This window comes from Falco peregrinus, chromosome 13 (assembly GCF_023634155.1).
Source record: "Falco peregrinus isolate bFalPer1 chromosome 13, bFalPer1.pri, whole genome shotgun sequence".
Taxonomy (NCBI): domain Eukaryota; kingdom Metazoa; phylum Chordata; class Aves; order Falconiformes; family Falconidae; genus Falco; species Falco peregrinus.
The window spans coordinates 2,008,103-2,120,792 of NC_073733.1; the positions used below are offsets into that span (position 1 = coordinate 2,008,103).

At 45.5% G+C, this 112,690-nt stretch overlaps 5 protein-coding genes across 14 annotated transcripts in view; 1 reads left to right on the forward strand and 4 right to left on the reverse strand.

Moving 5' to 3' along the window:
* Positions 1-1,587: 1,587 nt before the first annotated feature.
* On the reverse strand, positions 1,588-28,623 carry LOC101921156 (SLAIN motif-containing protein-like). 5 transcript variants are annotated; one of them, XM_055818253.1, is made up of 10 exons: positions 28,492-28,623; positions 27,614-27,676; positions 25,331-26,058; positions 14,562-14,698; positions 11,829-11,978; positions 7,759-7,899; positions 5,258-5,575; positions 4,911-5,048; positions 4,457-4,775; positions 1,588-2,754 (listed from the first exon to the last, which is right to left on the reverse strand). In XM_055818253.1, exons 3-10 carry the CDS (start codon positions 26,038-26,040, stop codon positions 2,697-2,699), a joined length of 1,971 nt encoding a protein of 656 aa, XP_055674228.1. In that variant the 5' UTR covers positions 26,041-26,058; positions 27,614-27,676; positions 28,492-28,623; the 3' UTR covers positions 1,588-2,696. The 5 variants fall into 5 exon arrangements, with proteins under 5 accessions (XP_055674228.1, XP_055674227.1, XP_055674229.1 ...); XM_055818252.1 differs by having other exon boundaries at positions 27,614-27,706; XM_055818254.1 differs by having other exon boundaries at positions 27,614-27,701; positions 28,492-28,610.
* Positions 28,624-29,754: 1,131 nt separating this feature from the next.
* ZNF185 (zinc finger protein 185 with LIM domain) lies at positions 29,755-79,609 on the reverse strand. Of its 4 annotated transcripts, none has more exons than XM_027783588.2 (33): positions 79,496-79,609; positions 64,341-64,416; positions 61,622-61,760; positions 60,990-61,049; positions 59,103-59,141; positions 58,387-58,461; positions 57,452-57,526; positions 56,712-56,792; positions 55,604-55,687; positions 54,414-54,452; positions 53,708-53,791; positions 52,023-52,097; positions 51,309-51,389; positions 50,789-50,857; positions 49,169-49,237; positions 47,583-47,627; positions 47,088-47,174; positions 46,146-46,229; positions 45,536-45,634; positions 44,197-44,295; positions 43,657-43,770; positions 42,910-43,005; positions 41,215-41,295; positions 40,897-40,998; positions 40,282-40,437; positions 38,927-39,040; positions 38,563-38,658; positions 37,295-37,396; positions 35,769-35,837; positions 33,640-33,720; positions 33,185-33,287; positions 32,511-32,609; positions 29,755-31,678 (listed from the first exon to the last, which is right to left on the reverse strand). In XM_027783588.2, the coding sequence occupies exons 2-32, from the start codon at positions 64,363-64,365 to the stop codon at positions 32,511-32,513; spliced, it is 2,622 nt and encodes an 873-aa protein (XP_027639389.1). In that variant the 5' UTR covers positions 64,366-64,416; positions 79,496-79,609; the 3' UTR covers positions 29,755-31,678. The 4 variants fall into 4 exon arrangements, with proteins under 4 accessions (XP_027639389.1, XP_027639387.1, XP_027639390.1 ...); XM_027783586.2 differs by having other exon boundaries at positions 40,282-40,440; XM_027783589.2 differs by lacking the exon at positions 38,563-38,658 and having other exon boundaries at positions 40,282-40,440.
* A 9,693-nt stretch (positions 79,610-89,302) lies between these two features.
* On the reverse strand, positions 89,303-101,789 carry NSDHL (NAD(P) dependent steroid dehydrogenase-like). Of its 2 annotated transcripts, none has more exons than XM_055818276.1 (8): positions 101,738-101,789; positions 99,895-99,938; positions 97,353-97,514; positions 96,259-96,405; positions 94,772-94,900; positions 92,693-92,835; positions 91,044-91,146; positions 89,303-90,344 (listed from the first exon to the last, which is right to left on the reverse strand). In XM_055818276.1, exons 2-8 carry the CDS (start codon positions 99,913-99,915, stop codon positions 90,009-90,011), a joined length of 1,041 nt encoding a protein of 346 aa, XP_055674251.1. In that variant the 5' UTR covers positions 99,916-99,938; positions 101,738-101,789; the 3' UTR covers positions 89,303-90,008. The 2 variants fall into 2 exon arrangements, with proteins under 2 accessions (XP_055674251.1, XP_055674252.1); XM_055818277.1 differs by lacking the exon at positions 101,738-101,789 and adding an exon at positions 99,320-99,390 and having other exon boundaries at positions 99,895-99,924.
* Positions 101,790-102,098: 309 nt separating this feature from the next.
* Positions 102,099-106,617, forward strand: CETN2 (centrin 2). Of its 2 annotated transcripts, XR_008749721.1 has the most exons (6): positions 102,099-102,198; positions 102,396-102,551; positions 104,078-104,206; positions 104,892-105,029; positions 105,237-105,326; positions 105,840-106,617. XR_008749721.1 is itself a non-coding variant. In XM_005235241.4 (5 exons), exons 1-5 carry the CDS (start codon positions 102,196-102,198, stop codon positions 105,927-105,929), a joined length of 516 nt encoding a protein of 171 aa, XP_005235298.1. In that variant the 5' UTR covers positions 102,099-102,195; the 3' UTR covers positions 105,930-106,617. The 2 variants fall into 2 exon arrangements, 1 of the variants encoding a protein (XP_005235298.1); XM_005235241.4 differs by lacking the exon at positions 105,237-105,326.
* Positions 106,618-107,790: 1,173 nt separating this feature from the next.
* LOC101921841 (glutamine amidotransferase-like class 1 domain-containing protein 3, mitochondrial) overlaps positions 107,791-112,690 on the reverse strand; it is a 5,747-nt gene continuing 847 nt past the window's right edge. Inside the window, exons 2-4 of the mRNA XM_005235242.4 lie at positions 111,042-111,213; positions 110,032-110,233; positions 107,791-108,661 (exon numbers count right to left, since the gene is read on the reverse strand). Of these exons, the coding sequence (XP_005235299.1) occupies positions 108,469-108,661; positions 110,032-110,233; positions 111,042-111,213 (567 nt within the window). The 3' untranslated portion in view covers positions 107,791-108,468. The remainder of the gene's footprint in view (positions 108,662-110,031; positions 110,234-111,041; positions 111,214-112,690) is intronic.

Below are 112,690 nucleotides of genomic sequence, written 5' to 3' on the forward strand. Positions count from 1 at the left end.
TTGGGTTCCAGGAGCAGGCTCATGCAGCGGGATGAGGGGGTTGGATTTCCTCTTACACTTGCAGAAACAGTTTGAGTTCAGTTGATGGTTATCTTGGTTTGAGGCGAAGCTGCATTCTAAGGGCATCTGCTGGGGCTCAGGATGACACAGAATGTAAAAATCTGAAGGAAGATTCCTTGGCCTGAGAACGGCTTAAAAAAAGGAAAGGATAAAACTTTACCATCTCATGGTTCTTACAGAGCTGGGCCCTGCGCTTAGTGTTCCTGATCCACGGACCAAAAGCAAAGTGATCGCCCTCTCCTGAGGTGGGACAGCCACCTTCACGGGCTTGTACGTACAATGCCTGTGAACCCTGGCAGATGCAACCTTAGATTAAGGCCCTGCTTAACTTTTTTCTTACTTCTCTTCAGCCTCTGGTCTGTCCAGAAATGTGTATCCAGATCTGTATCTCCGTAGACGCCCATTCTGCAGTTCTTCATAGAAAGTTAGTACATGCCTGATATGCTTTAACTAGAATATAACCTTAAACTATTTAAATACTTTTCCAGAAAGTTTTTGTTCTTTACCTAGCGCTAAATATCTGTGAATTACCCATTAAATAGCAGCTGTCTCAGCTTGGGAGGCTGCCGGGAGATGCAGGCATGCTCCTGCCCTTGGAACAGACTGCAGCAATGACACAAGGAATAGAGCTCAAACGGAAGCGTTGCTGGTCGTTTATCCTTCTGTGAACTGGGAAGGTAAGTTCAATGGGACCAGGTTGTGGCTCTTCCACTGGGCAGAAGTATTAGAAAAGAGCCTTCCCCAGAAAGGAGGAACCTAGCAGGACTGCGCAGAGCTTTACTTCATCCGGGGAGCAGGAAGCCTGCTGGTGTAAATGCTGTTGTCTCTGCCTTTTTCACAGGTGGGAGGTGTTTGTATCCAGGGAATAAGCAATGGCTCCAGCTCAGTCTGGTCTGTCTCCTGGCTCCACTGTACTGGTGCTGGTAACAGGAACTGGCCCTTCTGCCCTTCAGCAAGGCTGAACTGGCTCTGAGATCTAAAAAGCTGCTCTGAAGCAAAACGGGTTATTTCAGCTTCAGAAAAACAATGGCATACAGCTGTATCTTATGCAGCTTACAATAAAACATTGATATAGAAAGAAACCCTCGCTCCTTTTCAGTTCCTGTCTTGCAGGGGCCTCTCTCAAGAGGTGACAGACCCAGTCTGAAATGGGAAGAGAGGGTTGGTACCCGATTGTTTTTTTTCCTTTCTAAAGCAAACCTGATGGAGAAAGCACTCTCTGCTCTAAGGCACCTGCGGAGCTTCCTACTCACTAGTGTCATTTTGTGTATTTTGTTGTGTTTAGGCCACTTGTGGATGTTCTAGAAAAGATGTGAAGTGAGTGCTGTGAATTAATTTTTTCCTTTATTAGCACCCCCCTCATTCTTACAAAATCTAAGGAAATTGAAGGTAAATATCGATACTTGCATCATAAGAGACTTCTGGACCAAGCATTAAGAGCCACAGTGCAGCTGCAGACGGCTGTATAGGGCCAGGCCCATCCTGAAAAGCCGCATTCCCAGCACAAAAACCACTCAGAAGTCAGGCTTGCTGTTTGAATAAAGCAGCTCTATTTCAGCACCATAACATTTTATTAAACTACACTATCAAAATCACATTGATGGCAGGGAGAACATTGCTATCGGTGCATATTTTGTGTACTAAGACTGTATCCATAGCATCCAGCACTTGCTGAGGAAAAAGGACACTGAATCCTTCATATCCAAAGAGACAGTAAAAACTTCTACAAAAATCAGGGCAGTTAGGAGCTAGTTAATAGAGATCAAAGAGAAACACTTCAAGTCAAATCAGTCAGGGAGGGTTATTTTTAAAAAGTTTACTTGTAACTGGTGTTCATTAACTTCCTCATCTGAAAGATGAAGATGCTGATAAACAGCAGTTTTTAAATAGCATCCGCCCTCCCTGCAACTGCCTGTTCACAAACCCACACAAATATTGTGTACTGCCCCTTCACTTGTGAACTGTGATGCACACACTTGAATACAACACCTTGAAGTGTACTACAGTTATAAAAACCTGCTTCATCTTCTAGAACAAACAATAAAAAGTAGCAGAAATACATTCTATACAGAAGTAAAAAAAAAATATAATCAAAACCAAACAGTTGAGTTTCAGACAAATTATTAGAATACATCAGGTTGCATTTAAAAAGTCTTAACTTCTAACAGCTATATACCTATTTCTAGTCTCCCCAAGCCACTGCTATGCAACACACCACAGCAGCAGCTCCAACCTGCTTTCTGGCACAGGCGGGACAACCAGCAGCCTTTTGAAGCAAGCATCCTCCGGAGCAGGTCACGGCAGAAGTCTTCTGTGACAAGCCTTCCGAAGGGCTGCAAGTAGAGGTTTATATGAAATAAGGCTATTTTCAGTCTTCGTGTGAAGACTCGTATTTCAGTAACGTTCAGAAGAGTGGAAACGCAGTAAAGCGGCTGGCTGTTCCACCCAGAAGAGGTCAGGCTCTTGGCAGAATAGCAGGTGGTGAGGATGGTTTGTGTTCAAGAGGAGAGGAACTATATACATCAGTCTGCAGTGCAACAGGTCTCTGGTTTCAATTTCAAATACCATTCTTACGCCCAGCCAGCTGGGGATCTGCTTCACAGAGGTGTCTGGCAGCACATCAGCACTTCGGGTTGTCAGTAACACCCGTCCTTCCACGAGTCATCCTCGGTGGTCTGTGCTGACTGAAGAAACCTGGTTTAAGACACACACACACAAGAAGTCACTAACAGCTACAAGCAGCAGAGCCCCCAGCGACCTGCTGAGGTGCGCAGGGTGCCTGCTGCAGGGTTTAGCTTAGATGGAGCTTTGCAGCATCTGGCTTTGGACAACGTCAACATCTGCCCACCTTCGGTCAACAGCTGCAGTCACATGTGCACAGGCCATGCACCGCACCAGCAATTTCAGGCGGTTTAAACTGTCACCAGGGACATATTTATCCTGCTCTGCTAAGTTATTAATATTGTTGGACTCAGTTATGGGAAAAACCCGCAAGAGAAATATTGTTTCCCTGCAAATATGACTAAACACATAAAAAATAATCAGGTTGTATGTAGAATACTCCTACAGATCAAGAGGTCAAAAGTTCCCTTTTGAATTTTTTTAATTAAGCAGATAACATTTTAATTTAAGGCCACAATGGGACATTGAAAGTCAACAAGTATTAATTGCTTATTAGTCTGATACTGAATCAACTTAACTTCCCTCAATCGTAAAAGTTTACGCTATCATTGTACTGCAAGCAGGTGTAAAAAAGTAGCTTTTGGCAATTTACCACACACAAAAGCACAGCAGATGCCTTGGAACGGGAGAAGACCGCACTTTGCCACGATGGCATAAAGCAGTCTGTGCATACAGTTGTTAACAACCATCTTGGAGGTTTTATTCTTTAGAAAAGAGATTAGATTTGTTCTAACTGAACAGCTCTTGCCTTAGACTGTCTACAGACTTCAGCTATCCACTGTCTAAATATTTAGGAAGCTAACTGTAAAAGCCAAAAGCTAGAAATACATGTCAAAAAGGAAGTCCAAAAACCCCATTAGTCTTTCTGATTAAGATGCAGCCCCTAAATCAGTTCAGACCTGTGCAACAAGACAAAAATTGTGCTTTTTTGGAAACCACTACGTATGTTCTGCTTTCACCACTGAATACAGTTACTGTAATGATACAGAATTGTGCTGAAGACAAGCCTTGTTAATTTGTCCTACTTTCCAAACCCTTCTAAAATCTTACTAGACCTTGGACAATGCCCACCTACAGTACTAAAGACTTAAGGAAGAAAGAAAAAAACCCAACCATCAAACTTATTTTACCAGTAACACAGTGGGTCATCTGGGAAGATTATTCAATTAACAGCAAAGCTAGGTTATTAGTCCTGTGGAAGAGGTTTTTCCCCTCCCAAACCCAGATGTCTGCGCCAAATAACTACCTACCATAATATTAATTTCTTACAGAAGTAAGTTTGAGCCTGTGCCACTTCATTTTCCTGGATAGTTAGCTTTGTTTAAAAAAGCCACTTCTTTTTTTTGAACAGACGTAATACTACACAGTGAAAAGGGGTATCTCGCCCAGAAGCCAATGAGTCCCAGCCTGCTGGTTCACACATACTTTAACAGAATTTAATTGTAGTGGTACTTAAAAGAACTGCAACCCTTTGCTTCTTGACTGGGGGCAAAGTACTTACATCTATGAATCTGCCAGCTAACCACCACCCTTTCTCTAAGCGTTTCCAACCATCACCCTACACCTAAAGTTATAATCGGTAGCTCTGACCCAACTCTGCACCCATGCCACACTTTAAAGTCAGAGATGAACATGAATTCCATAAAAAAGTGTTTCTAACCTGTGAAATAAAGGCAGACATTCAGGTCTGCGAGGCTTGAAGTCTCACACTTACCTCCTGGACGGTGGCGGCGGCTTGTTCTTGGGCACCGAGATCCCTCCCACAGACGTGCGTGCTTTAACGGGTGAATTTTTTGCCACAGTGACCATATTACTGCTTCTGGTAGTGCAGCTGCTACTGGAAGACCCTGTATTAAGCGAAGGCGCTGGTGGTTTTCGAACTCCGCTAACAGCACTTGTGTAACTGCCGGCTTTTACGGGCTGCCTGGGTGCCAACAGGGAGGTTGTGCAGGACCCGGCCTTCAGGGGCTGCCGCACCGTCAAGGGAGACTGCCCAGCGCCGGAGGAATACCGGAGCTTGCTGGGAGCCAGACCTAGAAACAGAGAACAAAGGGAAGAATAACCCAGCTGGCAACAGTATTTTAAGAATGCTTCAGCGTGCACCCTGCGTCCAGGGGCCTCGCCTGGGTCAGGTGGGTCAGAGAGACCACGGCAGCGCCGGCACGGACCTGCTGACCGCTGCTGAGTTCTCGGGATGCGGCTGCTTGGCACCTGCAGATCCGACTCCAAGCTCCGACTGCTCCTTACAGACTCCAAAGCGCGAAGGCTGGTCCTGGCCAGGTTGGGCATGCTGTGGCGCATCTCCTCTGAAATCAAGAGCAAATTCTCTTTATTTCCTGCTCCTGGTAGCGACAGAGATGTCTAATGGTTTAGACTATCTCTTGAAAAGCATACGCACTTAAAAGGAGACAAGTGTGCAGCTCATTCTTAGCATCCATTAAATAACAGCGCTTTTAAAATGTATACACAAGAATTACTTTTATCGACGCCTATCCAAAGCTCACAACCAGCTGACCTTCGCTGTTGGCGTACTTGAGCCGGTCTTGCATCGGACTTTGCACCGATCTCCTCGGGGGACGGATACGGGAAGTAGATGACCTGCCATAATCGGCACTGGAAGAAGGGGACTGACAGCGGGGCGAACTGAGCGGAGATGGGGAGTATCGGTGAGCGCTACGGTACGAGAGGGAACAATCGTAATCATCCTCATCCTCGAGGCTGTACGTGTCGAACTCCTGGTCGCTGTAGGTACCCCTTCGCAGAGAGTGAAGGGAGGCACTGGAACTGCGACGTGACACGGAAGCAGAGCTGGAGGCACAGTCCTGACGGAGGCCTGGGGATGGAGGGCAACGTGGCTCAAAGTCATCACACTTCAAAATAGAAATTCCACACCCAGTTACAACACAAATTCAGACGCAATGCTTTTACCAACGATTCATTTCACCTTGGAAGGAGAGTCAAGTTAGTAACTCTTTACTGAAGACACAGCTTACAGAATCTCTAAACTGGAACAGCGTCACCCGAATCGGTACTGTTTAATTAGAGCAAAGAGTTAATATTCAAACTGACCTGAATTACTTCTTGTGTCACATACACAAGCAGCTGTGACTGGGGACTACATATTGCCACACAAGCACTGTTAGGTTAACTAGGTGTAGGAGTCAAATTTACAGTAGTTTTTAGTGCAATTAATTATGCACCCACCAGCATTTCAACAGGTTGAAACACAGATTTGAACTTCGTCCCCCACATGAAAAAGAACACCTGCTTTTTATTGACATCTACAGTGCACCTGTCGGGTTTACTTACAAGTCCTCCCCCAAATTAAGCCTTTATTTAAGTCTTCCTGCCTAACAAAATACAAACAACTTCTTATCAAGAACTACTTTAGCAAGCTGGTTCTAGAGACTTCTGAGAAAGGCATCAGTTACAGTTCTGAAAAATCCTCTTCTCGGTGCAAGGATTAAAAACAAGCATGCCCTGCTCTTCTCCCTTCACAGCGCAAATACAAAGAGCTTCCATCATTCCCAGCTTTTCATATTTCACTGGAAACTTTGTAATGTTTCCTTGATATTTTTAAAGAAGTATTCAAAAAGCATAACAAAATACTCAAGTTTAAATCAAGTAACTACTTTTTTCTTTCTATTCACATCAATACAACTTTTCCTGAGCTGCAATAAAAGTGACAGCAAGATCCTATGTCTTTTAGGTCCTATATTCCAATTCCTAGATCACAGTATTTTTTAAATTTATAAGGGCACAGTCCTAAAAGCAAATAGATGTTCTCCAAAAGAAAAACAGAACTTCATTCTCTATCTCCTGTAAATCAAATTAATGATTCATTTGCACAGAAAAACAGATCCAACCACTTTGTTCCACCCTGATCTTCAATTAGGACCTCATCCAAGTCACAGTGAAGTTAACAGCAAGTTCACCCGTGATTTGACAGGGACTTTTTACAAGGGCGTGCAGCGATAGGGCAAAGGGCAACACCTTTATACTGAAAGAGGGTTGATTTAGATAAGATACAAGGCAGAAATTCTTCGCTGTGGGGGTGGCGAGACACTGGCCCAGGCTGCCCAGAGCAGCTGTGGGTGCCCCATCCCCGGCAGTGCCCAAGGCCAGGCTGGACGGGGCTGGGAGCAGCCTGGGCTGGGGGGAGGGGCCCCTGCCCATGGCAGGGGGCTGGAACTAGATGGGCTTTAAGGTCCCTTCCAACTGCATCAGGGCCCTGAAATCCCCACACACTGGGACACAAACATGTTTTATGCTTGTTAAATTTGCAGAGCTGTCTCTGAGCACTTTACCAGAACAAAAGTTGAATTGTAATTTCAGCTCTTTCAGTTCTAGTACCCTTGAACTCTTGGTTTTTACTCAACACAGCAGTGAAATACTCCTTGCATCTTCTGTGAAATAGCTTATAAAACTCAGCCCTCTAGACAGCTTCCAATACGACTTCAGGCTGCAGTTAGGCATCTGCTCAGAAAAATAAAATTTACAAGCAAAAAAAAAAATAATTGTGCTGGGTTATTTTTTCAGCTGGATGAGTTCCCCAAGCCAATGCACAGCGCAGGCACACAGCTGCCTGTGTTTGCTCAGGTGAGGGGACAGCAGCCAGGCAGGCAACTCCGAGCTGCTGCTGTTTAAACTGCCACTATTATGAAACAGTTACTCATGAAACTTCACCTGTACTGCGGAGAAAATTGGGGCTGGAATATTTTTGAGTATTAAAGGGTGCTTACTATTTAACGAAGTGGGGGGTTGGATAAGAATTTCAAGGCTATCCTCTGCTTTAAGAAGTGTGATCTTGAGAACGTTATACAACCTCTGCGTTTAAGTGGCAGTTTGGCTCTAGATTACTAAAGGAAGCCCTGGCAAACCACAAACATTTCAAATGATGTATTAGATTTTTTTGGTTGTTGGGGAAAGGGGGAAGAGAAGAACAGTTGGAATCCATCTCCGTTTCTCTACAATTCTAAAACTGTAACACAAAGAAAGGAGATCACTGTCACGTACTTTCTTCCTGAAGGCGAGCCATAACCTGGACATCAGTCAAGTCCTGCAGTTTATATCCCATAGAGATGGAGTCGTCGGACGTACTCAGCTCACTGTCCACAGACGACTGAGAGCTCAGTGCAGAATGCATGCTCAGATAACCTTCAGGAGGGAAGAGGAGGAAGGAACAGAAAAAGCATTCAGACCGCCACATACAGAACAAGAACGAGCAGCAGAGTTTATCCCAGTAATAAAATCAGTGCAGTTGTGAAGGTGAGGCATGGTCACTAGAAATAATTAAGAAATTAGAAATTGAGAACCTAATGCCCAGTATTTTAACCTGCAGCTTTCAGGAGGCAGAGTGTCTGTGGGGAACAAACTGTGGACTTCTGTCAAGAAGGTGGCAAAGAGACGCTTGGCAATTTTGAGCTTCGAAACATCACTGGTATTATTTCTGCCCATTTTGAGAAAGGGGCAACTACTGATATGAAGCAGCAAAGTTACACAAAGTGCTTGCTAGGGTGTTGGTAAGCAGTCACAGGAGTAAAAGGATCCAAATGGCTTTCAGAGTACAGCATCTCAAAAATCAGACATGCAATCTGCTTATGCAAAGTAGTTTACGCTAGGCTGCCTCCTCCCCGTCCCTGAGGTTCATCCTTCTCCCCCTGCTGTCATCATAAACCAAACCTTCTCCTACAGGGAAGGACATAGCTTGTTCATGCAACAGGTCATAAAAAACAGACTGGAAGGATCTTCCCACCAGGGAAGTTTTTCCGTAAGTCAACCATTAGGAAGATAATTTTCCTTTTGAAGAATAATAGTAAAAATATCATCATAATCGCCACCAAGTGCAAACTTTTACATGTTAGCACTTTTTCTTAAGCAAGTCAGTATTTTCCATGGCATAAGAGTACAACTACTTGCTACTGAAATTGGGAGATGAGAACAAGCCATGTAACTTTGGGGTTATACTGGTTCTCGTCCTTCAGATGTGGGAGGCTCATAAGTAGCCCTTACACACAGAAATGTGGCACCACAACTGCCTTCGGTTCTCCTCAGACAGCTCTCCTCTGGGCATCTGGGATGACAGTTTCTGCAGGAAGGCTGAGCATCACTTCGCAGGTAGCTCACCCGTGCCTGCAGACGGCAGGCAGGGGCAGGCAGTGGTAGAATCCTGCTACCATCCATCAGTGTTAATTCTGGCTGGGGGTGGTACCTTTGAGAGCGAGCATACCTTCATCGTTCTGTTCTCATTTTATAACTACCATACTGCTTTGTATATAAAAAAATAATCCAACCAATCACAGCAATAACAACAAAAAAAAATTGCTAGAAAAAAATCTGGAAGCACAGAAGAATTATTGAATGTAAAACCTCTATACAGCACATGCTTATCTATGCCACACGTTACAAAATACCGTAATATGCTCCTCACGTAACTAACCCTTGAACACAGACATGTAGGGCTATATAACTTACGAGCTACTTTAGGAGACAGTACATCATTACTTTAAATCAATTCCAAGGCAAGGCTGCAATATAGATTTAGATCCACAAAAAAAAAAATTACAAAACACAATCTGACAGAAGATCGGCTAAAGCTAGTAGATATGCAAAAGCGTAAGAGCACTTAATACCACTTCCAGCTAGAGCAGGCTTAAGAAACACAAATCCTGCCCAAGCAGGGATGCAGGATCATCACTCCATACAAAGCACGCAGGCTGCAGTACACCAGGACCACCAAGGACACAGGTTGGCCTCCCAAAGCATCTACGCAATGTCAGTCACCATTGACTCTCACTTTGGCCCACATAGTTTTGCCTGCTGCGTTCTAAGAAGTCTTCACAGCAGTGCCCCTACTGAATAATTCTCAACAATGACGTTGGGAATAAAACATTTCGTCTGCTCTCAGCAAAACATCTAAAAACCATTGCTGAGCAACCCTTTCAAACAGTGGTTAATTCCACCATCAGGCAGGAAAACGCAGCAGGTCCCCAGTGTTATTTCTTGAACCAGCTTTGAAGAACAGTAACTGACGACACTGAAAACACATATTGGAAGTCCAGGTGTAAAACAAATTTCTTCCATGGACATTGAGCAAATTGCTTTGTATCAGTCAGCCTTAAATTCCTCCTTCAAAAAGGCATGGTCTTTCCAGTTTCAGGATGCTTACAGACAACAGTGACAGAAGTGTGACTGTAGTGTAAGGAGCACGTCTGTGTGTGTTACACAAATACCCCAGGTTGAGACACCCCAGCATTAAGACTGCACTCTGTATAACATAATCCCATTCCTTTCCTTCTGGTGTCAGGAAAACACACTGTAAGCAGCTGAAATAAAGCCAACATGTAGAGATTGCACCTGCAGGATGTAGTATAATGAATCAGTGCAGGTTTCCTGCTGTAACTGACATCATCTTTAATACCAAAAGCTGTATTTTTAATGCAGCTGTATCCAGAATACAGCTTTGTGAAAAGCAAGGCTCCCAATTCAATTCTGTGTTTTTAGTTTGGTTGTTGCATTTCAAATTGCAGGCCTATTTAAAAACATTCAAGGAGGGGAAGAAAAACAGTCATAGTCTTTCATCAGCAAAAACTGCTGTGGCTCAACTTTGCAAGCTGAACTGATTATGGTTTTTATTATAGAAACCTCAAAATATACCACATCTGGACTTCTTAAAAGGTGGTGGGGTTTTTTTTGTTTAGTTTTTAAGGGAAGTTAATGTTTAACATTTTTCATCTGAACTGTAGGAAAGCTCCATTTTTTCTTAGAAATAAAATTAGATTTGCGTCAATCAAGTTGGCAATGAACTTTAAACTCACGTTAGAGCCTACACAATACACAAGGGTAGACCCACCAAACATGATGAAGTGAACTATCACATATAATCGTACACAGGCCAAGCCTGTTCTGTACTTGGCTTTTTATTTGGTACCCTTGACAGCTTAAGCAGATTTGCAGAGTCTAGAAAATGCACAGTCACTTTGGTTTTACACATCAGTAACTTGTTTCTGTGCAAAAAGGGGGTTAGACATCTGGATTGCCAGCCAACCTCATATTAAGAACAAGAAATTGATTTAGAGGTTTTTCCCTACAGAATTCAGCTTGCAAAAATAACCAGTCCTTTTGTTTGAAAAACAGAGATAAGCGTTAATTTCTATTTACAGCAGAAAACCAGCAGATCTTAAAAGCATACCTGCAGCTGTGAAAACATCCATATGCAACCCTTTTTATTTTTTCTTAAAAAATAAAAAAAAGAAAAGGTTCACTTAACATCAAGTTTCAAGCCAGAAGCTGTTAAAGATGCTCTGTTTTTAAACATGCAAACTGGGATATAGCAATTTCCACCAAAACAAACAAACAAATGAAGACTCCTTGGATAGTAGAGCCAAGAGGCAAAGCATTTGTACTAGGAAACTGAGCATGAAATGCATCAAGGATAAACAAAGCTCCTGGAAGAGCCTACAGGGGCTCCTTAGGCAGCGGTGTAAATGCAAAGGCAGACTTGAGGCTAAGCCGTCAGGAGAAGCTTCATTATCATACTTACAAATACAGGCTTCTAACAAGAATTTTGTGTAAGTTGCCTCTAAGGTAGGAAATCTTACTCCAAACACAATTAAGTCTGGTGGAAAGCTTTTGTAATGCTGTGTTTAGCTGCCCACTAGGCCAATTTAAGGGCTTATCCTGTAGACTGCGCCTTTTATTTTCACAAACTTGAAACAAACGTCACAGCTCAAGTCAGAAAACTGAATCCAAGTAACTGTATAAAGTTAACACCTACATACGATTAAAAGCAGTATTTTCTTTGCCCCAACAGCTGTTTTCTAAGTCACTTGAAATTAGTACCATTTATAAATATGTAAAGTTATAAACACAAAACCATGAAATAACTACAAGACATTTAGAATGCAAGGAGGTTTCCTCCCACGCAACAGATGAAACCTGGGTCAGTAAGTGAGCAGATTGAGAGGAGAAAAACCTCATGGTGGGGACTTGCATCTCTTGAAAACTTGGAATTCCCTGTGTCAATTAGTAATACTCCTTGCATTTTAAACACTACAGGTTTGCAGTGCTCTACTGACATGCCATACCTGAGCTGCCACAGGTTAGTAGTGCTTTGTTAGTCGATTTGAGATGCCCGGGAGAGTTTAGTGCATTGCTACAGGAGCCTGTCTCTGTATTCAAATTATGTGCGCTTGGTGATGCCAATGGACTGCAATACAGGTTTTTCCATCTACTGGCTAGAAGGAAAAATACAGAAAAGCCATAAAGGTTATCAAATTGTTTTTAAAAATAAAGAGCATAAGATAAAGAAAGGCATCAGATCAAACAAGATTAAATATTGTATGTAAGATTTACTTCACATAAGACATCTTGGCAGTGTCACTTGCAAGATGTAGAAAGCAAAGCAGCGCCTGTTCCCTTGCTCACTCTCCCCCTTTAACTTCTTTTGTCACTTCTGAAGAATTCCAAGAATAACCACTGACAAGCTAGGTTTTAAGGAAGCCATACACTTCCCAAAGTTTCAGTGCTGGCCTTCAAAGACTGTTTTTATAAATATCTGTCACCTCTATACCCCATTGTCATTTTAAACTCCTCCATTGAAGTTTATGCATGTGTTATTCTGAATTTTTAATGATGGAATCAAAACAGCATTAAACCACAAAAGCTATGCCTTTAGATTAAAAGGAGAGCAAACACATATACAAAACAACTGTTCCGAAATACTTATCCAGCACACAGACTCGCATACAAGTTAGGGAAACAATCAAAATAAGCCAGGTAGCAAAACCTCGTGCATCCATGCTTACTGAAGCTGGAAATAAGCAGCTACAACACTACGGAAATGTCTCTGTGATCTACATGTATTCAAGGGGCTGCTGAATTGCCCACCAAACCATTACCACTGAGAAAACAGTAGCTCAGAAAATAATAAAGATTCATTACATAAATAGTTTTTTTTATTTCCCACCCAAACATAAGACTATTTTAGTTAAAAAGGAGAGTACAAATGAAGTCTGAGACATTTCAGACAGAAAGCAAAGAGTTAATCAAATGAATCTTCGTTCAAATTTTTAAGCAAAGGTGGTTTATAAAAGTAAATTGTTTGTTCTCAAACTACACTCAGTTATCTCAGATCAGGAATTTCAAGGCTAAACTCAAAATAACCCTGATTACAAACAGAGCCAAAACACTGTTAGGATGTAAACTTCAAAAAACAAAACAGTGGCCTCTCAGACTTCAAATCAGCAAAGGCAAATTACTGGTCACACTGGAAACAAAATTATTGCATTCACACAGAAGATAAAGCCAGCCAATTTGAAACCCAGGCAGACAACAACTTTTGTACCAAACTGGAGGTTGTATTTTCAGCAGTTAAGAACATCACTGAACTTCAAAACATTAATTCGCTCAGAAACTTCACTTTTTTCAAACACTGCTAACCACAGCTTTTGTGTTCAGATGTGCATGAGTCACACTAGATAGATGAGGCTGCAACATGGTGTTCAGTAATGAGTTTTTAGAATTAAATAATAAAACTAGTCATCCCTCCAGCTGCAGGGTAAATCACAGTTGTCGACATGGGAAAGCTGCATGATCTAGCAAGCTATACAAAATAGAGAAGGATTACTTATTCACTTTCAAAGCCCTCAGTGTCTTGGCTATCAGCAATTCAGTCCATCTTACATACAAATGCGGAGTACATTTTAAAAGACAAAGGCAGGATATCCACCAGACATTCCAGGTGATGTACTACAGGTGTGTACAAACAGAATAACCTTCACAGTTTTGTAATGAAGTAAACTGTGTGCCTATTCTAACAGCCCTTACAGCAGTGAAGGTGAACACGGGATTGATCCTTCTGTGCTCTGAGAAAGGAAAAAAAACCGCAAACCTATGACACCAGGACACTGACTGTGATGGTGATACACGAGTACTGAACAGGATGCTCCACGGTGTTTTTGTTTCAGGCAGGTGAAGTAAGGGATTTTCCCTCAGTGGTTAAATAACACAGCTAAAAGCCACCATACGAAGTGCTTTCAGGGGATGGTAAAACTGGAAGATACACTAGGTTTCCAAGTGACACCACTTCTTCAAGTTACAGATTTTAATGTGTCATTATTTTAAGCTTTGAGCATCAGACAGCTATTTAACCAGGTAATACTAAAGGTAACATATGGCAGGAGTAATCACCATTAGAAACACTCAACAGCACTAGAACTTCTTACACAGAAAACAGCTGCAATAATAGTTCCATGTGATTCTCTCCCCCACTCCCCAGAAGCACATTTTTTCCTTTATGTATTTTTACATTACAGGTGTTTAAATACTAAAAAAAAGATAAAATAAAATCAAAAGCCTGAAAACACCAAAATGTATTTTAATATTTAGGCTCTGAACATATTAAAAACCCAGAAAGCAAGGTGGTCAGTTTGGCAATTAATTTGAAATGCCTGTATTTGCAGCTTAACATACAGGCAAAAAAAAAAAAAAAAAAAAAAAAAAAATCACAGCTCTGTTTTGTCTATTACTTGCAATCAGCATGATTTTCTTAATGTTTACAGAATGAACTCTTACCTTCACCAGCTGAGGCATTATCGATCAAAATGGAAAGCAGGGGTTTTATACAATTTTATACAATAATAAACGCTGCTGTACAAACATGCCCCCAGAGCAAACATCTGAAGCCTATCTCCGCAGATGCTCTCCACTGCGGCAACCACAAACTTCACATCTCCTTTGCTTTACTGCTCCTCAGTAACGCGGAGTACACGAGTGGAATGAAAAGACACTTGTAGAAGCAATGCTTATAGTTTACGTACCTTGATCAAGTCTGTTTATAAGAGTTCGGCAGGCTGCTTCTGTCTCGGGACTGGGATTATCCAGCACCTGGCGGCACCATTTTAAAGGCGAGTCCGTTTTCTGATCTGTAATAGATTTTCTTGGGGACACATAGAGCCTTTGCAAGGATTGAAAGGAGACAGTAAAAAAAATGCTCATTAACTCAAAGCACACAGCCACTAACGTAGCATTTACCAAAGTATACCTAACGGTAAGCAATAGAAGAGGTATCCAAATTAAAAACAGGATGGAAAAATATAAATTGTATATTATGAGTCAGAAACAAAACTTACTATCACAATAGTAAAATTCACTTAAAGATGGCTTCACAGAGAAGTACGCTGCCACTGCAAGGCCAGGTTCAAGCCTGGGCTGCTGGAATACTACTAAACGTTAAGTCGTTGGTTTATCACCATTACCTGTCACCACTGCCCTTCCCTTCACTCCCCCTCAAAAAACCCATCTCATGACACAGACAGGAGGTGTTGTAACTTGAGATTCAAGGTGATCTACTTTCAGAAGTCTAACTGTTGTATTTTTTTTTTTTGCTAAAAACCTCACGGCTCTGGATGTTCCCCTGTATTGCACAGCAGGCAACGGCTGGCTGCTATCTCCTAACAGCAGCTCTCCAAGACACTGAATGAATAGCAAGAACTCTATTCACAGATTTCAGGGATAAACCATTTAACTGGAAGATTTAGAAAATTTCAAACAGTTAGGAAGTATGACTGTATGCTACCTTTCCTCCTTTTTTATTGTAATGTTGGGTAAGTTCTCCTGAAGCCTAAGCTTCTGACAGTTCTAATAACCTTAGCACTGTTCTGCGTACACATACAGGATTAGCCCTATGTATAGACAGATATAATCATCTTACAGTGTTGGATTATTTACAACTGATCTTGTTTAAAGCAGCATCTTAACCTTTATTGCGTTAAGCAGAAAATGTTTCTGAAGAAAAGTCAAAGGGTGTAGGAGCCAGACTGAAAAGCAACTCCAGTATTTTACTTACATATCCCACATTTCCATTTTTACAGTCAAAAAATCCCAACAAAAAAAGCACCTTATGTTTTAACAGTTTTGCTATTTAGCAACAGACTTAAAACTTTTGTGAGGAAGGGGAAAAAAAAATAATAATCAGTATTGTCTACATACAGAAGTTAAGCAGTTTTTAATTCTTACATGTCACTGAGAAAAGAACACCCTCACATAGAGGGCATCGAGATCTCCATTCATAGCCCAAGGAAGGCAGGAAGAGAAACGTGAAGTGCCATCATTAACAGAACCTGCCTGCAGAGACAATAAATTTCCTGCATATACTAACAGGTACCTTACTTTAACATTAGAGTTCCAGCTAAGTAATCTTCATATGCATGTGCCAATATATATGTACGGTGCTATGAATGCATTGCTACAAAAAGATATTTAATACAGCGTTCTGCTGAAGTCATTCAGGGGCTCATGAACAGGATTCACAGGTAGGAAAGGAAGCTCTGCGATGATGACCTTAGGGACCTGCATCTGTGCAGTTTCTGGAAGAGTCTGTGAGGTGATTACCTCTGAATTCACTAAAAAATCAGAGAGGAGGTTTGTGAAAGCCAGTGGTTTTGATCTTGTGAGCAGGCCTGTGATATTCTTCAGCCTCAGTTTCGAAATACTGAACTTGTCCACAATGTAATTTCTTAAAATTACATGTAGAATTATGAAGAAAACTTCTAGGTCTTTGCAGTTTTTAGATACCGAATGCCTTTCTGGAAGGGAAATGCTTTGAGACTAGATTGGGGGAGATGAATATGCAGGAGCCTGATGGATTCAGCTGCCACCTGCGGACACCAACGCTCCGTCTCTGGGCCACCCTTCGCACAGCCAGCACAGCTGCTACCTCTCTGCATCGAGAAAATTCACGTAAACAGGTTCATAATCTCCTGTGAGTTCTTCCATGCACACAATCACACAACTGCTATTTTTCTTCCACTGCCACCTCAAGCAGCCATCCCTTACTCCTTCACCTCGCAAACTGCTCGGAGGTGACAAAGAACTCTCTTGGTCACCAGCAAACTGGCTACAGCCACACTCAATTTGCACTACTCCCAACAGCTGTCCTCACACTGATGGATACATAATATTTCACCTTCATCAGTGCAAAATCCAGTATTTGAGCATAAAATGATCATGAAGATGGCTTTAAGATTTAAAGGAATGTCGACGTGCACTTCAATTGCACCCTGCTCTCTCTTCTAGCAATAAACCGACTCTCCTGCAGCAAGATACATCAAGTCTTTCTGCTCCAGTTACTCATTCCCACACAGACATCTCATATTCAATTCATAACTCCTTTCCACAACAAAACTAATCCAAGTCATCAGCTATTTTAGTAATTATCCCATTAATTTCCGAAAAACACTCATGTTTCAAAGATACAGAAACACACTATGGGACTCTTGGTTGCCAAGTGTCCTACCCATGAAAGTAATGTTTGGCCAAGAAAAAAAAACATATAAACAACGGGAATATTTAAAATACTGTGGTGGCATCTATTGTCTCTCTAACCAATTACCCTGTCTCCTGGTCAGGATGAGTATGGAAACAATCACTCCACAAGCTGTACTGATGCAAAAGCTGCCCCGGCCTCCCATGCTTGGCAATTTGGGGCTACTGGATTGAGCAGCTCTGTATGCAACAGCTCCCAAAATAACCTTTTCCAGTGAAGCCATCTAATCCCTTTTTTGAATCTGTATCTGCTTTCAGCACCCACAGCACTCTACTGCAATGAGTCCCACCACGCACCAATGCGCAGGGTGAAGAACCACCTCCATTCCCCTGCTCTGAAATGACCTGACACGTCGTCAAATTTACTCTTGATATTGCTGGTTCTTGGAGCATGGGATACAGGTGAAAGGCTCTCTACTGCCTCCTGACATGCCACTCATGACTTTACAGATCTTAATAATATTCCCGCCCCTGGCCAAACCCATCTTTTTCAAGGAGCAGAGATTCAGTCTCTTTGGTCACATCTCACACAGAAGCTTTTTCATACCAAGCTTTACACAAAAACACATGCAAATAAAAAAAAAAACCACAAACGAAAGTTAATTTGCTATTGACAAAATAAATGCTGAGAAACATGAACACAAATACTCCTGAATCTGCAATTGTTATCTTTTATGAAAGACCCCACAAGCACATCTTGCTGCGTTTCAGCATGGATAAATGAGCATTACAGCCACTCAGATCCAATAAAACAGAGAAAGCAAAGTGCCCTCTCTCCGGATTCATTTTACAGTTCAGACCAAAAAAAGCAGCAATAAAACCATCAAACTAAAAAAGAGGCCAACAGCCTCCTTAGGGCAGGTCACGCTGTTCTTCATGTATTTTAGGTTAAGGGAGACAATCCTGCTCCACTTCAGGAAATAGCTGTCCTGCCCAGCTCCTCCCGTGCTGTTAATCACGTTTCTACGCAGGACGGTGTCAGCTGGAAGGAGATCCCTGTCCGACTGCTCCAACCATTCCCACGCGGAGCTCAGCTCCCGCTTCCCCGGCTGTCCGAGCCCTCTCCAGCCCTGCAGCTAACAAGTCTGTTGGCAAGAGGTGGCCTCATCATTCCACCAAACTCAACTAAGCAAGCACAACTCAATTTTTCAGAGCACCAACAGGCAGCTTATAAAAGTGATGAATTCTGGCTTGGTCTCACAGCAGCAGGTTTACTGTTCTCCTTTTTGAGTAGCTTTGGGGAAGGGTTCGACACACCGCCCAAAACACTGCCACAGCTTCTTCTGGAGCACTCACACCATCAGCCGGTAAACTGAAACCAGCAGTCCCACAAATCGGAGTGAAGATTTTTCCGGACACGCTTTTAGGAACCAAAAGTCACCTTTTGCTAGCAGCTCCCCCCACGCCGCGCTCCCCCGCCAGCCGCCGCGGCACAACTGCCATGGCCGCAGAGGGCAGGCCCACGCGCCGCCGCCGTCCAGCTGAGCCTGAGCAGGCCTCGGCTGAAAGTCTTTCGTGACAAGCTCTGCTCACTGCTCTGTTTAAAAGACAATCAGAATTTTATTTCTGGTAGTTTTTTCCTCTAAGGCTGTTGGATTTGTCAGGTTAATTTAATCCAATAAGCACTGGAAGAAAAGGTACCGGGGCGTACCATTAGGCGCGTGTACGACTGCCAGTTTAGGAGTCAGCCAAAGTCTTTTGGTTTTAACAAACACCCGATTACCGAGAAAGCTTTACTTTGCATTTTGTTCCTGCAACTCAGCAGTTTGGGTGTAAAGCAGGCTCTGTTTAAATGGCAAAAAGTTGTGCTTTGAATGTTTTCTTTTGTCAAATTGCAAATGACAATTAGAAGTTATCTAGATAGGTACAAGGCCTAATACAAAATTCAGAAGGTAAACATTTGGGAATATATTCTCAATTTGATGTACTGGGGTTTTGCTGCATAACTTATTAAATGTGAACGAGATTTCCTTCAGCTTCTGTGAGGAAACCCCTAGATAAAACATCTTTAGTTTCTGCTTACTAGTATATGTGTTTCCCCCCTATGAAGTATTTTATGAACTGCACCTCTGGTAAGAACCAAGTAGTTTGAGTTGTGCAGCAAGCACAAAGTGAGATTTATTTTTTTTCCTTCTATTAGAATGTAGCCACTCAAAAATAAATTTGTGGGATTCTTTCCATTTTATACTGACATATTCCAATGCACTAACAGCAGAGCATCTTCTAGAAAGAGTATTTTTCTTTTGGGGTCAATGTCACAGGAGGACTTATGGCAGTTAATAGCCACTCTTGTTTGATTTTTGAAAATACTGCTTTAAATAAAAAGCCCCAAGAATCTAGAAAATACCATGACAATTTTCCCAACTCACACGCTGTACCGAAAAACAAGCATCTTCACAACCCAGTGACACATCAGATGAGTTGTAAGAGTGCAAGCCAGTACTGCCTGAGAATTTGGGGTCCTAGTCACGCGGAATACGCACTAGTAAATCTATAGATCATAAGAAAATCCAAGCTGCAGAAAGCTCTGTAACTAGTACATCAGTAAATTAAACCGAAAGTAAAACGAACCTCAGTTTTTAAGACATACGCTCGGCTTATTAATCATCTTCCACAGCACGTAGCCCTGGCAGCTACACCAGTACTGGAAATGGCAGACATCACACTCATTTTCAAACCTTTGAGTTATACACACCAATGCAAGGAGAAAGAGTCCTGAGGTAGCTAAATATGTTTAGAACAATTTAGCTTTATAAGATGCACCTCCAGAAAGTGCCAAGAAGGCCACTAAATTCTTCTTAAAGTGTGTACCTCAAACAGATAATGCATTCATTTTCCTCTCCTTTATGTATCAGACTTCAGAGAGTTATGTTCAGATTTATTACTGTGCTTATGTTGCTCTAATCTCAAATCTAGACACTATTTAACATTAAACAGAAATACCAATACTGACAATATAGTGTTGTGGAAAGCAACAGTGAAACAGTCATGTCTGGGTCTTGAAGGGACAGAAATATAACAGGAAAAAAGACAAAAACCCTGTGGAAAACACTCCACACAAAAAACGTTACAGTATTAGCCCAAGTAGAAGTTTGAGCCTTCATTCCCAAGTAACAGAAATTGGGAAGAGAAAAAAAAAATTATCCTGCAAAACCCAGAAGGGGCATCACTTCCTCATGTCTCTCTCGTGGCTGATCCTGTTGAACAAAATAGCAAAAATCTAGTCGCTAAGTCACAGAGAAGCTCTAAACATCGCATTAGCTTGATCTCCTGACGCAGCCTGCAGTCTGCGGGATGATCAAAAGGCACCTTGTGGAACAACTTAAGAGCCCCATTATACGTACGCTGCGCAAGGATGCTGTGCAGCGTCGGTAGCAGGCTTGCTGCAGCAAGATAAAAAGGCTTCCCCCGCCACTCTGGCAGTGCCACCGAGCAGGGAATTACCGTGCCCACACCTCATCCTACAGAAAGAGCCAGGAGCCAATACCTCAAGCACTTCACTAAGAGCTCAGTCATTTCAAGCCTCCACCGTCAAAAGCAATTGAACCTGAAAGGTCATATTTTGCACACAAGCGTCAGAGAAGCAGGCAGATTCTTCCTTTCAGATTACTCCGGCACTGGCAATTACTGGCAACGAAGCCTGCTGATAGCAATGCTATCGTGGAGCTGCACAGACGGGGTTCTGAAGGAGCTCGTCTACCCAGAGATTGTGCACAGCCAGCCAGACCCTACACGGAGCATTGTCACCGCTAAGGGCAGCTAGCACAAACAGATAACGCGCTATTCAAACAATCTAAGCAGTCAGGAAATGTTTTTGATAAGTCATCTGTACATTATTTAATGCAACAGAGCTGACATCCATTGTTAAAAATATCTTTAGAAGGTTTTCGTAAGATGACCTGCCTAAGAAACCAAGACCTCGCAGATTACTGTTTCCGAGTCATGTAGAGTCTCAACAGCAAGGAAAAACTGCAGGCAAACTGCGACGTGGCCTGCGGAAATGTGTGAATTGATTATATAGAGAGTAGGGAGTTAAAGTTCTCCCCCAAATTAAGAGGCACAAGATGCTGTATTTTTCATGATATTGGTAAAATGGCAGAAGCACATCCTCATTTGGTGGAACTTCTCCATATTTTTTTTTTCCTATCGCTGATGGTACAAGCAGCTAACAAGGGTGACACCCTGCAGTGATGCTGAATTAAACACCTTAAGACATTAATATAGGTGGCCACTGGACACAGGGCTAAGGCTGAAAACATACACTCCCAGGAAGCTCCTGAACAGTAATTTGACCAAACCATGCTCCTTCTTCCTGCAAAGACTATTTCAAGGGCACCCTCCTTGCTGTGTTGAACCCCTGGATTCAAGCAGGAGGCAACACAACGCTAAGGCGAAGGCAGCACAGCCTGTTTTCCGTTGAAAGACAGGCTTTTGGGAATGAAAACTGTGCAAGGCGTGGATGTAGCAGCAACACAGGGATTCCCCTGAGTGACACAGATTCCTTCTCCTCCTCACCCCACAAGAAACCAGGACCACCTCAGGCTGACTGGTACATTCATGTACGCACCCATCGTATGTTACATTTTCTTCTAAAAGGAACGCAGCAACGTAAAGACAAGGTTCTGTTACATGGATGTGCTTGATTGTTATGGTGTGATTCGTTGTTTCTTTACAAAAAAAAAAAAAAAGCAGAAGAACATACATACAGAAAAGCTTACCTGAAGCCCTGTGTTAAACTGCTGGCAGTTTTGCCACTGGGATCAAGATCTTAAGCAACAGCAGCAGCAATACTGGGGAGACACGTACAAAGGCCTCTTTCCTTCCGTCAAGGAGAAAACCTGAAGTTGTTCAAGGTGAGGCATGGACAGAGAGTTTGGTACTCAGTCCATCAAAGGAGATGGAGGCAAAAATAGTTTAATTCAGTAAAAAAGTACTGAAAAAATGTAAGGCTTTTCACTTCTGCCACTTCTTTCTCTCTCTTTCATCCAATGACACATGAATAAGAACAATTTATAGTTCAGAGGGAGTTGGAATATGAATCGTTTCATCATCATTCCAAGACAAAATTCTCTCTCCCGAGTCTTAGCAGGAAAAATAACTCATATTTGGCAAAACACCAAACAAGTAGCACGGGAATGCATAACAAAATGATGAACACAAATCACTGCACAAAGAACAATAAACTAAATGCACAGAAAGCCACAACTCTGTTCTCATGCAGGGGGAGTACCTAACAATGACAAACACTAAGGAAGACAGACAAGGTGATGCTAATGCAGGTGGTACCTTCGCCCCCTCTGCACAGGTAACTGCCTTTCTACAAACAGCTCGGGAGCTGATTTGCACAGCACCGGTGCAAGGGGGAGAACTGGTCACCAGCAGTGGGCAAACAGCGCTCACGTTTAAGTTAAGCATCACACTGAACTCGACAGCACAGAAAGCAAACTTTCACTTGACTGGCTCTCAAGGATATTTACGATTTCAAACAGCTACTTGAGAAAGTGACCTAAGAAAGTCAAGGGACAGACACCAAAGCAGGACAGAGTTACAGCTACGGCGTGTGACGCCACACCTCATGTGTCACAGGCGTTCAGGATTTACCGTGTCGCTTTTAAAAACAAAACCTTAGACCACACATATCTTGCCGAAGCCAAGGGAAGTTGCACTGAAACGCTTGCAAGTTTGATCCGAGTAAAGCCAATCATTTCAAAACGGGGCAGAAACAGAGTCCATCTGCACCTGCAGGGAGCAGTAACAAACCCTCCCACCCACTCCTGGTGCTTCCACCCTCCCCGGGCAGTGGGTTCTGCTGTGGCGGCCTCAGCTCAAGTGGCACAAACCCACACGGCAGACTCAGCGGGAGGCTTCACCTGCTAAGGAGTCATGGGGCATAAGCAAATACCACGATAGAAATTACCCTGAAGTTTGGACCTGTTCTTGAAACCAGAATGTCCTGAAGCCCTGACAACCAAAGCCTCTCTTATCGACAGCTTTCTGCTCCCCACCCTGTTTTCAACACTTCCAGACTTTAAAACAATGCAAAGAGCTCTTAGTATGCTCTAAGGTACAAACCATCATCCCCTCTACTAGGTAATATTAAAGAAAACCAAAAGGATATTTGTTTTTCTGGGCTATTAATAAAAACTGGGCTGTTAAAATGTATCAATTCAGCAGTGACAGGAAAAAACAAGGCCACTGTGAATTTCTCAGAAATCACAAAAAAATCCTAAGTATCAAAGTACACATGATCGCTTCCAATATTAGATTGTTTTTTTCCTTATGTGTAACATTAAAAAACAGATTGCAAATGTAACAATATAGTAAGCTATTTGCTTTGACTAATACACCGCTCAACACATTAGATATTACTTCCATCTGGTACTTATATCCACTTAGTTACATCCAGTACAAAATTCCCCCCAATCAGCAAAGCTACCTTATTAAAGCTGATCCTAAATCCATAAGCATTAAGGGGGTTTTGTTGGTTTGTTGTGGTTTTTTTAATACCCCCCCAACTACTTTTTTCTGGTTATTGCTGATAGGAATGCATGAATATCTGCACAGACAGTACACGAGACACATGCTTATGAAGACAGTTTTGGATAATACCCTAAATCCTAATATCCTGGCAATAAGCACAGCCATGCACTACTGACTGTACATATATTATTTGTTCCCCACTTTGTGTAGCAGAAGAGCTCTAGAACAAGAAGCCATTGCAAAAGCCACTTCTTGTTTTACCAGGTTTGTTTGACAACAGGGAAATGAAACAGACAGAAGCAATGCAACAATGATCAAAGGTAATTTATGATAATAGTACCTGCACAAGTGCTCCATAATATCACCATTATTTTAAGCTCCTTGGGGTACCTCTTTTTAATATGCTAACCTATTATCAACCAAATTTGACAAGACGACAGAGGTATTAAAACCATGAAGATCCTACAAGTTATACTGAGAGGGGTACCTGGTAAAGAAGAACGAACGTATTAGCCACCAGCTCAGGGAAAGATTAATAAACCGAGCTGCTGGGTGCAGAATCTCTCCTGATTGCATTGGACAGTAGTCACTGCCCGTGTAAATCTCAGACTCTGCCTGGTTTCTTTACCAAGTCAATATAGTTTGAAGAATCTCTCATGTCACAGGTTATATAAACATGAATATAAAACTAGCTGTTTTCATCGACATGGAAATAATGAAGCCTGTCTTCCAAATTCAACTGGTTAAATATATTCCTTTTTTTTTTTCCCTCTTTCCTTCCTTTTTTTTTTTTTTTTCAGTGATCAAGTTAGAACCAGTATTTGCTGTTTAAAAAAAAAAGCTTGGGGGGAAAAAAATCATGTTTTTAATATAACCTTGTATTTAGACTTGAGTGGATGTCATTACATGAGCTCCATTCCATTAACAAAACTTCACCATCACTTCTAACAGCTAATGAATTTTTAGAGTTTAAGATGTGTTTTGTATTCAGCAACCATTCTGCAATGCTGTCTTTGCTACTAGATTAGCTACACAGTTTTGAAACACAATTTGCAGATCCCAGAGGCTACCCTACAAAGTCTTAAAAGTTAAGAACGCTAGGTAAAAATCTCAAATCACAGCTATTGCATGAGCTGGAATTAGCCTCAAACTTTAACTAGCTTTGGAAGGGCAAGGGAAATTAATCTGCTGATTTATAAAACAAGTTCTAAACAAGGCTGCTGGTGAAGTGGAGAGTGCTACCAAGTAAGGTCTGTTAAGGATTACATCATTGATCTGTTTCAGTTCAGTTCCCTAAACAAAAGAAACAGGTTAACTGCAAAGAAACAATATTCAGGAAGTGGCAATGATTTGTCAACTTTAGATACTAGCAAAACCCACAAATTCCAGACGGTTTAAGGTCTCGGTTTGTGTTTTACAAAATGCATATTTAAATACAGTATTTGACAGCTACGCACAAAGTTTTAAACCTCCATTATTCATTCATCTGCACGCATTTTACATAAACAGGGAAAGGAAGTTTTCTGTGCTTGCTACAGCAGCGTCAGGAAGAAAGGGGGAAGACAAGCCTTACGCTGATTTTTTAATAAAATAATGCTCTGGCACAATGGTCTTAAAAATAAGAATAGCTGATAATGAGAAGTGCACTCTTGCTGTTAAAAATCAAAACACTGTACAAAACGAGTTCCTATACTTTATACCCTTAAAAATTATTGCACACTTAAACACAGAAACTCCCAAGCAGCGCAAGCTCCACGTATTACTGAAGGTTTGAAATACATACCAGCTATCTTCTTCTTCAGTGCAATTTTCAAGTTCCAACACCTTCACTTCATCCAGATCTGCATCATTCGAAAGACTTTCTACATCTCCGCATTTTGCATTGGGATGTTGTTCATTTATTGTAACCGAGGAATCAATACCCACAATGACCAAGTTCCCCACACGCTCTGTGCTATTACTTGTATCTGTACGTGAAGAACATCTAACGTTATCGTCTGTCTTCATCTCCACCTTACACACACTGGAAGACAACTCCTCAGCAGCACTGATGAGACTATATTGCATTTGGGCATCTATGTCTTTTTTTAAGCAGTTGCTCTCTCCTTCCTCTTTTCTTATTTTGCTTAATTGGTTGTGCAGATCTGCCATTATTTGCAACTCTTGCTTCTCAGTTATGGCATTGATGCTATTATTAATTTCCATCCCATTAAGACCAGAGCCATGGTTATCCACACCAGTATGGATCTCGCTCTGCATGTTTGTCCCAAGCATGCTCCTGCTACTCTTCGTTCTCGGGTGCTGATTCTCGATCTCCAGCCTCCTCACCAGCTCCCGCAGCTTTCGCACCTCCGCTAGCTCGGGGCCAACCTCCTCGGAGGCCGGCTCTGTGTCAGGGCCCATGGCTGAGCTCTCCGTTGAGTCTCGTCCTAAGTCAGGCTCTAGAGCGTGATCCTGCTGGATGACCGGGGCATTTCCAGGCACTACCATCATCCAGAAAGCACAGTTTCACTGCAAGACACGAAAAACACATAAAAGCTCCACAAAGACACACAGTATTTTAAGCAAACTGGAATTAAACACCAAAAATTCTGACTGTTACAGGCATAAAGTAATTACACTGGGGTACAAGGTGACTAAATTTAATCAAAATCTATTGAAAAAGAACAACTGAAATGAGTATGAAACATTTCCACACACACAAATTACTCATTTTAAACAGCTAGGATGTGCCACTCTTATGGTGCAAATTAGACTGTATAAAAAGAAGCTGATTTAATCAAGCACAATAGTTTAGTTTCCATCTGTTTACAAACAAAATACAGGAGAAAAGCACTGATTGAGCAAAGTCAGGAAACATAATTAGCAAGGTGCTGACGTCAGACAATGACAGCATTAAGAAAATGGTAAAAACATCCTTTGTTTGTTACCAGGTTTATCCTGGAAAAGCAGAAAAAAAACCTTGAAAACATTTCTGTATCAACTTATACCAAAGACTAACAACAAGAACTGCAGTTACTGTGGTACATGAAAATAAACGTGACTAATGTCTTTACTGGCATATTTTCCTGTTACAACTGAAAAGAGAGAGGCACACTCTCTGATGCAAACACAGCGAAAACCAGGAAAATTAAATATGTCACACCATGGATTACAGATTCCAGTAAGTTTTGTAGAATGAAGCCACCTCTCTGCTTTTCTTGTCTTAAGCACTACGACTTGGCAGTGCTGGGTTAGCAGTTGGAATCTATGACCTTAAAGGTTTTTTCCAACCTAAAACGATTCTGTGATTCTATTCGTCCGGTGGTTGTGTTGACCAAGGAAGAGCATGCAGAGCACCATCACTCTGGCAGCTTTAAACAGCACAGACATTCAGGCTTCCCAAAAGCCACATAATAACACTGGTGCATTTAACATACAGTTTTACAGCACTTACAAAATAACAAGCAAACTCTAGTTTTTCCCTACTAGTGATTTACATGAGCTTTCATGTTCAACGCGTGCATTCATTTCTGAATTGACTCTTCATTGAAAAGCCCCTAATATGACATTAATGTTCCACAGAGCAAGTAAGATGGATTCCCCTAAAAAAATTATAAAGCCAATTTTGCAGAAGGAGGGCAAACTGACAGACAGAAGAAGGGAGTTAGATGATGCAGCCAATTCAGAGACTAAAAGATTTGATGCAAGCATTGCAAGTGCATTTGAATCCTGGTTTTTTTGTGGCTGTAGATGTTCTCCCCCCACCCACCCCCTCCTTCACCGTCTGAAAATTTCTCCTGTTTTTAAGGGTTGACGGCCAGCAGGTAGAGGAAACCATGACAACTGGGTGCCACACAAAGTACACAAAGCCAGCAAGATTAGAAATACCCCTCCCCCCAAACGCACCTTAGCATCTCCTCATTGCTTCGCTACTTGTAACAGCGGTAGCCAAGCACATTTCCTAAAAATTACAGGTTTGGTTTGGTTCTTTTACTTGATGCTTTGGTTTGTTTTGCTCCTCCACATGCAAGATGAAAATTTTAGGCTTACAGCTGAACTAGTACCGAACACAGGCAGCACTTACGAGGAGCAGTAAGCGAACAGAGCTGGCTGCCTCGCGCCTCCACCGCAGCGTTCCAAGCCGTGCCTGCAAGGAGCATTGCTGAAGTCACCTTGGCTTGGGGAAAAGAAATTTTAATTCGTAGTTACCGAGAACCCGTTCCCACTGGCGTGCCCCCTCCTTCCGTGCATCCGCACTCCCGCGAAACCAGCCCGCATCCCGGCGGGACGAGCGGGATGCCCGAAGATGCTTCCAAGCCACGGCCGCGCCAGTGGGACGGCCGGCCCGGCTGCCCAGGGACAAGGGGGCCCCGCGGGGGCCAGGGCGACGAGGCCGTCACCGAAACCCCCTCGGCTGAGGGGCAGCGAACGCTCCATCCCCCGCGGGGGAAGCCGGGTTGGGGCCGGTCGGGCTTTTCCCACGAGGAGCGAGTGGCAAAGGCACCGGGCGAAGCAGCGGGGGCGCGGGGGGACCGCGAGGCGGCAAAACTTAACGTCACCGTGTAACGGGCGGGGTGGCTGGGGGTGAAACAAGGGCCGGGGGGTGGGGAGGGCAGCCGCGTTTCCAGCCCCCACCGTGCCCGAGACAAGCGGGACCTTCTCAGGGACATCCGGGTGCTCGCGGGCAGGTCAGCAGCCCCCGCACCGCGGCCGCCCCCCGGCCCGGCCCCGCCGCCCGGACAGCGCCCGGGGCCGGTCCCCGCGGGCAGAGCCGGGGCAGCGCGGGGAGCGGCGGCTGCCGGCACCGGGCGCCGCGGGGAGGAGGCAGCGGCCCGTTGGGAGCCCCACGGGCGGGGGATCCTGCGTGAGGCGCGCCCGGGCGGGGACGGAGCCGGAGCCGGGCGGGGGGTCGGGCGCGGCCGGGCCACCCCCAGCCCATCCCACCCCTCCCTCACACGGTACCTGCGGCGGCCGCCGGTGGGAGCCCGGTGGGTGGGTAGGGGCTGCCGCCCAGCTCCGCCGCCGCCGCCGCCTTTCTCCGGCCGCCCGGGCACACAGCGGGAGGGAGCCGCCGCCGCGCGCGCGCAGCCGTTGGGGGGGTGGGAGGAGGGGGAGGGGGAGGAGGGGGAGGGGGGCTCTGCGCCTGCGCGGCGGCGGCAGGGCGCGGGGAGGCGAGCGCGGCCCGGCCCGGCCCCCCCGCGGCCCCCCGCCCCGCCCGGCCCCCCCCCGCCCGGCCCCCCCGGCCCGGCCCCCCGCTGCCCCCCGCTGCCCCCCGCCCCGCCGGCCCGGCCCCCCCGGCCCGCGGGGCGGTCAGCCTCGGGCAGAGCGCTGGCGGGCAGGGCCCGGTGGGCGAGGGGGAGGGGTCGCTGTCCCGGCGCACACGGTCAGCCCGGCCCTGCCCGGCGCGCCACCAGCCTGGCGTCTCCTGGGGACGCGCTGCCAACAGGCGACAGTGACGGACATCGTCTTCTTTCACACCCTCCTCCAACATGGGGGAGGGGGGGGGGACGCGACACCCAACCCCCTCCGGCAGCTTCTCGGGGCCGTCCCGGTGGGTTCCCGCGGGCGGCAGAACCCGCTTCGTCCCCCCGGCCCGGCCCGGCGGCTGCACGGTGCCCCGCGCCGCCCGGGCACCCCCGACCCGGGACCGGCACCGCCCGGGGATTCCGTCCGTTCGCGCAGGAGGGGCAGCGGGGGAGGGCAGGGGCAGGCCAGCAATTCCTCAGTCCTGGCCGAAACAACTGAAAGCGCGTTATTTTTTGGAGCAGGCACAGGTTCCTTTGGTAGATGTCTTTGGGGGGGGGTGGAAAAAATCCGCCATTGATCGGTTGGTGACGATGGCCACGCCGTCGGGTTCCCCAGGTCTCCCGGCCCGACCCGGGAAGCCTGGAAGGGGCGGGCAGGACCCCGGCCCCCCGGGATGCCGCCCTGCAGGCCGAGGCTCCCTTTTGGAGCCACTGGAATCGCGTGGAAGATGGCACATCACGTATTTCCCGAGGCCGTTTGCTGCCCCCGCCCCCCCCCCCCCCCCCTTTCTCCTTGGCACCGCGTCTTCACTCCCTCATTGCCACACCGGCCAGCACAGCGTTCAGTGACTTCACAGACGGGTCGTGCCCGTAGGCCGCCAAGAAGCCAACATTGTCGACAGAGACCACCAGATCAAAGGGCGCACACCAGCAGGGCGTTACATGGGGACGCGGGTGAGGAAGCTACACATGAGCCAGGAGTGTTTATTAGAGCTGTATACTGGGGTGAAACAGGGAAACGCCGTGCAGAGGGGAGACGGAACGAAACGTACGATGGACAGATCCCGTTCCCTATAAGGCCACGTACCCATCAGGAACTCAAATCGGTTATAAATTATTTCTGCAGATTGTCTTCTCAAAGCGCACCTGTAGTTACAGGCCCATCTGTTTCAGTATTTTAAACAAGCCCCCTTTGACCATGGTGGGATAAGACGTCTAACGGCTGCTGCACCAGTTATCTCCCACTACTGGTACAAGGACGTGTAAGGAACTGCTGGCCGTGATTTTCAGAAGCGAGCATTTCATCTCCCTGATCTGCTTTTGTGACCCTCTTTTTGTTCAGAAAGTAACGCCTCTAACATCTTGATAATTTAGAAACGTAGGCAGCCAAAATCGTTCATCATTTTTGAAAATCACACCTTTGTGCCTGCTGGGCTTTCAGGGGGGTGTTGTGCCATGCACCCTCAAAATAGAGCTGCCCAGTCCCCCGTCACAACCTGAAGCCTGCCAGTGGCAGAGCTGTGACTGCTCTTAACGGGAGTTCTCCTCACGGAGTTGCTTCCGAGGTCATGCCTATGGTTCGGTTAAATAACTGGTACAGTGGCCTAAATAAAGCTAAGCAGCACTTGTGCTGTAAAACACGAACTTGCTAAGCTTTTGCATGCATGCCAGCTTCCATCACTAAGCGCATAAAGAATTACCTAGCTAACAATAGTCTGTGTTAGAGCTTTTGCCATCACCTATTTCCATGCAAGGGCTACTACAGAACTGACTTGGGCGCTTCGCAGTCATTCCTAATGCTTTCAACGAGCAAACTAACTCCGGACACATTTGGAGCTGCACTTTGAAGGCATAGAGCCCGACTTTCAGGTTTTGGTATTCAGGTTTCTCAACCTCTCAGCATCTGAATTAAGGGCTAAAATTATGCGATTCTGACTTCTAGTAAGTACAGCATCTGCTCGAAGTTCAATTTCGTGAGCGAGCATTTGTGATGTACACAATTCAGATCAATAAGAGAGGCAGCACAGCAAGCCTTGGCGAGGTGGGGGGAAATTCAGATTTCAGTCGAGCAGTGCTCCCTGTCAGGAGAGGCGACTGAGACACCTATTCTCTGGCACGTTCTGTATGGCCGTGAGACACCTACCATCAGAGGCCAAGTTAAACTACCAGGTGAAAGTGAGCGTTATCTTCCCAAACAGACAGCAGACACACATGCTGCTGCAGCAATCCACTGAGGAGTAGGCAGGAAAGGGAAATTAAAGCTGACATACAATTAGAGTAAAGGAGTCTGCAAGTGCTCCTGAAAGCCCATGGAAAGCAAATGGAAATCAGGCAGAAGCTATTTCTAGGCAGAATTTGGGGGTGAGAGAAGCAGAAATAGCCTTTTGCTATGAACTAAATTCAAACCCTCCCAAGCACCTAAATTTAGTGTTTACCACTTCTTGTATCTTCTTGCTTTGTGCCAGCTCACACACACTAAGCTGCAGCCTGATGGCTGAAATGGAAGAAAAAAACCCCACCAAAACCAGAAAAGGTTTCTCGCAATTAGCTTAGATAGACCTAAGGAGCTCTGCCTGACTTCCAACACAGCGAGCGCTCTGGAATCTTAACGAAGTTAAAGACAGGCAGAGGGGCTCAGCACCTCTGGAAAATCAGCCCACTTATCTTTGTAGGTGACACTGCCTTATCTTGTTAGCATTGGCACTTGTCTTGTATGCAGCTGACAGCATAAACTAGCGGATGTTAAACTCATTCACTGTGATGAGGCAGTGGGAGGGAAAATAACTTGAGGAAAGCGGGGAGCAGGAATTCTGCTATCTTAGCCGGTCAGGAACTGCTAGATACATTCTCGTAGGTGCTGCTGAGGACTTTCCGCTGGCTGCCTTCTCCAGCTTTGCAAAACCCTGCAAGCAAATAAAGAGAAGGTGAACGCAGGAGCTGGGTACTGCAGAAGACACTGCATTACAGAGTGCAGTGGAGCAGATGAACGTGCTGGAATGGGACGGAAAAGGCAAGTCAGTCACATCGCATTAGGAGGCAAACAAAGCAGCCGCGTACGCAGCGAGGCAGGTGCCTCTTTCCCTCCTTCTCTCTATCATGAGGCAGAGGGAGGAAAGGAGCCTCTTTTTGTAATCTCAGTGCAGTGGCAGGGTTTCTGGCTGCCACTGTGGTGACTCCCACCCCATCCAGATAATCAGGCAAAACAAACCCGTATCTAAGCTATTCCTTGTTGACCTGTTGACAGAATGTACAACTCTAATTTTCCCAGTGGTTTTCATCTCGAAGGACAGCAGTAACTGCCCCTGCCACTGACAGGCAGCCTCCTGGCTAGAGGGAAGTTATGGCTGCAAACAGCACCCAGCCGCCTGCGGCGGGTTAGCCTGGGTCGCAAGGGGGAAGGCTTTAGTTCCCTTCCGAGAGGACTCTCAACCTCTAAGGGACATTTCTTTCATCACTCAAGCCAGCCCTCTACTCGTCTCCCCCACGTGAAGCTAACACAGCCTGGTTATCACATTATGGCCAGAGACTCTGGCTCTAAGCGAGACCCCTGGGATCAGCTCTGGCATGTTTCTAGCTAATTCTGCAACAGGGGTCACTGCTTCCCACTAAAAAGCCACAGGAAAAATCCCTGTATGGGTCACTCGGTAAATGTAAGAGTTAAACACTTTTCAGTCAGTAAACTCCATGAGCTCTCTCATCCAGGCATTTATGCTGACGCTGTGAAGGCGCACTCACCTAGAAGAGTTTCTCGTAGCACTTGTCACAGTGGACAATGTCCCGGTGGATGAATATTTTATCCAGAAGATCTCCCATTGCTTTGTGGCAAATTCCACACTGCCAGAGGGAAAACAAGGTGGTCGGACAGTAACCAAAGCACCATGCAGCAATGACAGCATGGAGGGGGCAGAGAAACAGTCTCTGTATTGGTCTATAAATGTGAGGGTGCCAAAGCAACGACACCTTTGAGGTTAAACTTTCTTACAATAGACAAATGCCACTGCAGGCTTCCTCCTCCCCACACTCACCATTTCCATGGACTTGTAAACTTTGCAAGTTTGAGAGATTCAGCAAGAGCTGCGCTGGGGTGCAAAGGCCACAAAGCAGCAAGTCTCCCACAAGGACAAGGAGATGAGGAAAGAGGGTGCTGCTGTCCTATCAGGTAATGATAAAGAATTCTCCTAGTTCTAATACACATTTATTTGAGGAGCTGAAAATTGGGGACACAACCAACATCTGTGACTGCCTGACGTTTCTTGTCCCGATGTGTATGCAAGCACTTGGCACACACTATATACATTACTCAAAGTCTGAGGACAGAATTTGCAGCAAGATTCCTCCTCCCACCACTCCATTTCACAGCAGTGCATAGAAGGCAGTCAGTAGTTACAGTTTTTGTTTGGGTTTTTTACCCTGAAACAATATTCGTGGCAGCAGATGTTGAGATGTTCTATTATGATCTTAGGACAGTCTCGGATCTCACGGCCACAGTAACTGCAAGCAGGTTCGCTGGCCCTGTGAAGGAACAGACGAGTGAATTCCTCTGTAACACAACCTGGTTCCAGTCCCAGCGCTGGTACCAGAGGTTTCCTACCTAACTCCAGCACCACTCTCCATAAGATACCTGCTCCGACATGTGTTTGACTGTCAAGTGACAGTACAGAGGGGCACATTATCGCAGGGATGCAGAGACCACAAGAGCAGGGCAGTGCAGATCTTAAAGTCAATGTCACTGTGTTTTCCAAAGCTCATTTACGCTTCATGCTGTTATTTCACTGAACACATATCAATATGCTAAAAAAGTAAAACCTTAAAGTTTTGTTTAACAGTTTGCTGAAACCCCCAAGGCAGCCCCGAATGGTCCCACCTCTGCAGGGGAGCGCTGGACAGGTAGCTGTGGTGGCTGTAGGTTGCTCTCTCCAAATCGGTCAAATCCACAAGGCTGCCACTGGAGACAGAAGCAAAGATCAGCACTTGGCAGTGATATATGGGAAGAATGTCTCAGATGGAGTCATTAGTCATGAAACTGAAGTCCTAACTGCAACATCCCAGCTGCCTGCTCCTTGGAGAGGTTGGTCATCCCTAACCAGCTCTGAAAAGGCATCTCCCTCATAGAAGAGGCCACGCTGGCTGACGGGGCAGCGCTGCCGGCAGCACTATCTCCACCTTTGCTAGATTGATGCTGCAGATTCTCCATAGGGGTGGCAGTAACCTGCTCCCTGCCCCACACCACAACCGCTGTGCCTCGGGTCAGACCCAGAGCTGACTCTGGGCTCAGCCTGGCAGATGAGGTTTGCAGGGAGTAGGCACCCCCAAAGGCAAGCAGAGACAGAAGAGAGCTGGTGGCCCCAGCACCTAACTTCAGAGCACTGAAAAATGCATCTGGCTGCTGCTGTCCCCACGGGGAGAGGCAGGATGTGGGCAGTGTGGCCGGGAAACCAGGGCACACACCCTGAAATGGGGCTGCTTCGAGCCTGGGGCCAAGAGGGGTGGCACAGGCACATAGCAGCACTCTCCCTCCGTGCCAGGAGGAGCTGGGGGCGGCAGAAAGCCCGTGCTGTGTCAAATGCGGCTCAGGAGGGGGCTGAGAAGACCTAACAACCTTGCCAAGGCAAAGATACTGCTTCCTTTTGCTCCCTGTCTCCTCCAGTATGTTCCCAGCCACATGCTCCCACCCTTTTACTCCTTGCCAGCCACGAGACCCCTCTGTGAGTCAGGTTGTCTTATTAAAATGGCAGAAAGCACAAGGCTGGGAGCACAGCTGAAAAAAGAGGGCGCCGAGGAGGGTGAGGGAGGGCAAGGGCTTCCCTGCCAGCGAGAGCCACGGCCGCCTTGGCCGTGCTGCCCACGGGCCCACAGCACGCGTCTGGCAGCTCTGGGGTTGGGACAGGCGCAGGCTGTGACCCCGACTACGGGGACCAACGTGTTTTCCACTGGCTGCTAGAGAAGAGTGGTGAAGTGCTGCGCTGGCTGCTGGGCAGGCAACCCATGAAATCCTGCCTCCACGACACTCAGTGAAACGTCTCCGGCCTCACTGGAGTCCTGATGTTTACATACGGACCCTGTAAATAGTGGCTTTTTTCACTGCTTACTAAACTCCCCAATCCTGAGCTATTATGCAGGAAAAGACACGGAACACATCGCTAGCCTCACCCAGCTGAGTGCTCCCTTCTGTCTTCTGTTTGCCTGGGTTTTTTAGACACTGCAGCAATACGCTTAGCTTTGGTTGCTGACATCTGCTTTGCCGACCTACAGGAAAGGCTAGAGATTTACGGAGTCTGTAATCGGCTACCACAGTAATGCCAACACAGCACTGAGGGAGGATAAATGCCAGCAGGGAGGCATCACACGGGGTGTTAAGCGGCTGCCACATCAATGTAAGCACGATGCACGCAGGGCCAAATTCTGCTCTCAGTCATGTTGGTGTCAATCTGGAGTAGCTTTACTTAGTTACATTTGAGCAGAATACAAAAGAATGAAGATTTAAGCTTGAAAATGGCATCTTCTAACTTTTTCTAACTCATTTTTGAGTTGAGAACCCTCAACCTCCACATTTTTCTCACCAATTCCAATCATACATTTACGTGTGCAAATGCACACTGCAGCCTGACAGTGCCCAAATATGCAGCCTAAAAACCTGCAGCGTAGTGTTCTCACCCCGTCACCCACCTTAGAGGCCAGCCCACTTAGAGGGGGAGTTTACCCCTCCACTATGAGTTGCGGGATAGATTCTGTCACCGCAACGGAACTAGACAGCACAGTGCACTGCAGATATCCATCTGGGTCCCCAAAGCAGCACTGCTGCCTTAGCAAAACTCTCTGCCCACCCAATGTAATAATCCCTCCAGGGCTAATTAGCTCAGGCACAATGGCATGCTGACGCAGTGCTAACTGTTCCAGCTCAGGAGCTTGCTTGGCATTTTAGCTGGCAAAGCCATACGCTGTTGCTTTGCACACGTATGTAGACACATGACTGTCTCTGGACACTCCTCATACCTGCCATAGCGTGGGGAGGCTGATAACTCGCTGCTGTTCACGTACTCCTTCACAAAGAGGACCCCTTTTCTAGGAACGGATGGAGACAGAACAAGAAGCATTTGCATCAGAAAAGACTGGAGCTGATGAGAGACAGCGCAAGGGACCACATGTGTGCACTTGGACACTTAACGCGTGCATGAAAAGGCACAGAGTGAGATGCTGTTGTTCTTGAATAAATACTGAATATCAAGCATTGTTGCTAAATAACACCTAATATACCCCCCTCTAATTAACCCACCAAAACAAATCAAGTTAATTAAAAAGAATGGGGCGGATAATGTAACTCTTTCATCCAGTTATCCCCTGTTTTGCAAGGATAAGTCTTTTTCAAATCATGTCAGGATTATGCACACAAGTATTTAGAGAGCTTGTGATTCTGCCCATTAACATTAAAACCCTACTGGCACAGTACTACTTACACAGTGACCGTTTTGTCACTGGAGTATCTCCAGCATTTTCATCCATTACAAATTGCCACTGGTTTGATTTGAGGATCTTTTTTGCTTACAGAGCTGACCTTTCTTGCATATTCTTCCCTCTTTAAAATTCTGATTTCAAAATGACATGCCCCCATCTGTCAGTCTGTCTGCAGCTCTGTCACAGATCGAGGGGAGACACTGTGCCCACCGGCTCTCTTCCCAGAACCATGAAATGAACTAATCAGGCTCTTTCTCCATGGTGCATTTTCGTTGCAGCCTACAAGCTATGAGTAATCCTTTCTTCTCATATGAGCAAACTAAGCCATGTCACAGCTAAGGAAAGAAAAGCTTTTTTTTTTTCTAATTTAGCATAGACACTTCCCATGTCAAGTGTTGCAGATGAGAGTCTCCTACTTAGAAAGGTGTTGCAATAAGCAGGCTGTGGCAAGGCCAGCAGGACCCAAAGCCTATGCTGACCTCTCACCACTTTGAAACCCCTCTCTAAATTGTGTAAAACTGCAGCAGTTTCTACCTCTGAGGTGGAGCCTGTGGAAACCACAAATCCCAGAATACAGCTCTGAGTTGGCAGCTGCACTGTGATGGGATGCTATCTCCTGTAATACGTGACAGATCAGGATCCTACGACAGCCCCACCAAAATCCGCTCACTCGCTCATGATTGACAACAAAGGCAAATAGTCTTCCAAGAGCCCCACATCTGTGATGAGCGTGTATGGCATGAGGAGCTCCATCATGTCCCTCCAGCTACAACATGTTATGGAGGATTCATGATTTTGCCACACTAAAGAGAAAAGACACAACTCCTACAGTGAGTTACACCCTGGTCTCTAAAAAAGGGCACCTGGAGGAAAGCACCCAGCCCATCTCTCCCTTCTGAGTGGCTCTGGCCACCATGGCCATGTCTGTGCTCTTAGCCAGAGCAGCTGAGAAATGTCCCATGGCCAGATGCCAAGCAGCAGCGCCTGGCTTGTCTTCACCAAACAGGATGGCTGCGCATAAAACCTGTATTGCAGCGGGAGGATCACAACCACCCATCGCTCTTTACCCGGCAGTGCTGGAATTGGGCTGGTACCCGGAGGCTGCTGGGCTGTTGTGTGGTAAGGTGGCAACTGGACTGCAGATCCTCTCACCCGAATTCGAGAGAAGCCTGGCGAGAGAGAGAAAAGTCCATGGGCACTGGAAACATAAGCTGTGACGTGATCCAAGCTGGCAGCCAAGAAAAGATGTACCACTACTGCTAGGAGTGCAGTTTGGGAGAGTGCAATAATAAGGCCCTTAACTGCACAGATGAATTCATCTTTATCGCAGACCAAAAAAGCCCCTTATTCTTTTCACATCTGCCACATGACAGTACTACTTCCCTGGAGAAGTGATTTGGAAAAGTCTCATTTATAAGGCCACAGCAGAAACGATCAAACAAGGTCTGTACTTATTTGAAGATCTTAAGTGAATTACGTAGCCTGAATGGGAGCAGCTATGGAGGGAAACAGCACACAACACATTGCAGGAGAGGAGATGGGGACATACTGGCCAAAGTCCAACATAACTATCCCCAGCTCAGTAATTTCAAAAGTTGTATAAGGGAGAAGGCGGCAAAACTGCGGTTACTAAAATGTCTCTGTGAAATAGCTCTGCCTATCCACTCCACAACGAGACCTGCCAGTCTGCCTTGCAGGGATGAAGCTGATCTTGCCTGCAGCCAGTCCTAGGCTGTCTGAGGATCTTGTGCCTCCTGCTCACACCCACAACATACTCCCCTTTACAGATCCAACATTCAGACCTACAGTGGTGCCTCCGTAGTGTCAGACTGCACGTGGATGGGCTGACGCTGCTGCGAAGGACTGCAGAAAGCGCAGGGTAATGGTGCTCCATATTGGATAGCTCCTACCCCTTCCAACAGTCTTGTTCTGGGACAACTTCAGTCATTTAATCACTGACATTCTGGAGATAGGGATCCTCTCTCTTGGCATCCCTCTCTGCTTTTAGCGCGCTCTCTTTTTTTTCCCCTGTAGCCTCTGCAAAGGCTGATTACAGACCAAGGGAGGGTAGCCAGGAACCAGCCTTTCATTCTCCTGCCACTCTGTTCTGGCACCCCACATGGTGAAAAAATCTCCAGAGACAGACATACCACAGACCCTGTGCTGAGTAGCTTTTGCTAGGAATGGTTTAAGTGTAGTTCCATGCCTCTAGATCACACATCCACTCCCTGGAAACCATTTGCCTCTCTTTCAGCTTCTGGCTTTGCTTCCTAGCTTCTCTGCCACAACAGTTTCATGGAGGTTTCCCTCACAACCATCCAGACTACCCATTTACCTGGTGCTGTTATAGTTTAAGCTGTCCATGTAGAACGGCACCCTGTGGCTTCTCTGGGAAATGGACATGGTGGTATCTCTGGGAAGGGAGTCGTGGCTATGAAAGGAAGTGATACAATCTCAAGCACTGAACTTGAGCACATGAGGGATTCTCACAAGTGGTGAGAATCTTGGCGAAATGTCTCCCTGCTTAGCACCAAAATCATCCACACACCACCGCCATCCACACAAACAGCACCTTACTGCATGTGCTGAGACCCAGGGAATTGGTAAGAACTGGATCAGGACACTCCGATACCGAGTAAATGTAGCAGTGGGGTGTTCTTTGGGTTAACAAGTCTGGATCCCACCCTTTAAGTTCTTACCGTCCAGCTGTGGGGTTAAATTCACAGTGCCCTCTGGCACTGGCGCTGTCATATCTGCTGCTCCTAGGGCTGCTTCTCCCATCGTAAACTCTCCCTTCGTAATCTGGGGTAGGTCTGGCGAGGAAGCACAAAGCCCTGATTACACGATACCAGGAGTCACTGGACTCCCCACATCGGCTACCTAATATTTAGTCTCTGCAGTCACTATCACGATGTGTTCTCCCTTCGCCCTGCCCATTTCACCTGTGCTGGTGCTGCAGCATGCGTACAAAGCTCTGAGACAGGGCAGCAGGCTCAAAATCTGAGAGTAAAGCTGAAGCAGTTCATGAACAGATCTGTCCTCAGTATTGTCTCCTTTCCCAGCGCTCACCAAACTCCCATCTCACACGTGTGACCTGCTGACCAGCTGGCCCATCCAGGTCAGACCTGCACATTTTCACTTTTCCAAGACAGAACTCATTAGCGGAATGGCTTTAACCTGTGGGCAGAGCTCCAGCTCTTTTAATAGAGCAAATGAGCCTATAGCTTATGGTTATTCTTTTCTTGCAAGTGCCCTGGAGCACAGATTATGTTTATATTGTATATCAGCACTTTGATCCTGATTAAAGCTTGAGGCAACTGTATAACTTAACTTTAAACAATGCCGAAAAACACTGCAAATCAATGCTGCATTAAAGAGAGAAAGAGGGACAGGCTAAGCTCATCGTAAGATGAGAAAAGCCCTGCTCTGGGCAAGACATGCATTTGGTTTGCGATATAAACCCAAGTGCAGGAATGAAGCGCAAGTTTGTCGCACTGCAGAGACATGTTGGCATCATGCAATGCCAGGGGGGTGGTAACAGGCCATGGAGTACAATAAAGTACAAAAAATCCCATTTTTTCTAGTCCTAGTTTGCAGGTGCCTCCAAAAGCAAACAAGAGCTTTGTGACACCAACTTTCCCAAAAATGCTAAAAGAGGTGCAGGTTACATTCAGACCACATGAATGTAGATATAGACATAAACAGAACCAGACTGCTCCTCCATGATCCTCTCTGCAGAGGAGAAACAGATGTGGTCATCTGTCAGGTTTCCAGGCACTGTGCAGGCAGTCTGAATACAGCCTGCTAAGAACTCTCCAGCGTTACAGAGCAACTATCAGCTCAGATCTCCTGAATCCCTTCTTCAGCCCTCCAGGTCCTAAAATGATCTTGTTCTACGTGTTGTGAGACCTGGCAATACTGTTACTCCGTCTGGGAACAAAACCCTGTTCTCGCTTCTTGCTGCAGCGATCGTACAACCTGGACCCGAGCTTCTGTCAAATATTTCCGTGCCAGCAGCTCTCCCTGTCTCTGTATCCCATCCCTAAACCCTTACCTTCTGGTGCTGAATACTTGGCTGTCTACATAGGACGGTATCCTGTGACTGGGTGCTGACACGCTGGTGTTAAAAGGCTGGCGGTCCATGTACAGTGGCATGGGACGCTGGGTCTCATATGCACTGACAGCACTCTCTTTTGAGCTGAAGTTAGACCTGCTAAAGAATTAGAGCCAATTTGACCATAAAGCCAATGACTGTACTTGCTATGACCAGCTCACACAAGCATTCAGAATTTGCTGGGGTTGGATTCATGCCTCTTTCTATAGGCAATGAGGAAAACCCGGGACACCACGCTGGTAATAGGTTCTTAACGGGTTCTGAAGGTCAGGGGAAATGGCAGGGGTCTGTACTACTTCCCCTCACCTACACAAGCTGAATTCTCAGCACAATGAAATGCTGCAAGATTCAGCAGTTGTCTAAGTTGATTCGTTATCTGAAATGAAATATGTGGGTTGAATCCTAAACCTAATACTCCTTTTGTCAGTATCATCTGATTGGTGTACGCTGGGCAAATTTACACAGGTCTAGGACTTCAGCCAGAAGCAGGAATAGCAAAGGACGAGGATTTGAGAGCCACTGATGGGGAGAAACAACGGGATGGTCCCACTGTACCTGGCTGCCACTGGGTGAGGCTCGCCGTGCCTCCAGTCTCCTGGGCTCTCAGGGTGACTATCTGTGGCGGGGTGAGCTTGTTCTTCATAAGGTGGGGTGACCCTGGTCAGGGAGGAAAAGCCTGTTAGCAGCTTTAGCACTTAGTGTCTAAATCTGTAGGGAGTAAATGCAGTAACATTGTGATGATGTTGGTTTCTGAATTCACTAGCCAACAAATGAGCATTCATAATGATGCACAATGCCTTTTAGCAGGGCAACAGGGAGAACACAAGATGTGTGAGACAGCAGCAGAGCATGCCTGGTCCCCTGGCTTCGTACCTTTCCCGGAATGGGTCAGATTCATTTGCACGTTGGGTCTCTGGAGCAGCGATGCTGCCTTCTCTAGGTAGAGCGCTGAATCTGCCAAGACAGAACACCATTAGGGTCTGCAGAAGTGCCACTGTGCATTGAGTTACTGTAGGATGTAGGTGCAAGCCCTGGAGAATCTCCTGCCTCAAGAAAAGTACAATAACCCCACATGGGAATATGCCAGGTAATCCAAAGAGATGTGAAAAACAAAACCAAAGAAAAAACCAGAGGGAAAATACAGATCTCTTAAAAAATAAGGCTGAAAGCAAAGGAAAATAAAGCTCCTGATGAACACCAGTTACCTGTTTACTTTTTCAAAACCTGACATTTTAATTCTGGTCATTTATTTATGACCATTATGGGTCATCCAGTACCTCTGCGGCACATTTCAGACTGCTAAGAGCATGAGCTGGTGCCATTTGGGTACCATCTCAGGAGTGTATCCACGGAATAAACCCACTGCAGAGCCACCATGGATTTGCACCTGTCTACATTAATCTAGGGAAAAGTTTGTTCGCCTGTTCTGGTTTTATATGTTTGTGCACACCAGTCCCTCTGGGAACACTGATAACCTGTAGAAAATCCAAAACTGGTGGGATTCCTGCATCAGAACTGCATTTAATTAGACTAAGAAACTGTCAAAATGCTTTCAAAGATCCCACCCTGAAACATTAAGGTTGACGAAAGAGGATTCAGCCTTACACTTGCTACTAGTAGAGGGCTTCCTTTCACCAGCATTAGTTTGAAGCCTGCAAGTTCACTAATGGGGTACGCCAGAAAATGACTGGCACAGTCACCCTGGTGAAAGGAAGATCAATTTGGTTTGATTCTTTTGCAGCAAAGGTAGATCCTTAAACTCTTCCTTCTAGCAAAACACTAATGTTCTGTAGTGTTCAAAACGCTAGTGAGCTATAGATTCCCATTCAGGGTGGGATGTTCTGAAGGCCTAAAGAAGACATGCTTGTCCAGGAGCTCAGACTGAAAATCAATTTACTGAACAGGGCAAGAGATAACTCCTAAGTCCTTCAGTGGAGTGATGCAGCAGAAGTCCTGACTGCTTCCTTGCTACGTCTGATCCAAAGTCACCTGCACCTGGAAGCACTAAGACACTCAGATCAGGACTCCACATTTCTCTCAGTAACTTGCTAAGCTTGAGGGCTTATGCAAAGGGACTATGTGGACTGGGGGAGGCATGGAGCAGGCAACAGATGGAGTTTTATCCATCTTGGTCACTTTGCTGGGGGCTACTGGAGAGAAAGGGGAAGTTTTCTCTCTAACTTTTTTTCTTCAGCAGTCTAACTTTTACTTACATTCCTGGGGACTGGCAACAGCTTCTTCTCTGCATGATGAACTACAATTTGGAGTATTTGTGGTACATCCAGGACAGCTCCGTTCATCAGGAGAACCCAGGAGGACAGGACAGTGACACCATTGCTCTCTCCCTACTGCTTTTCCCAGTGCCCCTTCCTGAGCTCCCTCCTCCACAGTCCTCACTAACTGCACTCTGCTGTCCCACCACTCACTACCTTTCTCCATGCGCTCACAAAGCCCAGCTTGGCGACTCCTAAACCCAAACACACCGTCCTCAGTCCCTTTTCCAGAACCACCTGCAGTAAATTCCCCATGTTCTCTCATCAGAAAAAGCCAGTCCATTATTTCTCTTGCCTTCTTGAAGTGACTTCTTCACTCTGCACACAGGGCGATACTCCCTTGTTAATGTCCACACTCCCACTAGCGCTGTCCTTGGAGCATGGCACGGACCTGGAGGAGAAGAGCAGCCCACTTTACAAGTTGATTTGAAGATGGGTTGCTCTCTGAAACACACGCACAAGCGAAGCCCAATTTGACCAAAGCCTCAACTCTTCAGTTTTAGGGGGAAAATACAGACAAAAGCAAAGAAATCAGTCCTCAAAGTCCTTCCATTCAGACATTCAGCCCTGCACTGTTTTGCATGAGGCAGGCTGAAGGCACCGAGACAGCCACCACAAACCCGGTGGAGTCACAGGCCAGTGGGAAGGAGAACGGTGCTGTGCCACAGTGCCCAGAGTACAGCCTGAGACCTGACGCTGACTGGAGAAATTCAGAAATGAGACCCAGCGTTACCATGGAGGTGTTACCCCATGCCAGATTAGGCTTCTTATAGGCATGTATCTCCAGAGGCAGGCTCTGCTTCCACATTTAGGGTCTAGGCAGCAACTCCTGGCAGTCCAGCTGGACAGCGTTTGGTGCCTTTAGCTACTGAGGATGTTTTCTCCACCACGGTAAAAGGTTCACTCAGTAGAAGCAGCACTAGAACCAGGCACAAAAGGGGAGCCTGGGAGAAGATTTTATCAGCATAAGTATGTCGGGAAAGACACGCAAGGAATTAACCCTACAGGAAAAGGCAGGGCAGGTAATTGTCTGATTCCTTACCTATTCAAGCTGGGTTCATGTTCAGTATGTTCCTTCAACTTTGGAGGCTTTGGGTGGACATCATGGTCAGGAGGCTCTTGTCCCTTCTCAGTATGGTTGTTTGAGTCTGAAAACCTAAAGTAAAGATCTGTGCTTAAGGCAGTGGAGAAAAAACATGCTGGGGTGGGTAGACATCCATTCCCAAAACAGGAGCGATCAGGCACGGAGCAGGAAACACTGTTTGGCCAGACCTATTCCAAACAGCCAAATCTGTACCAAAATCTGGTACCAAATCTGATGGGAATCATGTGTCCAGATCCCATTCTAGCTTGCAGCATGGTAGCTAAAGGCCTTTCATCCAAGACTGTCACAGAAGGAAAATGTTAGGCACAGGAGAAAGCACTCATGTCAGCATTCCTCAGACTGATGGTTAGATGCTTCCAATTCCTGGGTGCAAAGCAGAGGAGCTGTTCTGTGGTCTCAGTTACATTGGGAACAGAATAAGATGTGGAGAATTATGAAGTGAACAGATAATGTGGGTGAGTTCTACGGACCACTTACCCTTCTTGGATCAGCTCTGGTTTATAGTCATCTGAGGCCTGCATGCTCTCATGCCCCCCTTCTCCAGGGGTGCTCCCCTCTTTGAAACCTTGGGAAGACCTAGCAAAGGAAGAGAAACTCCACTCACGGCTACAGGCACAAGCACCTGAAAAGCTCGGTTCAGTGCACACTGAGAAAAAAGAAGGGTTTGGTGGAGGATATTGCATGGGCTAAGCTGTAACCAGCACAATGAAGCACTGACTTCAGCACAACACAAAACACCACTGAACTGCTTGGAATTCAGTGGATGGGTCAAGCAGTGACATTTTCACACACTGAAGTCAGCTCTTGAAAATACCAGTCCATGACTTTAGGCAAACATGCTGCTTTCTAGCACAACAGTAGACCTGCAGTGTATCGGATTTATTGTGGCTATCTCATACATCAGGATGTATACGCCAGGACGGGCATCACACCTGACACAGTGTCTGATAATACCTGAGGCTGAATTTGTCATGTTCCTCCCCGTCCAATATTCTGAAAGTTATTTTTGTAGCCAGACTCACTCATTCAGCATACCCAACGATACCACTCAACACAGCTTCATCTCCCCTTGCCTTTCTACTCAGACTCCCTTTCCTCAGGATGCACGTTGACTTTGCACTGGACCTTTGGAGTAACAATGCTTCTGTCTCTCAGAGAAGAGTTGGACCTACTTTTTAGCTCACTGGGTTTCTGTTTGTTTATCTAGTAGGATAGGACACCCCTTCCCCGGGGGAGCACTGTAGCTGCCTCCACAAAGTTGTTTTGCTGTTCTTCCTGTGAGCATTTAGAGACCTTTGCCATCTCCACACTAGGGTGTAAAATCCAAAGTGCTCAACAGCTGTACCAGTCCCTGCGAATGGACTCCCAGGGGCATGCCCCAACAGTCCTGCTGCCCCAGCTCCTACCTGGCTCCGTGTCTTGGGCTTCTCCCTGCAGAAGGCAAGGGAGAAGTGGGTGATGCACACTCCCATCCCACCCCAGGACTGGTACAGGATGTGGCAGACGTCTCTGCCCAGACTCAAGCACAGGACAGGCGGAGCTGAAAGGAGATGCTGCAAGGCTAGGGGCTGCTGGCAAGAAATTGGGAAATGCTAAATGCATCTGTTGTGTGGTTAGTCTTCAGTAAACACAGTAGGGAATTTACTGCTTTAATGGATTCTGGACAGTGGAGCAGTTTAGAGCTGCTTGGACAAATGGCCCTTATTATGCTGTTGTTCTTGTGCTTGGTATTTCCTAAGCAATCAGTACTTTCAAGGCTTTCAACAATGACAAGGAACATATTAGCAAACACGGGGTTAGCACCCCAGGTCCTTACGTTTCTTCATTCCAGTAAGGCTTGCTGTATGCTGGAACCTCAGGACTCGTGTACCTGCTCTCTTGGGTGTTGCTTCTCTCCTCGTAGCCCAGAGCAGATCTGATAATCAAAGAAATGCCCGTTACATCTTTAACAACTGGCACATGAACTCTTGCACTAGTGAATACTATCTACTCACCAGGCAAGGCTTGTGTCAATCTCTACCACTCACTGTCCCGCACCAGGGTTTTTCTCTAGGGACCATATTTAAACTACAGTTGCATTTCAGTGTGTTTCAGCTGCCTTTCAGCTCCCTTGCTGCTGCTCCACCATCACTGCAGCACTTCACTGGATTACCAGCGAATGAGAAGGTAGTGACTGAACCCCGCCAAGCACACAAACATGAAGAGAAGAAAAAAACCTGCGATGCTTGGCTCCTATTAAAGATGATGGAGGAGGGACACAACGCAAACCTCTTGGCTTATTTTCCAAGCTGCGTTTTAAACCTCAGCACATTTGCCTTCATCCTTGGGACAAAAGCTGTGAAAAGAAGCCTCCTCCTGTGCCTGCCCCATTCAGATTTCCCTTAATCCTCAGTATTACTTACTCATTAAATTTACCACACTTTTACCTTTTAAAGGAATATTCTGTGTCATCTAGGTGCACAGGGGCTCTCTCAGTAGGAGGAAAAAGGACATCAGACTGTAAGCTAGACCTGTCAAAAAAAGGAAGGAATCTCAGCTTGATAGCTTGCCAAAGGTGTCAAGGGGGACTTGTATGAAATAACAACATTGCACTTTATATGAGAGCAGAAAACAGAAAGTAATTTTTCTCAGAGAACTAATTTTCCTTCAGGAAAAAAAAGACATTTTCACTATCTCTAATCAAGAGGAATAGAGGCTGTTAGCAGAACTAATGCAGTTACTTGGCCTCAATTTATACGTCTTGGCTGGATACGAGGCTGTTCTGGCCTGGCACAGGATCATGCACCTGGGTCAAAGTACAACACAAACAGCTTTGGGGAAGATGTTCCTTCATCACTCTAGGTCTTGGGATTTACAGCATCTTACTGGGAGCCGTGTAATCCTCCTCACCTCAGCTACGAAGCTTGAAGACATCATTTACTCACCTCAAGTCCTTTGGTACACCAATACATGCAGTCAAGACCCAAAATAACGGACTAAAGTGAATGAAGAAAGCAGCTTCAGGGAGATTGGTGTGTTTGCTGTCAACAGCAGTTCCTTCCTGATCTGCACCTCTGACACTGTCAGGGGAGCAGGTATGCTCTAAAAAGAATGTGGCATGGAGACACTTTTGAGATCAACGCTAAAAGCAATGACAAAGCTGCTGTATCTGCTTCCAGGCTGCTTTTGTAGAAAGAAGTTGATGTGTAACACCGAACAGAAAGAATGCTGTTCCCACTGTTTAGCCACCTAGGATTTTCTGACTCCCCTTGCTTTGCTGCCCAATTTGGATTCTGCTTCCAGCTCTACTCTGGATGTGTTACTTTTATTCTCACACACACATTTGGCTTCTGTGAGCAGCACTGTCAGTCCCAGCACTAGGCTCTGACCTTGCAGGTTCAGGCTCTGCATCATCCAGGTAGTGAGAGGTCTCGTACCGATGGTGCAGCTTTTCTGTAGCATCTGCAGGTATGTCCCTGCAACCAGAGTTGGACTTGGTAAGGGAGGGAGATATGTGGGTCACAGAAGGAAGCTTAGCAAGTTGGAGAACAGAGCAAGAAGCAAAAATATCAAACATGAGATTTTCCTGTCTCAAACATAACACGTTTTCCTCCTTCCTGCTTAGCTCAGTAAATTTTTTGCAGCAGACCTGAAGGGCAGAGACATAAATCCAACCAACTCATGCTACTGCAAGGAAAGAAGGTGAAAAGTCCCAGTCCATTTTGAGCTGGTGGATCAAGTCCACCCCCTATTTTGCAAGTGCAAGAAAGTGCTGCTCTCGGAACACATTTGTCAGGGCAGTGCTAGGTCAGGAAAAGAGCCCTCTCACTCTAAAACTGAGCAGAAAAAACTGAATTTTACAGTGGTAATAGTTTTGTGCTTACTTTGGTGGGTAAAATCCATTGTTGGCTTCTGTGTGTTCAGTATAACTGAAAAGAAGAGACATCAACTTTAGAAAGCATGTTTGGTTTGGGTAATGTTCTACAATTATTTTCTTATGCATTTAATAAAAGAGAGAGGAGGAAATCCCTAAAACTTCCTAGAGACTTTCCTTAGTATATTTCTACAGGTAAAATGGCAAGAAACTTTGGGGAAATTCAGTGCATACGAAGTACAAAGGAGCATTTAGCTACTCTGAACATCATCAACATATGACAGATGTCAGTGGTATAGAAATTCAAGCCAGGACTCTTCCCAAAACAGTGGGATGGCCTACAGCCTACAGCTGCAACCAGGCACCTCCATCTGCCTGCACAGAAGGGGAGGCAAAGCCCTGACATCCTCTGGCTTGTCTCAGGGGAGCTGACAAAACAGGAAACTTCAGGTGTCTTGATTCACAAATTGTACATTTCTGTTTTCTGGCTTCCAGGCTGTGGGCAGTGAACAGCCCAGAAGTGAACATCTCTCGCTGAACTTCTCTTCTGCACACCGCAGGGGCGATGCCTTCCCTCCCTCACTTCCTCTTCCTTGGGCAGGACAGAAGCACAGCCACTGCTCTTCGCAGTTTGTGACCTTTCTTGATTTGTGTATCAATTTTTCCCAGCAAGGATGCAGACTCCCTAGAAAAGGGACTGCCACAGAGACTGCCACGGGCAGGAACGGAGTTGGTTTAGTCGCCTTCAGTGGATCGCTGAGCAGTGCTCTCAGATTCACAGAGGTTTCTAGATCAAATTAAATCAGCGTTTTCCAGAGGGAGGTGTGCCTCCAGCAAGGTCCACGGCAGCAGTGAAGAGCAGCATGGTGTGGAGCCCTGGCTAAGGAGACCCACTGGCTATCAGCTTGGTCACATGCCAGAAACGCTGGTGTGCATGAGAGGGGCAAGATCCTGCCAAGGTCCTGTCAGGGGCAGGTGACTGTCATACACACAAAAGGCAAGCAGAGTGGCGATGGTGGATTTCACTTGAGCTTTTGGAGACAAGAGCCAGCTCAGCTACACTGTACTGCCTGTCATTATGGGATCTTTAACCACTTTCCACAATACCTTAAGAGTCAGGACACAATTTTTTGGTTGTTTGGGTTTTTTAGGGGGTCTCTTGTTGCAAAAGTAAATAGTTAGGTGGGGGGTGGAAGCCTACAGAGACATTCAGTGGGAACCTCTCTATAATGTAAAAAAAAAAAAAAAAAAAAAAAAAAAGTAAAAAAATTATATTGCAGAATTGGTTTAGGTTTGGGAATAAACCTGGAAAATGCCGAAATTACCTACAAAAGTTATTATTTTTTTCTATCCTAGAAACTAAATTAAAAAATTGGAACAAAATATTAAATGATTTTATTAAACAGCGTAGTGTTTTCTTTTTCTACCCCTTCTTATATAGAATTTTAGAGAAACTGCTACAGTTCTGCAAAGCACAGGCTGAACTGTGCTTTTCCATCAGTAAATATCCATGCAGAATTTCCAGGCAGCTCAAGAGCAGCAGTTTATGGTTTGCAGAATGCTCAAGCCAATACAGGAATTTCACACTAACTCTACCTTCCATTTGTGGAAACCACAGTTGCTCTGGGGGCCAGTTCATCCCACTTTTCCTTCGGAGGTTTGTCACTAGAAAAAGGAAAATCCAGTGAGATATGACCTGACATATTTATATTGTCTCACCCTAGAGCAGTCTGCTGACGTGATTAGGAGGAGCACGAAGTGGGGCTAACTCAACATACTGGGAGAGGAAGGGCCAAGCTTTCCGAGACCATGGGCCCGACTGCAGTGCGTGGGTTACTCGGTTCATGGGTCACACCGCTCCCTGCAGCGAGGCACTGCTTGCCTCTTTGCCTGGGTGAGCCTAAGCGCCCTACAACAGTTGTTCTCTCTCTACTCACGGGCCAGAAAGGCCATTCTGCGGGTCCACCAGCTGGACCCTACACCCATCTTTCACTCCCCCAGACCTGTCATGCTGTGCGTCTGTCTCCTTCCTTCCCTGCCAATTACTCTGTCTCCAGTTTTAGGTGGCTTAAGTAATGAGGCATCCTCTAATTTCTCTGGGAGACTGCCTCACAATTAGGAGCAGCTATGTGACCCGAACGACCCCAAGCACAATGAGTGCATTGTAACCAGGCTGTCCCTGCGATGACATACAAGGATGTATTTATGGGCCCCAGTTGAATGTCCACGACAATAGTCCAGCCTCTACCTTTTCTCAAGCACCCTAGATTTTGCTTCAGCCCGAGAGACCAGTTTGGGAACATTTCTAGCTTTACCTTCACAGGTGGAGAGTGAGCTGCAATTAACTGTATATTCTACACAAATTAACTTAGCGAATCCAAGCCGCCTACAGCGGCTTAGGCACAACAGAATGAAAGGTGAGGCCACATGTACAACTCTGCCTACTTCAGTCTAGACACAGCCAAAACATTCAGAGGGATAACACTGAGAACAAAAAGAGCCCTGCTAATACGGGGCATATTTTAAAAATCTTGAAACTCCCCTGCATGCAGTCCACAGGATAAAGGCTACTGGCCATAAGCGTACAAGGAGGGAGTGATCTCACTCCCAGGAGGGCCAGAAGCTTCCCTGCTCTCAACTGCAAATTCCCTGTCTCACCTGTGCAGCTACACAGTGCCAGAGCTCTGCCCTTTAATGTGTCTAGAACCTGTACCCATGCCTTCAGGTTCCCAGTCAATTCCTTCTTTCTTAGGTTTTCCTCCATACAATAGAACTTTTTACACTTGGTCTTTTTGTCCAGCCACCCTTTCAGACTTTCCACAGGGTGCACAGGAATAGAACCAATGTTAGCAGGAGCCGCCAGCAACTGAGGTTCAACACATCCCTCACAGGTGTAAGAAGCTCCCCAGGGAATGGCAGTGGGAGGGCAATCAGTGTAGTTAAAAAAAAAAACAACCTAAAAAAAATATGGATGAAGTAGGCTCTTTAGGGACTGAGCCAGAGAGGAGAATCCTTGAGGGAGGTGAAGGAAGAGTAGAGAAAACTGACAAACTCGCAGCTTAGCAAGCAGATGATGCTCTTGGAGTGCAGCCCAGGACCATGACTGGAGAGATCCCATCTGTTTGAGACCACTAGCAGGTATATATTATTTCTGAGCAAAAAGCAGGTTTATGCCTTATATTCAGCAGCACAGATAAGCCTTTCTTAACTCCTTACCCATCCCCATGCTGTGACACTGTTTCAGATGAGGGTTTTCCATTAGGGACTTGTCTGTTTTTACCATTTCTGCAAGCAAAACAGCAAGAACAATTAGGTAGGGAGTTGAGGGGACACAATGTGAGATATAAGAACAGTACAGCAAGGTGCGTGTTGGGAAGTGTGCTATGCACAGTGCAGGGATTGGATTAAAATGAAAGCCTGATCAGTCTGGGAGATAGAAAGGTCTGCAGGTTTTGCACTCGTATTCCCATCATAATGAACTGGGTAGTGTTCAAGCCACGGGAGGCCCACAGCTTCCATCTGGGTACATTTCCTCCCAGATTGCTAATGCTTTTGTAAAGTGCTCCTTTCTTAGATTTCCTATGCTATAGTATTTATTGTTCCATGACTGCACTGTGTCTAGAACAATCATGTGTACATGGCAAAACCCCACAACACAGAGCCAAACTCTCCAGTCCAGCATGGTCCTTGCTATCCTTCGTGGAGCTTTAGGATGATGCAGGGCCAACAGACCTACCTGAATTCAGCAGAAGTGGAGATTCTCTCTGAAGTTTCACTTAAGGATCTGGTTGGTTGGCTCTTACTCTCTGTTTCAGGGCTGCAAGAGAAGGCAAAGAAAAAAGCTGTCATTCCTGAACAAACCAGCTCCCCACTGCAGCTGGCCAAAATTCTCCTGCATTGAAGTGTTCCTTTCTGTGAATAAAATGGAAAACAAACAGCACCATTTTCAATACATTCACTTACAAAGTCATCTTAACAGAAGCAATTTTGAAATTAAAAACACTGATATTGCCAGAAACGTCTACCTTCTGCCAATGATACACAAAGAACAAAAATAACATAACAAGGTCAGTAACCCAAGTGCTTCCTGCAGTACTGTGGAAAACCGTTTCAGCATTTTTTATACTATAGTCGTGAATTCAATCAAAGTTGAAAGTAACTGAAAATTATTCCCCTACACATATTTGGCAAGAAAGAGTTCAGCATGCATGGGTTTTTTCCTTTCAAGTTTTGAGCACTTTTGCTGGATATAAGATGGATTTCAGACATAAAACCTTTCTTAAAGCAGCTGCCTTCATCTAAGAAAAGTGTCCCATGTACAAGGCTGACAAATGTCGTTCATTTCACCTCCCAGAGGGATGCCCACAGAAATCTCTAACCTACACCTACATGTGGGCTGGTACAGCTGCAAAGGATGTCCAAGACATCCTGGCTGTGCCGTAACACTTACCTGGAGGGAGACACTGCTGTTGTCTTTGGCTCATTCCAGGAAGACCCAGAGGTGGCTTTTCTTAGCCCATTAGTACTGACAGGGGGGAAAAAAAAAAAGTAACAAAGCATTAAAGATAGAAGATTTTTTTAGGTGCCTTCTCCTGGGGGGACACACATCCTGCTTTCTGGCCCCCAGCTCTGGTGTCTGCTTCCTGGGCAGTGAGGCCAAACCCTGCTGTGCAGGGACTCACACACGCAGTTGTCCCTACACGCTGTTGCACTGACATGACTAGTATCTGCCTTTCTGCTGAAATACTCGGTCTTTAGAAACTGGCTTTTCCTACTTAACACAGCTGGAGCTGCTTCTGTCCCCAGTGTTTCAGTTTGCACTAAAACCCACCTTCCCCAAATGTATAGATGAAAGCTCAGTGCATTCACAAAATTGATTGCACTGTTGTGCACGTATGTAATACATGAGGAAAGGAGGGTAACTGCTTCCCAGCCCTGCCTCAAACCTGCACCACAACAGCACAAAATTGCTACCAAAATTCATGAGGCAGCTCCTTCATCCTGAAAACAAAGCAATTTGGGCTGAAAGGCCCCATTTATTGGGCTCCCTGCTGGGCCCACTAAGGACCAGAGTGGCTGAGAAGCTAATAATGCTGCTGCCTGGCACCAAGCCACCCCTCAGAGCGCGAAGAGAGGGCTGAATCCCAAATTAAATGAATCTGCTTGAAAACAGAGAAGGATTCTCCCTCCTAGGGCAAACATTTCCATTTCAGCTAAACGTTTCTGCATACTGGTCTCACTCAGACCCACACCATGTGCCAGCTGCTTCTGACCAGTGTGGACTCAGGGACAGTGTCACTACTGCCCCGTTACACCAGAGAGAGCCTGGCCCCAGGTCTTGCGCACCAAGGCACTTTGTCATTGCTCCGTACAGTTCTGCGTATACTTGGGTTTCACAGGAGCCTGTGAAAGGGTCTGGGGGCTTGAAACGAGGCTAACATTTCCCATCAAAGCAAAGATCAATTTAAAGATAATGAACCTCTCAAACCTCTCCGGTCACACCTATCTGTTGCCATCACAGTAGAATAATTAAATCTAAAGTCTAATGAAAACAGAGAGCTGGCTCAGGGGACTGGAAATAATGAGATATTGAGTATTTCATGTCTAGGTGATGGGGTCAGTTCACGCAGCCAAGTTTGCTAGTAAAAGAAAATCGTTACTATCTGATGGCTGCTTGATGGTGGCTCTGACTCCTCCTGCAAGTTGTCTTTCCAGCAGTGCCGCCAGGCTCATTCCTGTGGCATATGAGCACCTTGTGAAGACAGGACTGATTGGGCTATGGCGTGTGAGTGGGAGAGGCGGGTTTACACCATACCACTCACATTAGAGTTGGCCCATGGTTAAATGCAGTTTCTCATGCCCCAAGGCTGTCAGCTAGATACATTTTGACACTCTGGCCCTGTCCCCATGCCTGCCCATTTGTTTCACCAAGTTAGCTGATGTCATTTTTCATTTTGGATCTTTCTCTTCTTGCAAAAAAGGGGTCACCAGGATTTTCTGAGAAAAACCTCCATCTCTAGTTGTGTTCATATAGCTGCTACCTTGCAGAAAAATGCAGTTACCAGCAAAGATGACAAATCAATGTGCCCTAAAATCAAAGGCAGTCAACACACGACTCCAGGATGAGGTAAATACCTGTTGTCATCTGGTGTGAACCTGCATGAACCAGAAACAGTTGGACTCCTCCTCTGCTGTCCTTCCTCTTCTTCTATCTCAATTCTTTCAAAAGGCAAAAAGAGAGACAAATACCACATTGTTTCCTATTTCCCACTGCCAGCTAATTCAGCCAGTTTATTCTTGTTTTCCCTTAAGCCATGTTTTCCTTCTGTTTCCCCTAGAGGCAGATTTTTCCTGCTCCTCATGCTCCCTCTGCTCTGCTACTGGTGAGCATCTCAACTGGCTGAACGAAGCGAGATCAGTGGCATTTTGCCATCACAGTCACTTTACAAACAGCATTAGTTGAATGCTTCAATTCCAGAGAGCGCCTTAAGCATCATTTCCTTATCACACTGACTGCTTTGGAAGTTAAATGCCTGATGCCTGAAGAGCACACATCCTGCTGGCTGGAGCCAGCCTCCCCCGGAAAAATAAAGGCAGTGAACGAGTCTCTCCTTGTTTCAGGTTGCCCATAACCCAAAGCATCGTCACTACTGTATTCTTGGTGTTTACAACACTGTGGGCTCTCAAAAGCCAGCATGATTCAACCCAGAACTTATAAAGGAAGTGTCCCTCCTCTGCTTTGGAACACCTGGGGGTCTCCTATCCCAGCATTTAACAGCAGCCCTGGTACAGAACACAGATGCATGATGCCAGCGGTACTTCCAGAGGGTCAGTGACCTACCTCTTGGCAAACAAGGGTGGAAATTCTTGTGTTGGGCTGCTGTAAAGGAAGCATGAAGGCAACCGTTAGAAGTTTGGAGGTAAAGATACACCTTGGGCAGGGGCAGCTCCCACAGTTTCTAACCTGTAACTGACCCATATGGTGCAAGGCATTTAAGGGGTCACGTAACACCATTTGGGCAGAGCTGACCGTGACCAGGTGTGTTAAACCTGTGCAAATTACAGAGCAGAGGGAATAAAAATAGGAAGAGCAGCTAGTTATAACATGAAGTAAAGAAGTTTCCCCAAAGGGCCTTTTTAATTGTATCCTTTCCTGATGGCTGTTTTTCTTCCTGCACAGAAACCTGCCTCCCTCCATACCACACCATACTGCACGAGAGGAACCAGCAGCCAGTGCCAACACCCGTAAAGTCCTATCTAAGCAGTTCTCTCATTCTGGGCACATTCTGGTGCATCCCCTCCCTGCTTCCTCCCGCACAAGCAACCTCCTGGTGCCTCATTGTGTCACACTGAGTTATGTTAAGAGGAAAAAGGATTTAGAGTGAAAGCAAGCTGCAAAAAAATCACTATCATGATTCCTGGGAGATCACAGACCTTGGAAATCTGCTTTTTTTTCCCCTCCCAGGAAAGAGATGGACAACAAAGCCCTGAGCACCAGTGGCTCCTACACATCCTTCACATTCCTGTAACACATCCACACACTACTGTTATTGTTCTTTTTCCCCACAGAACTATTTTGAAGTTGCACCTAAGATCAGGATCTTTTAAATCTAGTTACTGTTCAGACACAATATAAAGCCAAACTCTGTTGCAAAAAGCTGATCCATATTGGACACAGTTTGTATTGGTTCTGATTTTCCCCTTGAATGCAACAATACTAGAGAGAGTCATACTGAGTCCGAAAGTTGAATTCTTGATTGTGGGCCTCAGGGAATTAGGGACTATCATGGGTTTTCTCTTCCTGAAATTTCAGTAAGGAAGACTTCCCAAGGCTCTTGGAGGATTTCCCCAGTTCTGCAGAAACCTGCAGAAATCCTTGGTACTTCTAGAGAAACAGCAGCTATGTCTTCACTCATTGAAAAAGCACCCATGACCTTCAGAGAGCCTTGGGTCAGGCTGCCACACCTGTAAGACTGCCTTCAACTGCCTCTTCCCTGTCTCCTTCCCCGAACCTGCACACTGAAGACTCACCCATTGCTTTTCTTGGCTGCTGAGAGGACGTAAGCACGTTCCCTGCTGGCAGTGCGTCTCAGGACACTGTTGGCTGCCTCTGTCCTAGAAGGGAGGAAAGGGGTCACATTCTGCTCATGCTGTTAGTGGCTGCGGGCTGCAGCCTTGAAGAGGCAACAGGTGAACACCCCAGTGGAGGCTTGTGCTAACCCTGACAGAGCTCCGGTGCTCTGGGGAGTGGAAATCCAGCCAGAACTAAGAGGAATAACAGTATCTTTATCTTTTTCTTTAGTATCATTCATGCCGGGCCACCGCACTTTCACCGTGCATGTAAAGTGTAAGGCAGAAAAAAAAAATACTTCCTCTTCCAGGAGGGCAGAGGGAGCTCCCCTTTTCAAGACCTAGACTGTTGCAATATTGCGTACTGCAGGACAAAACAATGGGACACAGGCTTTGTGGCTGATGTGCTACATGGGATGCACGTGTCTACACATGTATCTACCACTAGATGTACCAAGGGAGGAGTGCAGATCTCTGAAAGCACTTGTATTGGTTCATTGCCAGTGGGCAAATTACCAAGTTTTCAGTTGTAAAATCTTGTATCTGAGGAAAAGATACAAAATCAGAAACTCAACTGAAAGCAACAAAGACGCTGGCTGCATCAGATGCAGATCTACCACGAAACACATTCCACTCCGGGTATGAGAAGGACAGACCTCTCTGGATCTGGACTTAGATGCAAGCCCCCGAGTGGTCCAGACTCAAAGGTGCACATGTAGGCTGTGGGAGGTGGGTTCCGCCTGTTACTGCCAGGATATTTGTACATCTCTATCTTTTTGCATAGGCACTACAGAGCTGATGGATTCCACAACCATTTCCAGCTGCCAAATTAATTGGGGTATGCTGTCAGGTTGAATCACGTCAGGCTTTTAATTATATTTTGTTGGGAGTGCAGTCGCCTGTGGGCACAGATGCGCGCTGTGTAGAAATATCTGCTTATTATTATTGTAATCAGCCCTAATGGCTCAGCCATCATCAAACTGACCCTCCCAGTAATGAACAGTATAACTGAAGTGAGTCCACTTGTCACTGCCCCTCCAAGAAAAAGGTAGTTACCTGGAGGGCTTACCTCTTTTTATGTTCATCTGGAGTAAAAGGCACATCATCCTCATCCAAGTCCACTGATTTTTGCTTGATGTTATACGGAGCTCTGAAACAGAAAGGGGAGAGCCAGGTAAGGGAACTGCCTCTGTAGCCTGTTGCAGAGCAAAACCCAAGGTAAATCCAAGGGTAGGGCATGTGGGCATGAGTTCAGACCCTAGAAGTGTTGCACACAAGTGTGGAAGACACTTGTATTTTTCATGTGCTTTGGGGTGTACGTGTCCACATAGGATTTTGGGGTTTTTAGCATAGGTGTTAAGTATAGAGCTGGTTCATAATAAATGCTCAGCTGCATTTCAGATTAGAGCCACAGTTTTTGAACATAAAAAGCTGTGTAGGAAATGTCAGCAGTGCTGTTCTGCCACAAGGCCCCTCCTTTCTCCTGGTTTCAGAAAGGCCAGCAATGCTGTAAACCAAGTCCCCAGGCTGCATCCTCCAGTTTCTGCCGTAATTTCTACCAAGTGATACGATTCACTCCACACAAAGGCCATTACCAGTTCAAAGAACACCTTATGGGCCACACAGGCCTGGAGGTACCACCGGGACCTGCTTCAGCTCCTAGTGACAGCTCTGCACTGCTCAGCTGATGAAGCCCTGCCCGGCCGTCTTGGACATGGGCATCCATGTGCAGGCGACTTCATCACTGAGGCTCAGGTGCTGCTGAGCCTGTGCACGGACAGGAAGTGCTGCTCCCCTTTGCACACTCACAGTTTCTTGTAATCCTCAGTGGTCATCCTGTAGCCAGAGGAAGAACGGCACAGGCTGTGTCTCTTCGCAGAAGCGCTGCAGATGGCACAATCACATCTATTAACATCCCCCTTCTGAGTGCTCACCCTTCACCACCCTCTTCCTCAGGTGAGCTCATGTTCCACGTGATGGGGGGAAAACCAGGTGACCCCAAATATCCACTCTCTGAATTCAGGGAAATCTATTTAATTAAAGGGCAGCGTTTGCCATCTTTTCACAGCCTAAGGCTAGGATCTGAGGTCTGCTTTGCTTCCCCAGGGCCACTGTGAAAGACACTGTCAGAGACAGTATGGGCATACCCTTCTGTGGGACGGTGCTGCTCCATCCCAAAATCAGCCAGTGAGAAGGAAGGGGTCACCTTGTGGCATCATCCTTCTCCCCAGATGAATCAGAACAGATGATAAAATGGGGTTTCAAAAGGTTTCACCATGAGGTGCTACAAAGCATCTGCTTAGACCAGAGCCATGCTTGCTTGCTTACTTACATTTAATTCTAGTAAGATCTAGTAAGTGCCTCTCACAAGACAGGTTTCAAAACAAACAACCAAACCACATTAAAAACCTCAAAATGCAGTGTTACAGCTTTGCAAGGCCTCCTTGTGATTTGTCCCCCACTCAAAACTGTTTGCTAAATTAAACCCAAACCCGTGAGTACTTTCACAGCCAACTGCCATTCCATGCCCTGGTGAGGAAAATAGGGAATTCCGATGCCTTGTCTTTTTGCTGTGTCTGCTGAGTGGAGCTGTCAAATGAACAGCCACATCTTCCAACACTTAGCAGGGATTTAGTGGAGCTCAGTGGAAGCCCACAAGCACTGGCCAAGGTAAGAGGATGACTAGAAATTTGCACAATATTTAGAAGTCCATTCTCATGAAAAAGAGGAAGACACACACGTACCTTTTCTGTGCTTCATTAGAAGATGAAGAATCTGGCACAGAAGAGGTCTTATCAATGGTTCTTGTGAACACCCCTCTGACAGGAATAGAGACATGTTACATTTTTTGCTGGACAGAGTTTGGAACTAAAATTAAGATACTTGCAGCCACTCTAAAGCCCAACAGTGGCTGTGTGTCCTGTTGGGAAGAAGGTACTGGCTCAGGACCCCAAGAATTAGAAGGTGCTTCCTTGGGACAGTCAACCTGGAAAAAGTCCCATCTTACTATCTCCTGGCCTTAGACAACATGGTAAAATTGATTCTGATTCTAAAATCAGCTTGTGCACAGGCTTGGGTAGGGTATCACAGAGCTTGTCAACCTGTTTAGGATTATGGTGGCATCAGAGTCTCTGTGGGCAGCAACCCATGTGTCTGAGGAAGCTGAAGCACACAAGCCCCATCACTGGTGCTGTGATCACAAGGGTGGTGGAATGGTTTCCCAGCACAATAATCCTTCCGTGGTCATTGTATCATACAGGGAAGATCTGATTTCCCGTTAACATTACTGAACTACCTGTTGAACAAAATTTTCAAGACTATCTCTTCACTAAGTCGCTCCCTGAGCACTGTAATGTTCCTAACTAATAGGAGAACCCAAGAGAGAGCCATATTTTTCATGCTTGTTGCTCCTGATCACGTTCTTCCCCTACAGCCCAAATATATGCCAATCTATACGAACCTGATGAGGTAACCGGACTGAGGCTTGTGGGCAGAAGACCTATGCAAAGAACAGACATTAGCAAGTTAAGAAACATGAGGAAAACCAACAGCAGCAGCACCAGTATTAAAGGGAAACGTTCACGTGGCTGTCAAGCCAAAAATCTGGCTAAATGGGCCCTGAGTGATACCTCAGCTGCTGCACCAAAATGAAGCTTGGATTCCTTAAAAATGAAAAATCATCAGAAGAAGTGCTATAAAAGATTTTTATAAGAAAAGTGAATTTTAGAGTTAGCCAATTAAAATTAGCCATTAGTGTTTTCTGGCTCAAAATTATGCCCCCAGATTCATGGCACACAGCAGGGAAATTAGATACAGCAGAGATCCCGGTTGTTTTATCACGGGAAAACATCATCTTCACACTGACTTCTCTGAGGGTCCATTCTCAGGAAGGGAGTGTGGCATAGCTACCCTGGAGGGAAAGGAAAGGGATACTGTCAGGTGGGGATCTGGCCCCTGGCACCAGGGCAAAGGCAAGCATCTCTGGAACTTGTTTTAAGCTGTCTTGGACACGTCTTCCTGAGAGCAAGGTGGGAACCAGGATGGGCCTCAAGGACCTGGTTCCCATCAAATGAGCTCAGACAGTCTCACCTCACCCCTGCGCAGATACCACCTCCTCTTTTCCTGTCTACCCAAGTGCCCTTAGGACCAAGATAATTCAGTAAGAAAGCTCAGCAGATCTCTGCTCCAAGCAAGGTCAGCCATCAGGTCAGAGCTTAACAGGAACACAGGTTTACACTGCCCATCACCACATGCTTGAGGTGGCAGTCAATCTCAAATTTATCCAGTTGCCTTCACAAACACAGAAATGCAGGCTCACTGCAGGCCCAGCCTAGCTCTGGAGCTCTCCAGGTGGGATGCGCTGGAGGATGAGTGCTGAGCGCAGCCCCAAGCTCTCATTTCTTCGGTGTCCTCAGAGCAGGCACCAGCAGGGTGCAGACCTTCTCAGCCCTATTGCCTAGCTGTTCCCTGAGCTTTGAATGAGAACTGTAAGGAAGCTGAGAAGTTGTCCAGCTTGTCATATAAATGCCTCTCCTTTGAAGTATAAACAGATCCTGAGTGTCCTGGACTCCCTGTCACTCACCTTCTTTCAACTTGAGGGCCTCACACATTTGTGTGAAGATGCCCCTTCAGATGCCACATTTCCAGTGTCACAAACATCCCTGTTTTTACTTATCCTGTGCCTGATAAAGCACTATGCTGCAGAGGGAGGGAGAAAGAGGTAGGGCATGGCAGGGAAACCATCCTGTCTAATTGCAACAAGAAGTGACAAGAGCCGGCACAGAAAAAGGAGAGGAAGCAGGAAACTGCTCACGGGAGAGGACAACGCTCTCCCAGCAATGGCACTGCAGCTAGCAAAGAGTTCTCACATGCAACTAAGCTCTTTCCAACAGTTTTACATTTCAGGACACTAGTCCTACAAGCTCCTGGGCTTCTGAAGATCCCTCATGTTCTGGCCTTGAAGGAAATTCCGCTCCCACCCAGGGTTTCGCTTGCTCTGAGGAGCCCCCAGGCTTAGAGCATACAGTTGTGCCAGCACAGGAGCTGATGTGCACCAGTAATCTTGTGAGATCGTGAGCTTGAAGGCATCCATTCATCTGCACTAAAGACATCAAACCATCCATTCATCCATCTGGACTTTGCAGCAGATAAGCCATGCTCTCTACCAGGTGACAGTTTGTAAGATGTTACACTGACCAATGCAGGCTCTCTGTATTTTTCAACCCAGTTGCGGCAGGGTATGAGGAGGTGCAGAAAGAGCACATATTTGTGAAAAACCAGTGAAAGCACGCACGGACCCCATGAGATAACACAGAAGGGAAGCAACAGGATGGGTCCCCAAAAATACCTGTCATTCTGGGGAGCAATAGGCGTTGAGGCTGTGGATCCCCCACTGGCCTGTCCAGACCTGAGTAAAGAGAAAACACAGTAACATAATTAACTTCTGATCTTACTGAACATGGCGAGACATTTTTGGGGAGAGTTGCTAAGACTAATTTGGGCTTGGTTTTGTTTCTAAATAAAGAGAAGCTGGTCCAGATTGTGGCGTTCCCTGGTACCAGGCTGGCTGCATGACAAGCCCTGTGAGCTGCAGGAGCTGCAGACCTGGCTGTTTTATCACTTAAACTCCCTCCCATTGAGGTCTGCCCCTTCGTTTGTCATGCCAGAGAGATGGTGAAACACAATCTGGCTTCAAAAAAATTTCAGAGTTCTCCTGAGACTTCAAATCTGCCTGTGCTGTTGGCTTCTCAGCTCCCAGGAAAGGCTGTTTCTCGGAGCTTCTCCCCAGGCTGCATTTAACAAAAATAAACAGGAGCACCGCTTCCCTTTGGCAGTACCATCGCCTGGCATCACGGGGACCCCAAAACATGCTAGCACCGCATGTGCTGCTTCTGTAGGCTGGAGAACAGAGTACCCACGGGAAGTTGATGAGGGAAAGGGAAAAGGAGAAGAGGAATGTTCCTCAGTGGCCACACTTACAGCGGGCTGCTCTTTTTCTCATCCTCAGAGTCTGAGTTATGGTGGTGGATCCAGCTCTTATCTCCTTTCAGGGTGGTGCGAACCTTCATCTGCTTAATGATCCTCCTGCGGTCTTCATCCGTGGGTGGAATGACACGTCCTAGGAGAGGCAGAGGGAAAGAAAGGAGAGAGGAGGAGGGTTGCTGAGAAAGGGCAAGAATTCATAGTATCAGCAGGTGAGCCAGGGTAAATCTCGGAGAGCGAGGAGCACGAGTCTCCTTTCAGTCAGAGATCCAAACACTGAATGAGTCTTTTGCCACTTCTAATGAAAGATGGAAACAAGCTGTCATCCAGACTTCAGGATCAATTTATGCTGATGCATCACGTCCTCTCACATAGTTTCTTCTTTCCTTTCAGAGGACTGTTTAACATTAAGGAGACATTCTCTTTCAGGAAGACCCAAGACATTCAGTGGGTGGTCTAGTCATAGATTTACAAAGCACCGAGTTCCCTCTAGCATTTCCCATCACATCAGCTCTAGCATGAGGCTTTTCTGGTTTGTGGGAGAGGATGATACGCCTGGAGCATGAAGCTGAGCCAAGAGTTGGGGGTTAGAACTAAGCCATAAAATGCAACACCAGACTGTCAGCTTTCTCTGGTGGCCTGTCAGAGTTGGAGAAGTCCTTTGGTTCCTCATTTCCACGTTTCCATTACAAAGCTCAGTTTCAAAGACATATTCTCAAACCATGTCTCCCCAGTGGTGTGGTTCTGGCCCGAGTCTGGAAATGTCCTAGCCTGTGTGGTCTCTCTTTTACTGTCCAACTGCAAATCTGCCACCATCCTCATTCTGCTCCTTGTCTTTGTTCAAGGCCACAAATAACACCTACGTCCTCTGGCTGAGAAAGTCAGCAATGGCAATTAAAACATAAAATTAAAATGTAGGAAATAGCAGAAGGTCATGGATTAGGAGTTGCTAAGTCCTCCCAGTGGGAAAAATATTGGGTGGGAAAAGCACAGGTTAATGGGAAGGAGTATTAAAGCCAAAAGTTTTGGGAACAGGCAGGGAAGGAGATGGGAGGCTGGGGAAGGGGGAGCAGTTTCTCATAAGGGAAGGAAATGTGCAGGTGACTGATGTGAAGGGCATCAGTCATCCTGGAGTGCCAAAGTCCTGCTGGACTAAATTGATTGCTGCTGGCTACTATTTTTTTTTAAAAAAAAGACATTTTAACTGTGAATTTCCCCATCCAGCATTTTCTTCTGAGGGAGATAGCTGTTGATGAATAGCCAGGAAAATACCCGGATGAAGACCAGATAAGGAAATCTCCTTTTCTATGTATTTCTAACTATCTTCTATCTTTTACCATTTTGGAAATGACTGGTAAGGGCTGAAAACGTCAAGCCTGCTCTCCTTGTCACACCTGGACCAATACAGCTCAGGAGTTTAGAGACACCAACAAGTTATTGCAGCTTTACAACTTCTTATCATCCAAGCCAAGGAAACTGCCTGCCTGTACACTCTTAGCCTGTGGCAAACGTGAAATAATTCAATTTAGCTACCAGGAATGGAAGGTCATCTATGTCTCTGTATCTTGTGCTCATGATGGGCCAGAAGGCTGCCCAGAAATAGTTACAGCTGAGCAGCTGACATGCAGTGAATTGATGAATCTCTGACACACTGTCATATACTTCAGGTATATGTTACATAGTAGGGGTAAGATTTTATTATTTAAAAAAAATGGTCACATTGGACAGTCTCTAAGGAAAACAGCTATAAAAATGAAGAGGATGTCCTTCCTCAGGTGGAATCAGTAGCACTTAAAAGGCACAGTTATGCAGGGCCGCATCTACGCCAGGGTGTAGTTTAGGGACCAGCAGTAGTACTCTTCATGGGGAGCACCTGGAAAGGGAAGGGCTGCTTTTCTTAGCACTAAAATTTAATTTTCAGTTTAAAAAATTAAATCTATTACCTAATGGAAATGAGTAAGGCATTTCCACTCTTCTTCACATTCCTGTTTCAGCTTACCTACAGATTTGGAAGCATTGTCCCTTTTATTCACATCTAAAGGTCCTGTGAGCATCTGTTGCTTAAAAATTACATCTCAGTCTGCCACAGAATTCTTCACCTTGGGCATGTTCCTGGCACAACTCAGGGCAACTTGTAGCCCCAGTATGATTTTTCCACACTCCTTGGTTAATAAGACATTATTAGGAGTTTATTAATAATAAAGGCAGTCTTCTCATTACTGTATGGCTATTGCACGCTGCACAAGGGTGGTCTCCAGCCCACAGACTTTTGTTTTTTATCTCTAGAAGAGACAACAAGAGGGTGTGGGTACATGGATAAAGGGAAGCCATCCTAGTCAGCTGCTGTACTGGCTGCTGATCGCTGCTGTATTTTCAGTAGACATTTCAAGGACAGAGAGTTTTAAGGAGGATCTTGAAAAAAGAATAATATGGAAGTTTATTAGTCTTTTGCTCATCTCAAAACATCAGTCAGGCCATAAGCTCTTCAGATCTCTATACCTTCATGGACACTGAAATGATAGCCAAATGCATGTTATTTTGTAGCTGCAGGTTGGAGCAGGTCCCAGACAAGGAAGAGGTGTCCTGTACCCTTGGGCACACTGCACTGAGGGAGTTGAGCAGAGACGTTACTGCAGATAAAACTGAGCAAAGAAGGCAAAGGAAAGCCATGACAGTGGACAGATCCCCAACAGCTTGGGACGAGGAAAAAAATTACCTTTACTGACACCCAGGGACATCATGGTTCTCAGAAGCACCTTCCACTTCAGTCACTGTTTGAATGCAACAAGCCCCTGGAAGAAATGAAAAAGGGGGAAAGCAGAATAGTAGATCTGATATAAAAACTTTGAAGTTATGTGGGAGAGCATCACAACAACGTTATGGCCACAGAGCCTGGAGGATGGGGAGACTGGGGCATATATAACCAGGGTTGTGATTTCTCCCCATGCCATGTACCTTCAGTATCAAGGATAGGAAAAATCAAATGGGTGTGCTCTCCACAACAGTAAGTTTTCAGACTGGCCACAACAGATGCATCCCTCCAGCTCTGTGAGGAAAGTGGTGGAGGAGACCTTAGCAAAAGTGCCCAGAGTCACTCAGGTGGGGCAGACCTTCTGGAGTCTATAGAACTCAGAGCAGTTGAGGCTGCTTGGGTAAACCTTAGTATTTTTGTCAAATGGGAGTATAACGTAAGTGCTCTGACAAATTTCACTTGGCAGAGATATCTGCTATTGCCCCAGGACACAGCAGAGAGAACATCTTACTTAGTTCTTGCTTCTGATGGCAGCTGGGCACCTCCTTCAAATGACCACAGTAAAACAGCAAGGAGAAACTCCTGGATGTACAGCCTCAGAGATGCTCTGAGGTGAGGAATTTGCAGAACGGTGATCATTTAGTGCTGTAGTTGAACCACAACCAACAACAAGCCAGGAGTCGGGGGGGGTGGGGGGGTGGGGTGGAAATTGGTTGTTTCAGATTCTGCCAAGACTTTTTTTTTTTTAGTTGTAAACAAACAAAAAAAACCACCACAAAAACCAAAAGAAAGCAAATCCCCTCAAAATGGACCCACTGTTCTGAGATTAGTAGAACCCAGGTTAATTCAGCACCTGATTACATTTTATCAGAAAAGTTTATTTTCTTTTTTCACTCTCTAAAGTTTTTCCTGTAAACTGTGGGACAAGTTGTCCTTTCAGAGGAGAAAATCAAGGGCAACTTCCAGCTTTTACAACCCTCCATTCTTTCCTTGCCAAAACTATCTGCTGAACCTGGATTCTTAAGCGACTCTGCTATTCATTAATAAAAATGCCCAACCCTATTCAGGAGTCTGTGAATCTAAAATTAGGTTGTTATTATCTGCTGGTGGGCTTGTCCCTGCAATATTGCTGTGAAGCCACACGCCCATAAGGAATGCCGAGTGCTGATCTCATAGCATTGCTTCTTGGCAAAGCCTACTCCTTCAGCTTGTCTCAGCCGAAGATCTACCTCCTGCAAATCCACTCCTCATCCAGTTTGGACTGCGAACAAGCTCTCTGCTATTACCCCAAGGCTCCCTCTCCCTTTTGCAAACACTCCCAAACATTAATTCAGCTTTCACCATGAGCAGACAGCCCACCTCTTTTCTTATCATTCCCACATCCCCCTTCCCACGCAAATTTAATTGACCCTGCTATTTAGAGAGAAATGAAAACTGTAGCGTTGTCCTAGATATCCATGAAGAGCCTCAAAACACTTGGGTATCTTTATACTAAAGGTGGGAGCCATGTCTGTAGTCTGCAGGAGCACAGCTGACAGACCTGTAATCTGGCCACTTTGGGTTAAAAAGAAATCACAGCATTGTGGACCTGCATGTAGAGAAGCCACGTGGCTTCATTACCTACAGTATCTGAGTAAGGAAAATTCAACCCACAGCTGCCTTGCTGACTGCAATTCAGAGCTGCATTTGATACTCTCCTCTACTTAGTAAATTCTTTCCTATTCCAGGACAAAATAAAACTGAAGCAAGTAGAGGATGAGAAGCAGTGGAAAAGAACTATTCCAAGAGTTTGATATGGCTCTGATCCAGGGCAAATCAAAGGCAGAAGTAGACATAAGCTATGTGCTGTCATATAATGGAGGTGTTTGGAAGCTGTGGAGCTGTTACCTGTCCAGCAGCACAACCGAGAGGTGATTAGTCCCCCAGCACAGATCTTTTACAGAAATAAGCAGAGTTCAGGAGCATATAGGAAAGATCCTCGGGAAGGTCTGGAGGGAGGACTGAAGCTCACAGAGGTGCAGGACTAAACTCCACTCCTGTCACGCACCCCAGCTCCGCCTGGCACGTACTGTGGGCACCGCGCGCCAGCCCTGCAAGAAACAACGTCTCCGTTTATTGCTTAAACAGAAACTTTGCTTCTTACTCACACGATTCTCCTAACAAATACACCCAAAAGGAAGGGAAGCCACAAAGGGTGATACTCGGCACGTGTATAAAAATGTGCCAGAAACTGCACACTGGCCAAGCCTTTTCCTCTGGCACTACCTTCCCTCTTCCCAGCTCACATCATCCTGGGAGGGACTGCAGCAAACACTGTTGTACTCCACTGATATTTCTGGCTTGACAAACAGGTGTTGGAACAGGTCGGTGGGGCTCACCGGGCTTGGTTTTGGGGGACTGGCAAATGTTTTCTACCAGCCTGCTTTCTCCAGCTATGAATCACTCGATGGTAGCAGCGGCGTGGCCACTCCACACCAGGCCTGCTGCAGCGCTGGACTGTGTACCTGCACGGTGTGACCGATCGGGATGGCTCTACTGCTCGACTTGCAGAAACTGCTGGGCATTAGAACCGGCTGTCCTCCTGCCCTGCTGTGTAAAAAAGGAATGCAGAATGAAGCTTTCAGCAAATCTTCTGTGAGAGATGGAGAAGGGTGCAAAGGCTCTTCTGTGAGAGATGGAGAGGAGTCAGCTCTTTTGCTTCCTTGTAACATCATTTTCTCTCTTTCATTAATGAAGGCTATCAGGTGGCTATTTTTACCTTTCACCTGAGGACCAAGGCAATACAGCCTAAACAAGATCTCCGGAAGCTGAGTGGGTTCAGCAAGAAAAAAAGAATTCAAGTACCCCATTTTTTGCCCTTATTTTTTAACCACCTGCTATGGGCTCCTGTTGTCACAGGATACTGGGCTTGGTAAAGTTTTGTGCTGATCTTATGCATGCTTAGTGTCTGCTCAGTAACTAGAATATTAAAAGACAAATCAACCCAGGTTATACCATGAATCCTGCAATTAGAATAAATCAGCGTTTCTCAGATGAGAAATGGAAAGCTCATTTACTTGTTTTAATGCTAAGTGGCAGTGATACCTGGCAGAGAAACCGACATCTACAGATGCCAAGATAGTAGCTGTGATGAAGAAACAAGAACAGGAGAGAGATATGGGACCCACTAACCCAAACCAAAGACAGACAGGTCAGCAAACTACTATCAGGAAAAATGCTCGCATCTTCCTTTCAACTGTATGTGTCCATGTTTTGATATTCCAGCGGTTGGTGGTTAGAATAAGAAAGAGTAGATACAGCTTCTCAGGCTGCAGTGGGTCCACATCCCAGTCCATCTGCTCAAACTATGTGCAGAAACAAGCACAAGATTGATGGAGCCAGAGAAGATTGGCAAGAGGGTGTCTGGCTCTACAGCACTGACACAACACTCCTGGGAAAGAAAGTGCTTCTCACTGCTCCAAGGACAGCTTAGAAATGGAAACAGCTTCCCTATTTTGACAAAATTTGAGTTCAGGCTTCAACACATGCTATAGGACCTCAGAACATGTTTCCAAGCACTTATGCCTTTATACTTAAATTTTTGTAATTCTGCAGTGCAGTAAATCTCAAAGACCTCAGCTCTAGATTTGGAGGGGTATCTTCAGCTGTTAACACTGCCTACCATTATTGTCCTGAAAGGTTATGACAAAGCAATACAGAGCACTTCAAAAATCTTCCTTACCAAAATGTTGTTAGCGAATGTGCTTCTTAAAAAATATGCTTTTATGCTGCTGGAACTTACATGTGTGATGTTGTTACAAGGAAAAGAAGTGGTTTTGTTGGTATAGCTTAATTGGGAATTATTAGCTACAGCCACAGGATAAAAAAATTTCTATTGCCTTTAGATAAGACAAATGCTTTTTCTCCCAGTGGGTTGAGTCCCAGGCTTCACTGGAGCAGGCTGAATTTCTGGAGGTTTTAGGATCCAAAAGCAGCGGTCCAACTTTTGAGAGTCATTTAGAAGGTGGGAGCACACCTCATGAGTTTGGGAGCAAAGAAAAAACTCTCTTCTGGCAGTACTGAGGGATATCTGAATCTCTGGAGTTGGCTGTGAGTGTAGTCTCCAGCTATACACCACTATAGCTATTTTTTCAGGACAGATTCTCAAAAAAGCCCTAGAAGAACCCCCTTCCTCCACACAAGATGCCAGAGATATGCTGTTCTCTGGCCTCCTCTTGCCAACACAACTCAAACATTAGCCCAGGACCTCACACTTGTGGCAAAACGAGAGATAAAAGGAAAAAATGCAGCTCACATGACTCGCCACGGCCCAAAAATGGTGCTTCGGGACAGGAAACATAGCAATCGATCCCTCTGTATTTTGGACACCCCAAGTCCCCATGTCTACAGCATCCTGTTGCTGACGGGGAACACTACATGCACAGGAAATTCCAGACCTGCAGCACCACAGAAATGCAGGCAGCACTGGAGAGGAGCGTGGCAGCAAACAACTCACTTCCTCTTTTCCTGGTACACAAAGGTGGCTGTCCCCTGAGAACCTCTGGGATCCTTATCTCCATTCACCAACAAGCACGTCTCAGATTTTGAGGCACTGGATAAAAGACAAGCAGGTACAGCTGAAGAGTTTGTAACCTTTCCCACTTCTGTCTCCCACACAGCTCTTGGCCATCCCTGTTCTCTATTGTCCCACAGTCCTCTCTCCATCTCCCCACCACTGCAGAATCCCATTTTCTCTCTCTTTTTTTTTTCCCTAACACTATGCATGCTGACTTACCCATCTCTGTAATCACCTGTTTCCAAACACAGAGCAGCAAACTCTTGTCACCACCCTTAGAAAACATGGAGATCTCCACACCTCATGCAGACCAAAACCTCTTCTGCCTCAGACCAGATCCTTCCCTTCCCTCTTGCCTTACAATTTGAAAATAAGCTCTGCCAGGCTGGACACACCTTTTTGTTCCCTGTTTATTCATTACCTAATAGAAAATACTTCTGCTGCCTGACTAGGAACACCTCTGTTATAAAAGGACACACAGTAAGTCACCGAGTCACTCTGGTTTAGATACCGAACAGAGCTGTTCAGGAATATATATTTTCTCTCAAACACTCACCACAAATATAAAATCTGAGACAAAAAAATTAAAATCTGTTTAAATAAAAATCCCTATTCCTTCCCTATTTATATGGAAGTTTTTCTTCAGAAGTCCAGTGGGAGCCCTTTGGAGACAACTACCTCCTATTAAGTGCCTGCACACCACCAGTGCAACAGGCCCTTGATCCTAATTGGTACCCTCGGGTGCCATCGTTATGTAAATGAGCAATAATCCTTCCTCACTTCCTGATCCAAACAGTTATTGCAGGCTCTGCTGCACCGTTAAGCATTGCCCAGTTTACTCCGCAATGGCTGCGCTCGGAAGGTTGATTCCCTTAACACACTTTCCCTGGACAGAGCTGCCTCAGGCTTAATGTTTGCAAAGTGCCCTGGGACCCCTGAAACAAATATGAGGTTGGCTTGCATAACGCCAGCTCTGGGAGGCGATTCCCCTCTGAAAACCGTCACAGAACGTCAGGAGTTGCATCTGGCTGCAGACAGGTGGCCATTTATTCCCTTCGCTGCTGTAGCTCAAGGCTGCAGCTGCCCACTTGACGTCCCGTGTACCCTGTCCAGCCTGTGCTCCTGCCATGCCCCTGTATTCCTACCCCATTATTCCTACCCCGTTACACACTTGTTTCCATGCCGACAGAGCCCTGGCACTGGGCTTACAGGAAGCTGTGGTGTAGGACGGGAGGGGTTTAATCTGGACAGTGAGGAAGATGGGACTCATGTGAACTTGTGAGCATGACCCGCTAGAAAGAGACATCAAGCAAGCAATAAAATACCACCAGACTGACTGTGGTGCCTAAACCTGCCTGTTGAAGTGACTCCTTCCGCAGCAGGGACAGCTGGGCATTGCTACAGGCAATGCTCAAGACACAGGTATGTTCATCCATGACCTACCTGTCAAATAGAAAGTCTAGGGAAAACTTCTAGGTAGCATGAGGGACAGAATTCAGTTCCTGCACCTTTTTACAGGCTTCTCCTGAGCTAAAATAATTTAGATTTTATCTATTTTAAAAGGTCTGTGATTCACACAGCCATCTGTACTGTCCATGCAGAGCACAAACCAGTGCAAATTCAAATACCACCTACCAACATACCAGTCCACAGTAATGTCTGTGGGTTACAAACACTGCAGCACATGCAATGCACAGACACTTAGACCAAGAATATATATACTGAATCCTTCCTATGACTTAATCTGTAGCTAGGCATAAATGCATTATGTTTTTTCTATTCTGCATACTGCTTTTTTCTTTGCACTTGGCAGAGTCACTGTGCATTGGTATTTCTGCACACACAGCTCAGAACGGATGTTTCAAACAGTACACAACACTGGCACTTGTGTTCTTCCAGCAAGCACTACAAATAATATTTGGACCGTGTTTTGTTTTTGTTGGGTTTTCTCCAAGAATAAATATTTTTTGAGAAAAAAAGAAACAAACAAAACCAGACTGGTAAAAATGTGCCAATTTCACCACACATTTTACATCTTCCTTTTGTTCTAAGGTAAGTGCTTTACTTGCAGAAGCACAGGGCTCTGTGAGAAACCCCTTAGCTGGGAGCAGCGAAGGAAACCAGGCGAAGCTCTAAGAGCTGGCACAGTAAGCCTCAGTCCCCGTGATGCTGGACGCAGGGGTTATTGACACCTGTAGCCATGAGAAACAAACCCCAGACCCAGTGAGCAAATGCACCTAACTGCAAAAGACCCCTCACGGGCTAAATCAAACCACCTACTGAATTTCTGAAGAAACAGCTTCACAAAAGCCCGTCTGTGTAATAAGGTTTAATGGGAGGTAACAGAATCAAAGTGATTCTGTTTCCCAGGATAAATGCCTACAGGAGTTTTCATCTTCTGATCCCTACAACCCCCAGGGTCCTGTGGACAGCTTACAAGAACAAGCTCTTACTGAAAATAAGTCTGGAAAGGCTACAGCCAGGATGTTTAGTCCCCAAGCAGTGAAGGTGTATCGATAGGAAATGCAGTCTGCAGACTGGAAAAAGCTGGAGAGGGGGGGAAGGCCCCCACCGGTTTTGCTCTCCAAGGAAGGGAAGAGCCCTGAGCCATTCAATGAGCGACGTGACTGGGAGCCTGTTACATAGAGGCAGCACCACTGTTAATAAGAGGGGTTAATTCCTGACTGCCTTAGCTTGAGGAAAGGAAGACCAAGTCCCCAGGTGCCATCTGAGTCTATTTAATAAAGAGGATAAAAGAAGAGGCCCAACACGCTGCTCGGTGCCACAGGCAGCCCAAAGAAAACACCCGTCTCTTTGTTGACGTGGCCGGCGTCAGCAAGCAGAGCCAGTGGCATCGCCTGTCTCGGTCCCGGAGCGGGTCTGTGTCCTTTAGGGGTCCTGAATCATGCCCCGCTGCTGGCACGTAGGGAGGGGACATTTGTCTCCCTTCTCCATAATCTGCTTTTTCAACATAGCAGTGCAATGTTAAAAGGAGTGGGAAATTAAGGGATTATGGGCTTACTCATTTCTCAAGCATCATTAGGAATGGGCAAAAATGGAGGATTTTTTATTCACTGAGTGTTTCCAGCAGAGAAAAAGGTTGTCTGGTTTTACATGAGAACACAGCTTTCAGCAAACAGAAATTCAGACTAAATCAGCCAAAGGATTTAGTTACATGTTCTGCTGCATGTTTGTTTTAAACAAAATTAATGAAAATTGAGGAAAAAACCCATGTTGTTTCAAAACATAAAATGAAAATGTTTCATTACAAAAGGCTTAAGTTAGCCTTTTGTTTCAGGTTTCAATTTTATTTTTCTTGGGAACAAAAGCCTAACAAAACTTGTATGTATTTTTGAAAGGGTTCAGTGTTGCTAATTCGGGGCGGGGGAAGACACTGTACAAGCCTAACCTCGGAGCTGTATCAGGTTCATCACTGCCAGTCCAAGTTCCCAAGGCAAAGCAGCTGCCAGCTACAGCCTCCCCAAAGTACTCCAAATGTCTCCTTTACCATGATCCTAGCCAAAAAAATAGAACCCAAAAGCCCCTAAGAAGACCCTTCCCCTACTGAAACTCACCAAATGCTCTACCCACAGCCCAAGCTGTGAATTCGGGGTGTATCTTCATACGATCCTAAGGGCATACCTGCTTCAGTGCAGCTGGCCTCCACTCTGCTCCTCCGATGGATGAATCTCCCTGACACCCTCTGCTCTTAAGCAAGAGGTGAAGCTTTATCCTTGCTACAGGAGTGTTGCTCTCCTCCCACATGCCGGCTGGGCGCAGCACGTCATAGGAATGTTTTGCAGGAATGCCCATTAGTGGCCTGCTTGTGCCCTTATTAGCACCTGTGGTGAAATCCTACCCCAGAAGCAGAGTTGGGACAGTCTGTTGAAACTTGGATCTTCTGTACCTGCTTCACACCCAGCACTGGATTCCAGCTGAGCAGAGGGGCAAGTGCAGAGCATTCAACACTATCTCAGTGTACCGCTCCAAAATCGGATCCTGCTACAACAGGAGAAATAGACAAGTTTGTCTTTGCGAACCTTCCACCCTGCTGTCTTGACTTGCTGCAGGCTTCTGCACTCCATGTTCATCCCTGCTGTGCTGCTTGGCCCCGATACCACTGTCATCTCTTTTACCTGTTATCTCCTTGTTTCCCAGACTTGTCCTTCCCTCTTGTTGGATCTGCCCACAGCCAAGATTCAGAGAGGCTGGCACCTTACAGAGGCTCTGACTTCACAGGATGTTTCCAGCGTGGAACACAACAGAAAAGACAGAGTCGACTGACACTGCCACCAATGCCTTGATCCTATGCGGGGGAGGAGTGACACACTGGCCACTGGACAGCGCAACTTTTAAATTCATCTCCTCTCCCCCAGTTCTCACGAGCCCTTTATGAGTCATGATCCAATCAGCCTGCAGGCAATTAAACCCAAATTGCCCCTCCCTTCCCTGCGATAGCAGGTCTCAGGTAAGTAGCACAGGTGGAGCTAAGTGCCCAGTAATGCTAGAGAAGCCAAGGTTGATCACCTGAGTGATATTACTGGGAGAACCTCTTGATAAGCTGGGTTTCATTCTCCATCAGCTATGCAGGGCTCATTCCAGGAAGCAGCAGGGATGAGCTTGGCCTGGTTATGAGAGTTTACAGTCTCCTTAATTCTGCAGAGCACTTCACAAGCCAGAGGGATCCCCAGGCCTGCCCACCTCAGCCCCTCCTCCTTCTCTCTCCAGCCCTTCCCTAGAAGCAGCATCAAGATACAGGAAACTGGATCCCCACCTGTGGGCAATACAAATACCTGACAGCTGGATACTCTTTCTGGTATTTTAAGTCATCTGTGATTTAGTCCCGCTCAGACTCGAGTTTCTAGTACAATATGGCCAAAACACTACCACTGCCAAGTCCCTCAATTTATAGGCTGGCTGATTGTATCTAGTGCTCAGCTTTCAAACACCACTCTCTGGGATGTAACACTGGGATGGCCCAGGCAACAGCAGACCCACAAAAGCGGGTGTTACGATGGCTAAATTCCTGCTGACAAAGCATCCAACATGAGCATCCCAGCGGAAGAAATAAATGTTCTGCCTGTGCAGGACCAAAATCCTATTAGACCGTGTCCCGAGACTGCATGCTTCAAATGGAGCTGCTAGCTAAATCCATGCCAACCACTTACACAAAAGCCCTGGTTTTCAAAGGCACAGAGCACTACCAAGACCCTTGACAAGCAGGTTATGCCCACCTCTGGGAGCCCCCGGGGTGCTGCAGAGCTGGGCAGGCAGCTGCTCTGGGGCAGGAAGGGTGCGGGGGCTGCCAAAGCTGCCTCCCACTGAAGACACTAACTAGGAGATCCTCACCACGTGATGGAAAGCAATTACAAGCTATTTAAGAAGGAAAGGGGAGCTAAAACCTTGTTTAGATTTTAATCTTCAGGGCATGCCCGTCTGCGGGCAGCCAGGCTCTCCCTCCCGCAGTGGTCCCTGCCCAGTCGCAGGGATTTCCACGCGCTTGGTGTTTTTAAAGCGCTTCAAGCAATGCCACCGCTGCTAATGGCGCACAGAGCCTCTGTCTCTCAGCAGCGCTTCAGAGAGCGGCTCCTGGCGAAAACCCTCACCCTGCCAGGCGAGCAGGTGGCTGTGCTACCTGAAACAAGCTGGAGAGATCCGTGTGGCTGCCCAGGGACAGATGACACACACACACACACGAGCACAGCAGCGGGCACCATCGTCACTGGTACCAGCAGAGGAGCTGAGACGGCTCGGGCACCACAGACTCCTCTCTGACCCCCAGCAGAGAGCAATCCCTACAGAGCACAGCCCATGGGCTGAACAAGGGGGTAACTACAGCCATGCTCTTGTCCATCCCCGTAGCCACCACTCCCCCTGAGGCCACAGAGCTGCAGCTGGCGGAGGGCGAGGGTGACAGATCCTTGCCCGCTCATACAGTCGTCTGCAAAGGAGCTGATCTACAGCCAGACCAGCAGTCTTTGCTAATAAATTCTTCCAGTGCCTGAAATCAGCAGCCCATCATTTAATTGGGACTGATTCTGCTTTCCATGTAAGCCACTTAAAAAGATGTAATTATAGCCCAGGAGATGAAACACTTAGTATTCTTTAAAAGCTGACTGTAGCCCCTATTACCTGCAAACACACAAAAGAAAAAACCTGCCAGCCATCCTCCTTTTTGATGGTTCAACTGCAACTTTAAAATGTTAATAACATTTTTTCAGCCTGCTGTTGTCAGGAGTTTGTAGGGCACTTGCAGTAATAGCCCCTTTGTGCCTAATAGCCACCTTGCCCTCCGTTCATCTTGGCGATGAGCTGGATCCGACATTGGACCTAGTTCTGAGGACTAAATGAATGCTCTGGGAAAGGAAGCAGAGCTGCTTTGATCTCATAAATACAGCTTTCCCGGGAAGCGCCACAGGGTGCCTTTAGACTCCTGAACTGTCCACACAGCCCCGGCCAGCTACCGAGTTCATGTTACAGCACTCCTGCCCGCGCCTCGCTCTCCAGCTCAGGGTGGGATCTGCCTTTGATGTCTGGGGCACCAGGCCCACTTCACTGCGCTGGTCCCTGTGAGGGCTGCATGGTGAGATGCTCTGCACCTGGACATGCAGTGTCAGTCAGACCCTTTCTGGACAGGTACCCCACAACTGACCCATGCACCGCTGCCTTCCCTAGTCCACGAAACAGGGAGTTAAACTCTTGATGCCACAACAGAAGGGTCATTAATAGATGACAAACTGTGTCCTAAACCAGTGTTACTTTCCTGCAGCCCAAAGCCCACGTGGCATCACTTATGTGACCATCTGCAAAGCAATCCTGACCTGCCGACTCTCATCCAGCAGCATCTCTGGGCTCTGCTGCCTGTTAGCAGAGACCACCCGTGCTGTCCCGCTGCTTTCCAAGGAGCTCTCACATGCTCCTCCTGTTCCTGGGTAGAAGCACAAAACTCATTTCACCAGCTAGGAACTCGTGTACTAATGGAGGACTTGGCCAGTGACCTGATTGCTGGCCCTCAGCTGCAAACAGACTGAGAGGTCAGTCACGCAGAAGAGTATCCTGGTTTAATGATAATTGATGCCTATTCTGACCTTCACAGTCCTCAAATTAAAATGCATTTAAAGCTTGCAAGAGGTTTGAACCTTCTTCATTTGAACCTCCTAAACTCTGCTGAGAATTCTGTCATCTAGACTTAAATCAGGCTCCAAGTCCTTACTCTCCATCCCTTACGGTGAAAGGTGGGACCTTGATTTAATGCTCAGATCAAGCCCACCTTTCACAAACCCACAGGAAGGAAAGCCAGGGAAAAAAGCTGTTCTCCATAGGTTACATGCAGCCATGAGACACCCTGCCCCAGAAAGGCAGCATTCAGGTTGCAGGATTGCTAATCCAGATCTGTGCACTGTCAGACTGCCCTCCAGTGATCTGGATTAGGCGTGGGCACATACTTGCATTTCTCATGCATTAGCCAGAGCACACAATGCAAACTTTGTGCCAATGTTATGCCTTTATGTCAGCTGTTACCTGATCTCCTGTGAAGTGAGAGCAGCTTGGAGAGACTGTACCTGATCTAGCATAAACCCTGCCAGAACAAAGTTAACCCTTTGCATTCATTTCAGCAAGTTTGAACCAGTAAAGGAAGTTCATGCTGGATTAGCGCTTCGTGCCCAGTGGCTGTGATGGTTTTGAGCCAGCATTCTTAAAACTAGATTTATTTCACCTTTGAACTCTGACTTGAGTGGCACCCTGTGCCTGGGAAGGATGGACACTTCCGTCCCACTGTCTACACTTGGGGAAATGAGTGGCAACAGGAATTACACTTCAGGCTTCACGCTGTGAACTTGCAACCTGCAATTTAGGATTTCATCCCACCTCATGCATACAGGTGGCTGAATGAGTTTGAAGTGGGAGGTTGTCAGTCAGTCTGAAAATCCTGACCCACAGCCTGAGGCACGCTCCAGGACTTGGACTGTGCCTCAGTGGCAAATAACATTATAGTGTCTTGATAATGCTCAGTATTAGGAGTAACTGGATGGCTCTGGGCTTTCAAATGTGGATAAAGTCATGCACAACTGCCTCTGAACAGCAGAAAGGTTTTTAATACTAAACTTCAGCTGAATGCTCATCCATACAGGCAGGGTGAGAGTCCTCATGTTTTGGACAATGCTTAGCTTCTCCGAAGGACCAGCTTTTCATGCTTCCTTTTTTCTTTTTCCACACAGTGACTATTTCACACTGATACCATCACATATACACTTGGTGATATTTAAGAAACACCAGGAGATTTCTGAAGTCAAGCTTGCGAATGATTAGGAATGCAATAGTTGAAGCAGTCCAAGCAACCTTAAATCAACCCTTCTAGGCTCATGCAATACAAAAGCTCATCACTACCTTGCTCGGTGCATGCAGAGATGCTCTAAGGAGAGGCCAGGCTACAAGAGGAGGTTCTTTTCCCCAGGAACCACTGCTGGAGGTGTTTGACGAGTCAGGTGTCAGCTGGAGAGGATGGATGGTTACTCCACTGCAAGTGACATGTTATGCCTCTGCCACAGTTCTTCCATGACACTAGCCAAATAATTTAAACTGCATCATGGTCATCAAACTGTGCACCCACCCTTTTCAGGGTGGCCAACACGACCCTGAATACAAACCACAGAAGCATCAGGCACTTGCAGCTCCAGAAGAGCCTGACTGGCTGTGCGGGATCTCTACGAAGAGCCTCAGCCCAGCACCACAGTTTCTCAGGAACTTGGTCACTGCTGCCTGAGGACAGCTAATATCTCTTCTTTCCCGAGCACGGGGAAAAGAGAGATGAAAACTTGCAATTGCCATGGGGAAGCCTGCACAGAATTCATTAATATGAGCAATGCAGACATGTTTCAGCCGTGTCGAAGACAACAGTTGTGAAGCTGCAAATGCACAATTATAATGTCTTTTAATTCACTTGCAACCACATACACCACAAAACTAAAAAAAAAAAAAAATTAAAAAAATCATTCTGACCAGATGAAGTTGGCAAAGATGTCAGCTATTGAAGTCAGGGAAGTGTGGCATAAACTTAATTAGAGCGGCACACAAACCTGTGTATCCCAAGAGACTATCTTGGGGCTCCTGTTGTGCTAGGAGCTGTACAAACCTACACAGTATGACCACCCCCAAACACAAAACTTCGCTGCTGTTATTGCCAAAAATTACTAGATCATTTTTCACCATATTAGGTATATAGTTTCATTAGTCTAATTACAAGGCATTAACTCCTAATTGCTCAACTAATTTCTGTATTTGAAGAGGAAGAAGGATAATGATGTTTACCGCACCCACATGCCATTGACCTTAAGCCTTGATGTATAAAGATGAAAAGCAAGAAGGAATGAAAAGTTTGTTTTCCTTTCGAAGGCAGAGCTTTGCATTTGAATCAGACCCACAAACAGAGCAGGACAGAAAATCCCATTGAAGCTTCATGACATCACAGAGAAGGTACAAACTTCTACCAAGAAAAAAACCTACATTTTTGTAAAAGAAAACTAAAATCTGTCATCTGGAAATTATGGAAAATTATGACTTCCAATTAAAACATGATAAATTTTGGGGAACAAATTTAATGCTGTTTCTTTGACTGGATGAATAAAATAAACTAGCCTAAATACAAAGTCCTGATCAATCTGATGAGGGAGGACATCTCTGCTCCCCAGCTTGCAGCGGAGCAACCTGCCCAGCTGAATCCAGCTCATGTTCCTGTTACGGATTTGTTCTGGAGCAGTCAAGGGCCAAGCAGAGGGGTGGAGATGGGGAAACAAATGGAGAAGGCATTCGCCAAGCTTGGTGGTAGGATGAAGCAAAGGCTGAGGGAGGTGCTCACCTCCTCTGTACCAGCTTTACCATTCCTTTCCAGGGTGCTGATTTCATACTAATTCAGAGAGAAACAAAACAAGGCGGAGCAGGAGACAGTGAAAAATCCTTGTCTGCAGCCTTCTCCTTCCCGCATGAGTCCTGAGGAGGTGGGACTGGAGAGGCAGAAAGTGATGCAGCTTACCCAAAACCTCCTGAGAGGCTGTCAAGGGACACGGGCTCAAATTTTACCCATATTGTCCAGATCCTGCTCACTCCTACCCACGCACAGACTTCTCCCCAGTTAGCTCACTGCCATGCCCCCTGCTCTATGTAGTAAATTAAGAGGGGGACAGATTTGGGAAAGATGCGGGGCAATGGGCAGGAAGGGAATTCAGTGATCAGATGGGGTAAGCAACAGAGACCCATACCCAAACCTCCCCTCTTCTGCCTCATTTGTGTACTTGTACTAACACCATCCCTGCAGTACTCATGAACCATTTTAGATGCACACTTTGGTCCAGAACACAATGGAGAAACTTCATTTCCCCAGGCAGGAGGAGGATTTAAAGTATCGGTTCAAGCCTCCCTCACCCCCAGCAGATCCCCGCACCAGCCGGTCAGGAAAGGACAGCCCTCCTTGCCCGCCTTTTCCTCCTCCCCAGGCAGAGAGCAGGTGAAACCCGGCGGAGAGCTGTCCTCTGCAGCGCCCAGGACCAGCCTCCCTGCCCAGCCCTACCTGCAGAGGCTCCTCAGCTGTGCCTTCCCCTAGCAAGGCCGATGCGGAGCAGGCTGCACGCAACCTCTAGGCACTGCTGCCCTCAAGGGCGCAGCGGCTCTCCCCGACCCTCCCCGGCAGCGAAGGCAGCTGTGGGTGAAGCCGAGCGCTCACCTGCTGGGCGGACCGAGAGGGCTGGCTCCTGGAAGCCAAGCCTTGTTTTGAGGAGGAGACTTGGGTGTGTTTTGCCCTTCAGGGGAATCAAACAGGTTTCTCCATTCAGTCGGCATGGTCTCCCCTCCCTGTAAGCTCTCCTTTACATTCTTTGCATTCTCCAGCAAATGCCATGTTCCCCAGCCCTCTGCTGCACTGGGACAGCAGAGAGTAGCCCCCACCCCCCCAAACTTCTCAGGCCAAGCACTGCCAGGCTTGCTTGCCCAGCAGGAAAGGGGAGCAGGCACCCCACTGCTATGCAGGTACCAGAAAGCCCTTGAATTTCAGAGCCGCTTACAGCTGTGGTACCCAGGTAGCATCAGGGACTGGCACTGTAATTAGCACTCAATAGCGATTGTCTACTTTAACTATTTAAATAAGGTGTGCAGCTATGATTATCACTATTCACTACAGAGGAAACTGCCAGGTACTTTGCTCTTCTTCAGTTTACTTCCCCTTCTAATTGCTGTGGTCACTGTAAGATCCCTGAGGCCCAGCTTGGCGAGTCTGAATGGGCACTGCGAGACCCGTGGATGCACTTTCTGCCAACTCCTAAAGACCGGTGGCTGGGGACATGAGTTCAGAGCACTGCTGAGAGCCAGGGCTTCAGCCGAGGACTGTCATGGGCTGGTAAGAAGGTGATGAAGCCCCAGCCAAGCATCTGTCAGGACTACTCCCCACTTCTGTACCCACTAGCACACACTTTCTGCTGCCCCTGTGAAGCAATTAGAAGTAATGCCAAGTCTGTAGTATATGAGTTGCTGGAGAGAAGTGCTCCTGTGGTCTCCTTGCAGCCCTCTGATAGATCTGCTGTGAGGTGGTGGGCAAACCACAAGCAGGCTGGGCTGGGATGTGCTATAACAGCACTAATAACCCATCCCTGGCTCCCAGCAGCACAAGGAAGATAATGTCTGAAAAGCCCTGATGTCAACGTTGTTACTCCAATCCCAGATCTTTCTCTCTGATCTACTCATGCTGCAATGCCAACTGCTGCGCAGGCTCAGCTGAGCTTTCTTCCCTAGAGGCTGCTGGTGATCCCAGCTGAGATAAGCACAGGAGAGAAGATGTAATATTCACAAAGCCACACCCTGAGCTCAGAGTGGGCACAGGGAGGTGTCCAACTCAGGAAAATTTAGGATGTTTAAAGTGGGCTGTTTGAAACACAGCCCAGACCCTACATCAGTAAAGCATCCTCTGCTCCAGGGTTCCAGCTGACAATGCAGCCTTATTTTCAGTAACCTCTGAGTCATCCCACTGTTTGCTGAAGGTTCGTTCAGGTTTCTTCCTGAAATAATAGTGACTAACAGCCTGGCCAGCCTTTTGGGTACAATAGGTCCTCTGCTAAGCAAGCAGAAGGGACCCCAGGGTCTAAGGACTATGCTTTTCTCCCCAGTGTGAATACACTGTTCCACAATGAATGTTAAAAAAAGAAAAAAAAAAAGAAAAAAAAAAAAGGCTAGCAGCACCTATTATGAGGACCTTAATATTAAACACCAAAAGAAATGGATAAGGAGATCCTGAAACAATACACACAGAAGCTGAGTGTGGTTTTACTAGATGCAGGCAACTATTCTGAACAGGCTAAAATAATAGTGGTCTACCAGCATTGCTCTCTTACTCAGAAGAACGGAACACAGCAAAGAATTGCTTTTCTAATTAACTAAGAGGAGACTGGTGCAGTATTAAGTAACATTTTGTTATTTGCTTGAAAATACAGGTCCAAGCACACGTACAAAACTTCCAAAGACAGGCCTTAAAGCCAGGGGTGTGGTGGCAAGGTAGAACAGCAGAGAATGTATTTCCAAGCTGGCAGCTCCAACACAACTTGGGTGCACAAGTTGTCAGTGAAAGACACACTGTGCAGCACATAGCCTAGTGAGACACGGAGAAATGCCATGCAAAATGCTTCTCCTCCACAACATGAACTGTCAAATGACTCAACCTCTGTCAAACTCAACTCTCTGAAGTGTCCTCAGTTTCCAGCCTCCACATTGAACCTCCTGATGCCACCCAAAGCCCCACTGACTCAGCACTGACCTTAAACAGCCTTTGTCCATTTCAGGAGTCAGCAACCTTGCTACTCCAGTCTGAAATCCGCATCAGTCCCACAGAGGGTTCTCCACACTGTGCTAATCCTGCAGCGATGCTCCTGAGAGAAGGGACAAAGGGAGGAGACACTTTATTTCAGTTAACGTAGCCATGGTTTTCTGGTGCAAACGCTACTACCTAATTTTAGCTGCTGGCTAACATATTTGAGATGTACGGCTGCTGCACAGCACACCTGTTGAGTGCAGAATACTTGCCTACTCACTGCTGTACATCACACTGGCCATATACAGCTTCTTGGGAGTGAAGCAAAAGGAGAGTTAATGATGTCTGGGAAAGCCAAGGAAGAACTATGATACTGCTACAACTGCTACACATGCCCACATCAGAATAAAAGGGATTTTATTCTGCTTTCAGCTAATTTCCCATTTCAGTGGTGTGCAGTTTCATTTTATTTAAGAAGCCATGATTCACTTGTGAACAGCAGCAACACACAGCTTCTTCCCCTTTGGTGCATGGCCCCTCCAGTGCTGAGGTACCCATGTGTCCTGCAAGCACTTTGCTCCACTGTGGCAATGCCTGTGCTTCAGCTAGTACCTTGTCTGAAAAGTACTAGCTTATCATTGCAATTAAACCTGAGACCTACCCCGCAGCTCCAGTTAGGTCTCTCTCATTTGTTTTGAACAGTGCAGCCCTTCACTTCAGGGGAGCTGCTTTCATTTGCTGTAATATAACTGCAAGGGAAGTCAAGCTTGTGCATTTCAGAGACTCGAGGTCTGCACAGGAGGATCACCAAGGGCAGCATCATGCCACTAAAACACTGCACTCATCACCATTTAGCACATGGCTGCCACACACCACTTTCTGCAAGAAGAGTAAAGCAGGGAAACTCTCCTAGCCATGGCTCTGGCTGAAAAGGAGCAGAGAAGGGGATGCTCCAAGGACAGTATGAACATCACGGACCTCTAAGGGAGTAGGTTTCCCTATTAAGAAGGAAGAAAGATAAAGCACACTTTAAAAAGTCTGGGAAGAAGGAATTCTCATGAACACTTGTTTTCCAGGACTAGAAGATGGAAAGGGGCCTTCTATCTTTCTCACATGGACTAGGACAACACCAAAGGGCCAGAGACACTAGATTATCACAGGAAATGTAGTGTATATATACATATATACATACACACACACGTCAGTATACAAGTATACTAATGTAAACAGCTTTGTCTTTTGTTTCCCAGTAAGGGCAGTAGGATAGGAACACATCTCTCCTCCCCCCAACCCCCGAAAAGGCTTTTCATACTCTTTGTTCAGTTGAAATAGCCATGGCCAGCCATGCAGACAGCTTATCTTGAATTGGAGATTTCCAGGGCTGTCGTGTCACTACAGTTCATAAGACTCCCGTCCTGCAAACAAAGCTCAGTAAGTACATCTATGGTGCTCAGCGGGTTGAACAGTTAGGCATAATCAGTCCCAAACAAGTCTCTGTGGTTTTATCCCAATTAAGCTCTTAGATAAACCACTCTTCCCAAAGTATAGCTGGATGTCACTCACACCAGCAGGCACAGAAACCCTGATGGGTGGTTTTCTTCCTCATAATTACAGGAGCATATTCAGTTTCTAATGACATGGCATTTCAAAATCATAGCAGTGGCCAGAGGCAGAAGGTTTTTTGCCAGCAAGTGGCAGGCCTGTGTGACATCTCGAAGAACACCACAGCACAGGGCCACCGAAATGCAGCACGATCAGGTCCCTCCAGACAAGAAGCTATGTCCAGTAAGACTGCAGAGTCAATTTACTTCACTTTAAGGCACTTAACTGAGACAATCAGATAAGGAGCATCATCTCCCTAGCCTCTAGAAGAGGCTTGGGGATTAAGACTCCAGATTTATGTTAGGAATCCATCTAATACGCTCTGTGTGTGTGTGTGTGTGTGTGTGCGCACACATATGTGTGTAGGAGGAGTGAAATTGGGTCTTTTTTGCTAATGTATACAGCAACAGCTATGGTCTGATACTACTCTGAAGCTAGCAAAACTGTAACTCCTACCACTGCCAAGAAGTAGCTGCTTTTCCAAGCTACCAGCTACAGGTTATATACTTACAAATTCACAATGCTTTAGGAAAAAGCCACCAAAATCAGTCTCACTGGCAAGAGCAGCCTTCATCTGGAAACAGCACAGTTAACCTGTGTACCTCTGGAGCAAACCCTGCATGTACTGTACTGAAGTCAACAACAAGTCCCTTATCTTCAGTCCAGGAGCAGAATCCAAGAGGGTTATTCTTGCCTGTGTAGCAGGTTAAAACCAAGAGGGTCTGGCTTGAACCCCCACCCACTCACGCACCCACTCCTGCTGCAGATCTGGATTCCTTCCTCAGCCACGAGCCAAAGGTGCAGTTAATGCTGCCATCCAGGTGTGCCAGAGAAGCCAGCCAGGCCCAAAGTAGGAGGAATGCCCTGCCACTGTTACAACACCACAACCTTCTCCAGGGACACGGACACACTCCTGCAGCAGGGGAGGAGAGAGGAGCAGGTCAAAAGCAGCTTCTTTCCCCCCATCTCCAGTTAGAAAACATTATTTTTCTGTAAAAGCTGCAGGTAAAATTTCAGCCTGGAGTATCTGGCTTTACCAGGAAATGGTTTCTCCCTGAATCTGCTTTACAAGAAGAGCACAAGCACCTCTCAAAGATGTTTCACAGTCAGCATTGGTCGATGCTTGTTATACTGCTGTTTATCTGCCTTGCTTAAATTCTTGATGCACTGCAAAGCAGATCACTTGGGATCAGCAAGACATGAGAATTACATCACACAAGGAAGCTGCAGCCACAGAAACCACTCACAGGCTGGAGAGAACGCCGAACAGCAAAAGATTTAAAGGACTCAGACTGTTGGGGGGTGGGGTGGGGAGGAGAGAGAAACACAAGTGACTTGACCATAGTGTAAAACAACTATCCAGGAGAGAATGTGGCGTGAAGGGCACTTGCATTCAAGAAATCATAACAGAAAAACTGAGGACTGAGCTGCAAACCGGACACTTTCCAAGCAAAGTTTTTCTTGTTTGGGGCTGGGCTGGTTTGGGGTTTTTTCTTGGAAGCGTAATAGGCATTAAATACTGCCTGCACTCTGACAGATGAACTCTCCATTTCCTGAAGTCCAGAAGCTGTCCCAGAGGGGATCCCTTAGCCAAATCCCAGCAGACAAGCTGCCATGCAGAGGTAAGCACAGGAAAGCTCACAGCTAGCAAGGCAGGCGGCCAGGCTAGCAGGCTGGGCTGGCTCTGAACTGCAGTTATGCCCACACTGTATAGTCTTTTCTTGCTAGGGTAAATCAACCTGCTCCAAACTCTCCTGTCATGGGCACACTGCTACCACTTCCAGAAACAGCCTGTTTAAAACCAGTTTGTGTAACTCTACAGTATGTTCTTTTCCAGAAGTGCAGTACACATACCTTTAGAAACAGTAATGTCTGCGAGGTAGGAACCTGCTCAACTCTCAAAATTCAGGACAACCAATTTTATGGCAAGGTGTTACACTGGGTAGTGTAGCAATTCTTGTCATTCCTATGACAGCAGCGGACTTCTGCCCAGGGCAGGCAGCCTTCCTGCCTAGTCCAGCTTGTGTTTGAACAGCTGCTACAATATATTCTTAAGATTTTTTCTGGTACTTTGTAGTCATGAAAAATTAGTCAACACCTCTCCAGAACTCTGGACTCCATCAGAACATTTCCTGGTTTTTTTCAGTAATGTTTTCTCATGTGTAACTAACTGGCCCCCATCCTTGCATTGAAGGTGGAAGGAAGGTGACTAACCCATCAATCCTTTCGGCCTTTGCCAAGGTGACAGAAAACCAAAGCCTCAGTAGAGGCTTGAACAGAGCTGCGATGAGTAGAAGGGTGTAAAACCACTACACCCATTTGTTACAAGGGAATCAAACTGGTTTTTCATGAGGCGTCATTACAAAGCACTGCCAAAATGCCAGACCTCACCTTCCTAATAGCAGGTAGCAGAACAGAATCGTGTATCCTTGCCTGTTTAGTGCTAGAATACAATAATCTCACCATGGCCATGTAGACACACCTGCACAGGAGGTCAGGAGTTCTCAGCACTGAGACAAAATGATCTTGTCAGCAAACGCAGGACAAAAGAGAAGCTGTGGCTAAGTGCCAGCCTGATGGCATTGCTAAGACAGTAAAACAGCATGTGCAATCAGGTAACAGAAACACCTCAAACATGCTCTGTTGCAAGTAGGGAGATGCTTATTTATTTCTCATCACCAGCTCAGCAAGCTTCCTCTGGGCTCCGAGGCAAACACGTTGCTTTCCTTCTCCCACAATAAGAACCAAGTTGCACCATCACTTGCATCTGTGGACCTGGCACTTTCCAAAGGCTTGCACAAGCATTAGCGAAACTTGGTAAACAATTCTCTCAAGGAGCAGAACCCAGCCCATGTTTGGCTCTGCAGTGCTAAAAGGTCTGGGAACTCACACTAGTGCTTGGTGACCACCAGTATCAGCAGATTTGAACAACATATGGAAGGATCTACCGAATGAAAAGGCACCCCTTTCAGTTTCACGAAAGGCTACATTTGAGCACTGTAATGCATCGCAGATCCCTGTTTTTAGAGGTTGCTGAAGGTACTGAGCTTCTACAGAGGTAACCACATGCTCACACAATGCAAACACCATCCTCCACCTGGAAGCTCCTATGTATCCACCTCAGACCTGACTTAAGTTTGCCTCCATGCCTATTTGCTCACTGGACATGCAAGATAACTTCTGACCTGCTTTTCATCCACTGCTCCTCTTACCTGTTTCAAGTAATTACAAAAGCCACCCTTTTTCCTTTTTAGTACTGAGGTGTGTCTGGACAAGAGCTTCCCCCACCCTCCAAGGCCAAGACTGAAAGGTATTTCTTCGCCTCTAACACCCCGCCTGTGTGTGTGCCTCCTTTGCAGTCTCTCTGAAAGAGGGGAAATGGGGTCATTACCTTAACTCCACTAAGAAAAGCACTTCTATCCCTCTCTCTCTTCCCTTCCCTCTCCTTTCTCTAGCGTAAGCAATGGAAGGTGTCTCCTTTATCTCTTCCACTGCTTATCAAACCAAAACCAGTCTCAGGTCAGCAAAATTAGGAGCTGCAGCAAGAAGCCAGGAAAGCAAAGCGAGAGAGATAAGAAGTTTGACAAGTGTCATAGGAGAGTCTTTGAAGTCTTTAGCAGCTCCTGTTGAGCATTACTAAGAACGACAAATTGTAACTGCCTTTGACCCTAGGTATTTGGAAGGAAATTTTGATAATGGCAATTTTGCTTTGTGGCCACCTGCTCGCTTGCTGACACACACAAGATACAGGTTGCAAAGCGGCAGCATGACAAATCACAGGCAGGCAAGTACAGAAGGATCTCATTGGCTTGCCCATAAAACACAAGATGGGACTTATGCAGGTGCTTATTAGGATGAGAAAACTAGTTGAGAGGAGGAGGCTGGATCGGGGATAGAAGAGGCTATGGATAAAGCAAGGGTGGTCCTCTGTTGTTGCGAGGGGTATAGGCATCAGCAATGTCATGCTCCAGCACAGCAACAGGGCCTGTTTACTCCTGTTTTGGAAAACAGAAGCTAGTCAGCCTGCCAGAAGAAATGCTGGGAATTGACCTAATTATATAGGGAGTACCAAGTCAAACCAACTCCAGCATGATGCAATGCTTCTTTCCATGCCTGGCTCTGGGAAACTGCTCGCCCCCATTCAAGCAAACCTCTGGTTTACCTTTCTTGTATTAGCCAGACACGAGAGGGAAACCATATTGCCTGCTGCTTTTTACCCAGCAGACTTGAACTTCCAGTGCCTCTTGTTTCTGTAGCACCTTCTGGTTGTTACCTTCACCTCTTACCTTGACAGTGCTCCAAAGGCACAGGAGATGAGTAACCCTCCACTGGAACTGGGTCCAAGGACTGAGTGACAGCAGTTTTGGGACCGACAGCAGCTGCGTGGCAGATCTAGCTGGGAAATGCCATCTACAGGCCAAAAGGTGCTTTTACCTATTTTTACATTTGACTTCAAGTAACCATAGCGCTTGCTCCTTTCACTTCAGTACAACCCTATTCTCTCAGCACCACCTGTGCGAGGGCAGTGTTATCCCGGCTTCACAGATGAGGAGCTGGTTCCCTGCTACGCTGCACCACGAGTCCCAAAAGCAGTACCAGCCTTTCTGTGCAGCATTGCATTTGAACTAGAACCTGCTGTCCCTCAGGGCTTTCTGTACTTGCCCGCTTGGGTTTAGCGGCTACCTCTACTGCACATAGAGGTGCATCTGAATTTCCCATTTTCACAAAAGGCCATTCTTCCAGTAACAAGCTTCAAGTTTAGTGTCAGTCGACTACATTACAAAAAAATGCAGGAACAAACACTCCAGTCCTCCCTCACTGCTTAAAGCTGGTGAGATGCCTGGCCTTTTACAACACCTTGGGAAATAAAGCCATGTCTCTCAGCCAGGCATGATTTCAACATTTGAGTGTTCTTTTTATATGTCAAAATTTTTATTTTTTTCATATTGATGAGGCACTGGTACACACTTACAGAAACAGCGAGACAAGAAAGAGCCTTTCCATCAACAGTGAATTTCTGCCAGCACATTGATGCATCACACTGAGGCTAGCACAGCTCAGGTCTTTGAAAGCAGCAACTGTCTCCCACTGAAATGGGATGTGGGATGACACAAGCAGATTCCAGAAATCCTAGGAACCACAGGACTTGTTTTTGAACAACAGGCTGCTGAAGAATTGCACTCCAGAATTCAAGCTCTAAATATTTAACCCTACAGACTAGGGAAAAAGGTAATTAAAAAAAAAAAGGTCAAGGTGGCTGACCAATGCAAACCAGAACTGCATGAACTGGCCCAAGCAACTGGCTAGTATTTACTTCAAGATCAAGCAAGGCAAAGGTTGGTAAAACAAGCTGGCTGTTAAAGCAGCAAATAAAAATTTCCAGGAAAAAAAAAACCCAACATAGAACTCTCCAGAAAAAAGCTAGAAGTTAAAATAAAACTAATTTCTACATGATTCTAGCAGCATATCAAGCTCCCAGATGAGTTAAGGCTCATTGAATGTGGCGCTTCCCATACTTCTGAAATTTGAAACACCAAAACTCCTGGGGAGCCAGGAACTGGCACAGAGGGAAGTTCCAACTCTTAACTTGAACTCTTCATTTAAAAACAAAACCGAAGCACTTACAAGGATTATAGGGTAAAGTACACTTAATATAAATGTTAAACTAAACAGCATGGTGAGCATAGTATGATGATAACCATTTTCTTGTGGAAAGAGCTCTTTTTCATCTATTAAGTGGTCAAAGCAACAAAAATCCCCATTACCAACAATAACGTGTCAGACAAGATGAGAGCTTTGTGCAGTAGGATCTTCCAACCACTGTAGCTCCTTCCTGCAAGAAGTGAGCTATGGTAAAATAGTATGTGCTGACTGATAAAGGCCGCAGCAAAGATTTCTCCCCCCACAAAGGGAATGATTAAAATACTGTTTATGATGAGATATTCAGGATGGGATCTGCCCTTTCAAAGATGAAACACAAAATTAGGAAGTCATCTCTTCTTGATTTATTTGGGTTATTTTTGAAGAGAAATAGGCTCCTGCAGAAACAAGGGCACATGCTTCCTTACAAAAAAAACCAAACAAACAAACCACAACGGAGGCCTAGCATGCCTTTTGTCAGGTTCCCTTCTGATGCCTCAGTAGGAAGCCAAATCACCAACCAGTCACGGAGGGAACAACAAGATTAGTTTCAATGATTTAAGAGATGGTGGCAGAACTCATTTTTGGCATGAGCCTCTCTTTCATTTTCATTGCTCTTGTACAGAAAAAAGCCAAACCACAGAGAGGAACCAGTTGTGAGAAGTATTTCATTAACCAGTCTGCAGCTATGAGAAGAGGCGGCTGTTATCACCAGAGCAACAAAACAGAGGACAAGGGTGGAGAGAGAAGGCGAAGGAATGCCGATGTGCTGGGTTGGGATTGAAGAGGGCACAGCAGGGTGTTTATTCATTGTCCATAGGGTTCAGCTGTTGTTTCAAAACAAGAAGTCACATCAAAGAAAGGCTGTTAGCACAGCCTCTACATGTTTTTTTTTCAAACCCAGATAAAACCGTTTTGATGGTGAGGAGGAGAGACTTTGGTAAGCTCCCATTACCACAGAATTAGTGAAATTTGCTTCAGCGTTCATTTTAAGATGTCAAAGCAATTACAAAAATCAAGTAGAAAAAAAAAATCCAGCTAGAATTTCTCAGGCCTTCGCCCGACGTAGGTGGGGGTAGCTCTGCAGAGTCCTGTCTATTGCTTCATCCAAGCTCACCACTGGTTTGTAGCCCATGTCTCTTTTGGCCCGTTCACAGCTGTAGTAGTGAAACGTTCCAGCTAACGCTACCCGCATAGGGGTAAAAGTGGGCTTGATGGTGACCAGCGGACTTAGCAGCCACAGCACTAGAGACAGGAATAGGGCCAGGTAATATGCCAGCCAATAAGGAATATGGTACTTGGGAGGATCGTAGTTCAAGCCAGTCAAGATACGGGACATGAAAGTCCAGAAAGGAACTGGTTCATCATTTGTGATATGAAATGCCTGAAAGAGGAAGACAAAAAGCCAGATGGTAAAATTATTATGGTTTCCACAAATTTGTCTCTGCAATGGCCCATCTCATGTTCGTGCTGAGCAGACCGACATCCCTGACTTGACTGAGAATGCATTTTCATGTGATACTGCTTTGCACTGACCACCTCTGTCTGAAAAGCAATGAACCCCTTCTTTGCTAAGAAATCAGCTACTTCTCATGCTCCAGAGGTTAAGGTTACTCATAAATGGTCAAACTGAATGACACAACACACATTAAAGCATCCTAGCTGTATGTACCGTGCATGCCCAGGGCACCGTGGTGCCATGAAAATCTAACAAAAGTTTCTCCTGTTCTGAACTCTATCATAAGAGCTAAATAACTGTCTCTTACATATGCATCTTGGCTGCCCACAATTCTGCCTGTATTTCCTTTCACAAGGAGTTTTACAGCATGAAGTTAAAGTATATATCTTAGCTCATGTGGTTGCACTAAATGGTCACCAGATGGACAACCATTCATTACACCCACACACAAAAAAAAAATGACCTATTTGTGTGTGCTGCTTCCACTCACCTCCAGGATAGATGTACAGTACAGACAAAAACCAGCATGAATTACAGAGCAGACACATGAAGTCAAGGAAGGCTTGCAGACGAAGTTCAGCTACAGGACACCCACTCCCCTCCCCTTGCTAGGTCCTTCCTTACCTTCCCACACAGGGGAGAGTCCTTCTGAAGATTTTCTGCAGCAAGGATGTGTCCATGGACCACATTTTCCACATAGGTGAAATCTACCAAGTTCTTTCCATCCCTGCAGAGAAAAAAATAGGGAGCTTAGCCCTCAGGTAAGTTAGGCTGAAAATATGCTGTGGCAAAAGAAAGGACTTTCACAAAAGATATATTTATCCCAAGTTTCCTCTTCTGCTCTCTTCTGCTACAACTTCAGGCTCTATATCCTGTCAGAGAGATGACATCACTACATATGATTTTGAAGACAAGAGGAAAGGCTGTTATTATCTCAGCTCTTGTCAAGGCCCTCAAAGACTACATTCCTGGAATAGTACCATTTTTAAAGCTCCCAAGTTACCAAGCTGCAAGGTGTGGCAGATCCTACAGGTCTCAATCAGCAGTGATCCACAGAAACAGAACAAATAAGAAAGAGCAGTAACTAGCAGAAAGAAAATCACTTAAGGACAAGCTTTCAATTATTAATTTCTCAGCTCATTAAATTCTAACTTGCTCCCTCAAAAAGCCAACTTCAGCCCTAGCTGAAACAGATTTAAGCCACTGTGTTAAATCTATTTCTACATAGGTACAGAAAATTAAAATTAATCCACATTATTACTTTCAAGAGTCCCACTAAAACAAATGATTTGTTACAAAACCACTACACTCATTTGGCCATAAACCCAGTATTGCTGCAATCCAACATTCTGAGAAAGAAAGATTTAATTTCCTACGTTCATGGATGAATAGCCATTTTATTTGCTTTCTTGGAAGGGATATACAGGTCTGTATAAAAATAGGAAAACTCGAGTGAGGAATGCATGTTTGCACTGGAAGAGGATGCAGAGCTGCATGAAGTGGAAACCCTGAGTCTGTGGAGCTTTGCTTTTCAGATCAGTTTAAGATCAATTCAGAAGTGAATAGTAAGGAAGAATAAGAACTAAAAACGCCCCCCAAACCCCAAAAACCCAACAGCAAAATAACCATAACCCTATTCCCTTTCTGCCTTCTACCTCAAGCACATATTCACATGTGCATATATACACACAAACAAGCTCCTTGCCTGTAATAAAAATCTATTATATATTAAAATGTGTGTTTCTTTTCAAGAGCATAATACAATTGATAAAGATATCCTTAATAGTAGCTTGAAGTGTTTCTTGCTCTAAAATTTCAGCAGTCCACTAGAAGCTTTGCAAGGCTCAGTAACAAGGCAAATATGTTTGATCTTACAATCAGAAATATTTAAACACTACCATATAGGTTTTTTAATTGCAATAGCCTCCAATACCAGAAGTGTGTATTAGTTAAATGAATAGCAAGTAATTCAAGCATTCTCACATTCAGAAGGACAGCTCTTCAGACAATACAGAGACAGCTCAAGCTATACCAGCTTTCCCCACTGATATTCTTTTTGCATTACAAACACTTACCATCTGAATGCATGAATCCCTAAGACAGAAAGATTTTTAAAAAGATAATCCTGGATCACAAGTGAGAAACTAAAGAAACGTACTTTTTTTCCACGCCACACCAACACTACTGTTTTAATATTATGCCCTTCCAAAAAGGGCTTTGTAGGTTCAGCATCAATTTTAACAAAAGATATAAAATGACTGAGCCTTGCTCACCCAATTATGAACTTCATTTTGCCACTCTTAGCTGCTTGGATGAGGATAGGAACCAGCTGAGGGTCTCTAGGACCAAATATTCCATGGGGACGAATAGCAGTAGTGAAGAAATTGTTGCCTGGGTCATTTGCACTGAGCACTTCCTGTAGTGGAAAAAAAACCAAACACAACAACAAATCAGAAGAAAGGTTGGGAAGAAAAGTAATGTTTAGTATTATATTCCAAGATCACCACTAAAGGGGGTTGGTGCTCTCTCATCTCCTTGGGAAGCCATCAGTGAAGTAATTACGTAATATACTCTAATATAACAAGAATAACATACAAAAATCAGTTTTCATTATTGAACACAATTAATTGACAGGCAAAAGAAGGGAACTCTTCATCTCTCTCATTTAACACCATAGAAACCAGAGGAGCTTTCAAAGTTCCTCCATTCCATGAATTCGTTATGAATTCAACCTCTGTCTCTCCCCTCAGTCGATGGAAGATTTCCATCACAGGCCTTCCCAATCTCATTCAGAAGGCGTGTGATCCCATCTTCCTGGTAGCACCAAGCACTAAGCAGATTTAGCAAGGCATCTTTGAAGAAGATTTAATTCTATTGGGAGAGAAGATTTTTAATTCTATTGGGAGTTGCCAAACAACATGTTCTACGAATTTTTAACAGCTGCTGGATTTTCTAATAAAAATCCAAGAACACCACATCCAAATAAACACTGAATACTTTCACTATTTCACCCAAAACAAAAACATTATTACAAGCATATTGGGCTAGACTTTATTGCTACTCATAAGCTTCCACTTTATTAGTCCTCTTTACTGCAAAGTGGTTCTGCTTGCGAATGAACAGATGGTTTTATGCTGCATTTTCAGTAAAGTTTTTTTTAAGTAACATAAGAAAAATTCTTAAAGGCTAAGACTCTGCTTTAGAGGACACACTATCAGCTTCAGTATGGAATCAAGTCTAAATTCCTCTTGCACAAAAAGCATAGGAAATGCAAACCACTGAAAAAAGTTTGAAAAAACATTTGTTCACTTTGATTTAAAACATTGTTGTACCATATTTAAACCACAAATAATGCAGCATTAAGAACCTGAAACAGAACAGATACTGGTAGTCTGCAAATGTGCAAAGTAGCAGTCATTCAAATGCAGGGGAAATGTTTATATCTTTTTGAACAAGATTGTTTTCAGTATCTCGCCAGTAGCATTAGCTCAAAACATGTTATAGGCTGGCACACTCCTTAACTCAGTCCACATCTTCATCTCATCATCTCTTTCCCCAGTGACATGTTCACAATCCCAGCTGTAACTTCAGGCTGCAAATCAGGTAAATGGGGTTCTGAAACAGTCTTCTAGTAGAGCAGAGAAGGCAAAAAAATTCTGTACGACTGCTCTTAAAACAAAGCTGCATCAGTTAAGAAATGGGATTATCACATGACTCTTGCAGTGAAAGCAACATCTCTGCCAGTTCTTTTATTCTTTTGCTAGAAAGAACTTCTGTACTGTAGCACACTGTTTCATTCAACTTCCCTGGTAATTTATGTCACAGCTTTATTTTATTCTCTTTTTATTACGTGAATACACTACTTAGGAGTCTCACCAGCCAAGGAAGATGTTACTGAGTACTTATGTATTTGGACTGCCAGGCAGCAGCTCTGAAAGCATCCCCTGGACCAACCCCTCAGCATGCCTACAAAAAAGGACGTGGGCCACCTACAAAATACACAAGCAGCAGCCACCTGCCATACTTCTCTGTAACAGAATAAATGAATCCACAACTCACTAGCCTCCATGCTGAGAATAAAAGGGCTAAAATCAGACAGATTTGTCTAAAAGAAGGGAATTTTCTGTTTCAATTGTACTTTGAAAACTCTGGCAGGCAGTGCTACATATGCGTGATTTTGTGCACATTTTCTTTGCACAAGATACTGCTTTTTAATGAAAGAGAGATTCTGGAGAACAAGAGAGATCTGTTCAGTCTTGAGGAGTGTTGTGTCCCCTAGGGCATGCCCTACTTTTAGAAGGGCAGTTTTAAGTATCAAAAGCAACAATGTTAACCAAATGATGACAAAATACCTTCTCCTGCAGGATCTTCGTCTCTGTATAATAGTCGATAGGCTTTTTGGCATAAGGGAGGTCTTCTGATCCATTTTTTATGTCTGTGCCCTCAAAAACTACACTGGCACTGCTAGTTAACACTAGTTTCTGCAACAGACGTGAAAGAAAACAGTTGTTTAAAGCCTAAGACAAAAAGGTCATTATTTACGAAGGCTGAGTAAAGACAATAATAATGTTTAAACAACAGATTCTACAGATAATAAACCAAGTCTAGAAGAACATTGTTTAACGGAAGACGATCTGAAACTGTAGGTAAGAAAACTCCCACTCTCTTAACCAACTCTTGTCACATTGTTTTAATCTCCTTTAGGTAGCACTAAACATTTCAACAAACATCCAAGGCAGCCAGTCAAGGGGAAAACTTCTCCAGGAAAATCAGTGTCCACTTGCCTTGGCACATTTTAGCATTTAACACGCAATTAGTGTTTTTAAAATATATTTGTCCTTCTTGATGATAACAATATAATGGCAGAGTATCTTGGATGGTTTTGTTGGATACAAACATATCCTAGTGGATTCAAAACAGGAAGTCAGTGATGTATTTGAGTAATCAGAATCATGGTTTTAAATAAGATCTGCATCGTAATAGAAAGATGACTAGATCCAACAAGTTCCAACAAGACTTAACTCCTTGTTCTGACAGAATCCAGACTAAAGCCTGAAGGTAAATATCACATGGCCCATTTCCTAAAACAGCTTATTACACAAAGAGGGAAAAAAATCTCAACGAACAACAAACTGTGAGTCTGGGAGTCCCATGTGATAGACATCATTTAATTCTAAATGCACAAAATGCATGCACTGGAGGTACCATCTCTGCCCAGAATATATAAGTGACCTTCTCATGCATTGTGCTTGCAAATTTGCTATAAATTTAAATGAAAATTCTTGTGATATCAAAATAACATCAGGAGTAAAAAACCAACAACCCTGCCTGAACAGCAGCCTCATTTCCTCTGGCTCTTTCTTTTGTGGGCAAATGACTTTCTCAACCAAATTATACTCAGATTACGGCACAAGTGTGTTCCTTCTCATTACATGTTGAAGAATTCACATAAGTAATAAATGCCATGAATACTTCCACTGCCAGAAAAGCTATCTTTAGAGCTGTCCCCTTCTTAAAGCATGAAAGAATCCACTTGTCAGTCATGATTCTCCTGCGGGCGATTCCCAGATGTCTAGTAGGATAAATTTTAATGGATGCTTTTCCTGCAGTCAGGAGGATTGCAATGTGTAGGTTTTCTGTGGCAAACACAGACTCAGCTTACACCAGACACTAAGCAGGAGACCAGTAGAACCTCTCTCTTCTACTAATTTTCAAAGAAGAACCTGGAATTCAGTATCTCAGAGACCTTTGGCCTTCTATCAAACTAGACTGAAACTGGTCCACGCTGCAATTGTTATAATCACCACCTTGGAGTGTCCATGTACTTTTCTACCCTTACCTGCACTCCAGCTTCTTTGCAGGCTTCAATGACTGCCTTGGTTCCCATAAAATTCACCTTATAAAACAGTTCCCTGTTGTCACTTGAAGGTGCTGGTGATGCACAATGAAATGCCACTGACACACCTTGTAAAGCTGGGAGCAAAGCCTAGAAGATACATCACATGAGACAGCAATGAAGCAAGAGCAATAGTGTCTACTCTGAAAAAAAAAAAAGAAAAAAAAAGAAAAAAGAAAGGAAATAAAACACAGTTCTTTTTCTTATGGAAACAAAACTGCTAAATTTCAAGTCATATTCCTTCTATAAAGGTCAGCAGCTGGAAGAGGATCAACATCCAGGATCTTGTCAGTGTCCTCTCCTGCTTGCTAGGTAAAAAATACCCTATATCACCTTTTCTTTCCAGAGAAGAACCTGGGAACTTTCTGAGACCTGGAGGCTATCTAGACTTAACTACTTGCAATAGTCTCAAGTGCAGATATTAGACTCAAAGCTACCTGGAGATAGGAGTTAGAAAACTCAGCAAGCAGCAGGTTTAACAGCCAACAGTCCCCCATGGCACTGTCTGCATTTGAGATGACTGTCATAAAGCTCAGACATGATACTTTATAATGGTGGGGAGACGTCTCTTCATGTTGCATACAAATGTTTTTGCCAAGGCTCACACACATGACTGAGTTAAGGCAAGAGGTCTTAGTGTGCCTTAACTGTTAGGAATAATGCATTCTGCCGTTCTCATGCAGCTGAGGTTAGCTAGGAGAGCACCCACATGCAATTACCAATGGTGACTGTAATTACACTGTATATTTAAGATAACAGTAATGCAAATCACAATACAGAAATAAGTTCTGTCCTTTTCAGGTTCAAGCAGACATCAAGTATATTCCTAGATGAGGCTTCCACCAGAAAACCACTTAGGCTATTGACTTCACAGCAAGACCGCTGGGGGGCATATCTACATACCCTTTTACAACCTGTGTGATGCATTCAGGTATTTTAGTGCTTCAGGCAAGGGTCAGTAAGCTGTTTCAACAAACGCTTATTTAATCAGACATCCTTTCTATCTACCCACATCACATACTGTTGTTAGTCTGTACCTCTTTGTCGCAAAGGTCTCCCAGGAAGAACTGCACTCGGTCATTGTCAAACCTCTTCTGAATATCAAACACATTGACCATGTAACCCTGCTCCAGGAGCTGCTCCACCATGTGCTGGCCTAAGAATCCTGACCCACCGATCACTGTGCATTTCCTACCAGCCTGCAGAGACGGGGAGAAAAGCACTTCAGCAAGCAGACACATACCAATCAACTGCACAAGTAAGCTGATCTGAACTTCCCCAGATCTTAATGCACTGAAATTTTGCACAACTAGTTAGTAGCTAGTTTAATTGGAGGAGTCTAAACTCATAGCACAGACATATTGAAGAGTGTTTTGAGATATTACAGTATCTTAAAGGTTCAAGCATGCTAATGGTCTACAAACTGGTTTGTATTTTGGCAAGACTGCCTCATAACCAAGTGGCTCACATAGCAGAGAAAAAAAAAAAAAGGAAGAGAAAAAAAAAGGGGAGAAAAAAATATTAAAAAATTAAAAAAAAAAGGACTGGCTCCCACAAACTTTGCCCTGATAGTAAAGCAAACAGAATTTGCTTCAGCCACATGGCACAGATAATTCAGAATACTAAAACTGTCACTGCTGGCAAGGGCAAAACCATTTTCAAAGCATGTGAAACCCGGGCTTCTCCAGGCCAGGAAAGCAATTGGGTAAAGGCAAGGATTATCCATTTTAGTCAGTCATTAGTTCATTCTTTCTTTTTTTAAGCTTTTAAAAAATAGATGTCTAGAGTCACTCCCAGATTGTGGTCTGGTCACTTGTCTAACTGGACATACTGAAGGCCTTATCACCAACACGGAACACATAAGCAATGGCTCTGAGGAAGCTTTTGTACAGAGAATGCTCTGTCCTTGTTGAAAATAAATTTTATGCTTATTGTTGCTACACAAAACCCCACCTCTGCCGTTATACTATCAAGCTGAAGGGAATTTTAACGCAGTGAAACCACACAAAGATTACAATTGTTCAGGAGTTTCTAAGCACTACATCCTAAAACAAAGGTTCCACTGCAAAAGTGTCAATTATCCACAACAGAAATTAGAACAGTTCACTGTTGCTCAGTTACATTAAAGCATAACCAGTTACTTAGAATAGTGCATGCAAAGTACAGTCTGATTAAAGTAATTAAAAATAAAAGTTCTAACAGGTTGGCCCAGTGGTCTCTGGTTTTGACAGCTGCAAGAAAACAGACGATATCGAATATGTGAGCCTAAGGACTCTCTGTAGCTCACTACAACAGTTTTGCATTTGCTTTACACATTAGCTTCCAGATTCTCTAAACTGAGTCCCACCCCTCCCCGCTGCGGTGTCCTCTCCCTGTCGATGTGTCTAGCTTTTTCAGCTTCTCCTCAAAAGGCAGTCGCTCCGTTCCATCGATATTTTTACTTTCATTCCCCTGTACCCTTTCTCATTAAGGTCCCTTCCAACCCAACCCATTCTGATTCCAGTGCATTCCTCAGAAAACAAAAGCACCGAACTGCACACCGTACTTAGATGTGCTGAACCGGGTTTACAGTGGTAGAATGACGCCCTCTGCCTGGCTCCAAATACCAGTGTCATTTTCTACCAGCACAGATGAGACAGTCCAGGTTTTTCTGTATGATAGTTTTCCAAAGTATACGGACAGTATTCTAACTGGTGATGAGAAACAGAATATTTAAATACTCACTAGTGCACATAATATACAATACAATCTAGTGCACACACCTCTTGGGAAAGTACTAAATGAACCAACTCAATCACCAGAATCAGTGTAACTGCAGCCAGCAGTGCTGCACCTGGATTCATCAGCTGTTTTAAAACACACTGGTAAAAAGGCAGGCTATCCATAATTATATTGATTTTAGGATACAAATTACCACCTGTCTAGTGCTGTGAAGACACAACAACTTGTTCATACTCTCTACCATGACACTACGTTATTTTTTGTTTCTTTGTTTCCTAAATACCTGAGATTCACTGGTCTTCCATTAGCTTCATATGGATTAACGAGAAAATAGTTCAGAAGGTAGAAATTTCTCTGTAAACAAGAACCACAGGTAACTCAAAGGAACAGCTTAATAAACTGTATTCCTAAGAGTAATGTCCGAACACCTGAGCTAAGCAAGATGTTACTTTTTCAATATTCTAACCTCCTGTATTCAATGCAGTCATCATAATAAGAGGTTACAATGGTCTAGTTGATCTCAGGAACCTCAGCTGGGACTTTATTTGCACTACAACATGGAATAATGTTATGTGCCATGTAGAAATCATCCTGGAGTAACTAAAACTCCAGACCAATTGATCTGGCAGCATTGACAAAATCACTCATTCTCTTGCGGGGGTTGGAGCATTCCTGGATCTCTCCAGAACAGCAGCAAATTATTCCTTGGAAAATCACATTTCCTCCAATAATATCTCTAGAGTTAGTATTAATGCAGGAACAGTCTCATGCCTTCCCTAGTAATGTTCAGAAGCATCTATGAAAATAGGTTTCTGCAAGACAAATCTTCATAAAACACCATTTAAGCCCTCAACTTACCGATCTGAGGCGTGTGGCCATTTCTCAGATGATTCACTATCAACCTGATTCATTTAAAAAGAATATTATTTTATTCACAAAAAAAATACTTTTAAAACCACATTTTTAGTTATAGAAGTCAAGGTTTGAAGCCATTATACTAAAGCAGAAGCATGAAAAGTGAGCTAATTCTGCCTGCCCTGCTGAACCGAATAAGCAGCACATGAGTAACAGTAACATCAAACAGCTTTCTCAAAGACATAACTTTAATATAACAAAATACCCTTGATAACAAAGGCATCATCTTATTTTAGCTAATATTAGCTTTATGCACTTCCTTTAAGTCTGAATATTTACACTCCAAATAACATGAATACAATTGCAAGTTCTGCAAATGTCCTCTTCAAAAATACACTTGCTCAAGCGTGTTAGGAGCAACAAAATAAAACTGAAGTTCAAGCACTTCAGCTGCATCATGTCCACCTGTTCCACAGCAGCTGACACAGCATAGGAGAAACACCGGCACAAACTTGGTGCCCATCAGCAAAGAGAGGGGAGCCAGTGTTTTTCACATCACAGGCTGTTGATGCCACCAGTTTCATTAAAATACGCTCCTCCTCCCAGCAGGAGCAAACAAAATTCCCAATTCAGCTGGAACCCTACTGCATGGAGTACAACTGAAAGGTGAGAAGACAACATGCCTATCAGATCTGTTTTCAACATCAAAACAAGCTGCACACAAAGACTTCTGATGGCTTTATGGTCACTTTAAACCATCACTATGATAAACTACTGTGATAGAGAGTATGTGATTCTCCTTATTCCTAGTGAATGCTTCCCACTACCTCCTACTATATGTGCGCTGAGATGGATGAAAGCTATGACTACCTAGAAATTAATCATTTTCTGCCTGGGTTGGTTTTCAGCCAGAGCAGCTCTCTGACCCATCTCGTTTCATGAACAGTAGTGCCAACACAACTGGATGAGATCCAGAAACACCGATGTTGCTATAAAACTACCACAGTACCATGCCTCACACAAGCAAACACATATGTTGGACTCGCTCACTCTGCAGGTTACACAATTTAGCACTCATCCGTTTTTATTTTTCTGAAAAGCTCTTCGAAATGGCAAACAAAAAGCCAAAAAAAAAAAAAAAAAAAGCAGGATTGGTGCCTGTCCAGCCAGGAACACCAAGCTGGTTAGAAATAATGGACACAGGGTGATCCACCCTCCTGTTGCTCCTTCTTCTACCCCTACATATCCCTTAACACAGTCCCTATCCCTCTCCAAAATGTAATTTATGAACAGTCCCATCACCAGTTTCCCTCCAGCTCTTTTGGTCCCCCCACCCCAGAGACCCCCACCCTTCTCCCACTCCCAGCTTTCCTCACACCCCTCTATGGCCTCCCCTCCCCCCCAGCACCTCAGACCCCAGCTGCCCACCCCACCCTCTACCCCACATCTCCTCACACTGCCCCCACCTCCACCCACCCCCCTCACCCCTCCACGCCCCAGCCCTCCTCACAGGCCCGCAGCCTCCCCCTGCGCACTGCAGAACCCACCTCAGCCCTCCAGGCCCCGCTGCCTCCAGCCTGCCCCCCACGCCCCAGCTCTCTTCACAGCCCCCAGCTTCCCTCCCCGCTCCCCAGCTTCCCTCCCCGCTCCCCAGCTTCCCTCCCCGCTCCCCAGCTTCCCTCCCCGCTCCCCAGCTTCCCTCCCCGCTCCCCAGCTTCCCTCCCCGCACACCGCCCACACCCTCCCTCAGCCACCCCCACAGCCCTGCAGGCCTCGCTACCTCCAGGCTGTCCCCACAGCCCCCATAACCGCCCTCAGCGCTCAGCCCCTCACCCTGCCCGCTCACCTCAGAGGCTGCGCCCTCTGCACCCCGCCGCCCGCCCTCAGCCCGGCCCGGCTCCGCCCCTGGCTCCTGCACGAGCCTCCAGCCCACCAATCAGCGAGGCCGCTTCCAGCAGGCCCCGCCCGCCCCGCCGGCTCCCGCCGCTTCTCCTCCCAAGCTTGCTGGGCTGAGCATCGCGCTAGCCGGCTATCGCCCGCTGATTGGCCTGCGCCCTCCTCGTTTCGGCCAATCGCGTTGACGGAAGGAGGAGAGGCTTTTCTCCCTGCTCAGTCGCCTCTTGGATCCGCCCCCACCACGTGTTGGCCAATAGCCGTCGCCTCAGTCCCTCCCCCGCCGGGTGCTGCAGCAAATAGGAGTGAGGATTGCATAGCAACGGCGTAGGGGGATTAGCCAATGGGGAAGAGTGGCATTGAGGTTGGGCCTGCCAGGGCTGGAGCCGCTCCGAGGCAGCGGCCGCCGGTATGGTGAGTGCGGCCCGGCCTGGCGGCGAGAGGCGCCTGCGGGCCTGTGCTGCTCCGCTCCGGCTCCGCGGGGGAGGCCCGGGGTGGGCTGGGGCTGGGGCTGAGGCGGCCGCTGTCCTGCAGGCCTCAGCCGTCCTTCCCGGGGCGGTGCGTCGCGGCAGCGGCCTTATCCCCCTTTGCTCTTGTGTCGCTGTGCCAAGGCCTCCAGCTTTAAGAAGCCCTCGCTAGGACCCGCGTCCCAGAAGAAGAAAGCGAGCCCCAAGCTGGAGCTCACTGAGGAACAGAAGGAGATCCGGGAGGCTTTCGACTTGTTTGACACAGACGGCACCGGGAACATTGATGTTAAGGAACTAAAGGTAAGAATTTTCCTGGTGCTAAAAGGACAGCTCTGCTGAGCTTAAAAATAGGGGCATAAACGCCTAAATGACCTTAAATAGGATAGATTATTTTTTTTCCCCAGCATAAAACCTCATTGTCAACAGGTATGTTCTTCTCTAATTATAGCTCTTTAAGGCTGCTATCAGGTGTCTTTAGGGCTAGGCTGATCAAAATATATTGACAGTTCTGTATTTTCTGTACTGTCTCTTTCTCTGTTAGTAAAACATCAAAAAGGCTTTGCACATATTAAAAAGGTGAGTTTAAACACCCCTCCCCCTTATATGTTGTTGAGGATTGCATGCTTTGCAAATTAGGTTATTCAATGGAATACACCAATGTTACTAATTTTCATACTTTATTGCAAATTTTTTTCCATCTATCCCCACCTCTGTCCTTTGAGAAGAATAGTGATCAATAAACCTGGACTTCTTTTGCTTTCAGAATTTGCTTTTCCTATTTGCTAGCTGGATGTCCATATTAAGACCACAGGGGGAGACCTGATTTCCAACGTGCTGGTTGTCCCTTTATCAAAGGAGAGCAGAGGAAAGCCTGTAGGTGTGAGTGCATGTGTCTGCAAGTGAAGGCATCCTTGGATATGCTGCTTATAGGAGTGTTGTCAGAAAGGCACACAAAATGTTTGAATTGTGTTTTCCCAACATTCATTGAAAAAGATTTTTGTTACTAGATTGAAAAATTAACTCATTGAAGTTCTCTGTGGTCTACCAGCTTAAGGTCTTTCATGTTTGTGCCATCAGATCAGGCTGGTAGAGTTCAGTAAAGCTGCAGGTATGATGGAAACTTCTTTCATGGAGTCAGTTGAAGTTATTTTGTTGAGGCATTTCTGCATCTTCTGTTTAGCCATCTTGCTTACAACAGGGCCTGAAATAAGCTTTTTTTAAAAAAATACTATTCAGGGTCTTGTTTCTCATTGCAGAGGGAATACTAATAGCAATTCCTTTGACAGGAATGGAATAACATTCAATTTTCCAGTAGCCTTGGATATTGCTATCTACAGCACTGTGTGGTAGTTTGGGATGTTTCCTTCGAAATAGTAATCAAAGTGGGACTCTTTACGCTCTGAGTGCGTATCACAAGAATGTAAAAAATTATATACCGAAATAGTGATGCTAAGACTTTAGAAAAAATCCGAATGTTCTCAGATAACGTATTTCTCCCAAGACTCTGTTATATAGCCTTACCCTCCAGATTCTTGCCCTTTCTGAGCTGGAGGTGGCAGTTGTCATGGTAAGAATGTGGTTTGGACATTTCTGAATTAACTGAAGCCCCACGCTAGAGTATGAATGGTTGTTTTCCTGTTTTCTGCATTTCAGTGTGCCCTTGTGTGTAGAGAAGCATTGCTCTAAGTCTGCCCCTTACCTTGCTGTTTTCCTTGAGTCACAGAATGCACGTTTTAATGTGATCTGGCATAAAGTTCAACTTTCCCCCTGCCCTGTGGTTTTGTTTATATTTTTGTATGACTTACACTTTTTTGCTGTTCTTACAGGTGGCCATGAGGGCACTAGGGTTTGAACCTAAAAAAGGAGAGATCAAGGAAATTATATCAGATGTCGATAAGGAAGGAACAGGAAAAATCAGCTTCAATGACTTCTTGGTAGTGATGACACAGAAAATGGTATGTAAATTTTAAAAGTGAAAGTAATTTTGAAAATAGCTGAGTACCTTTCATCTCCTCTTGGTTTTAGTGGAAGATGAAAGCACCGTTTTAATCTTAACAACAAAACATGTAAAGGTTAGAACTGCAAGACAGGGACTACCCTATCTCATTTTCCAAGATGAGGTTGAAATAATTGTGTCGCTAACAAGTTTCTTTAACAATCATTTTTTTGTGTGTGAGAGAGAAAAGGGAAGAACTGAAATCAAGATGTTTATCACAGATTAAAACCAGCTCTGGCCTGCAGAAAGCTGTTGAGATTATTGACACATGACACGGATGACTGTGTAGCAATGCACTGTATTTTCTCTTCTTGAGTGAAATCTCTGGTTTTGAAAATCTTAAGACATATTGAGTAAACCCAGTATTTAACAGTGGAAGATCCTGATACTGAAATCCCAAAGACATCTGGCTAGCTATGAAAGAAGAAAAAATTCCCTGAAACCCAGAAGTTCAGGAAGCATGTCTCTGTCTCTGCCTTCAGCTTTTGTATGTATGCTTCCTGCTGGCTGGGCTTCTTTAAATTTGCTCTTAACAGGGTTTCTCAGTCTATCTAATGTTTGTCTTTTATAACTTCATTTTGAATGTTACTTACAACATATTCATTACTTTTTTTTCCTTAAACTTATGCTTATACTTCTTTAAGGCTGAAAAAGATTCCAAAGAGGAGATTCTCAAGGCTTTCAAACTCTTTGATGACGATGAAACTGGCAAAATCTCTTTCAAAAACCTCAAACGTGTTGCCAAAGAACTGGGGGAAAATCTCACAGATGAAGAGCTGCAGGTAGGCTTGTACCTGATATATGAAACCACGTCAGACACAAACACTCGCTGTCTGCTTTTGTGTATAGTGAACGTAGAAGGGTCCAGGTTACGCTGTGCCTGTTGAATAGATGGCAGTCACACAATTGGTCACACATTGTTTGGTTTTGTATTTATATTTGTTTAAAACCTGTGTAAATAGTCACAGTCTAATTCTCCTTCTGTCCAGTGAGCTGAGCCATCTCTGTTCTGTGTGCTAGAGCTAGCAGCGGGAGTAAGGACTGGGAATCTCTTGGTGGGGGACGGAAGCCCTCTCAAGGTCAGTTTCTAGGTAAAGGCAGCAGCCTCTCGGTTTTAGGCCCTGTCCTCTGGAGTCTGTTGGATCATTACACTTGAACGGTTAGGAAAATCTGCCCGCTCTCTCCTGGCAGAAATGGAAGAGCTCCTGTCAGTTTGTGATTGGAAAATGGATTCTGACATCAAAGATGGGTTAAGCCTACATGGCTGTCAAAATTGTGTCAATAGAATTGCAGTTTTGTGGAGCTACAGCAATGTAAAAGGAACAACTCTGCTCCAAGCACTTTGTTTCTTCCAGGACAATTCCTATAATACAACTTTTTCTAGACAGATTTTTGTATAAATATATATGCATATATATAAACATATTAGTGTCTAGTTTAGTAAATATTTTGTAGCGTGGTAGGTCTGACCTTGAGCTAACACTGTCCTCTCCAATATGATTTACTAAAAAGTGGTTCTAATTCTGAATTAATCTTATAATTCTACTCCTAGTCTAATCCACGTCTGATCTCTGAATACAAATATCTTTCAGAAAATGATTGATGAAGCAGACAGAGATGGGGATGGAGAAGTGAATGAGCAAGAATTCTTGCGGATCATGAAGAAGACCAGCCTTTACTGAAACAGAATTGTAATTAATTTTGCACATGTGTATATATGTTTGGAATGTGCCTCACTTTTTTTACAGTCTTATTTCTTTTGAGATAGCAGAAAATACAGGTCAATATGGTTTTTTTTAAGTGGATGATCTTAAACTTGCTTTTGTGAATACTTAACAATCGCTGACCTGTTTACATGTAGCAACATTGTTGCTTGTTTGTACTCATAAGATGTTTACCCTCTTTTTATTTTCGATATACAAATCACATTTTTCAGTAACAGTATTCGCGTCCTTCTCTAACTAAAAACTGTGTGTCAAATGATTGTGGTTTGGTGAAGAGAGGACTCAAAACCAGATAGTGTACATCTCTATTTCCCAGCAGTTTTTTTGGTTTAATGTATTTGTTTGGGCAGCTATAGTGAACTCTTTATATGACATATTTGCAGGGATCAGCTTTTTATACTCTGTCTTACAGTGATTATCCCCTCCCCTTTTTAGTATGTTCTTTAAACTGGAAAAAAAAGTAAGTAAATAGACTGCTGCAACTTAACTTACTGCTATTCAGTCCACATGTTTAAAGAAACTCTCTGCAAAAGAAGAGGAAAATTACCAGTGCTGCTGCTGAAAGCTCTGTATATTTGCAGGAATATTCAGTGGCTGCTGAATTAAATAAGATTGTATTTAAAATAAAGTGTCTTATCTTAATGCATCAGAGTTGTGGAAACAAGTGTGGCTTTTGCCTTGTGTTGGAAGGAAACAAGCTCCTGTGCCCTTCTGCTTTGCTATCGCCCGGCCAGTTTACAGCTTGCCGTTCAGGTTTCAGGTATCTTGTCTGTCCCTGTTGCATTGCAGAATTGTTGCTTCCAGGTTGTTTCAAGGAATTTTTCCAGAGACTGGAAGGGACTGGAAATTGTACTGCTTTCTCTGGGATGCCTAGACCTCACCCTGAACTCTTTCAGCCTAATAGCAGTATGGAGGTTGCTTCCAAAATACTCCATGCTATCATAGCAGGTCCTCTGTGGAAGGCTGGAAGAGTGGGCTAACAAGAACCTTATAAGGTTCAACAAAGACAAATGTAAGGTCTTGCACCTGGGAAAACATAATCCAGGAGCACAGCACAGGCTGCGATCCACTTGGCTGGGGAGCAACTCTGTGGAAAGGGACCTGGGGGTCCTGGTGGACAAGCAGGTCAGTATGAGCAAACTGTGCTGCTGTGGCCAAGCAAGCCAACAGGGTGCTGGGCTGCATCAACAAGGGCATCACCAGCAGAGATAAAGAAGTCATTATCCCACTTGGTGCTTGTCAGGCCATGCCTGGAATGCTGTGTTCAGTGTTGGTGCCCGCTATACAAAAAAGATGTAGACAAGCTGGAGAGGGTCCAGAGAAAGGCCACAAAGATGAGCAAAGGACTGGGAAGCCTGCCATGTGAGGAAAGGCTGAGAACTGGGTTTGTTCAGCCTTGAGAAAAGAAGGCTCAGGGGAGAACTTACCACCATGTACCAGTATCTAAAGGGTGGCTACAAAGAAGATGGAGACACCCTTTTTACAAGGAGTCACATGGAAAACATGAGGGGTAGTGGGTACAAGCTACTCCTGGGGAGATTCTGATTGGACAGCAGAGGATAGTTGTTCACAAAGAGAACAATCAGCCCTTGGAATAATCTCCCCAAGGAAGTGGTGGATTCCCCAACATTGGACACTTCCAAGGTTTGACTGGACAGGGTGCTGGGCCGTCTTGTCTAAACTGTGCTTTTGCCAAGAAAGGTTGGACGAGATGGTCCTTGGGGTCCCTTCCAACCTGGTATTCTATGGTTCTGTTAATACAAGAGAAGAACCTCTTCCCACTAGACCTATGGTAACATTGGTTTGATTCTGCTTTCACTGATGTCATATTCATGCCCACATCTGGGTTTTGACAAATCCTAGAAAAACCAGTGGGATTTGCTGCTGGTGACTTCTTCCTGTATTGTTTTCTCCAATCACTGACCAACCCATAGCACTACGAGCATGTCCTAATCCAGATTAAAAGGCAAAAATGAAAGCAAAATTCAGCCCATGTGAAAAGTGTTAGGTTTTATTCAGCAACAAAATCGTGTTCTTTCCTTTTGCCACTAATTCATCTGTTCTGTGAGGTGGAGGTTTGTGGGGAGCTTTGAGTACTGGCAAAGACGGATGTGTAAGGAATCTCAGAAAGGGACCATTGACCCATGGTATCATGGCTGACAGGGCCCAGGCGACTCCTCAGCCACTCAGAACTAAAGACATCGGCTGCATCTGAGCCCCGTGGAAACCTGGCTTCTGCGCGCCAGCTCGGTGCGTGCCCACACTCCAATTACTGACAGTTTGCTGGCAGTAAGTGGCGTGTCCTCGGCAGAACACGACAATGCTTACATTGCTCCGGAGTTCTCCCTCCTCAGCAGCCACAGTGGTCTGGTGGGGGGGCAGAACTCCGTTTGAGTAGCAGCTTGCCTGTTGACAAGTGGGTGTATGAAGGGGAAGAACATATCCAAGGCTCAGTGCCTGCACTCCAGAGGAGATGGATTCTGTGGTTCTGTGGCATTCAGGCGAGTCTAACCACTTCTTTGACCATTTTTCCAATGCCATCGTAGATCTCATGAATGGGGGCATTGCACATGAAAGCACTGGTGGTCACCAGCTTGTTCTTCACATCCACGTGAATTTCAGTGACGTGTTTGTTCACATGCTTGCAACCAAGTTCCTTCATGGTCTCAGCAGTCTTTGCGTAAGGCCATCTACAAGAAGAAAAGAGAATCAATGCTGTGGGGGGGAGCAGTCATTACATGGAGTGATTTGGTGGAGGCCTGGAGTGAAAAGTCTGTTGATTACAGAGAGATGGATGGTCCCTACAGAAAGCCCACTTAATAGGATCCAAATATTTTCCTGTCAGAGGAATTTATTCTGGACTATAGAACCAGAATAACCTCTAGATTACAGTGAGTTAAAAATCTGAAGTAAAGCCAAAATAAGACCTTGATGTTTTGCTGTAGATGTTCCACTGTTTAACTCTGCCCACTCTAGACTTTGTGTTTAGGTTTAGGTTTGGGTTTTTTTACCAGCTTTCTACAAGTGACATTACTTCCTAGCCCCTCCTAACAAGAGCAGTCATAGTTCCTTCCCTGCCATTGGGAAAATTCAGTCACAGCTTTCCTGTGTAAGGACAGTTTAACCATCTCCCTCTCTTAACACTACCAAGTCTTATGCAACCATCCTGTTCCTTCCCAGGATCTGCTTAACTTTATGAGTCAGTGGTCTGGTGTCTTTCTTGCCCTGGGACCAAGAGCTGCATGAGACAGGGTGCTACATACATTGGTGAGGTCAGATATAAGATTGTATTTAAAATAAAGCATCTTATTTTAAGCCATCAGAGTTGTGGAAAGCGGTATACAAAAATAACAAACCCACTGCTACAGTGTGCCCTCTGATCTGCTGACAAATAGTAAAACAATTCTTCCATGTACTTAAAGAGTTTCAGCTTTTAACTCTTAAGCCTTCAGAAGGGCCCCCGTTATGAAATACTTCACTCCAGAGGCAGCAGCTACAGCAGTCTCTCTGAAGTGGTGTCCATCTGAGGTGAGAGCTGAAGGGTGGCTTTTGCCCTGTGTTGGAAGGAAACAAGCTCCTGTGCCCTTCTGCTGCTTCTCTTTGTTCCACTAATCCCTCTGGTATCCTCCCTCTCTCCTTTCAGGCAAGGGAAGGACAGATTCCTCCTTTCCACAAATCTGAACATTGTCCTGGCTCAAAATCTAATTTATTTCATTGCAATTCTTGCAGTCTCTTGTGCCCCTGTATGGTAAAATACCCCCATTACAGAAAACTATAAAAAGTAAAATCTGATTTCTAATTTTAACTTGAAACAGATGTAGAGGAATATGTAAGTGATAAGTGGTACATCAGAAACTTATTATATAATTTATCAGCCAAGGTTAACTTAATAAATGCGTGACATGAATCATTCGTTCTCAGAAATAATGCTCAGCTTGTCACAAGACTTCAGGTGTCTGGGCAGGGGAGCTGCGGCAGGGTGCTGGATGCGCTGGGGAGGCATTGCTGATTCTGTGGTGTTTGTGGTGTGCTTTCCTACCAGCACCCCAAGGTTACTTACTTCTCACACTCTGTGTCATGACCCACGGTCAGTTCACAGCCTGGGAAGATTTTGGCTGCCAGCACTGGGGAAATGCAGCACAGGCCAATGGGCTTTTTGGCAGCGTGGAATGCCCTCAGGACCTCCTCCACCTCTTTGGAGATGATGCAGTTCTTGCCTTGGGTAGCCCAAGTACTCAGGTTTTTAGCCACTCCAAAGCCACCTGAGAAAAGAGAAACGGATTAGAGTGGAACATTAGTACTCCAGGGCAGGGTGTTTTTTAGGTATTACTTGTAGAATGGTACATTCTAGAAGTAATAGACAGATACTACTGGTAGAACGCTAAGATGGATTTGATGGATGGCAGCATTTGTCCAATAATGATTAAAGAATTGAAAACAGACAAGCTGGACTGTTGCGAGCTGACTGCCAGGAGGCAAGACATCAAAGCACCTTTCTTGCTTCCATACAGAAATGGAGCGGACAGGTGTCAATGCTCTGTTGGGTACTGCGTTTCACCAATGGGTTCTTTTCTGAATTATGGTGGAACACGCTAACAAGTTTTCACTTGTCTTTTAATCCTTGCTCCAGGTCTAATCCATTCCCACCATGGTCATGCTTCCACTAAAGATGCATCACCAGACTGACCAAGCTTTCCACTTTTGAGTCACCAGCCTCCCGTTCTCCTGATAAGGAGGTAGGCATGTGGCGAGGGAGGGGGTAGTTTTACATCCAGTAAAAAAAAAAACCCACACAAAAAAAAAAAGAGGATAATTGAATTGGCAGTTATCTGCCCTCTCCTCTTGGGATAAGCTTCAGCATTGCCATGTTCTCTTTTAATGTAAGTCCAAGCTAGCGTGCCAGTGCCAGCATGGATGGAACATGTCTGTCCTTCCTATCCCTGTTTCCAGCCTGTCCTCATCCCCAGTGGCTCTGCCCAGTTCCTGTCCAGCCCATGACTCATGTTCAGGGCTTAGAGCATACTAAGCTGCTCCCAAGGCTGGGCATGCAGACCCCGCATACTGTCCTACCTGGTATGATTAGGGCATCCAGCCCCTTGACATCCAGCTTAGCTAGATCCTTGATGTTGCCTCTGGCTATCCTGGCACTTTCAACTAGCACGTTGCGCTTCTCCTGAGTTGGCTGTCCTTTCACATGGTCCACCACATGCATCTGGTCAACATCAGGAGCATAAACCTCTGCCTGGGGAAGGAGGGGAAGAGTCTATTATCCTTCAGTCATGGATCATTTATTGTTCAGTCATGTATTAACCTTCAGCATGTTCATAGGTCATGAATGAAAATGCTTGAGTTACTTTGTTAGGAAAGAACTTTGCTGGTAAATGCAGTGACCTTCAGTATCTGATACCGGCATCAGGAAGGTTTTGTCACAGGGAGGGGAAAGAAGGAAAGAAAGAAAGAAAGGTCTTTTGTAGCTTCTGCACAGGAGTGTTTACCCTGACCTTAGAGGAGACAGCATGGTGTTAGCTGAGAGCAATGAAGCCAGCCCACACTGCTTGTTTTGGGGGGTGAAGTGCTGGAGCAGGAGCAGTGACTCCTTTCCTTCCTAGGAAAACACGGGGTCCCAAAAGCCGTGGGTGAAGCTTTTTCTCAGAGGTTTCCATCATCCTCAATCACCTTCACAGGGGCAGGCCCCCCAAAGCCAGTGACCCCCTATGGCTGCTGACTACCCAGCAAGCTGCTCTCAAACCACGGGCCTCCCTCCAAGACAGGACTTTGAGTTTCTTTTCCCCAGCCACTATTTTCCCAAAGTCATAATATTTCTGTTTCTGGAAAATGCTTCCCCTTCCTTCAGAACTGTTTCAAGCTCACATGCAGAAATTAGGAATGGAGTGTGGCAAACAGGTGGGCGATACATTTTGGGACTGTAACACCCTTCGCATTTAAGAAGGATGTGAAGGTAATCAGAGGTGACCAGAGGAGAACAACCAAGCTGGTGACAGGGCTGGAAGGAATGTCCTATGAGGAGCAGCTAAGGATTTTGGGATTGTCTAGTTTGGAGGACAGGAGGCTGAGGGGCAACCTCATTGCTCTCTGCAGCACTCTGAGGAGGGGACATGGGGAGGAGGTGCTGAGCTCTTCTCCCTGCAATCCACAGACAGGACACCCGGGAGTAGTTCAAAGCTGTGCCAGGGAGTGTTTAAACTGGACTCAGTGTATGTTTAGACTGGAGGAAGCATTTCTTTACCAAGAGGGTGGTCAAACACTGGAACAGGCTTCCTGGAGAGGTGGTCGGTGCCCCACACCTGTCAGTGCTAAGGAGGCATTTGGACAATGCCTGCACCAACACGCTTTAACCTGGTCAGCCCTGAAGCAGTCAGGTAGTTGGACTAGATGATCACTGCAGGTCCCTTCCAACCCTTCCAAAACAGTCCATGCTGTGCTGTGCTGTGCTGTTCTGCTCTTAGTTTCCTTAGGCAAACAACCGGTAAGAGGAGGTTGAACTACCTCCTGAGGTTTCCCCACTAGAGGTCCTTGCCGGTCAAGGGATGGGGGCAGGACCGTGCTCCGAGCCTGCCCGTGCAGGGTATGGCAGCGGGGGAGCGACTGCAGCAGCTCCAGGAGAGAAGAGGCAAAATTGCACGCAGTGGAGAAAAGGTTTGGAGAAGTCTCAGCTTTCAGGCAAACAGCGGGTGCACACTTGGAAGGCTTTGGAACTG

Coding starts and splice junctions, on each gene's coding strand:
- LOC101921156 (XM_055818253.1), bottom strand. CDS start 26,040: ATGATGGTAGTGCCTGGAAATGCCCCGGTCATCCAGCAGGATCACGCT. Junction 7,900..11,828: donor ACTAACCTGTGGCAGCTCAG/GTATGGCATGTC, acceptor TCCCTCCTGAAG/GTTATCTGAGCATGCATTCT. Junction 2,755..4,456: donor CCGCCGCCACCGTCCAGGAG/GTAAGTGTGAGA, acceptor GTCTTAAACCAG/GTTTCTTCAGTCAGCACAGA.
- ZNF185 (XM_027783586.2), bottom strand. CDS start 64,365: ATGATGTCCCTGGGTGTCAGTAAAG. Junction 52,098..53,707: donor TTCACACCAGATGACAACAG/GTATTTACCTCA, acceptor CCCCCCTGTCAG/TACTAATGGGCTAAGAAAAG. Junction 37,397..38,562: donor TTAAACTATAACAGCACCAG/GTAAATGGGTAG, acceptor CTCTCTCGCCAG/GCTTCTCTCGAATTCGGGTG.
- NSDHL (XM_055818276.1), bottom strand. CDS start 99,915: ATGGCCACACGCCTCAGATCG. Junction 97,515..99,894: donor TGGCCACACGCCTCAGATCG/GTAAGTTGAGGG, acceptor CCGTCTCTGCAG/GCTGGTAGGAAATGCACAGT. Junction 94,901..96,258: donor GCAAAGAAGCTGGAGTGCAG/GTAAGGGTAGAA, acceptor CGTCTGTTGCAG/AAACTAGTGTTAACTAGCAG.
- CETN2 (XM_005235241.4), top strand. Junction 102,552..104,077: donor TTGATGTTAAGGAACTAAAG/GTAAGAATTTTC, acceptor CTGTTCTTACAG/GTGGCCATGAGGGCACTAGG. Junction 104,207..104,891: donor TAGTGATGACACAGAAAATG/GTATGTAAATTT, acceptor TACTTCTTTAAG/GCTGAAAAAGATTCCAAAGA.